Here is a 124,329-nt window from a genome sequence, read left to right on the forward strand (position 1 = left end):
AATCCGAAAATGAAAAGAATGTGTGTACTACAGAACCTTCGGAATTAGGAACATTCCTTTTCAGGTGAACGAACCTCCGGAATACAACAAACCATTTTTTCACCTTTGGATTTATGAATTAACCTTCAAAATAACTAGCTTTTACATGTCATTTTCGGAAAATAACAAAGTTTCAAAATAACAAACCTTCAAAATAATGAGCTGTAACTCTTTAAAGAGCATTTCGGGTCATGTGACTGTAACCATTCTCGCATCCTCAGAGAATTTCTCCCATCGCACTATTAGAAATGGTCCCAATTTAAAAAAAAAAAAGTTAAAAAAAATAAGCGCTATGTACCTTCTGTTCTGCCTATGATATATCAAGTCACTACATTTGTTCTTGTACCTTCAGTAAAAGCTATGTTGACTCCACATGAATAACAAATTACAGAATTTTTTTACTTTTCTTTAGATAAGAAGGTATGCTATGTGACTGATAGTAAGTGCAGGCACATGATCAGATAGTCATGTATGTAATGTTCTTGATCAGGGCAGTATTCTGTTGATGGCGGTCAATGAGTAGTAAATGTCATGTCATCTTTCTGAATTCATTCTGAATTAAAACGATCTGCTGGTATCATTTCACCACCTCAGTTTTAAACTACTTCAGTTGAATAGATTCTCCTTATAATCATGATAATTCTGAAATAGAACAATACAAAGTATTATAGTCATTTATAAAGTCCTTGGGGTCCTTTTTTATTTTTAAACTATACAAACCAAAAAAAGCAAAGCAAAACTCTAGATTCTGTACAAATCCATGTAAACAAACACACAAACATGCACACACCAGCACGCAAATGCACACACTACCAACCACTATACCGTGATTACCATCATAACACCACTACAATACTAAAGTTGACGTCACCATATTTACATGAAATATGAGATATCATGGTGAAAATGTTGAGACTACACAAGCTGTTGTTTCTCCTTCAGAGTTTATATTTTTATTTAATCCATCTTGCAATTTATACAGTACAACCGGTGAGAAAGAAATGTTGCAAAATATCTTACAGTGTAAAGGCTGGCTGATGATACCAAAAATACAAGAATCATGGAAAATTAATGTTCAAAATTATTCAGTGTACCACATCTCTATCAGAGAAGTTTAGATTGACCAGCCAGGTTACATATTAACTAATGTCATTATGACTTCTTCCATCTGACATATATATCTGCAGAGATTACAATCATGATCCTTAGATTTCTCATTTTGTTTATTTATCCTTCTTTTTGGTTTATTTGACATATAAACATTGCACAAATTTACTATACACTTTATCAACTTAACTCCATTGCACTCAAACCAATACATCTCAAATACTAGTCAGTATGTCCAGCGAACACTTAGAAATTAAACTTCTGATGCAGTGTGAGGCATGATGTCATGTCCATCAAAATAAATTAAAGTACCTATGCAAGCAGACATAAAAACAATAACAGTAAACTGCAAAAGGAATGACTGCTCAGGGAAATTAACAAAATTCTGTAACAACCAAGCATCCTAAGGCAGGAATACAACAAACGTCAAACCTGTCTACAATGGCCACCTGAATACAGAGAGCACACAAGCACAGGGGCCATTCAAAAAATTCTGTTTGGAGAATACTGTTTGACTTGTTCTTTGTTGCACTCATAGCAACCTGTCTATAGTGGTCACCTGGCGACATGAGTATATCAGGTGAGCAAACATGACAGGGGCCTCATTTTGTTTCAGAGAAATACTGTGTAATACACCCTGTAAAACTGTGATAGCTCTAACCAACCTTGTATTGGTTGCCATTTTGATCAAGAGCCAACTATTCTCAAAATTCACTACATTAAAACTCTCACTGGGTAGGGCCTACTATTGGAAGCTCAAACATGTCGCAAGAAGGCAACCTATTGAAATCACATAGGTGCCTTTTTAAAGATGAGAAGGCAACTTTTGAGAGGTGCCACCATTTTATTTCAGACACAAAAAGCTGTGGTAACGGCCATTCTAGAACTGGATTTCTCACTTTCTTGTATCGAGATGACACCTCGGTGAGTTTTAAGATGCTGTCTTTTCTGACCTTCTTGTCTTTCAGCAAGGTGCCCATGGTGAGTTTCTAAATGCTACCTTCTTGCCTCACATTCAAACTTTCATATTTACTGTAGTTTGATGAAAACAAAACAGAGAATAAAGCAATCAACTCAATGCCATGTATGAAATCTCTTTTAATGCCTGAAATTTACAAACTGTGAGTTGCAGAATGGCATATGCTATTACTAACCACATTCAGCATGCCCAAACTGTTAGAACATGTGAACTTGAAGTTCATGCAACCACAGTAGACTGGATGTTTCTTTATTATTTGAGGGTCGAGAGGAATGCATTGTATAACAATTTCATGTCAAATACAGACATTTTCCTTCCTATTTCCTCAGTGAAAGGATATCAACTACAGAAAATTACTTTTCACCGAGAGCTATAATGGATGTGGGTGGCGCTAGTAGTTCTGAGAGTAGGTGACCCGAAGGGTCTGGAAACCAGACTAGGGTTAGGACTATGTTTGTGGGTAGGTTTCATGTTCGGCTTTGATAGCATGCAGATATTTCATGGGAACAACTGTTGCAGGAGCAAATGTCATGGAACAGAGTGATACAAACAGGGTTAAGTTTTTTGTGTGGCTTTTGAAGTGAGCCCTCTATGGGACTTTGTCAGCACAATCTGTGCTCACATCAACATGGAGGTAGATTTTGAAATTCTCTCATATGGTTTCATGACATTAGATATAGATGACTATACATGGTACACTTTGTAATGTACCCATTTTCTTCCTAACCCAAAGGAAAGGACGTATGACTTTTTGCACTTACACAGCAGCAGCACTAAAAAGCACATGTAATTCTTTCTACTTAACCAAGTCAACTGCAGCTTTGGGTTTCTCCTGTTTAAAACATAAACAAAAAGAGAAACAAAACGAAGTGATGTCAGTTATTGCATTGGTTAGATTTTCTGGGGATAAAAAACCTTTGCATCTTGTTCACTAATTCCCAAACTTTCTTGCCAGCACCAGAGAATTATGAAATTCAATTTCCTTTTGAATCCATTAAATTTCTGAATTTGTACCCATTTTTATGCAGTGTTTTGCGATACACTCCAGTGCACTCCTGTTATAACGAACACGGTTATAACGAAATTCCGGTAACAAAGAAATAAAAATCCAGATCACAAAATTATCGGCTCTATTTATCATTTATTTGTTCAGTTATAACAAAATTTTGAAACAATGAAAGAAAAAAGCCGGTCCCGAGGACTTCGTTATAATGGGAGTCCACTGTAGAGAGTAAGAGCTCAACATCATGACAATAACACGACAACATCCAAAATACTACATTTTTAACACACCAACAACATGTAATTCACCGTATCATGAGGAAGTATTCATAGATTACACTACATAAACTGTTTGAGGCTTGGTATAGTATATCTCACGATGGCATGCACTTACTACATGAAAAACATGCATCAAATTCATCTAAATGTTTCACATTGATCATTTCAGAGAAGTTGTTCAGTGGGTGCTTTCTAGAATCAAATCATCTTGAAAATGATTGGTGATAAATTGTAGGTAACCTATTCTTTACTTTATGATTTTCCTGCTTTCCAAAGACTAGCGTGGTTTCTAGGACATTGTTACTTTTGGTAAACAGAGTGCAAAATTCCATAATATTGTCAATAAATTTCACATAATCAATTGGAATCATTTTGTAGGCTTAAGGTCCACTAAACCCAAACTAAAACTGTCAATCTCTAATCAAGTATTCTATCCCACATATTTCAGAGGTCCCCTTGCTCTTCGTTCCCTAATACTGATTTTCCAAAAACTTGATCATCTTAGTAAATTTGTTTATTCATTTATATTCTGGCTGCAAAAATGATTTCATTTCTTGAGCACCATCGACCTCAGAATTTTTCTTCTAGCAAGATTTTGTTTTAAAACCAAACTGGGTCAAAGCAACAGACCTGCCACAGAACTAACATTAGGAGTCAATTTGAGAGAATGTTTTGATAAATCACCTGACAGTAATGAAAAATACATATCGAAATTTGAACAGCTTGAAGATAATAAGTTGCCCCTGCATATAAACCTCAAAGCTGCATCAGCTGTCAGTTGTTAGAGTGCTGATAAAAAGAAAACTGCCTCCCAACTGGCTGACATTTTCAGTTAATTGGAATCATTTGACATTTTCCCCCTCACAGTCCCCACCAGAGCTTCTTAAATTATGCATTGATCTCACTGCCTGTGCTTCCCGTAATCCCACATCATGAATTTACCTGCACCGCTATATCCAGAAATTCAGCACATTAACAGATCTAACATCACATTAAAAGGGAATACATTTACCTCCTACAGCACCGGCATCCCTGATAAGCTCCATTTTTCTTACAAGCCTATACCACAGTTAGTATCATGTACTGCTGGACATTTGGTGGTGTTTGCTCAGCTATGTTCACATTCTAATTCCTTTTTGGTCTACCATCACTGGACAATGGGATACTAATCAAACTCAAGATAGCAAAAAGTGACTTTGAAGTTTGTCTTCCATTTTCTTTGTCTTTAGTTTTGCATAACAATCAATCGAAATGATCATCTAGTGCTACTCTTCAGCAAATTTCCTTACACATCATTATTTCATACAAAGCCCAGATGATATCTGTGTGGTAGTGGCTAAAACAGCCCACTTTCTTTCTGATGGTCTGTTATGCAGGTTATGATTTACCACAAGGCTGATATTACATACTAAATTACAACCGGGGTTTTAATGAAATTAACTAATTTAGAATTTTGGGTTTTAGTTAAATTTACTCTACCAAAACATGATGTGGCAAATGGATACGCACATGAAGTTTGATGAATAAAACCAATGAATCTGTCCACCTAAAAGTTTCAATTTTGATTTCACTGGAACAGTTATTCTCAGTTTGGGAATTGGTAAAATTCCCAATAGAATCTTCACAATGCAAATAAGGATCTATGTGACATAGAATTATGCAGGTATAAACAGTATAAAGACATTTACACCTTAAACTTATATACATCTCAATGACATGTCATAATTGAAAGTTCATTCACATGTACAGTTTATTCTATTGATTGGAAACACTTTAGAAGGTCTTTCATTTTTATTGATATAAAACCCACTCACAGAATTCTGAATGGAAGCTTCCCAGCACTTCTTCGAAATTGTATCCTCTGAGCTTATCACAAAAAAAGAAAAGTTCACATTATTTCTACTATTTTGGCAACAATAGTATAATTTGTTTAATAGACAGTACAGACAGTACACAGCTTACCAGATTCTAACTTGACACAGAAATGATTCATAAACCATGCTCAACATTGTTAAGAAATTAAAAACAATGTAGCACTGGTATAATTGGCCACAAAACTAATGTGAAGATAAAAACCAAGGCTGGACAAGATTTGAAGAATTTCAGTTTCCACCTGCACTACACTAAACAGCATCCATGGCTTGGTCCAAATCAACATCATCCAAGTACGACATCATATTCACACCAATGTTATGTAACATGAGTCGCTCCCTCTCCACCATGTCCAGCCCGTAGAGTCCAGGTCTCCCCTGCTCACCCTGGATAAGAGCAGCAAGACTGGTTGCCCCCGGCGACCCATCCATGACATCATCATCCTCCAGAGAGTCCATTCTCCTCTTGTGGTAGTATCCGCAAGGCATCCTCACCATGAAGTCCCGAGGGGGTCGTGGAGGCGGGGCGTACACCGGTCCATGGAAGGCAGCGGGGTGGGGCAGCATCTCCATGGCACACTGCTGGTAGCCACGCCCCATACCGCTCGTGCCAGGGGCGTCGGTATCTATAGGAGAGGCGGGGCGGTTGATGTCACGTAGGGCCAGCCTCATGGAGCTGGCGTCTAGCTTAGGGCGTGGATCCTCCTCAACCAACTCTGCCTCCATCTCTATTGACTGAGCCCCACGATCACCTGCACTACTCTCTGGAATATGATCACACAATTGCTCACTGAATTCATTACCAGAAAATATATTTTATCAGAACAGTGAAATGATACAGCAAGTTGTTGTTTTTTTTTTACTTTTGCAACATTTTTTTTCTGGATCTAGTGAAATCTTCAAGACCATGAATCTCTTTTACAGTGAGTATAACTGGTAATAAAGATTTCAACTAATATCAGAATGAACATTACTGACTGATCCAATGTCCATGCATTTGCAATTTATTAGACGGTCAACACTTTCCATTTTTTTTTTTTTTTAGAGAGAGAGGTATTAGCTCATCATCAGCTCTCTGCTTAAAGAGGAAATCCAGTCCAAATATAAGATAGTCTGATAAAAAAGAGTAAAATTTTACGAGTTCAACGGTAAAAATTTGACTGAAATTGGATGAAAAATAAGGAAGTTATGAAATTTTGATAATTTCTCCAAAACAGTTCTTGTACAGTGGGTATGAATATGCAAATGAGTGAGCTAACCAGGTCATACCCTCACAATTTTCCATTGATCGTGTACAAAAAAATGGCGACAATTCAATGTTTCTGTCCTTGAAGTCTGAAACATGACGTTATTCCCGGTTGAATAACTTCAGAATAGTGATAAGTTAGATATAAGAGGATTTGAGCCTCGGGCATAATTGCATTTGAATGAAAAACTGAAATTTCCAAAATCTATTTACAAACTATATGGTAAGTGGTGAGGGAATGACATGCTCACTTTGTCATTTGCATATTCATATTGACTGATCAAGAACTGTTTCCGCCAAAAATAGCGAACCTTCAAAATGTCATAACTTCCTTATTTTTTGTCCGATTTCGATCAAATTTATACCGTTGAATTCGTAACATTTTACTCTTTCTTATCAGACTAACTTATATTTGGACTGGATTTTCCCCTTTAAAGAAAGTATATGCCTACACATCTTGAATATTTGAATTTTTTATTTTCATAACATTCTCTTTCTCATTTTCTGATGATTGCAATTCACGTTTGCTGGAATTTGAATTTACTTCAAACATTACATGCCTTCTGGTGGTCAATGGCCATATAACTCCAAACCTTAACACTTCATATTTGCACTGCTGTTTACTATAAAACCAGAGACACTTGCGGCATGAAACTTTCGTGAATTGGAGCCAACGGCCTATTTCACAGCACGAAACTTACATGCTCTGCCACTGTCATTCAATGCATTGTGCAGACAAAAAAACTTTCGCATTCATTTTACTTTCCCAAATCTTGGCTCCTTGCAAAATTCGCACAAGTTTCATGCACGTCTCATGAAAAGCCGGTTCACAGTGCCGATAAAACCTTGTGCAGACTCACCTCTTCTGCTGTTCCTTCTGCTTCCCACCTCCTCGGACCTGAAGCGGCTGTAGAGGACCATGGGATGACGCTTGGTAAAGACGTGGTACAACCCGAGGTAGAGGGGACCCGAGAGCCCCACCACAAAGGCCGCTGACCGGAAGAGATTGCGGCCTCCAAACCGGTCATAGACGAGCCCCCCAAGCAGGGTACCCAGCCCTTTGCCTGCATGAACAGGGGACAGTAGAGGAGACGATCACAGAAATTACTCTAGCTCTTGAGTTCACATGCCTTATATTTTCTCTGTCTACTTTATGACTTGGGTGATACAAGTAACACAATGTACAAAAATCAGGGGCAGATCCAGGAATTCCGTAAAGGGGGTGCCTTTACACGCGCCACACATTTTTTTCTTTTTATTTCTTTTGTTTTAATGAAAATAGGGGGCACGCGGCCGGTGTGCCCCCTCCAGGATCTGCCACTGAAAATCATACAAAAGGATGTGGTATTTAATGATTACATCATGCTGAAGTTTTCTGTGTGATATCTTTTGAACTACTCGCAGTTGCCCCACCCCCTACCTCTAGAAAGTCATTGTGTAGGTGTTTGTGTGTGGGCTGTGGGAGTTTTAAGATTTGTGTGTTTCTTTACCTGCTTTTTATCATTCCTTTATTACCCTGCACTGCTCTCTATCATCCTACAGTATAGAGTGGCATTTACTGCTTCATTCAGGGGGTACGTAGCAGTTTATTTTGCAAGTAGCCTAAGATGAGGTATGTGAAGAATCTTCTTCGAAAGTGAGTTATAGCCAACTTGAATGATTACATAATATGGACAGCAAAATGTATACGCTTCACACTAAGAACAAGATGAGACAGTTCTACAGTGAGCTTGTCCCACTAGCATTCATAATACTGGAGAGGGTAACACAACATTTGCTCCTGGGACAATTGCTCCGGTCTTATTTTCCCTCAGGACTTAGAGTTAGGGTTAGGGTTGTGATAGGGTTTTAGGTTAGGTTTAGTTTGATGTGAGGATTAGGGAATTAGGGTTATGTTTGTGGGTAGAATTTGTGCTTAGCTTAGCATGCAGATATTTCATGGGAGAAATTGTCACAGGAGCAATTGCTATGAACTATTGAAGTGATATCTATATCACTAACTCGAATAGGCCTACACAGTATACAACAAAAAGGTTTAAAGGGACTGTACAGTACTGGTTGAGGTAGGGATTCATGTTTTGAACATTCCTAAGTGAGATAATGAAAAGCCTCTTATGAAATATGAAAGAGCATGTAATTTTAAGAAGGATTCAACGTTTATTTGATGAAAATTGCTTTTCAAATGGCTGAGATATCCCAAAAAGTGCTAATAATAAAAGGCGACATGCCCCAACTTTATTAGTATCTTTTTGTTTCACCTTGTTTTTGGATATCTCAGCCATTTCAAAACCGATTTTCATCGAATAAACTTTTGATACCCCTTCGAACTGCATGCTCTTTGACATCTCATAGAGTGGTTTCTGAATATCTCACAAAACGTTAAAAGCTAAATCTTCACCTCGACCAGAACTGTACACACCCCGGCTTTAAGGATCTTCACTTTAGGTTGTGTTCCTTCCTTCTAAATACTTGAGTGCAACTTGAAACCAATTGAAGAGTTTGTTCGCAAAAACCGATAAGTCCATTTCTGAAGATTTTGAAGTACGGTCTCTGTCATAAAGTACAAAGTAATACTTTTTAAATGATATATTGGTCACTACATATAAAGGTACATTTTTGAAGTTATGGTCAAAAAAAATTTCTTATTATTCTCTTTATTTTTCTTGACCTTTAATCGCAAATATCTCCATTTGGCAAACATGGACTTATCGGTTTTTGCAAACAAACTCTTCAGTTGCACTTCTAATTATGACTTAATGTTTCAAGTCACATTTATGAGCCATCAATGGAAGGTTCAGACCCATACAAGCCCAGGTAATAAGGGATACTGCCTTTAATGCTTTGGGGCTTTTTAATAGTCAATATCTGGGCCTTGCAGTGATAGGTTATGAGTTGGATGTCTGGTTGGTGGATATGTTGGCTATCGTGTTATATTGGGTTATGAGAGAGAAGCGTGACAAACACTATGCAATCATCTATTACCCGCCGTCCTGTCTGGGGAATTCAAGCAAGCTACCACACCACTAACACACGTTTGCTGCAAATTATCAGCACATATACTCTTGCCATATCAACAAACAGCAATTTTCTGTGAGGAGAAAATTTAAGGTGTATATTACATTTACGAACCGGTAATATGAAGCCTCGATATGAATGCATGCAAGTTTTGCACACAACAGCATAATGATTTTATGTCACATCAACATTCATGTTGTTTACTAACATTCTACAATCTTATCTGTGACATGACAGATTGGCAGTTGATATTTAGATTGCCTTGTCAAAGTTATGCTGAGCTTATGACTTGCAATATCACTCTAAACTCAATTATACATAATGAAGAAATTTTAGGCTCTCATAAATATCTTAGAAGTCTTCACCAAAGCCACAACCTAGTGTTCCCTAGAGACTAACCAAGCTTAGCCTGGCTAGAAATAGTTTTGAATTTTCTTAGCGGAAGGAAAATAAAGCAATTTTTTCCCCTATAAGCATTTCCATGGACACAGGTTTAATGTCTGCATAAATTATCCAGAGGCTATTCCTTTTTCTAACAGGGCATTCAGATGCCAAAATATTTATACTACAACGGTATAAATGTGACCGTTCATCACAAAACGAACAAAGAGTCGCACACAGTGATTTTGTGTGAGGACTGAAAATAGGTAAAATGGGTCAACCTAACCAATCTTGAGTTTTTCATATTTTCTGAAAGAGCAACTATTTTCCTATACTATATTAAAGTTTGGGATCATGAAACAAACAGGAACTTGTCTTTTCAGCAGTTTTTCTCGAACACATTTTGGTGGAATAGTGTGATTAGTTGCTTGTCATAGAACCCTCTTCCCATTTCTCAAAAACCATGTCCATACACTTCACTTTCAACTCCAATAACTTTGGAAAGAATGATGCTACTGCATGGCATTAATCATGTACAGAATGTGCTAATAAAGCATGCTTAATTTCAGCTCAATCTGATAATCCCTTCATTTTTGTTGCTCTGGTGGTCAAGATCCTGTTTTTTGTTCCATTCATCCCACAGCTAGCATAGCCCGGTAAAGATTAAGCGCTTGAATACACCCTGTACTTCAGAGCCTGTTTTCTCAGTTCACACTTTCAAGAGTGTGTCCTTCCTTTCCAATAGTTAGATAGCATAGGAGAGCCTATTTGAATTGAATTATACATCATTTAGAAGCTTAGACTCTGCTCTTTCAGAATCTATTCTTAACTAAAAATCCATGCCAGGCAACTTTTTGTTTGTTTTGTGATGCAGGGTCACAAATAGACTAAAACGGTGTAGCTATACGATGAAATTATACGTCTGGACGCTGACTAACGAAACAACATATTGCGAAATGACAGTCAGAGCATTGTTTTGAACTAGAACTCGATAACGAATCAGCATTCCGTGTGCGTCTGAACGTACGGCGACCACAGAATGGTAAAACTGGGCGGGGCTTAATGGGAGCGCGCACGAAAGGTGACCTCACAGCTGTCACTCATGACTATAACAGCATGCGAAATTGGAATTTGCACATCTATACGATGTTTCCCAGAACGGTTGAAATTAGTGTCTGAACGGTCTGTCGGCTATATGATGATTCTTTATACGTCGCTTCGTTATCGAGTTTCGGTATAAAATGTCATACGTCTGAATAGGGGGTTTATTGGTCTCCTTTGAAATGGTAAATTAATGTTAGAGTTGCTGCTGACATATGTTTTCATGAAAGTGAAACTGATGTAAACAGACTTTACCCGAAGCAACAACATTTGAAACTCAATGGGACCCAAGGGGTTGATAAAAAGAGTGCTCATTGGGCCTTTGTTTTTTGCCTCTACCAATTTTACATTCATGCCCTGCGGTTCATGAGAGAAATTTCTCAATAATGAGACTTAATTCTACATGATAAGTTTGATGCTCTGAACGGTGAATACAATCACTGGGGAATATCCTTGGAAGCTATGAGTCAGCTTTTCTAGAGAAATCGCCTCGAATTCTGTGCTTGATGGAAATGTTCACTCAGTGTGTGAGTCATTTCAGATTGAAAGTTTGATTACCCAGAGGAAACTGAAGAGAGAGAGAGAGGGAGGGAGTCTACAGATCAGTTGGAATCTTAGCTACGGTGAGAGATAGCTAGAGTGAGATAAATACATTTAAAGAAACCTGTAAGATGCACAAGGAAAGGGGAATGTAAAGTAAAAATAGAATACAAAATATGCAGCAACAGGACATGGCATAAATGTGGAGGAAAATAAAAAGAGTGATCATGTTTTGAAGTGATGAATGAATGTGAAATAAATAGCATTGAGGGAAATATTCTAGAAAGACCGATCATGGAGGAGATATAAGAGAGAAGAGACAAAAACATACAGGAACAGGACCGAGGCATAAAAGTGGGGGAAACCAGGAAGATTTTTATGTTTTGAAATGACAAATTAATAAGAGATAAAAGGATATCTGAATAACCAGCACAAAAACATACAGGAACAGTATCAAGGCATAAACGTGGAGGAAACAAAAGTGAGGAGTCATTTTTTTAAGTGAAATATGAATGTGAAATAAAAGGATACCTGAATATCCAGCATTGTGGGATATTTTCTGGGAGAACCAATCATGGGGAAGACATAAGAAAGTAGAAAGTGAAACAAGTGACTGCTGCAAGCTGGTTGTATGAAAGATGAACTGCATGCATGCATGTATTGCTCTTGGATTGTCTGCGAATAGTACATCGACATCTACTTCAGATAGTATCATGCTGTGGGGGTGGGGGTTGGGGTGCGGAGGGGAACCCGTCATGAAAATGTGCATTGAACACCCATCAGATTGAATTTTTTGCAGTGACAAAATGCAGATCTCATGCAGCGTATCATACTTTGACCCTTTTGGACCCGAAATGTATGTGGCCACCCTGATGTGCAGGTGAGTTATGTATTGTGTCTAAGTGCTGCATGGGTGGGTGTATAAAAGTACGTGCTTCTCTTCGCCTGCCCCATGTCATTTGTGCATGTTACCTTGCTCTATTCTCGAACACCTAAGAATAGTGTGACATTTTCTGCCACTTTCAGAGGTGGAAGTTTCCAATAATTAGGAAACTTCTAGGTGCTGAAAAATTAATGATTTGGACAATAATTGAGTGACACCGTCAATCAATCTCTGACACGAAGTATGAAATGAACTGCTATCTTCAGTAAGAAGAAGCAACATTTTCATTGTTTATTTATCATACTATCTGCATGTTATACATTTCAAAGTCTTTTATTTACTTTAGGGTCTTTCCCCCATCAAGGTTTATAGGATTTCATTGATCGCCTTTTGGCAGATATGTTTACATCATGACTTGAAACTGTGACGATTATTGTTTCAGTGTTGAAAGAAACAAAATGAAATGAAATGAAATGAAATGACACAACAAATCTTCAGGTGCTGGGGAATTGTTAACTTTGTTGGGCAAATGTAAATGTACAGGTTTAAAAAGCTGTGTCACAGAACATTTGAATGTAAACTGCCATCAGTGCACTTACCAAATCCCATGTGGACACTTGTGAAGACTGCTTGCAGGGTGAGAGCCAATCCAGGAGGGGCGTTCTGGTTGGCGTACGACGTGCAGGCGGCCCACGACAGTCCGTACGTGATGCCATGGAGTAGCTCAAAGGGAATCACCGCCCAGGCATTGGTGATGAGGGAGTAACCAAGGAAACGCACCATGTAACAAAAGAGAGAAAAGCAGAGAGCACCTATGTGGCCCGTGAAGCGGATGACGCGGTTCGAGAGAAACAAGAATGGTATCTCTGCGATGCACGTTATCGTTAGCGTGAGTCCCATGAGAGTGTGGGAGGCATGCAGTTCCTGCAGATAGAGAAACAGGAATGTCCCTATGACACCAAATCCCATTCCTAGGACACACACCATCACCAGGAAACCAAGAATCTCTGGCTTTCGTATGAGTAATGGGATGTTCTGGCACTGCGCTTTGACCGATGTCTGCGGTGGGAAGACGATAAAGGATGCTGCGACTGCCGACGCCAGCATGAAGCCAAGGAATAGGTAGAAAGCAGGGTCAAAATGTGAAAATCTGTCTGCGGATTTCCTGTCGTAGTAATCGATGAGGACACCGGAGACGAGAGAAAATGCCCCCCAGCCGAAGGCACCCCAGATGCGCTGCTTCCCAAAGTCATCATGCTTTTGGTGGAGGAGCTCCATAGTGGTGGAGTGGAGGATTGGGGAGGTGGTGCACATGAAGGACCTGCTGAATAGCACCAGGATGAGGAGCAGGAAGAATGTGGAGAGCAATTCTGAACTGTTGCCAGGCGGGGCTTGGTTTCCCAATGATGCATCGGTGTCATGACAACGACAGGAAAAGTTTCCGTTGCCGGGCAACAGATCGAGGGACACATCCATGGATACATTCACTAACACGGCGTTTGACCCTGGAGTTCTGTTATTGCTGGAACAAACGATGTCCTCGCTAGGCATTCGTTGACCATCCTCAGTAATCCAATACCTTTCTGGCTGGCATTCACTGCAAATACTGTCTGAATACATGCAATCCGAGGGATCCGACGATTCACTTCCATTGCACATTTTTGCTTCATCATTGTTCCTTCTGTCATGCTGAACAAAGCAAATTGGTTGAGAACATTGATATTTGATTGTTGATGAAGTATCACTTTTGCTGAAATTGCAGACTTCCCTTTCGGCAAATATTGCACAAATACTGTCACACATGATAGACTGTGAACGAGGCATACTCTCGTTTTCTTTATCCCAAGAATGCACTGATGGTGTACTGATATACAAATACGTTGGAAGTTCAGTGGTGGCGCTTGCCTCTTGAAATGGCTCAGTAGTTCTGTACGGCCCCAAAGACACAAGCTGTGTTTGAACACTAGGCCGATGCGTGACATTGGTTAGAGAGGAATATCCCAGAGGCAGGGAGGCTGGCACAAAGAAAGTGCCGAAGAGGAACACTGTAGCGCCCCCTATGGCGGTGAGGAGCACAGCTCGGTGCTGGTTGAAGCTGTCAGCAATGCTGCCCCACAGGTGGGTAAAGACGAGCGCGAGGAGGGGCTCCAGCCCTCGTATGAGTCCAATCTGGGTAGCGGTCAGTCCTAGTTGACCCATGAAGAGTGGCAGGTATGGCACTAGGCTGGAGAGACCTGACAGACAAAAGAAATTGTCATATATTAATCTATACATATTTTATATTTCATTCAAAAGACATAATTATAATTAAACCTTGGCAGTGCAGAGGTGGACAATCTCACTCAGTACAATAGATATATTCTTAATTCTTTAAACAAATTCTAGGAGGTTATAAAAGATGTGCGGGGTATGAGTACATGCAATTGAAACACTAGCATTATTCATTTGTATGTGTGTTGCATTATTGTTTAACATAAACAGTAGATTTCATATTTATCTACTCAGGACTTGACACTAATTTTTTTTTTTCCTCTGGTGGCCCATTCAGGCTGCTAAAATCTTTGAACGTGAAATTTTGGTTGCACAAAAGAGAAATGTAGTGGCCTGAAGTAAAAGGAAATGTAAAATTCATTTTGAATTTTAGCTGCCTGATCGGGCCACCAAAAGCAAAATATAGTGGGTTTTTTTTTAAATTTATATATACATATATCATTGAAGTCATATATTATATATATGTATACTTAATGTATATCATGCCTGAGGGAATATACACAAGTGTCAGCAGGTTACTCTTTGATAGTCTCAGGTGTGCAAAAAGCTGAAATTAGCAGTTTTTATCATCACAAAGCTTCGTATTGGGCTTTCTCATCCCTGTCTATTCCAGATTTCTAGATTTTGTTCCCTTTCCATGTATTCAAAGTGGCCTTGGATGTTATGACTGGCGATGCAGTCGCAAAAAATCATCCGGCATTCGCGAGCCTCCCCGCTCAGTGGAGCTGCTTTCAGGGACGTGATGGCATTGGAAATCAATTTGTGGAATCCGAGGTTTCCATCCATACCAGCTGCCCGGCAATCGGGGTTCGCCATGATGAATCATTGATTGACATTGTTTCACATGAATAAGAAGCAGGTCATTTGGGGAGATACACACGTTAACCCTCGTAATAAGTTAATATGTGTTTGTGCACGTGTGCTGTACTCTGTTGGTCTTCCTAAACAGCAAGTCACTAAGGTCATGAGGTAGAAAGCCAATAATGCAGTCAGTACACTACAATCACAAAACCACCTGTAAAGAACCTGTGCTTTACACTGTATACATGCCATATATTTTGATAGCAAAATATTCTGTGAATCGCGATTTGTAAGACAACTTCCCAGGGGTTTATTTAATAATGAATGAACATGTAATACATGGAATTACAAACAATTATTATCCCTTTTCAAGAGAAAATTTGGAATTTTCCACCTTGAAGACAATGTGTTGTAGGAGGTGATATTTTTACAGTTATCAGTCAACTATAACATGTAAGTAAAATAAAATCTCTCTGAAATTCATTGCAGTGTAAAGATGATTTGTGCAGAACTCAAACAGAAATGGATATAAAAAGAATTTGAAATCTTAGTTGGTTGCCAACACTATCATTCAAATACACATTATTTTGTCATTTCTATAAAATCCCCACGACAAAATCTGACTTAATATACGACAAATGTTCTCTCTGACTCCTCAGTTAGTCAAGACCTTGTCTTTAGTCCGACTACAGGAAACAGAGTCAGGCTTTTATCTGCACTCACTACCAAATGGGCATATAACAATACTGACTAAATAATGGCATAAACGATAAAAAACTATGATATACATGTATGTTCATACATGACTGGATGTATGTAGGTTGAGGTGTTACATCAATGGAGTTAACAATTAAACTACCTTTTATATATCTACTTGATTCAAACTCTGAAGGAAGATATTGGTCAACCTCGCATACATTGTATTTCTTTTTCATCTGCTGCTCTTCAAAAATGAATATGTCACAAAATGTTTTCCAAACAACATTTTCAAGCTTACTTTTCATCCATAAACCACTTTAACCATCTAAAAAAAGTTCAAAATCCAATATCCAGAAATGTCATGGGTACTATTGCTCTTACATACAAAATACTGTTACCTTGTCCACACAATACTCAAAGATGAAAATGGATGAGGATTCATAAATGATATGATCTTTTGCCAAGGTTTATAGCTGAAGCTGGCATCTCCAAGTATATGTATCCCTAGCCGGAACATGTTTATGAGGTATAAGAAATAAAAACATTGTCCAGGGAAGTAGAAATGCAAACTATACAAATTGTTTAAATTGCAAAATGACAAATCCAGTAGGAATGTAATCTTTGCAGTACGATGAACTTTAAAACAAAGAAATCATCAATGGCAAGGAAGATATAATGTAAAAAGTTGTGCACTACATTGTATCAAAGGTATACTGAGAATAGAATTATATTTTCCTTCAGTAAATCTGACTTACAATTTCCCAAAAGACACTTATTCTTGGATAAATCCCATTGCTCTTTCTTTCTGAATCATTTGTGTCTTGCGAATAAATCATTTCCTTCAAATAACAAAAGTGGGGCATTTCTTTACCTACATTCTACTTAGATCATTTGGGAAATGTATCTTTTAAATCTCTTTTGAGCCACCCCATAAAGTATTGACGTGAAGGCCAATTGGATTAAATCTATACGTCACACTTGAGATTTTTCGTGATTATTTCTGGCATTAAGAGTACAGTAGTAATGGATGAAACTCCTCCCACTTGGGACATAGGAGTGGATCCTTCTCGATGTTTTGTATGTGCAGTGCACAAACCTCCAACACTCTGTCAATAACCCTGATCACGTCCCACGGTAGGGCTTATCCAACTGAGACTGCCTTTTGAGATTTTCCACGCAGACTCTCATCCTCCACTGAAAGGCATAAGCTCTTCCAACCTTCACACATTTGCATTTTCTTGGAAAAGTCATTCCATGCCTAGTTATAAGTCACATCTCACCAGAGCACTTCTTGCCTCCTATCCTCATGCCATGTAATTTAACATATGAATGCACTTAACTTAAAGTACCTCTAATATATAGCTCAGCTGTTTCACAATAATCATATAAGACAAATTTCTCCTTTGCATACATTACTTTAGTTGAAAAGCTGCCAGAGTCACTGTGATATGCTAGAACCTTTATGAGGTGTTACATCAATGTCACTGTGATATGCTAGAGCCTTAACGATATTCATTTCTTTTGTCATTTCCATGACAACATCTCATTAGCATGTTCACAATTTCCAGCTGTTTCCATGGCAAAGGCAGTTAAAGTAGGTTATACCGTAGGTTGCAAGTATATTAATCCCTAGAGATGTGATGGTATATTATATTGAAAAGATATCAGATTTACACACTTAAAACATAATTGTTTCTTTGATGATCAAGCTAGACAGACAAGAGTTCAAATTTCATAGCTCAATTGATTTATCACACACTAACTTCATATCTCAAGTAGAATCTAAAATGGTACATCACATACATGTACAGACAAAGACCAAAATGTAAGCAAAGTGTAACACTCCTTTTCTACGGCCATGACAATAATAAAACACACAATCACAAACACACCATTTTTATATTTGAAGTTATATACAAGTGCTATGTTTTTTAGATGTAAAATTCTTTATCACTGCAGGTTTCACAAATTTGTAAATCAAGATATACAAATAACACAGAGATTATAGAAATGAGCATGTAAATGGAGGAAAAAGTCACTTCTCACATTAAAAAAAAGGTCTAATTCTTATGGTTATATATAGTTTAGATAAATGCATTGCATAAGATTGCATACGACTGATCTAGAGTGTATATGTTTATTTGTACAATTTTATTCTGACACACCTCTGCAAGCATGTCGACATCCATCTACTGCAAATAATTGGATGAAATTGAAAAAAAAGTCAAATTCTGACCTTACCAGTCATTTTCCCAATCTGCTCTTCACTTATAACAGTCTCTCCATCTTTCAAAATTGTCTCCCAGAGGGGAAAAAAAGAAGAAGTGATCACCTGGGCTAACAAACTATATCTAGTATATTTCTTAACATGAGCTGGTAAGACAAAATGTACCCCCCCCCCCCATAACAAGAAAAAAAAAAGATGTAGAAAAGAAATGATTATTGCAGCTAGGGCTTCCCTTGGGAAACATTTGCATTGAGAAAGACTCGACTAAAAAAAAATCCTTTTTCACACTGGTTGATTGTTTACACATGGGTGAATGAATACAGTGCAATGATGTGGGCAAACGTTTGCCCAGTAACGCTACCTATTACAAGCACCTGGACGTGATGTGCTTTGTTTACGAACATTTTTTCTTGCATGGAAAAGGAGAAACAAAGGTAATATGAACCTATGAAGGTTGCAATATCTTATTACAAAAGTGTCCTCATCTACCTCCCCCACCTCAGACTGCCTTTATTCCTCCTTGGCCTTTGTGCAAATTGATTTGAGACAGCAAGGAATGCATTAACTGAGGAAAATGTAGCAGGTTGATGTGCGCAAGTTTATCTTTCACACAACAGGTGGTGCAAAGCAGACTGAATTTCAGCCCCTGCAGGAAACATGAAGCCTTATGTTTCTATACCTTTCACCAAAAGGTGAAAGCTTTTTTTTTTCATGCAATGAGACACTTGAAATCAAAGTCAGTGGGAATGGCAGACTAAAAAGCACACTGAGAACATGTGAAGAGTTTGTTTGCAAAACCGATAAGTCCATATTTGCCAAATGGAGATATTTGCGATTAAAGGTCTAGAAAAATAAAGAGAATAATAAGAAAATTTTTGCTTCTTTTGACCATAACTTAAAAAATATACCTTTATATGTAGTGACCAATATATCATTTAAAAGGTATTATTTTGTACTTTATGACAGAGATTGTACTTCAAAATCTTCAAAAATGGACTTATCGGTTTTTGCAAACAAACCTTTCATGTCATCAATTGAACATCGGTGAACATTGAGGTAGGCAGATATATACGTACAGTGCATATCAAAAAAAAAAAAGGTAATCCAACTTTGGAGGGCTACTATTTTATAATTGTCAGCTATGGAGGGTGCAATGTTGGTTGTGAGGAAAGGAGGAACTCTTCCTCTTTCTGATGATACCTAATTATGTTGTCAAACGTCATGCATGACTGAGCACATGAACTTTAAAGACAACAATAACAAATTTTACTTTTTCTAAGTTTGCGTGTTATTGTGAAGGAACAATGCATGTCTTACTGCATGGATGAGATCTGACAATGAAAGTGGCCAAATCATTAGGCCAGCCTGCACAATTGCAGGTTCGTGTTTAGGGCTTCTTCTAACCTTTTACGCTTCATAACCTTCAAATGGCCATGTTGTCGATAACTGGTCCTTCCCATAAAGGCTAAACCATTATCCATTTTCTCTGCTAATATTCAAGACACGGTTTTTCGCTGCCAGCTATGTGTTGAATGTAAACAGGGAAAATGGACAGTGTGAGTTGGCCTCTGTAGGAGTGACTAAGTTATCGGACAGGTGGCCATGTTAAAGGTTATGGACCATAAAATGTTAGAAGAAACCCTAAACACAAACGTGCATACGTACAGGTTGACCTATTTGGCCACTTTCATTGACAGATCTCATCCATGCAGTGACACGTGCATTGTTCCTCCACAATAACACACAAACTTGGAAAAAGTGCAATTTGTTATTGTTGTCTTTAAAGTTCATTGCTTAGTCATGCATGACGTTTGTCACATAATTAGGTGCCAATTTAAAGAGGAAGAGTTCCTCTTTCCTTTCAACTAACATTGTGCTCTCCATAGATGACAATTAAGAAATAGTAGCCCTCCAAAGTTGGATTACCTTTGTTTTTATGCGCACTGTATATAACCCATTGGCACCTAACAGTTTCTTGTAATGTTAATGTCTACTCAACCAGTAGATTTTACTCATGTAGACTGTTCAATAATTTGGAAAGAGGGCATTATATATATATAGATACAACCTTTTGTAAAATCATTGACTAGAGGGTGTGCAGCTTCCAAGGGAGTGTGATTAACCCGTCCAAGATTGGTCCTGAGTATGCTTGAGCAGGTGTATGGGAAATGCATGTTACAGCAAAAATCAACCTGCCCTCAATGGGTTAGGAAGCCTGGATGTGTGTTTGGCAAATCACTGTTTTACTCTACTGTAAATGCATCTCTTGATGTAGTGGTTTACCACAACTGTCAGTCATTCTGTTTGGCAAAAGGGCGTGTCAGCTGTGTACCCTGAAATTCTTATCCTACTTGTCGGAGGGGCACCCTGTAGATAAACACTGCCTTTCTTCATAAGATGTAGAATGGCTTTCAGCTCCAGCAATGTGACTCTGGAAAAAGGTGTACATGACTAAATTGTCTAGTTAATGAAGATTTTTACAAAATTTGGGACAAAATGATAATCAGAGAAATAAGATTGAAGCATGTACATTATATCCAATACTACAAAATTTCCTGAGTATATATCATAGTTTTAATGGCTTCTAAAGTCAAGAAAATATAGCATACACCTGTATCACGAAAGTCAGAATAACCTTCCACACAAAAAAGTGCATACAAATATGCATGCTTGACATGCACATTTAAGTCTTAACTTCTATCACAAGTTTTGATAAGTGATTACCGGTATCTCCTATTCGTTAACATCAGCGGAGTATCATGCCTGATACATCAAACGAAAATAGCCACTAAGCTGTCTGCACTTCTGATTAGGCAATAATCTAGATTTCCAGTGCCATTTCATTATGCTAAATTGACATTTGTACAATATTTGGAATAAACTGCAGCTTTATCAGATACAGTATACCCCTCAGATGTTCATGGCCATTCCAATTATTTGTCTATTTTTGTAATGAATATTTCTGTATGAATGATTGCTTAATAATGAGCCAAAATATGGTTTCTCATATCAAATTAGAAAATTTACCACTCATTGAATTTTTGTCATATGAACTAGGTATATTAATAGGGTTTGCCTGCACTGATTAAATAAAGGTCAGACAGCTGTATGTGAATTTTTGCTCCAACCCCATAGGACCTAAGGGGATTTTTGCAGTATTTACTTCTACTCAATAATGGATGCAGTAAATAGCACACTATTTCAAAACAAGATATCAAATAGCAGAGCAGGGTGATACAGGGATAATAATGAATCAAACAAAATAAGCACGTATAGAATATAAAACATTTTTTACACACACACACACATACACACACACACACACACACATGTACACACTTACATGTACATGCACATAAAGTTGGCCATGGGTGGTTCATTAACTATTACTGAAAGAGGTAGCCACCGATGATTTAGGTGTTATAGGGTTACCAACATGACAAAATGCTGCACTTGGAATAAAAACAAGCCAGTAACCAAGAAATCTGCCTGTCATTGGGAATTCTGATGTTGTACATATCCCATTACTAAAGAAAAGCACTTGTCCGAATCTACATCTATTCATTTGCCATCTACTTTTTCTCCCTCTTTTGCTCTGATTTGACTTATCAAGTCCAGGAAATCAAAACATTCTCCTGCTCTCTCTCAAATTGGCAAATTTTGGAACAATTTATTTCTGATTTTTACACAGATTTAAGGAATTTAACAAAATCTATGTAATCTCTCTCCACTATAGGATGTGCAATGAAATGTAATGTTGTCAATTTGAATATGAAAACTTGCTAACTTCTGCAGCACTCCCCCAGCCCCTCCCGACTATGATCTTGTCTTCAAATCTTGTTTTGCAAATCAAGTTTGATTTTATACAGTAATGAAGCTATGCATTTTCATGAGAAAAATACTCAGAGGAGAAATAATTTCTAAGGCACTGTATTTCAATCAGCCTAGAGGATTCAAAACATTTTCTCCTGTAATAAACCCTTTCCAAAATTGTTGCAGTCTGCTAAAAATATCAAATTGAAAACAAATGGTATGTATTGGGATCATTTCCTTGGTAACATTTCAGTGAGATACATTTGTTATTACTATTTTGGTAAATATTTCTTGGGCATGAGGAAGAACTGAATCACTTATATGGGAACCTCAAAAAATAAGATTTTCAGTATGACACAAACAGAGTATTAGGGGATTTCTTATTTCAAGATTTAGGGGTCTTGATATTGAAGGATTAAGCCAAGTTTTATCTGCATTGTAATGATATCATGACTCATACCAAGGACCAAAATGTACCAACAGAAATGTCAAACAATATATAAAATTGGAAATAATTTACTTTGTATTAAAGGGATGGTACAGTATTGGTGGAGATGAGAATTGGGCTTTTAACTTTTTGCGAGATACCAAGAAAACACTTATGATATAGTACAGGGCATACCATTTTAAGAGGAATCCAAAGTTTATTTGATGAAAATCGGGTTTGGAATGACTGACACATCCAAAAACAAAGTAAAACAAAGGGATCGTAATAAAGTGTGGGTCCCACACTTTATTAGAATCGCTCTGTTTGGATATCTCAGCCATTTCAAAACCAATTTTCATCAAATAAACGTTGAATTCCTCATAGAATTACACACTCTTTCATATCTTATAAGAGGTTTCTCATTATCTCACTAAAAAATTTTAGAAACTTGAAATTAGGTCTCAACCAAAACTGTACGATCCCTTTAACACATCAAAGTCAAGAGTGATATGATCAGTCTAATCCTAAGTCCCTGAAAGAGATACAGGGTTTGTGTATGTTAATGCAAATCTGGCAAGATACATACTGTAGGACCAACATCTGCTGCCAACTGAAAATATAGCCAAGAATCCACAGAATCTGTATAGGTATATAAATATGTATCTTCATTGTCTTTGATTTTGATACCAAATTACAAATTAACATTTTATAGACATGATTCTTTACTCAGGTCAGGCACTTGGTTTGTAAATTCAAACATTTAGCTTCTGCCACTTTTGAAAATTTAGTGTTTTTTCATGAATTCCTTTCGTTTCCAACAATGTATGAATTTTGTTGGCTTAGGACTGATGTATCTCCCATCAAGTACCCTTTCATTTCAGTCTATCCTGTCTCCTTCCAGGAAGAATATCACCGCAGGCTCCTTAAGAGCAGTCCTTCCAGATGTTTAGGTATCAACAGACATCTCCTACAATAATGAATGCATTTCACAGCCTATAGCTATCATGCTACTTTTGCTAAGTACTAGTAGCTCCTTAGTGGACCTCACACATTTCTTCATTACCCACTGAATATATTTCAAGCTTTAGACTTCTGACAATGACTATTCCAGCATATCTTTTTGGAGACAGCTAATCAAAGAGCAAATGTGTTGAACTTACATTCTACATGATGATTGTGATGGGACATACTGTGGAAGCATCTTTTAAGATGTTCTCTCTACTTCTGCCATTTCATTTCCCGTCACGAGGAAAATGATACACCATCTTGTATGCAGCTGATTCAAGTTTCTCCAAACTGCCATTTATTCATATCATGCACATCCTGTTTTCAATTTTATGGCCCTACTCAACAGTCTTTTAGTTCCCTCAGTTTCTTTCATGATGCTTAGGGTAAATCTATCTGCCATCATAAATGAGCTTGCTCTTACAGACTATCACAAACACACTGTCTCTTTCTGCTCATTTCCACTTGAAAGACATTTTCCCATATACTTTTCATTTATGTTGAGGCAGCCATCCTAGTGAAGCTGCACTTATGATGACAGTATCAAGCATCTCCAATTTGTAGTTTCATTTTGGAAGATGTAATAAACTTGTCATATTGTTTGAAGTATCCAAGAATTAATCTGATGGAGTTACAAATCATGATTTCACACAATCATTGCTTCATGAATATACTAGTAATGTACTGTAAAAGTGGATATTTTCGCGCGACTAATTTTTCGCGCTTGGCTGGGTCAGAAGAGTTTCGCGTGTTTGTAATTCCGCGGAATCGAGACATCACGCACAGGAACATATGGCAAGCAAAAATATTTGTGTGCTTTTATTTTCGCGCTAGGTTCTGGTTGCGCGAAATGTGCAAAAATTTCAACACCGCGAAAATTTCCACCTTTACAGTATTTGTTTTCATCATTCATTTGCATGCTATTTGATTGTTTATCAGTATTGATTTTTCCCCAATGAAAGCAAGAATAAAACAAGCAATGTGTTTTTGTATACAAATGATACAGTTCATAGATCCTTTTTTTATATTCACAGGTGTCATAACCAGTTATACCGTCCAATGTTTGAAAGTATATGGTAGATGTTTAATTTGTGTCATACTTCTTTGTACATGTTGTATGTATACATCTAAGGTTTGATGCCACATCTGAGTCTACATACATGATGAAACATTCTTCACAAGTTTGTGAATGCATTATTATTCAAAACTGCGACATACAAGATGGATAAGGTTATGTAAAGGAGAAAACAAAATGATGTTAAAGACTTTCATCACAGGAAATGAAACCTTTTTGTCTGTACTACAGAGACATATCTTGTAGTCACCACATACATAATTTTTCCTTAATGCTTTAAGGTTAGTACAGACATGTACTCAAACAAATCAAGGTTAAGATGGAATGTAGAAGCATGATCTCTTTGCTTTGAGGTTTTAGATAAGACAAATTGGTTAAAGGGATAGTACAGTATTGGTGGATATGAGAATTGGGCTTTTAACTTTTTGCGAGATGCCAAGAAAACACTTATGAAATAGTACAGAGCACACCATTTTAAGAGGAATTCAAAGTTTATTTGATGAAAATCGGGTTTGGAATGACTGAAATATCCAAAAACAAAGTAAAACAAAGCGATCTTAATAAAGTGTGGATCCCACACTTATTAGAATCACTCTGTTTTGGATATCTCAGCCATTTCAAAACCAATTTTCATCAAATAAACGTTGAATTCCTCATGGAATTACATGCTCTTTCATATTTCATAAGAGGTTTCTCATTATCTCACCAAAAAATTTTAGAAACCTGAAATTAGGTCTTAACCAAAACTATACGATCCCTTTAACTTTCTCATTATGTTTAGTTTAACACAGATTTCACAAAATCAAATTGATCATGTATGTACTTGCATCATTAGACAGAAGCATGTGCTCCTCATGCAAATCACACCTAGAGGCATCCAGGCTGCTTGCTTTTAAACTTGCTTTTTTTCATAAGCTGAACACCTAAATAATATATGAAATAATATATCTATCTATGTATCTATCTATACATATGAAACTTACATCAAACAAGCATCAGGATGAAGTAATGCCATATTATGCAGAAATCGGTCATCCTAGGAGACCTTGACTATATCACAAAATCCTTCCCTTCCCCATACTGTACACATTTTTAAGCACATCTTTCATCTTTCAGCTATCTTCATCTCTTGAGAACTACCATTAAAAGGGGGGAAAAAGAGGGGGGATGGTGACGGGACTAAATAGGGATGAGAAAAAGATTGCATCTGAGTAATTACACTCACCAGCCAGATGTGTGAAATACACTGCCTTTACCGGCAGCAGCGCCCGGCTGATGCGTAGCTTCATCACGAGGAAGCTTTCTCCTTCCGCTTCCCTCAGTCAACAGGGTTATTACTTTCCAGGGGGTTGGGTTGCTCCTGCCGACGATGGCCGTAGGCTCCCGCATATTGCCTTTTACTGGACCTCTTCCGCCATGCTATCACACACGTTTCCCGTCACACTATCCTGGGATATGTCGACTGCAACCGTCACAAGTTTGAAACTGAATCCTTTGCCCGGGGATGGTAGATACCTGGGTGGGGCTGAAAGAAAAAAAATCATATATTTTCAGTAGAGATATATCACATTTAAACTTGTGAGTTTTTGAGTTTTGTACACACCATGCAACCTAGTTCACTCAACTGAATCTGTGAGGCATTACCCTGGTAAATCACTAAAGTTGCATTCGCGAAGAATCAGCTACTTCATCCATGCACTTTTCAAAATTTTCAATCTCACACACTAAGTACTTTTTATGTTATACAGTGTGTGATAAATAATATGAATCTTTCCTCAGTTGAAAATGACAGATAGATGAACCGCTGCCATTCTCTTTCCACATAGCACTCATGCATATCAGTATGATGTCAGAAAGTTGTTAATACAAAGAAAGTAGTGAAATAACATCACAGGCTCAAAACAACACAACATATTGAGATGTTTTGCCGATCTGTTTACATCAGACTTTGTGGAATCATTTACAATTACAGCCTTGGGTAGCAAAAGAATGATTTTTATTAAATGATCAAAACATTACATTAATAATAATCAAATGACAGGCATGAGAGTAAAGACTCCAAATCTAAAATCAATTGGTCATATCATACATGAGTATGAAACAAAAACATAAATTCTGGCAAGCACTTCATCTTCATGTAGCATGCATTTCCAAGAGACAGAGGCTCAAGAACACCACATATATGCAATGTAATCTATGCTGGTCGCATTTCATACCAGGAAAATTGGCATTTAAAGAGCCTCCTTAATTAAATTTACATCCACAGAGGCGTCCGGTTGCTCCTAGCCAACAATAAGTCAAAAAGTCTCTGCCAAGACTTCATTGCAATACGACGCCAAACACCTCAAGGCAAAATACTGGAACAAACCGCGCTTGATATAGGTTGGACAATTATTTTTCCTCTAGATTTGCATCTCTGAGAGCAAAGAAAAAAACATATTGCCATTATTCTCCTTGGAGGCATGGCTGGTTTGCTTTTTAAATGCAATAAACACAGATAAGAAAAAAAGTCAGCATTTTGCAGTCCTTCAGATTATACTGTACAGTTTAGGAAAAGAAATTTAGGTTATGTAACTTTAACAAGCCCACGCTGGAAGACTTACAATTAGAGCAAATTCCCGATATTCTCAAATCGAAAAGATTTTTGAATTTCTTAAACTTGAAAGGCTGTATCATAAGTTTCTACTTCAGTTTATCAAAAAACAAAAGCAAACATTAATGCTTGTTGACACAAATTAGAGGTGCTTTGAAAACAGGTTTGTATAGCTGCTTTGAAATGGGTTTCAGGGCGATGTAAGCACAGGTTTTCATGTGTAGATTACTGTAAGTAGCCCCTACCTCTAAACTCTTATCCAAATTCAATATAAAGTACAATAAAGCAGAAGATAACATGAAAGCATGATTGATAAATTGCTTTCAGCAAGCAATGCATTTCAACTACTGGTATTTTTATTACAACTTTTGATTTATGTATCAGTAACTTGGTGTCACTGCTTTCTGATAAACAAACACATGGCTATTTACATCAGTACTCACAATTTGGATGCAATTTTTTTTTTAAATCACCTTTTTATTGTAGTTATCAAAATTATGAATTTTTTCACCCTTGCCATAGGCTAATTATTGTTTCATATGAAGAATGCACTCAAAGGAACAGTCTGTACATATTCAAGTAAGACTTCCCTGTGTGTGTTTTAGATTAGACACATATACTGAAGCATATATTTGCCATGGCCTCTTAAAAGGAGCAAGATGAAAAGGAGATGGCTTTAAAGGGTTTATTTCCCATACGGCACAGATCTAGCCACGCACAGTGGTCGTCAATTAAGGAACCGACCAATGCAGAAATGGGTAATGACAGTCGAGGCAAAGGGCATGAAAGCAGAGTCCAAGATATCTACAGGTTTTATGTACAGCAAACAAGATCAAAGAGATTGTACACAATAATATATGTGTGCATCCCGAGTATGTTAGATCATACTGCATGAACCACTTTTGAAAGTGAATTCACCTGTTTGGGGATTGTTGTTGTTGTTGTTGTTGTTGTTGTTGTTGTTGTTGTTGTACAGATTCTCATGGATGAGGATTTTCAAGGTATTCTACTGCAGTTACAGTGTACAAGAAAGAACACTTCCACACTGTGTCATGTTGTGTTGTGTTGCGTTGTGACCTTTGCAGAGTCTCCACCAATAATGTTTATTTTGTTTCATCTTTTTTAAACAGCACAGAATCTGGAATGGAAGTGACAGGAGATATAGGGCAAGGCAGAGGCATACACATCAGAGAATACATTACTTCTTTTCACCTGTGGCATGTGGTATGAGGTAAGTGCGATCAAATTCTCTCTTTTTCTAATCCCTCTCTTTCTCTCATTATAATAATTGCATACTTGTATTTTACTTTAATCCTCTTCATGTCTTCAATAATCTCACTTTATTTTCCCATCTTGTTTATCATTCTGTTCTTTCTTTTTTTTACTCTATTATATATACCTCTATCTCATCTCTTTTTCAATATATCTTTGTCTCACTTTCTTTCTTTTTTCCCCTTTATACCATTTTGTCACATTCTTTCTCTCTATTTTTTTTTTGCCAGCCTACCTCTTCTTGTCTGAGTAGTAGAAATCAGAAAGATTCTCAAATCAAATGCCACTAATAGATAATTCAATTTTGTCATGCACGAATATTGTGAGATGAATAATGGATTTTTCATGGTCATACACCAGAAAGGGAATATCATCTTGGAGTAGAATTCATGCAACTGAACTTGATTATTGTCAATCTTGCTATCCACAATTCATACATGCATAATGTATATTCTGCAGGAAATTTTGAGACCAGTTTCTAAGTCAGCTTGTTATCTCAAAATGCATGCATTCATAAAATGATTATCTTACATAGCATTTAATGAAAACTGTCATCCCACCTAATATGTACTCATGAATTAGAAATAAAAAATTAACACTCCATTCCATTGACAGCATTTCATAGATTTTTGTTTAAAATCTAAGTTTCATGATCCTTGGTAAAACAATAATGATGTGTGTGATGTATATTCTGAATTTATGAATCCATTCTCTATTTCGTAAAGTAGAGCACACCCTCTGGCAAATAAGACAAGGAATTGTATTAAGTCAGGGCAGGTCAATGTCGAAGTGATCAGAGTGCTAAATATTCTCTGCTCTGTCTAGAATTGACCTCACCCTCAGGGTTCTTATAGCCAAAGATTTGCTGGAAAGCAAAGATAATATGAAATCCTTTCACTAGATGCCTTCTTGAGGTCAAATATTTGACGAATGAGAATGATTAAAGAAATATTTGTATACTGAGATATATAAAAGTGGAAGGACACCAGTCTAAACAAAGAGGGAAATCAACACAAACAAAGTTTTCCATCCAAGGAAGGTCTGATTTAAACAAAATGAAGAAATACAAATAGAATTAGATCCTTCACAACATATAATATCATGATGTCAAGCAACATGCCCCTATGAATGTACAATTTGGCATACAAACAAACCATGGATTTACAGAGTGTATTGTACCAAACAATATAATCTCCAAAGGTATATTATGTTAATTTGACTGTAATATAATATGTACTGTATGTAGGCCTACTAAGTTTGATGAAATTCAGTTTCAATATTTTGTTATGTTGTCACATACAAAGTGACATCACCAATATTTTTGGAAACATTAATCTGGGAGTTGAGTAAAGTCAAGAAAATAAAGTTGAGAAAAAAAAATCAAAGAAAGACATATTAACAAGATGATAGGTTGACTCATCTTAGGAAGAAATCTCAGAGCTTCCTTTCAAAGCCCATGCTAATAATACAAACAAAAAAGTGCACATGTTTCCATTTGCCCTCATTAATGAATAATTGTAGTGCATGTATATGTGAACTCAACTTTATTTGCTCTATCATACATCACACATCATCACATACTAGCTCCTACTCTCTCTTCACGACCTCATACACATCCATCATTATTCAGAGTTTCCCCTTTAGAAATTCTAGACATCATTTGACACTCCACACAAAAAATTTGGTGGGAATATGAAAAGCTATTCTACTTTAATAGAGGTGTGTTACTGACAACAAGACTATGTGACGATATAACCCATTCTTTGCCTTTGAGTGCCAAGTGACACAGAAAACTATGATTGCATTGTATACACTGACCAAAGTCCCTGACACTCAAGGGGTTAAAAACTAAGTGTGTGAGCACCCACCAGTTAAAGAGAATGTGTGAATCATTTTATCATGATAGAAAGAGAAAAAATAGACAAAACAGTGCCATCTTTGAGTTCCATTGTTAAAAAAAAAGATATGGTCAACTGTTTAATCTAAACATTTTCTGTCCTACTAATCTCAATCTAACCAAAGCCCATGCAACTGCACTGTTGTTATCATCATCATTTTTGTTTGTTAATTGCAAATATAATCTTACTCAAATAAAGAGAATCATGTAGAAGTAACAACTTTTCACAGGACTAGTAAATCATACAAACTTGTTTCAGAGAAACAAACTCACTAGGACGTATGTTTTGAAATTTAAATGCATCATCATTTCACCTGTTGCAGCTAAAAGAATGAAGAATAATAGATTCTATATAATAATATATTCTGATCATGGCAATATGAAAACTGGAGATAGTCTATGGAATAAATTTCTCATTCCTTTTTAAAATATTGTATTGCTTTTGTTATGTGCACAGGGTCAACAGATAAATTGGCAGCTGGTATACAAACAGGGTTTCAAGTGGCCAAATGATGCAAAATATCCTGTGATTTCTTGGAATATTCTGTCAAACTGAAGATCCATAGACTCAAATTTCCTTGAAATTGAGCATTGCTTTTTGAATAACCTGTTTTTGTCATGAAAGTGTTTGAATCTTAAGGAAAGTGATCTCTATTATATCAGCACACGACAAGTCAATATTTGTGTAATGTAAGACTTTAAAGGGATGGTATAGTATTGGTGGATATGAGGATTGGGCTTTTAACTTTTTGTGAGATACCAAGAAACCACTTATGATATAGTACAGGGCATGCCATTTTAGAGGAATTCAAAGTTTATTTGATGAAAATCGTTTCTGGAATGGCTGAGACATCCAGAAACAAAGTAAAACAAAGCGATCATAATAAAAGGTGGGTCCCATCTTTTATTAGGATCACTCTTTTTTGGATAACCAATTTTCATCATATAAACGTTGAATTCCTCTTGGAATTACATGCTCTTTCACATTTCATAAGAGGTTTCTCATTATCTCAAAAAAAAATGTTAGAAACCTGAAGTTACGTGTCAACCAAAACTATACAATCCCTTTAAAGCTAATACAGTATATACTCGAGGAGATGATACAATGTAGCATCTTTTAAATTAGAATAACTTTGAATCAATGCAACAAATATCCATCTTATCCTTACCCCTGCTGAGTGCTACCCAACACACTCTGAGGAGTAGAGAGGGGTTTCTAGGCATGGTGATGAAAGTAGCTTTTGACACCAAATATGAGTCATGCCTAACGGCTAGCACTGGATGTGTGCACAGCTAGCAAAATCAGACTGACTCAAGTACCAACATTAAGGGCGCAGCATGCAGTATTAAAGGTTTTTTTTTTTCTTTCTTTATCAAGATAGCTTATTGACTACTCTGAATCTAATGAAAAGTTAATCAGGGATAAAAGGCAAAGGTGTGAATAGTTTGCGGTACCTTTGTAGCCTGCTCCTATACGTTAAGGGCATTTGCCAAGCTAAGCGTGCCACATTAAGTACGCCTGCATGAATGTTTGCCATTCAATTTTTCTACTTCATTTGATCTCAGTTAATACAGATAAAAGATCAGATAGTTTCCACTCTCATAGAAATCCATTAACCTATATAGTCATCAAATTGATGTTTATGCAAGACTTATATGCAAACAATATCTTAATCAATGTCGATGTGAATAAGAATAGTGTGCCTTCCAGCTAGATAATTCTTAAATCCTAGTTTTTTCCTAAATCTCAAGCTGTTTGCGAGTGCCATACAGAATCCTACTTGTATAATAGCAATGCAGTCATAATTGAAAAAAAAATCACATTGCAAGATATTTCTGTGCATATACTGCTTCTCTGCATGCCAAATTGTAACTTGTAGACATTTGCTGTATTCATAGATTAGTCTAACATGCCACAACTGGGAGATACTTTTCTCTAAGCCACTGATAAATAAATGTTATATGCATTTAACATGATGTATGGATATAATTTGACATCTTGGCAATTTAAAGATGGAAAATAGCAAGAGAAATTTGCTATGGACTAGACTCTTAGCATGGGAGATCCTGAGGTCAAACCCCACATACATCCTTGGACAAGATATTTAAGCCATGATATCCCCCTTTACCCAGTATGAAAATAAGTAGACCCTGTGATGGTTGGGTATTAAGTAAAATATGTACACATGAGCATGTACATGTACATAAAAACTGCATATATTTTTGTCCATATTATTAAATCACAACATATCGCATATTCTCTGGATGTATAAATGCATCTAAACACACATCATCATGCTTATGCAAATACATACACATGTACATATATATTATATACAAAATCAAAGTATTGCATTGAGCGTAACTAAAGAGTACTCGACTTCTTCCATCCAAAGTTAATACTTTAATTCTTTTTCTTTTATTGTGTACACAAAGATGATTAATACTATATTCATATATTATAAATACATTTATAGGAATATACAGTGTATACACAAATATACATAAACTCATGAAGGTCCACACACCTGTCATACCAAAGAAAGTTATAAAAGTCTTAAATGGATCCATGGATATCCAAGGGATATATATTGTACATGTATGTGTACTATATACATATATAATTTATATATAAATTTGTTTATATCGATAACAGTAAGAATCATATGAAAGTTCATATTGCACATTACTGCAGACATCTAGTCAAAATAATTATACTCAATTGGGCATTACAATTATCAGCAGTGCCAACACACCACACACACACACACACACACACACACACACACAAATGATATTGATATTTCCACTAGTGTCAGGAAAGACTAAATGTGGGAGAAGAATATCTCAGAACATTGGTTCTTCAAAGAATTATGCTTGAACACTAAGCATTGCCATTACTTTTCTAATTTGTATGTTTATATAATTATGATCAGTCTGGCTCATAAAATCATTGGCTAAATGAGTCAAAGTAGACCCTTTAGATTGAAAAACAATGTCTTCTGTTTGTTACATCTAATTGCTCACATAAAAAAGTTAGAATGAGAACACTGCTCTGCAATAAGATATACTCACTTGTATTATCTCCAATCGTAGTAAGTTTAGTCCTTGAAGTGGTAAGATAGTGTTGGTGCTAGGTAGTGGAAATTGTCTCTCCCGACTCAGAATCTCATTTTCAAACGGTATCTGCGGTGCATGTACCTATACAGAACATCAATTCCGTTTAACGTGTGGTTGGGAGCCAATAAAGCCTGGTTTTTACCATTGACTTTGATTAAATCGCCGGCTGGTGCGTAGCCTGGATGCACACTATGCGATGGTCAACAAGGTCTGCACACGACGCAGACGAGAGAGAGACGAAAGCATTACCCAGTGAATCACCATCGCATGACGGATCCTTGTTACGCCGCTAGTATGCAAATTACCCGATGGTCGGCATTAGTCATCCTTGTCTTCGTGATGCTGGTGGTTCAATGAGATGGTGGCGGAGCCATCACACTTCTACTTTCAAAGCAAAGTAAAAGATGGACGAAGAACACCGGCTCTCTCCAAACACTGCGTTGAGTTACAATCCTATATCTCAATGGGTAATGGAGGTGATGGAGCAGGCTAAGCAAGATCGTGATGCGTGACCGTCTATCTCAGTGCCTTTTGGCGTGGCGACGCGTGTGCTGTATGTGACGAACGCGATCTGACAAAATGTGCGCAGACCATACTGGTGCTGCCGCCACCGCGCACACAGATTCTGTAGTATGCATGCAACGTACTCGACAACTTTACCGCCCGCTCGTGGATGGAGAGCACGACAGGTGGTGGTGCCTCTGTTTTGCAGTAGTGCGCGTTAGTGCATGTGTGTGTATGTGTGTGTGTGCGCCCGTAAATTTGCGGACCAATACCGAGCACCACCATTTCAATGCTTTGTCAGATACATGCGAAGCTGGCACAGACGGAGTTAGAAGATCGCAAGCCGCGATCTGTATGAGTATGTATACCCAGTAACAGTCATTTAAAGCGTTTCCCGTCAAGTTTAACACTTTATTTTCACTGTTATCCTCGTTTTGTTTTGTTTTTACATATGAGCAATAAAAGAATGCTTAAATAACAATTTATATTTTGCAAATATAAAATTGTTTGCAAAATACAAAAACACAAAACAGAATAGCAACAAGTAACTACGCGAAGTTCACACCAACGACTCGGTGATGCTGTTTAACCATCTACCGAAGATAACACGTATCGTGTACAGATGTACGTGTATACATACAGCAAGAATGGCCGTAAAAGACGGTTTCTTAATTTGGAAGTGTACAAGCGGTAAACGTTATCAAGAGAACACTGTCCTCGGCTTAACAAACACTTGTGATCGTAACTTACCTGATGAAAATACTCTTGTCTTTTGAATATGTTTTACAACACTTGAATACTGGATGTGTCTATACATACCCACGCGAATATCATTCATCCAGATGTAAGCCTATATACACAAGTATCCAGTGTTGCCACATGGTGATTTCGGTAACCAAAAAGGATGAAATTTGGTGATTTTTGTAAACCCTTGGTGACAACATTTTAGCCTGGTAATCAAATCAATATTTGGTGATTTTGTGTGTGTGTGTGATTTCAAGACCAATGGAAAATGATAACAATGAATCAAAAAAGAAAAAACATTTTCCCAAAAGTTCTCCCCAAACTACATTGCAATCTCGTTTAGAAACATAACATGTGCGTCTTCTGTCACTCAACACACACACACACACACGCACGCACAATACACACACACGCACACACACGCACACACAGTATTATTCATTCACATTTGTATACGTTTTACATGTAGTGTGTGTGACCACGACGTGTGGATGCAACAAATTGCACCGAGACTCGCGCAATTCAATCATTCAGAGAGTGTTTGACAAAGTTTCATTGACATGATCGGTGATGAATCAGTTCGTGTCTGTCTTGAAATTGAAGCCTAAATTACAATTTTCCAAATTTGGTGACTTTTTAAAATGATCTTTGGTGATTTTCCACGTGCCTTCGGTGATTTTGTTCAGTTGGGACCTGGCAACGCTGTATCTGCCGTCACAATACTTTCCAAGGAAACTTTAAAAAATGCAGTGTTCATAAGTTACGAGTAGACAAAATGGACTATTACCATGGCGTGACGTGAAAGGAAAAAAAAAGTATACTGCATCGATAATGACTGAAGAGTATTATGAATATTATACCGAATATACCACATACTGGACACAGTCTTGCCTGTAATGTTATGATTCTTTGGTATTTCTTGCATACTTTTTCATTCTCTCTCTTATCTGTAATAATCACTGACAAAACAATTGCGTTTCTTCTTCGTAGCAGTTTAAAAAAAAATCACAAGTGCATTTTGATGCTGCATTTTCATAATAAAAACAACTGAACATCACTTGGAGCAACTGTATCATGGTGACATAATGCCAAAATTTCTTCTAGTTTTGCCACCACAAACAACCAATGTCAATAAGATATTCATATTTTATACATTAATTCTATTTTAAAAAAATACTTCTCAAAAAGAACGATTGAAAATTGAAGAATGTATGAATTTGAGTTTGACTTTTAAGTTATTTTACAGTCATTCACTTTAGTCAAAGACTGTGCTTCATCGAGTCTGTGAACTGGTAAAAAATGAAAACAAACTTACAAACTACATTTTATCCATGAGTGCAAAACAAAAAGGAAAGCACATAATGCTAGTAATCATAAGGGTTAAAAATCTACATTATCCCACAAATACCAACCTATGATACGACTAGAAATTATCAAATTCATTTTTTCTTATACATCAAAAACATCCATTCAAATCCTTACACTAAAATTATTAAACAAACTTGAATCATTTAAACGAGAAACAACTAAATGTAAACAAATAACACAAAAAATATATGAAAATAATACAAACTGAAATTGTTGAACTGTAGAATATCGAATGTAAAAAGTAATCAACAAAAATACAACTGTCCTAGAATCTTGAGCTTGTATCTAGTAGGAAGAAGTGAATAGAACAGCATGTAAATATCGACTCTCAATGAAAACTATCTATTTCCTTTTACACATGTGAAAGGGGTCTACATTTGTATTAGAATCTTCTCGAATTAAACCCTGGAATTCCATGCCTTTTGCAATGCATGTATATGTAAATGTAAAGTTGAGCTTGCCTTCCTCTTCATAGTGCAAAAATGGATACCTGAAAGGAATGAGATTACCCTGAAATGGCAACATTGCTGTAACGTGATACAAACCAAGGACCAGAGTTATCACACTTCATAAAACAACCCATATATTATAGTGTTTTTGAATGTAAATTTATTGACCTTTGACCTTTGACCTTGTCTGACTTAACCAGAATTTAAATTTGAATGGCATCTCTAGGTAATGTACCTGTGGTGTGAGTTTTGTGGCCATAGCTCAAAGCTGTGGAAAGTTATTGAGAGCACACAGTCATTATGGTGGTTAATCCAGCGAGTTTGACATTTTGACCTTTTTGGCTTTGTAAGAATTTACCAATATTTGAACTTGACTGGCATCTCTAGGTGATGTACCTGTGGTGTGAATTTGATGGTCATATAGCTCAAAGCTGTGGAAAGTTAAGAGAGTATACCACAATACTTTGTGTAGAGTGCTTATCAGGGAAAGTGCATTGACCTTTTTACCTTTGACCTTGTCAAACTGCACCAATATTGAAACTTGATTGGCATCTTTGGGTTATGTACCTGCGGTGTGGGTTTGGTGATCATAGCTCAAATCTGTGGAAAGTTATTGATCGTAAACTGCAATACTGTGAGTCCAGTGCTTGTCAGGGCAAAGCCATTGACCTTTTGACCTTTGTCGGACTGCACCCATATTCAAATTTGACCAGCATTTTTAGATTTGTACCTGTGATGCAAGTTTTGTGATCATAGCTCAAAAAGCTGTGGATAGAATACACCAAACTTCTGATGACGCCAATGCCGTCGACGCCACCACCGCCGACGGAAAAGTGACGCCTATGTCTTGCTTCCGCTACACGGGCGAAACAATAATGAAGCAGATCCTCATCCAATGATTGGTTGACAGCGTACACAAGACCTGGAATTCATTTTGCCCAACACACAATTTTGCTCCATTTAGTGAAGTATAATGGCTGCTCATTAGCACTTTACAGTCGTGATAGTGACCATGCAAGATTTTGTTTAATTTATGCTTGATGGGTGATTTATCAAACAGTAAAGATCTGCTTCATCATTTTGTGAAGTAAACCATACACATCATTGTGATTCAAGAGTTAGCAAAATTACCCACATTCAGTAAATGCAAAACAGTCCACACATGTTAGACTGTTCCAAAGGTACCTTGTGCGGGTAATTCTTACTAATGCCCTAACTGATGTTTCAATTGCATGTATTTTATGAGTGTATTTGATTCCAGTGAACAAGTTACAAAGTGTTGAGCAGCTTCTTGAGCACCAAAATGTGATGAAATATAGGAAACTACAAAAAATTCATGTACTAGTTTTATCGCTAATATATATTGTTTTCTTACTAATAAGTTCAGAATGGACGGAGTATTTTGAAACACAATTCATATTGCCTTTTCAATGTTCAATATCCATAATGTGTATGTATATCACTGCAATATCAATGTATCCCAATCATTTTGTTATAGTAAACCACTAGTGTTGTTATAGTCTACTATAATATGCATGATTTTTGATCAATGAATTCACATTCATCTGCCGTAATATCTAAGTGTGCACATTTTGCTATGTACTCATATACAATACAGGCCACTTCAGCAACAAACTAACTGATACTGAAAAAGAAAAAAAAAATCAACATATACAAAAGCCCAGGGAAGAACAGATTTCATTGAGAAACAGACATTTTATTCAAGAAGAACAGAGATACACCATACACATACATTTCATTATTTGTACATCAGTTTATTGTGGAGAAATCACAATTTAAAAAAGAAAAAAAGAAAAAATAAATCACAGACCCCCACCAGTCCTGGCAACATCTGTTCCCTAAAGATATTTGGCTTCCAAGTTTCTTTCAAGCAAAACATTTTTGTTTCTTCTTCTTCTGCTGCGGAACTTAATTGTCATTTGGTACGAGGAAAGTACAGGACTGTTTCTTTCTTGCTGTAATCATTTATGAGTTTTCTGAGAAATAAATTGAGCCCAGAATAGCAAAAACATGGTGAAGACAAGAACTCGCTATCTTAGTTGAGCTCAAGTGAGAGTCATACGAGGAATACACTGGAAATTGCACATGTTAATTTTTAAAGGCATGTTTTAGTTTTGGTTGAGATGGGGGATTCTTATTTTATCTTTTTGCAAGATAATGAGAAACCACATGTGAAATATTAAAGAGCATACAATTCTAAGAATTATTCAAAATTTATTTGATGAAAATCACATTTGAAATGGCTGAGATATCCAAAAACAAAGTAAAACAAAGTGGTCCTAATAAAAGGTGGGTCCCACCTCTTTGCTTCTGGATATCTCAGCCATTTCAGAACCAATTTTCATCAAATAAACTTTGAATACTTCTTAGAATCGTATGCTCTTTCATATTTCCAAAGAGGTTTCTCATTATCTCACAAATAGTTGGAAACCTGAAACCCCATCTCAACCAAAACTATACCATCCCTTTAAGAAAAACTGATCCATCCTTTAAGCTTCTCCCATTGTTTAGTGGTGTGCACAAACAATTTCGTACATTCGAAACATGTCCCCTCTTCAGACACAAAATGTTTATACTGAAACTCGATAAGGATAATTGTCATTGTATAGATTATAGACCGTTCAGACACATATCGCGACCGATTTGAAAAAAAAAAAAAAAAATTGTATAGAAGCACTGTTGTCCACAGTGCATATTGTTATGATCGCTACTAGCCCCTGATGCAATAAGAAGAAAGGTCACCTTTCGCACCGCCTCACTTTAAGCTCCACCTAGCTATACCATTCTATGGTCGCCATATGTTCAGACACACACATGGAAAGATTATTCGTTATCAAGTTCTAGTTGGAAACGATACCCTGACCCTTGTATTGTTATATAAAAGGGTCAGGGTATCGTCAGTATTTAGACACATACATCCATCATACAGCTATATAATTTTGGTATAGTTATATCATTTTGACATACATTATTTTGTGTGCATCTGAGCACCCTGATTGTATGGACTAAATCTAAAACTTGTGAAGACTCTTTTATGTTTAACTGACTACATGTAAGCATGACACTAAGACTCACTTTCCTTATTGATGTTAACAAATTTCTCAATGCAAAATACAAGCCAGGACTGGTAAAAGGCATACAAAAGAGACCTGATAACTAATTATCTCTTATGTTTTCAATGTACATGTCATACTGTAATAGTTTATACAACTCTTAAATCATTTAATTTCTACTCTGTCATTAGTCTCTGAAGTCAGTGGAAAAGTTTCCATCAAAAATCTGCCTTTCCCATATGATTATCAGAATCTGGATACATTGCACTGGTTATGAAACAGAAGAGCAGAAAAGCAAGAATGTACACTGTTTTGAACAAAACCAAAAAGGAAACCCTAGAACAGCTAGCTAAATGGTTATGACACGGGAGCACAAGAATCTTCACGCCTGTAAACTTGGGTCTCTGCGCAGTATTCAAAAAATTTTGTCAAAAACTATATACACACAGGAATGCTTGGACCTTTTAATACAAATGTCTAAAATTCAAATTCAAAAGAAAGTGCTGAGAAGATGGCATATGAATCAGTAAGCTACCACCAGATTACAAGCATATTAATTGCAAACAAAAGTATCTGCTTCTGTATGACAAAGACGTACATCAAAAAGCTTGAGTGATTGACCTGCACAACAGCAACATCATTCTCATCGCAATTCTTCAGTACCCAATTGGCAAATTAATTACAATGCATATCACATATATGCATGTCCAACTTCAATACTAAGTTAAATACCAGAGTTACATAAGCTACAAATCTTTTGAATCTCAGTAACTAATACACTGCATTGAGACAACTATTACACCTATTTGTCTCAATGTGCCAGCACCATGAAGCTTGAAGGGAAAATATACATGTATTTATATACATGTATTTCTTCTTGTACCTCAGAGTTATACTCTTTGGCGATCAACCCCTGGCTAATTACTACATGGTAAAAGACGTTAACAATTGCTCTCTAAACATCAAACCAAATTCTTGTCCATACCTATGCTTAAATCAAATTTGTTATGTATTTGTTTGTTGTTGTTTTTTGTTAATATGAAGTACTTTATTCAGAGTCAGATTATCAGAGTCTTAAATTTTGAAAAGCAAAATTTTGAAAAAACAAACAAACCATAAAACAAAATGGGTAGCAAGCCTAACAAGGAGCTGAACAATGTAGTGGAAATGGCAGATAAAAATCGAGAGAGGAAAAAAATCTGAAATCTTCCCTATGTCTACATCTAAGCAGGACTGAATACATAAAGATAACGCATAGCAAATGGTATACGTACAGCAGATAACTAACATATGGTATTTATCCACACAAAAGTTTTGGAAATAATAATTTCATACATATGAGTACTGCACATACCATACCAAATTCACTTCCAATGTACAATATCAATATAACAAAATTCTTTGTCTTTATTTTGTTTTACAAAACATATTGTCCTGCCACTCTCAATACAATAATATTTAAATAAAATACCAAAATTACACATGTCAAAATGCTCTGTAAATGTGTTACTTGAAAAAAAAAATCTACTATGGATGAAGAAGACATCAAATGGGTAATGAATTAGTTAAGCATTAGAAATCAAATAGTTTGAGAAAATATGGATGGAGCTCCTACATTTGCTTTAACCTTTCAGACTCTTCACCGTAAAATGTGTCAGTAGTAAAAATATGTTAAACTTTACTACACTTGGACCCCGTTTGGTCAAGTGAGAGTTATCATTGATTTCCAGGACTTATAATCAATTATATGTTTTGATAAAACGGGGTTCTGACCGACAGCAGTCCAAAGGTCAAGTTTAGCTCTCAATTCTTGTTGCCACACTAGTCTACAGCATTTAAATTCAATCCTTTCTTTCTTGTTCTTTCAGTCTATTGCGAGGGAAAAGAAATGCCTGAATAAGTTTGATAGATAAAGATTCCAATATCATCTCATCTCAAGAAATTCATTAACCCACTGAAGACTAGTCTCGAGTATACTCGGGCAGGTGTTTGTAGGAAATGTGTATTACGGCAATATCAGCTCACACTCAGCTTGTTAAGGCAGTTCTCTAAGAGACCATTTCAGTTCATATCTTTTTCTGAGGAATCCACCTTGTGACCATGACAGTTCTAATTAGTTCTCCCTCCGCTGAATGACAAATTAATTTCATTTGGGACTTTCTTGAGCAAAGTTGACAACTTCACAACCATCCCCCGTTCAGCCTCTTAGGATGTTAACTTATTTTCTTGTCAATACAGTATAGGTCCAGCACAGGCAAGTTGAATGTATTTCACATGAAACTTATCAATGCAAACAAGTTCTCATTAAAAAAAAAAATGAATTAAAAAAAGGAGGAAAAATATCTTAAAATTGATATGGGGTACACATAGAGCTAATTATTCAACATCTTAGAGTCAAATCAAAAGCTCTACCTTTGCAATAAGCAGATAAAAGGGAGAAATGTGTAGAATTACATGTATGTGTGAAGGAGAAAAGACAATGAGGATCTTTCATGTGACAAATACATCTATAAGACAAGTCTCTGTCATACAGAGCCAGGGCAATAAGTATAATGTTTTGTTCCATCTCAACAAAACCTTGCTCATGACCAAAGTTGCAGCTACCTAACGACTTGAGGTGAGAATTTTTAGATATCCTCACTCCAAATAACAATACATATACTCTAGAAATTGCTCACACAGACAGCCTTTTTCATCAGACATTTTCCCCTTCATTATAGATGCCAGAAAAGAAAAGAAAAAATATCAAATATCCTGATTAATGGTGCAATATTTGTGTAAATATTTGCAGGTGTAATTGACCATCTTTGGGGTAATTCAAAATATATCTTTATCTAGGGATGCCTGTATGTAAGATGGATGGATAATATCGTCCCTGAAAAAGTCTTCTGTACTGAACCACATATCATTTGGTCAACATGACGTCAATGGCAAACTGCTTTAATAGGAAATCTGATGCATTTGGTGCATCCTTAAAGACACAATTTCTGAAGATGCAATGAAAAATATTTAATTGGAGGTATATATTAATGACAGCAAAATTAGAGCCAAGCATATCAACAATATAGTCAACACTATACACTACACTAACTAGAGATTTAAGGTTGAGATAATTTATGAAATAAGAAAAAGCTTCGACAAACTCCATGCCACATATGACAGTGTATTTGGAATTTGCCTACCTGTTTACATCATGCGGGATACAGAATACTGTAAAAGCTGTTATTTCCATGTAATGATATTTTCGCCAATGAGGAGGCCAAAGACATTTTCACAATTTGACACCATGGCTATCGTAAGTGCACAAATGGCTGTCTGTTCACTCAACTAGTGAATCAGGTGGTGATATTTTCGCCTGTTGTGGCATTTGTGGCCCATCAGCAATTTGCAAAATTCATGGAAATTAAACCCTCACGAAAATAACAGCTTTCACAGTAATCGACACCAGGGAAGCCATCCCATTCCCAGATACACTGGAATTGTGAACTACCTTGTCTGAAGGGAGATCAGAACAGGTAGTCATTCATCCAGTCTTGTATTACTACTGAGAAAATGGTGATGTACAGGGAATTTATCAACTTGCAAGAGATGTTTATTATACATGACAGACCGTTACAATGGCTTTTATAATGCAGAATACTTGTACTACAAGTGATCTGACATTTCTGTGGCAGGTATAACATGGTTTTTCATTCCAAGTCTATAGTCTCCAGTCAGTCAAATGTGAGGTACCTTGGATGCACAAGTACTACCCTGACTATATTTGTACCAAGAAACAAGAGACCCGCGGGTCTAGCGCTCACCTGAGTATCGCAAGTTCACCTTTCACGCAGTCACTAATCTAAATTATTCACAGCTCTACCAAAATTTGACCAGGCATTCTCAAGTAGAAGATGAAACTGTACAATAAGGGCCCAAATTTTCTAAGATTCCTTAATTTGGGGGGGGGGGGGGGGGGATTGGGGCCCCCTGGGGCCCTTTGGGTGGGGCATGGTGCCCATTTTTATAAATTGAGATCCTGACCCCCTAGGGATGCTACCTGCCAAGTTTGATGAAAATACATCATGAGGTTTTCAGGAAGAAGATGAAAATGTACAATTCAGGTCCCCATTTGGACCTTCCCAACCAACCCCCCCCCCCCCCCCCTGCCCCCAAGAGGGGCACCCCTTGATCTCCTATGAACAAACTTGAAAATACAGTCATTAATGTACTCACTCATAGTATTATCTTACCTCTATAACTTCTGATTCTAGAGAAGATTTTTAAAGATTCCTTCATTTTGGGGGTTTGGGGCCCCCCTGGGGGCCCCCTGGGAGGGGAATGGTGCCCATTTTAAGAAATTGAAATCCTAACTCCCTAGGGATGCTACCTGCCAAGTTTGGTGAAAATGGGTCATGGGGTTCTCAAGAAGAAGATAAAAATGTACAATTTAGGCCCCATTAGGACCCCTCCTCACCCCCCTCCCCTGGGTCCCAAGGGGGGCACCCCTGATTCTGCCATGAACAAACTTGAAACTACAGTCATCAATGTACAAACTCATAGTATTAACTTAGCTCTATCACTTCTGGTTCTGGAGAAGAAGATTTTTACAGATTCCATAAGTTTGGGGCGTTTGGGCCCCCTGGGGGCCCCCTGGGTGGGGCATGGTGCCCATTTTAACAAATTGAGTTCCTAACCCCCTAGGGATGCTACCTGCCAAGTTTGGTGAAAATGGGTAATGGGGTTCTCAAGAAGAAGATGAAAATGTACAATTTAGGCCCCATTAGAACCCCTCCCCACCCCCCTCCCCTGGGTCCCAAGGGGGGCACCCCTAATTTTGCCATGAACAAACTTGAAACTACAGTCATCAATGTACTAACTCATAGTATTAACTTAGCTCTATCACTTCTGGTTCTAGAGAAGAAGATTTTTACAGATTCCTTAATTTTGGGGGGTTTGGGCCCCCCTGGGGGCCCCCTGGGTGGGGCATGGTGCCCATTTTAACAAATTGAGTTCCTAACCCCCTAGGGATGCTACCTGCCAAGTTTGATGAAAATCGGTCTTGGGGTTTTCAAGAAGAAGATGAAAATGTAAAAAGTTTACGCACGACGCACGACGGACGACGGACGACGCACGACGCACGACGCACGACGGACGCCGGACGAAGGGCGATCGCAATAGCTCACTTGAGCCTTTGGCTCAGGTGAGCTAATAAAAATCCTGTGCCAAGAAAGCTGGGTAACTACATGATATCCTGGATACATTAAAATTCGGAGTCACAAAGAAAACATTTTTCTCGATTATTTTTTGTTTTTTTGAGGTAACGTGACAGCAAATGACATTATCTTGCAAAAACAAGGTAGATTATGCAATCAAAGTTAGTCATGTGACGTAGACAACTATTTAGCCGGGTCATTGGAATACCACATGAAATGATTTAAAAACACTGGCATGGGCAAGGAAAACATAAAGCAGATTTCTGCAAATTTTCCCTGTACTTTCCTGCCATATATATTTCACTATGTTAATATCATATAATTTTGCTTGGGCTTTCAGTCTTGAATACACATTTCATTTTGCCAGATATCTGGTCAATCACTTCCACTCCTCATTTTTAGCTTTCCATGACATTGTCTGCAGACTATAAACAATGTCACAAGATCCAACACATCAATTCTGAAAATCCATTTCCCTCGTCAGCACGTCCACTGTTAGACAATACTACACCGGCACTTACACAGTTTAACCACAACTATTCCAAATTCAATAGGTCATAAAATAAGAGCGAAGAAGTCATGATAAAATAGAAGATGGTTAAGGAATACAGGGTTTCTGTCTAGAAAAGAAACAGTTTTCAAGCTCCAAAAAGAGAAGAGAGGAAGAGGGAGGAGGACAGGGTGCTAGAATCTCACAGGGTTGTGAGCGAGCCATGCCCGGCAACAGAGGGCGGGGCCCCCGTCTCCCAGAGTCTACTGTGATTCCAGGAAGGATGGCTGCATTTCACTGGGCGCCTTGGGCTTGATGTTGAACTGCTTCAGCGTGGCGTTGAGGGCTTGCTGGTTGCCGGAGAAGTACGCTGCGATGGCGTTGTGGAACAGGAGCAGCTGTTTGTGCATTACTTTCACCTATGATGGAAGCAGATATAAGCAACAAATAGTTAGTGGTGATAGGGAGATTGCCTCAAATCTTTAGTCTTTGTTTGCATAAAGGAATAAGTAGGTTTAAGCTTGAACAGCACTGTGGTAGAGTAAAGAGTGGTCAATACACTCAAGAAATAGAAAACTGACCGGTTTACTTCCAAAGCATATTTGTTTTTCTTTGTTTTAAAATTCAGAGATAATGTCCTTCAAGACCAAATAGTAAGAAGATGCACCCGGCAATAAACAGGGCAAATCAGACTTGTGTAGTCCCTGAGAAGAGCAATGCTAATATTGATAAGGCTTCATTCATCAAATGTAACCTCCTTCCCCTTGTCATTCTTCTCCTCATCTCCCGACATTTTTCTACTTATCCTTTCTTTTCTTCATCATAATAATCATCACCATCATTACTAATTTTAGCATCTTTGTCTCTATAACTGTAATCTGGTCAGACACCACAAAGAGCATGGAGAAAAGGCTGACCTTGTTTTCATCCAGGAATCTGAGCTTGACCGCTACGTCTTGCCTCAGCTTGTCGAACTTCTCCTTCTGCGCCTCGTACTTGCTGCGAGCCTCATGGAGCCGCGCCTGGGTCTGGGCATCCTTGGGGGCCAGGGTCAGATGCTCCATATCAGCTCTGTAGGCATCATACTCTAACCTGAAGTACATTCACAATGATGAAATCAGGCAGCGTACATTCGTAACAAAGACACAAAACACGGTAGAAGCCTTGCAGACATCCATTTGTATCATTTTCAACTTTTCATGGTCACCTTCTCCAAATCCACAGGTTAGGGCATGTCATTCTCCTGTTGGTCTGTCACTTTGGTATGGGGGGGGGGGGATGGATATCTACTGAGTGAGACCGGGCCCCTTTTTATAAAAAGATAAAATCGATTTTAAATTTCCTTACCACACAAGCTGCCATAGGCTTACAGTTGAAATCAACTATCCATATGATCAATTTTAACTCTTCATAATACAGGGCCCTGATGTTCTAATTTCCTCTGCAAGTAACTCTTTCAATGCCTCTCAGGGTCTGCCCTATAGTCTTACATCAGACACCAAGAAGTTTGCAGTCTTCTGTAACCAGCAACTTCCATCTCTCCTTGAAATGTGACCATGACAGTGGCAATGAAAGCAAGATACTAGCTAGTTACCTTTAGTGGCACTGACTGGTGAATATAGTAAGAGTGGGGGGGGGGATCCTAAAACAACAGAAGCTCACAGTACTTAGATATGAATATTTACATGGTATAGATACATGGACCATCAATTTCGCAGACATTTATTGTACAATATTATGTGCAAATTTTAAGGACTGATGTCATAAAACATGGGATGCATAACCCCATAGAGCAGTAGCAAAAGTTCTCCCCCCCCCCCCCACCACTACCAATTTATCAAACCACAACATTAATGTCATTGCTACGTGAAGTCTCACGCCTGGATAAAGTCTTTTTAAAGCAAAGAAAATTGGTTGCAGTATCATGCCTACATTACATTCCCCAATTATGTGACCTGCACACAAGGTATACTGCCTACAGTGCAGGATCAGCAGCGACATTTGTGCATGGAGGTGTGTAGTTGGTCTACAGGTTCCTAGTTTTTGGTGATGCTGCCCTCTATGTTCAAACCCATATCTGCCAATGATGCTATTTTGCACATCTCAATTACACAGGCATGAGTGTGTGTACCTAATTCAGTTGTATCCATTGCCACACACTATGACACCAGTGGACAGTCTTCTGCAGTCTCTTCGTTTTAAACAATGTGTCCATGTTTTTATTTACAAGGCTAAAATGACTGAAAACTGAAAAAAAAATCATGCATATTAGTTCACGACATATCAAGCTATCTTTGTTTTTTTGCTTTTTGTGAAGACTGCTGCAGTAAGTTGAATATCATTCACAGGTACACATATTCAAAACTCTGTGCATGTAGTAGACTGTTTCAAACCTAATAGAGAATGATTCGTATAATTATAGCAAAGATTGTTCTTTGAAAAAATGGTACAGGGCATTTGCCTGCCCTAGCAACTCGATCTGGATAACCGCCACGCATCAGCCGACACAACCCACCTGACAGATTCATATTGCTTGATGGTCAGCAACGTATCCTCCATCGTCTTGTTGCACAACGTGCTGACACTGGACGTGAAGAAGTTGAGGGCGCTCAGCAGGGTCTCGCCATTGCCGCAAAGTGACTTCTGCGTCTCGGCGTTGTAGGAGAACTCCTCCTGGAGCTCGGCCGACTTCTGCGCCAGCTCTCCGAAGGCGTCGCCCAGCGAGCGCTGCGTCTGGACGACCAGGTAGAACTGGTTGGTCAGCGCCCTCGTCAGCTTCAGGATGTGCGCGTACTTGCGCTGCGTGTCGCGCAGGACCTCAATCTGTGCCTCGAGCTGCAGGTCGACGGTCCGCGAAGCTTTGCCAAGTTTCTCCTGGTGATACACAGAAAAAGCAACACCACAATTACATCCAATCACTTCGATTCCACACCCGAATAGAAAGATAGAGGAAAAACAAAATCAAGTAACAGAAGTTGCCTATCAAATTATTCTGTGTGGGGGATTTATGTACCATGGGGAAAAAGAAACCCAGTCATATGGAAAATTGCCTTTCCAATAAGAGCCTACAAATTTAGTGAAGGTAAGGCATGATAATAAGAAGAGTATGCTGGTCTGTAAGTCTACAACCTGAACTGATGATAATAATCTATGACATCTTTGACTTCTAAAACTTGAGCTTTCATCGAGTTTAAAGCCAGTTAGTGAAAAGGAAAATCCGCCTTGTCACCAGTGAATGAAAAACACAATGGCTTATCAAATATGAATCAATGTTTTATAGCTATTTCATAGACATATGAAACATAACATATTTCTTCTACAATATCCTAAGGAAACAGAAAAATGGAAGTCCAACACTGTTATCACGAGAAAATAAGTCTGCAAACTAATGGTCCTAATGCCTGTATTTTACAGCCAAATCCTCCATTCTCCTGGCCTGTTGAAATACCCATACCTGCATCATCTGTTTGGTGCATTTGTACGTTGAGATGCTCCAATTCTTGAAGCTGTCGAGGCGTGCCTTGGCCACCGCCGTCGTCGTCCCCTGGTCCCCGCGACCGCCGCCCATTGCCATGGGGTTGCTGAACCCGCTCCCCGTGGGACTAACATCGCTGGGAGACTGCTGTGCTGGTATCGGTGATGCTGTGGGGACGCATGATGGAAAGTTTGAATGACCAAACAAGGTAAGATTATCGTGTTCAGATCTTATCTTGAATAACACAGTGTCCCTATTACAGGTACTAATTAAAGAAAAGCCATGGATGCAGTAGTTTTGAAATAAACGACGATATGATAATGCAGTCGTCTCTTTAAAAATCATGTCACCTTTCCAGTTTTGATGAACATCAATGTGGCAAAGACTACACTGTACATTCACAATCATGAGTAAATAGAAAGCTTGCTACAAGATTACTTCTTATGTAGATAACTTCAACTTACCTCAAATGTTTTGGGCTTAAATGCATTTCAGTTGGACTTATTATTTCATTAAGACACAAGCTTTGCTGATGCTTTGCTGATTGAATGAGTAACATTTTTGGCACAAACCTTTGCAGAGTACATAATACAACATTTACTAAGTAATAAAGCAGCAGCAAACTTCTTGAGATGGTCCAGAATTATGGATTGCTTCATCCTGATATTCAAATTTTCTCAACATGAATGTTTACATGATTTATTTTAATTTTGACACAGCTTTTCTATATTCATTTCTTTTATTCAAATGCCCATTTCTTGCCTCTATATTCAGGGAATAACTTTCCTGGCATCGCATCGCGATTTGCTATGCATTTTTTTATATGACTGCCATACAAAATTTGTGTGTCGCAGGTTTTTTACATCGGACAGTACAGAACTTTATTAAAAGTATTTTCCCATAGATCAAAACTGCTAATCAAATTTGACAAGTAAAAGTATTCCCTAATATTTCTTCCATGCCTAAAATTACAGCTGAAATATTTTGCAGCAAATGACGGTCCAGGACTTCATCGGTGATACTTAAACATGAATGCAGTAATCTGAGAAAACCAAAGACCTCTGACTAACTGATTTCATAAGATACAACATGAAGCGATACAACAGAAATATCTGTCACAATAGATTCGACTGTCACTGACGGTCATAGCGTTAAACTATGTTGCAAAATAGCTAATCTCATGAGAAATAGGGTTAAACATACATGAAAGGTAGTCACAAACATATGAATAGACACAATATCAGTACTCATTCTACAAGCTACAAACTCACAGGGGACATAAACAGACAAATACAATGGTGCACAGAAAAAAAAAAAAGAAGCCTAGAGTTTGTTTCCAAGACTACTAATATGTTTTAAGTCATGTAGACATAGAGAGCATACAAGTGTGTACGCAATGAAAACCAAACAAGAAGAGGTATGGTACATATAAAGGTGCTGGTAAGTCTGCTTGAAGATTGATTAACAAACCTCTCTAAATGATGAAGGACTACAAGTATTCCAAACCCTTGAAGTTCACTCTTCAACACTACATTTACACTGTGGAAAATCTCCATTTATACATGTATCTGCTTTAGAAGCAGAAGGTCGCAAGTTCAATTTCTCCCTATGGGCCTATGTTCCTTTCAGAAACAATCATAGTATCAGAATATATTAACTTTATTCCACGACACCATTCTCTCCCCGAAGCACTATTGATTTCGTGGAACCTGAATCTGCTGGGACAGACAAAAAAGGCAAAACAGCTTTGACTTGCAATATTCATTTCACATATATGTACTGCACAAGGCTGTATCTATTTCCAAGGCATTCGAAGACTTGCATGATACAAACAGGTACATTGACCTAGCTGAGGACTCGAATGGCCTTTCACAAGGCTGATTATATCAGGTTGGTTGCATTGTAATCAATAGAAATCATTGCACAAGGCTTGAATGGTTTATTCCTCTGCAGTTTCTAGCTGTCAAAGGCAAAAGTGACTACTTCCCCCATACATACACAAAGACTCTCACACACACACGCACACAAACAAACACACACACAAATATACTTAAAGGGATCGTATAGTTTTGGTTGAGGCCTAATTTCAGGTTTCTAACATTTTTTGGGGGGTGAAATAATGAGAAACCTCTTATGAAATATGAAACAGCATGTAATTCCATGAGGAATTCAATGTTTATTTGATGAAAATTGGCTTTGAAATGGCTGAGATATCCAAAACAGAGCGATTCTAATAAAGTGTGGGACCCACCTCTTATTACAATCGCTTTGTTTTACTTTGGTTTTGGCTGTTTCAGTCATTCCAAACCCAATTTTCATCAAATAACTTTGAATTCCTCGTAAAATGGTATGCTCTGTACTATTTCAGAAGTGTTTTCTTGGTATCTCACAAAAAGTTAAAAGCCCAATTCTCATCTCCACCAATACTGTACCATCCCTTTAAATACTTAAACTATATGCATAGTACGATCTATATCTGTGAACATAGACAAGTTGTACAGTGCATCAGTATGTCACGTTCTTGCTATTCAATGTCAACAAGTCATGGCTGTTTTCAATTAATTTGGAAAGGTGTGCCTTCTGTGAAAAGGAATCATAAAGCAATACTGTAGATACATTTAGCAAAGGCATACAAATGTTTATCCTCACTATGACACACAGAACACAGAGGATTGTATGTGTTTCTGTGTGTGTGCGTATATACTGTTCTCAAATCTCATAACAATGCTACTAGTATCTGATCGTTTTTTCATAAAGCGATACATTGATTTCAAGGGTCTCTGTTACATGAAGGAAATATAATTGCAGTGTATTCAAGTTCCCTGATGCTTTGCTCTAGCTGCCTCAGGCAATAATGTGATGATCAGTCCCAGAATGATACTGGAGAACCCACACTCGGCAAGCATCACCTTATCACCTTTCAAGGAAAGCCGGAGGAAATACAGTATCAAGGCTCGCATTTTTTTTCTATCATAAGATACCATACAAGTACTATTTGATTAGTATGGTAGGTGTTTGACGCATTGACACTGCACATTGAAACCGACACCCCTCTATTTATAGCATTACACGTAAAGAACAAAATTGCATGCAAGGGACCACATGCAATGGTTTCTTATTCAAACTGAAATAAAACCTTGATAATAAACAGCGAAAAAAATGATACCATAAATCATGAATACATGTTGGATATGTATCACATGCACTTCAACTACGTATATTGCCAAAAGAGGAAAGGGGTGTCTGTTTCAAAGTACAGCACACTCGAGTGTGGAAAATTAACACCACGCATTCAAAGCCGCCATCTTCGAACGTATAACTCAAATCACATTTTCAAATGCACTTGTGACTTTAGAGCATTTTCTCCACATGTGAGTAAAATTTCAGGCATATTGTGAGATACTCAAGTTCCTATGGATAAAAAATGTTAGGGTGTCACTGTATAAGACATTCAACCATACCATGCTTCGGGCAATCTATTTGTAATTCTAGGAAAACTGGACGGAGAAGAAGAAAAGAAAAATGGCAAAAAGATTTTTTTTTTTTTAAATTTGAGGGGTGGGCAAAATGAAGGGCAGTGCACATGCAACCATAACGCCACAGCCCAGCTAACACAAGGACGTTTTCTGAACGTTCTTGAAACATTCCAAGTTCGTTATTTGGACGTTTCGTCAAAACGTTTTCAGAACGTCTTTTTGGGAAAGATTTTCGACGTATTTAAAATGTTTCAAATGGAAATTATAAAAACGTTTTTTAAACGTTTAGAAAACCAATAAAAAACCTTTCGGAATTTTTAAGGACCTGCAGAAAACCTTTTGAACCTTGTGGACGTCAGTAAAGCCTTTTAAGAATATTCAAAACGTTCTGTGGACGTTTTGCGGACGTCCAGAAAACCTTTGAAAACCGCCTAGAACGTTCAAAAAACGTTTTAAGAACGTCTAAAAAGTCTTACTGTATGACCCTTTCCACAACGTTCAGAGAACCTTCCATATCCGTCTAGAACGTCCAGAAAACCTTTTAAGAATGTCTAATGTTTATTTTTTATACGGTATTTAAAAAGAAATTATAGTTATGAGATTATAGACGCAATCTGAGATTAATGTATCCTAATCCTAATCCTATATAATCCTATCCTAACCTATTCCTAATGTCCTACCACCTACACTACACCCTATTTCCAATTGATGAATCTCTATCACATTCTTTTATATACCATCAAAATGTTGTGATGCATGAAGACATGGTTACTAAAATTAGCTTACACACACCTTAATTTGAATATTCATAATTATGCATGAATATTCATAATAAAGAGACGTACAGAGGACGAAATAAAAACGTTGTTTAAACGTTCATTAAAGACGAAGTCGACGTAGCAGACCTAATAAAAACGTTTTGTGGACGTTTACAAAGGACGAAGACATTGCAGACATAATAAAAAACGTTTTGTAACGTCCATTGACGTTTCTAAAACATTTTCCAAAAACCTGTGCTTTGCAGTAAATGCTAAGTCCCCAATTTGATGTATTTGAAACATTCTGAAAACGTTCTGTGTTTGCTGGGAGGCAACTTTGTGTCATTCTTCCCTTGCTCTACTGCAACAAATCAAAGCCTGTTAATCATTCCTGATGTCTAAATATGGTAAACTTTCTCAGGCATGCATGCTTAATACTTTCTCTGCACTTTAAACATCCTATTGGTATTACACAGGAAGCTCTCCCCTTCCCCATCCCCCCCCCCCCCCGCCCCTTTTTTGCAGATTATATACTGCCCTCGTTTATGATTGCATATCAATGTTTTATGAACCACAATCAACAGACATTGATTGATAGAGTGTGAAGGGACAGCTGCTATTCTAAGAGGCATACTTCTCACCTAAAAATATTCAACAAAGACCCATCGCAATTGCAGTTGAGTAGCGAACATGTGTATTTCATAAATATTTGGGCAGCAGCAAGTAAAATGTCATGTGCCTAATGCAGAATAATCTACATTCTACAGCTAGTCCCGTAGCAATTCTCCACAAACACATTACAAAAGGAAAGAGTGTGAAGTATCTAAACTGTAATGGAGAGCCTTTCCAGATAGACAAAAGAACTGATTCGTAAATGTGTTCTGAAACACATTTTAATGTTAATCATTGAGTTTTAGCAAGTCTGAAAGAGCGCTGGAATTACATTTCTCCAAAATCTGTTTCTCAAGCCACATTAGGTCGCCTGTGCTCTAGGAATATTTTCCAATCAAGTTTTGCTTGATTCTGGGTGTATGGTATTTGGTTGTTGTTCCTTTTGTTTATGACAAAAGGTAGTACAGCAAACAACCTACACGTACTATTAGCATAACAGAATTAAATACATTAGGATACATTATATGTTTCTACCAGTACACAGGCTATCAATACATGTAGTTAACACATACACTGTATGCACCTTGTATTTTTTCCACTAGAACACAGCTACCAATATATAATGTACATAAAGAAACACATACCGGTACACACCCACACACAAACACACAAGCAGATAGCATCCATTATACGTAAAATGTAGACTATGTGTTATGGAATCATACTGCAGTATGATTTTTATTTAATTAAAATGAACACATCCAACATACAGGTACTTTCGGTTGACTGTGTCTGGTTCAGACCTGTAATCATTCTACACATGCCTGCATTTGAGAGTGAGTACAGCACTTCCATGTTTCGAGTATATACATGTGTGTGTGTGAGACACATACAAGTGTGAACTAGTTGTAGTTAAAGGTCAAGTACCACAAACACACAGACGATTAAAGGCACCTCGGCAGCAGGGCCAACAACATTCACAGGCACACCCAAACCAATCAGTGAGATTCCCAAGAGCATCATGGGCGATACCCATGGCTTACATGCATTTCAATGGGTATGTAATTTGTAAATCAGGGGGGATTATTTTTATCTTGACAGGACATGAAAGGATATTTACCTTTTCTGGACGAACCCTGCAGAATCTTTCCGAAGTCATACTCATATAATCCATCCAGTTTTAGGTAAAGCCACTATCTACATTGAATTGTTTCATTGTATACCAATAAATTACAATAAACATTTATTTTCCTTGTGATTTTATTTTGGGGTTTCAACCAACAAAAGGGGATAATCCTGTTTCTTGATAATATTGGGTATTAGAAAATAACGAATCTGCAAGAGTCAGATCTATAACTACAAGCATTGTTCTTTACTATGCAAAACAAGAAACAAAATAGACAAAGGACTATCCAATAAGATAGAAAAAAGTCTGCCCAAGATTTTTCCCCTATTGCTGCTGCTACTTTTACGGGATATTTTGCCTCTGAGAAAAAAAGATGTTTTGCATAAAATCTCGAAATTAAAAAAAAAAAAAATGCAGATTTGGTGGAGAACGAATGCTAAATGGTTAACTATCATCTCCAATGATGAATTTGAAAGAGGACTCTAGATCATGTGTGCAAATGAAAAATTTATCATTTGTGCACTTGTATTTTTAACAAACAACAAAACAAGCACGTTGGACATTAAAGAATGAAGTGAACTTCGCTCAATAAATGATAGATATTGATTTTTGACAACTGCAGCACAAAATATACTTTTATCCACTAAGAATACAAGTTTAATTTAGTGAAACAGTGTTTTGTTTTTGTTTTTAAGTTGCCATTTCCTCACACCTTTTCAGATCTCTTGTTAGTTAGAATGCTAAAGTAAACTTCATCCTGAAAAGTATGAAGCATGGGTAAACATTATACAGATTAAAACACTCGCAGGCAATATGCAAATAAAGTGACGTTTATGTTCTCACAGGCGTGGCGATTATAGTTTGCATTGCTTCCATGTCGATGTACTGATAATATCCTGTTAGTAAACTCTGCATTTTTTTTTTTTTATCATAATGCTTCAAATGGCAATCGTATAACTCTATAGAATGTTTTTGTCTATATATCAAGAAATTGTGCTAGTGGATTATATTATGATCAATGTCATGGGTTAGAATTTCCTGTTGCTAGTAAAGCACTACACAACATTATTTTTTTTCTGCCACATTCAACATACAATAAAAACATTTTACTTCAGAATTCCATATCACTGAGGACATCTATTATACTGCGGAATTCACTTTCTGTCCAGGCATATCACACTGTTATAATTATCCATTTGCCTCACATATGATAATAAAAACTAAATCAGAGAGCCATTATCCAGATGGACATGTATAATGACTACATGTGGCAAAATAAATCATCATAGAATTATGTGTTAAATATAGATCTCAGGGTAGTTTCACTTTGGTAAATCTTTAGAATGCCTCCCAAATTGGAAAAAAAAAAACTAGAAAAACACACTCACACACATAAAAAAAAACAAAGACAAAAATACCAAATTGACGTTCAAAAAACCTCTACTCTCTGCAAGACCAAGGAGGTGTGTGTGATACCTCCTTGGTACGATCCAAACAAGTTCATAAATTGTCCGCATGCCGAACACGTCGGAATGCCTCTTGTGGTACATGTAGCGTACATTCGCACATCTGTGCACATTAAAGGGCGTCGGCCCTACTAACAAAGCATTACGAGCCACCACAAAGAGAGGAAATAATTATCTTTGTGGTGTGGCTTCGACCTGACTAACATGAAATTACAACATCGCAACATCTGGTAGCATTTGAAAGTTGCTACATGGGAGGGCAGTAGCGACACTAATGCTTTGGTAGGTCTGTTGAGGCAATGGTGTAGGCCTGCTGTTGCAGATTTTCATACCCATGCCTATCAGGAAAATTTGAGCTCATCCATCCAATGTTCTCTCCGAAATAAGAAACCATAACATGTATGACATTATTATTATTATTTTTTTTAAAGTATTTCACTATTTGCAAAATAAATTAGAAGGCTGGATGTGACACGAGGACTACCAACAATATTAATTAAAGGGCAGCAGTTTGATTTGAAATATTGGCATAGGATACTCAGAATCCTCACGCATCTGGAGTCCAAATCTTTTTGGATAATGACAGGACAAGCTGAAGTGAGCTGCAACCTTGAGGAAGATGTTTTACCTTAACCCATTGTGAACAAGCTGATTTTGCTATATCACCAAATATTTCCCATAAACAACTACCTGAGTCTACTCAGGATTAAGTCTTGAATGAGTTAAAGGGATGGTATACTTTTGCTTGAGATAGGGATTCAAGATAACTTTTTGCAAAATATACAGGAACCACTTTTATGAAATACTAAAGAGCATACAATTCTACGAGGAATTGAAAGTTCATTTGATGAAAATCATGTTTTGAAATGGCTGAGATATCCAAAAACAAGGCAAGACAAAGTGGTCCTAATGAAACGTGGGTCCCACCTTTTGATACTGTTGGACCTCTTTGTTTTGGGGTATCTCAGCCATTTCAAAACTGATTTTCATCGAATAAACTTTTAATTCCTCCTAGAATTGTATGCTCTTTAGTATTGCATATAAACAGTTTCTAATTACTTCGCAAAAATGTAAACCTGAATCCCCATTTCAACCAGAACTATGATGGTGTATCCCTTTAAAGACCCACTAGCAAGGGTGGCCCAATTGCATCAATCTTTATTTGCTGCCTACCGGGGCACACTGAAAATCATAATACAATGTAATATATTGCCCGTCAGCCACATGTCAGCAAATATGTGCATTGAAGTGCATGCTCATCAGTAATGGTCACTAACTCCAGCAAAGATTTTTCAGCTGTGCGTGTACTTACACCAAGATCAGTGATAAAGCTACACACAATTCATTAACTCTTTATGTGCCACTTTCGCACGTCCGACTCAGTCGATGGCGTGCCAACTTCGCAGATTCTGCTCAAACCCACAAACCCGCCCAAAACTGATTGATAAATCGATAAATCGCCAAATGCCGCAGTACAATGAAAGCTTTTCTCGCGCTACGGCTCGTCTCACATATAGCTTGCATTTTATGTGGTGATTGACTATCAAGCGGTGTTCCCTTAGGCCAAAAAAAAAAATTGTTGCATTGGCGTAACCTGCCCGACCCTAAAAATTCCGCCGACCCCATGTTTTTTTATTATCTTTTTTTGCTATCGATATCAAATATCTTGTTGATTGCGATCGCGATCGCACAAACCCGGAAGTGGAAACGGCTCTGGGGATATCGGATGTACGAGGGAGAGATCTAGCGCCTCGCATAAGCCTTCCTTGATCAGTATGTCATCTGTTTCCAACACGGACACGTACTCTAACAAGATTTATTCAGTGTATACGTAGCATTCAGACTGCGATGTATTGTGCACAGTTTTGCCATAGGTTTCTTGTGTGGAGAACTTACACGAATCTGTATATGTGGGACTGTAATAGAGATCGCCGTGTGCGATGAAAAGATCGTACATATGGGTCAATTTGCATCTATCTTATCTAAGTCAAAATAGTAAAATATGAAGTGAAAACATTCAGGATAGGGATTTCAACATCTTTAAATTCTGTGAAGGGGTATAATTCCAGTAATATCGGCCTCATAAATGATTTGTAGAATAGATGAACACAGCACATTCGGTGCAGCAGTTGTAACTGTTTACTAAGCTGAGCACAAGTTTTACACGTAAAATGCAGGTAGCAAAAAAAAAAAAAAAAAAAAAAAAAAAAATCCGCCCGACCGACCCTATTTGAAAATCTCATGTTACGCCAATGCAACAATTTTTTTTTTTTGGCCTTATAGATTTGCGTGTAAATTCTAAGTTTCTGTCACTATTTTGTGCGCAAAAGTCATGCCTGTAGGCCTATAGTAATATAGCTACTGGTCATTACAAAGAAAAACAATCATCGATTTGTCATACAATTTTCACCAAAGCAAAGCTTCTCATTTTCTCTACAACTCTGCTCACTACATGTCCAGCTTAATAGAAATCTGTATAGAAGTTACATAGATTTGAAAAACAGAATGTTTTCTCAAAGCATGACTACATTGTTGTCTCAGAATAACGTGGCACAGAGGGGTTTTCAACCATGGCACATAAAGAGTTAAGCAGGGATGCCAAGTTCAAAACAATTTTATGAGTGAGATTTTCAAGACTCGGCATCTCGGCATGCGAATGTGCGCGCGAGGGAGGGTGGGAGGGGCTTTTCCTCCCTGTGGCCTCCCACGGTAGGGAGCTTTCTGAATTTTTAGCTCTTAATGATGCGATCAGGTGCATACTTAAGTGACTCTTTTTTAATTATTTTGCAAGACAAAAGGGAAATATACCTTCATTTGCAACTATCACTTTAATTTTTTGAGCTATGCTCATTATTATAGGCCCAAGTTGCAGACTTCGCCCGATGTGTGAGAAAAATGGGTGCCACGAGGGAGATCGTGAGATGGCCCCTAAATGCTTGAGTCTCACGCAGAATGCGTGAGACTTGGTAGCTCTGGTTAAGGGGATTCTTGAATATACAAATGTGTATATATATCCAAGCTGGGCCAGCCTTCCTATTCCATAAATTTTCATGCTATCGGGTCTTTAAAGGGCAGGAGTTTGATTCAGAATTTGGCACAGGATACTCAGATTCATCGGGCATCTGGAGTCAAAATGTTGTCGATTTTAATAAGAGGACATGCCGAAGTGAGCTGCAACCTTTAAGAAGGTGTTTTACCTTAAGCTGAGAGGCAATCAGCAGAAACTGCACCATTACACCCCTACAACACCTACACATCACATCAAGCCATCCCACCATATTTGCTCATCTGCCAAATATGATTCAGTGAGACCCCCTCCCCTTCTTTTGCCATTACCATCACAGCAGCAGCTACATGTAGCCTTGCTTCCAGGCTCCTGGCTGATTTTTCTCCCACTCATATAATATGATGCTTTTATTGTAAAAAGTCCTCAATAATACAAGTATGATAACTCATAGTCAGGGGCCCCAGGGAACATTTTTCAGGGTAAGGGGGATGCAGGACTGGGAATGGGGTGACAATGTTTACATCCCCTCCCCCTTAGACAGGAAGAATATGATTCCCCATTAATGTACAAATACTCCTTTCAGGTAATCGCGGTTCAATTATCCGCATCCAAATAATGCGGATGAAGTAATCAAAATCGCGTTCATATATCCCATGAAGTGTGCACTACTTTTACGAGCGCCCGTTCATATAACGGTGCGAAAGACGGAGAATTTGTCATGGTTACTGCGCACGCCTCTATAATGACGTAATTTAACTTTCCTTTTTAAAATAATTTCAAATTGAAAAAAATATTAATTTATAACAATACACAGACACGAAGTATTTATTTTTTCATAAAAGCTAACATTTGAATATTTCTAATCGACACATGCACGTGCGTGTACAAACTGCAAAACTGCTTATAACGCAGTCGTGATCGGGACGGGACTCACGTGTATGCACAGCTCTCGCTCAAGCTCAGCAATCAGCGGTTGTGCGGGAAATCGAGTGACCTTTGACCTGACTGTGGAATGTTAGTCCGCATAAGTCGTAAAACGCGTTCATGTATTCTCGATCAACTCCTGATGCTGCAATAATGTGGATAATAGCAGCATCAAAATAATGCGGACTTTTTTACTCCTCTCCCGTTCATGTAATCAAAATTTTACGACTTAGTGCTCCTATTATCCACATCCACGATTACCTGAAAGGGGTAAAAGTCAGGCATAAGAGCGCTCCTGAATTACTTCATCTTTATGCCCCTCTGTGTCCATTCATACAGAGAATAGGGAGTTTTCGCAAGCTTGATGCCGACGGCAAATCTACATTCCGTGTACAAAATTTAGCGGTTACTGTAGTAACAATGATGTGACTGCTCATCAGGCCCTGAAATCTAGAACTGTTCTTAGCAAAAATCATGTTTGTCCAGAATGAGACCCAATCAGCGAGTGCCGAGCTGGTGGGAAGGTATGCATGCACATGTGTTATCACTCACTTACCCAAAGGCGCCAGGCATGAATTTCCCAGTTTGTACAAATTGCAGCTCAACTTGCTCACGTAACTATTCGCCTATCCTTTGTACACGGACCATAGATCTGTGCGTGTAGTTGATCGGCTGATAAACTGATGGCAGGCAGGGACTACAGTACGTTCACGATTATTGATGACCATCTGGCTAGTATCGTTTCAATAGTCAAGGTTGCTGTGTACCAATGTGTTGATAATCATGACAAACATAATGAACTCCTCATCATCTGTTATGCCGAAAATATATGCTGCAACAACGAGGATACGGCTAATATTTCGCAAGGTTTTATTTTCGCGAATTTCGTGAGTCAGGCGCTATTCGCGAAATTAAAGACACGCGAAAATATTGACTCTGATCCCGATGTGGATGTGACGTACGCATGTACATTATTTGCGTTCAGTACAGGACTCCACGATCGCAAATTTAACCACTCGCGAAATCATCGGGACTTCCCAATTCGCGAAAATTTAGACTCGCGAAATATACGGCGTATACAGTATATGTCTTGTAGTCAATGTAAATAAACCAGCTTCCATTTGCAATGGTCTCTGGAACCGCAGACTTTTCAAAAGCATGGATCATTCGGTTTGTTAGAAGAGCAGTTGGAAATAGCTTGCTTTCATTTTACAGCTGGAATTCTCAGAATGAAATTCTATATCAGGCAAAACCTCCTTGATTTGTGTGAGCACATTATTCTTTTATGATTTTCGCTCGTATTTTCAAAAACGTATGAATTCAATACCTTTCAACGTTGAGTCATGAAATTGGACTGAAAAATTGCAGTATGAAATTTCCACTCACTTGAGAGAGCCCCACAAAGGTACTGGTAGGCGTTTCTCGTCTTTCATTTTTAATACACATATGTTTGTAGACTCTTTGCTAGCAAACAACTGTGCTTGGGTCATATTGCCTACGTGTTGTACATGTACTTTATACCATGAGGGAACAGTTATTCAACTTTCTCCAATACTATGATCTCGTGATCAGCTTGTTTCAATGAAAAAAGAGTCTAAATACCATATCTGAAAAAAAAAATGAAGGAAGAATTCAGAGTATTTGCTCTCGCTGTATTGAAAGGTGACTTGGCTGGCGTGTCATATTGTATTGCTGCATTCTGCAACTTACAATTTGTAGCTTTGTTTGTTAAAATCACACACAAAAAGAGAGCAAAGCTGCGCACTACCAAGGGGTACTTTCCATTCTGGCAAGGTTGGTTGTTTGGACAGCACATTTTTAACACAATTAGGCCGGGGTGGGGGGGGGGGGTGGGGGGGGGGGAGGATTTTGCTAGACAGCATATATGTTCACATGCACAAAATGTCATAATTGGTGTTACACTTTACACTGAGCACACTATGCATACAGCAATTTGCACTGACTACTACAATGTAGTATCTCTTTAAACTGTGCAAGAAAGCTTCCACTGATAACTCCAATATTTTCTTTTTCATATTTTCATCTTTATATTCAGAATTACAATGGTGATGATGATGACGATGCTGCAGCACCCTGCCAGTGGCAAGTTTCACAGATAGTTTGTGAGCTTGTCAAATACTCAGCACATTTATTGAAGGATACTACCTAGGGTAATGCTACACATTCAAATTGTTCAATACCCATTTCACACGAGGTACTGTATGTACACTGGATAGTACACAATGAACATGTCCTTGGTAGTGTATCTAATTATATCACCTGAAAAAAAGTATCTAGTTTGTGACTAATGATGCTCCATTTGTTGACTTTTATCAGGTCAGTTCTGTACCCATCTTATTTCAGAGACTGGGACCCTTTTATTGGATTAAACAGCCTACACTTTGTATGTTAGAACCCACTCCTCATGCTCCGCTCAGGACTGTTAAGCTGAGTACCTATCTAAGTGGTATCCAATTACAATCAGTAAAATGCATTCAAACATTTTAACCCATCGAGGACAAGCTGATTTTGCTTTAACACACGTTTCCCCACATACACCTGCTTTGGTATACTCAGGACTACCAGTAGTCTTCAATGGGTTATTACAGTCACTACGTACATGTAGAACAGGGACTTTACAAAGCAAAGCACTAAATATTGGCACTACAAAAGGATGCTTCTGCACAAAGTACACTGTACATGAGGTGTCACAAGACAGATGCCCATAAATAATTATCCATTGATACACATGTATGTAGATACATGTACTTGAACAAAATGTACAAAATTCCATCAAATGAATTATGTCTTTCCTGTTTTATATCAAGGAGCTTCCTGCTCAACATAAAGTACAGTGACTTGTCTCACTTCAGTCCTGGGCCTTGTTTCATAAAGCTGTTCATAAAGGTATGCATGACTCTCGTGACTTTACGAATGACTGGAATATGAAGTGCAAATGTGTGTGCCCATTTTTTCCCTCTTTTTCATGTTTTAACGACTGTGTGTCAATACTTTGAGGCAAAAATACACTTTCAACTACAAACGTGAGCTACAATGTAAGAATAATCATTATCATCGATCTGCAAATATCTACTTTAGCTTTTGAAATTAATATTGATTGAGACACCCATTTGGCTTGCCATATTTTAAGTTGATCTACTTTACGAACAGCTTTTGAAACAGGCCCCTGGAATCTGTGAACAGTAGGGATTTCCCTGCCCAAACTTGTATGGTGGGAGGTATAAGGAAGATGATTAACGTCCCTCTAAATGTGGAAGGAAGCATGTCCTCTCTTAAACATGATATAAAGTTTTGGTACCTCAAAAGTTTCCCTGAGTTTCCTTGTCTTAGTTTGTGTTTCAGGTTAAAGTACCATTCATATTTAACTGATGCTAAATGCTAGAAGATGCTAAATAATTGATTAAAAGAATATAGTTAATTATTTACAAACCAAAGGCAGAACTGCGAGACTATAACATTATCACCTCATCTAGTTTGCGTTCAGATGAGTAGAGTTCTCATGAATACAACTCTCCACTTAATCGGGTAGTGTCGGGCAGTGTGTCTCTTACCTGACTAAGCGGAGTACCCAATTATGTGGAAACAACAATGTACTGTATACTGCATCACTGTTTCATGAAATTATATTACATATAAGCGTAAAACTTGTAAGATTTCATATTTATCTCATATCATGTCAGATTCTACAAAATATCCACTACTGTTGGAAAAAAAAAATTATCTACTACTAAAGGTTAGCTTAATAAGGTGAAACTGCTTCTTAATTTCTGATTGGCCAGCAATATATTAATGCCAAATTTCTCACAAGTCTGTATATTTTACAGTCATATTACTCTACAACATTGTAGTTGCATAACTAGAAATGTCACTATGGCGACTAGCATGCCTCCGCTATAATGCATGGTTCTCCTAATACATGTCTTGACAATGTGTGATGACAGTTTCACATAATTGGCAAAATATTAAAATGACAGATCCTTCACGCATTGCATTGATATGGGGGAAATAGTGAAATTTTGAGTATTTGACCTTGACCTTTGACCTTGAGCATGCACACCTAAAAGTTGATAGGTACAACTTTGCCCACTCATACATATACATGCCAAGTTTCATTAGGACACCTCAAACCACTTTTTAGTTACGCTGTCCACAAAATTGATTACGGACGGACGGACTGACAACCCGAAAACATAATGTCTCCGGCACCAATACACGCCACAGGCGTAAAAACCATATAATTTGCCCTTCAGAGCACACTCATATTAATGACAGACATCACTTTCACTGGACAACCGATGAGAGAATTATGACCATTTGTTTGTCATGGCATCATCCATACTGACCTCACGACTATTATTTTTAGGTTGGTCATCTCTGATCATGCAACCATGGGGTCTCAGATGACCATGGAAAATAAGAGTATATGTTGAAGCATTATTTTCTGCTGGAGCTGCGAATCTAGTGCACAGGCCATTACATTTTGCGAGCAGCTTGGCAACTACTGTAAAACGAGGAATTTTCGTGTGCACTTTAATTTCGCGAATTTCGCGAGTGCCAAGATTCGCGAAATTAAAATGCACGCGAAAGTTCTTGTTTACACTTATTATGCATTGAACGCCAGTGGCACTTCGCGAAAATTTCATGCCAAGAAAAAGGCTGTCAGCTCCAATTCGCGAAAATTTCATGCCACGAATATATCATGTTTTACAGTATTGTTTCTACTTCTAGGAGTGCTATGTGCCTACCTCAGGAAAAAATAAAGAGAGATGCTATTAGCCGCCAGACAAAGTTAATACAATGCACAAGCATGTATCAGCTACTCAGAGGACTTCTGACAAGTCTCTTTGGACCATGATACTTCTTCTCCTTGGGGTAATTACATGACTTTCATCTTACAAGGATCTAGACTTCAATACTTGCCAGCTCAGGGGTGTGGGGAAATTTACTTTTGCAATACACTCCCTGTGTTTTCTTGAGGACCACCAAAAAACTGAAAGTGCCATTTTCCACACATAACAATCAACAAGTTGTATTATCAATCATGTCTGTTCATTACTTGCAGTATTCATGTATCACATGCACCAGTTTACAGTCCATGATCTGAAAGCCACCACACCAGATCAAGCTGGTGAAAATAATTCTTTTTTTTTTCAATGCATAAAGAGGGACGGCAGCTTGATCATGCATGAAGAAATATTTGGATATAAAAGAAAAGTGAATACAGAGTGTATCTTTGATATTTCAAAATCTATTCCAGACTACCCACACTGTAGTTCAGTGTGACAGGACAGAAAGGTTGCTGCTACTATTTATATCCCATTAAAGATAAATGTCTCACTGTACAAATTTAGCCAATCATTACATCATGGAGCTAGCTCCATGGTTATATACACATATAATACATGAAACCCTTACCTTTTTAGTTTTTTCCTTGTGACCCTGTGGTAACATCTATAACTTTTAATTTTCTTCTAACTGGTTATTTTATATGTACAGTTACAGGCATGCTGAGCACTTTGCTGAAACATGATCATAAATGACATGATAATATGAAAATCTCTCCACCACAAAAGAATGGGGACAGTGAGTGCAGAAACACACTCTACAGTGTCGTTCAACACATTAACAGCTGCGGCACACAAATCTAGTATGTACAGGTTACAACTGTACAGTTGACTAACACTAGCACAAATTCACATCACATGCTAGGAAAAATCAATTTCATAGTATATTTTGCAGAATTTGTTTAAATGATATTTACTGCATGATAGCTAGGATACTTGAGTGATAATTAACAGATCATATTTGGCAAGCGGAATTTACAAGGAAAAATTTCTTTTTTTTCAATAAGTGACACTCCACTGGAACCTGCTTTTAATCTATTTTAAAAAAAATGAAATATTTTCAGTTAAACAGCAAACATTACATTTCTGTCAATGGCAGAACGTGCAGTAGAACTTGAAGTGTTCAATCTGCTACAGCACAAGAAAGCAATAAAAAAACTAAGAAATTCCAACAAGACGAGTCCACCCAGTAGAGAAAAACCAGATGATGCATAATACATACATGTACGTTGGTATCTGCGCATATTGAGGATACAAAGCTGCTTTTCTTTTTGCTGTTTTTTTTTTTACTTTATCACTAGTTGTACTGTGTACAATATGATCATACCAATAGTTAATGCACCACAGACAGGAATTTTCAACTAGCAAACTGGCACAAGTTTAAGAACACGATTTACCATCCTGATTGAACATCTTTGAAAACACACCACAACTAAACATAAAGAAAGACACACGAACACAAACACAAACATGCACAAAAATGCATAGACATGCATATTAATGGGGGTGAGTCACATGTTTGGGAAAGAAATTAAGAATATTAGCTTACTTTCATTTGTGGCTTCCCCCTCTGTGTGAAAGACAAAGGCAAAATGTGATGGTGAAATCTACGAGGCATGTTAGGAGCGTGCATGAATTTCTATCATCTGTGGCATATTATGACATGAACCATTACCGTTTCCCACACAATTAGTGAATTAGGTACACTATGTAGCTCAAAAGAGAAGAGAAAGAGAGGAAAATGAAAGGACAATAAAGATATTAGATTTGTGATAAATTATGATCGGAGTAGCTGCCATTGCCATCAACCAAAGCAATCATATGTGTATGAACGAAATTTAGTAGTATGACATTAAACAAACAAACTAAAAAAAAAAAATGCCATTCAGTATACCAACTTCCTCCCTGATGTACAATGTTTGCACATGCAAACATGAGCTTTCACATGCAAATTATGGAATTCCAGCATTGACATGGATGAAAAATTCAAATTTATATGCCATGAGATTCTTGTGACAATTAAAAATTGGGAAAAAAACTTAAAATCCCCTCTCATGATGTGTAGTCCCATCTATTAATATCAGTGTTGGCAAATCTATGCAAGAATGTCTGGTCTCTCTGTCATGACTCTGTTTATCAATCCTTCAAAACAACATTTGGACACAAAGGCAAATTAGCCTTTGTCAAGCTTAGTCTTCAATACCAACCACGGGTTTATTCATAAAGTACAGACTGTATTTAATTGGGGTAATAAGTTTCTGAATTTAGTTTATGAGCTAGATTCCTGTACACATACACTGTATACAAGCTTGTATCTCCTTTATTTTGATTCCCACAGTGAACAAATGATACTCTTTAATCACCCTTGTCTATATCACCTAAATTTTGCTTTCATTTCATCTTCTATATTGACCAGAGGGAAAAAAAAAAATCTTAACCTTGGAGATGTTATATTACCAGGAACTTTCAAATGTAGATTTGAATATTTCTCTAAGTATGTAGTTAAATAACCAGAATAACCATATCAAAAGAGCTAAAAGTCAAGATCTGTTAAGATTAAGAAAATCTCCAGAGATACCCACTTAAAGAGAAGTTCCAGTACGGTTAGTCTGATAAGAAATGGTAATATCTTTAATACAAGCACAACAGTGAATATATCACTGAAATTGGAAAAAAACAAAAGATATGAAATTGTGATGTTTTGCTAATTTCTCCAGAACAGTTCTCATACAGTTGATGAGAAAATGCAAATGAGTGAGCTTAGACTCAGACATACAATGTACTTGTAAAATGTACACTTGTAACTGTGTTCGAATGTAAAACCAGGAATTTCAAAATTTTGACCACAAACTATATGGCAAGTTGTTAGGGGATGACAGCATCTCTTCACTATTTGCATACTGGTATTCGTACTGTTCAAGAACTTTTCCCTGAAAATTAGAGAAGCTTCAAAATTTCATAACTTATTCATTTTGCATCCGATCTTGATCAAATTTTTATTGTTGTGCTGAGAAAACTTTTTACTTCTTCCTTTCAGATTAACTTTTAACTGTACTGGAAAAAGGAAAAAGGCTGTAGATATTGTTGTGGCAGATTTACAGTGACAGTAATATTGAGGTATAGTTATAAACAAACACTAATTGGTTAATTTTATAGTGCAGTTTAGTTTCAAAGTCTAGTTTTGGTACCACTCCCACTTACATTGCACATGTGGACGTCTTTTTTGGTTTAGAGATACAACCTGTGGGCTCTTGCCTGAGTACATTTTAACAATAACAGTAAAAATATGAGAGAAATCAAAATTCATAAAATACAATGATTCATATTGAAAGTATAACCCAATAATGATAAATTTTGATAGTATAACCCGACACTTATACAATATACAATGTATAGAGTAAATACAGCAACCTACATGCATAGTTGCACCAATAAGATTTTTTTTTTTTAATCACTGAACTCAACTAAAAGCAATTTATATTTCTGAATCTACAGGTTGTAGTATTCTCAAACCGTATTGTTGATAGAATATTGTGACGCGTAGATTTGTTCGGAAATTCTAGATATCAAACATGCAATGCATCTTCATAGTACAGAATTCCTATATTTACTTCATCTGACCATGCAAAATTTAATGTGTGGATTACATCCAATGTCACCTACTTCAATTTTGAAACAGAGGCCCCAGAGTCTGTCTTGCCATGACTGATGTATCATAAAACACTGAGGCTTCTTTCTGAAAATTCTTCTTCATCAATATTCTTGAGCAACAAATATATGAAAACTCTCAAGAATTTAGAAATCAACAGATATTTCATGGAGCATTTTACCATTTCAACCTAGTTGATGAATAAAATGTTGACATACATGTAGCAACTGAATTTGGTCTGGAAGCATGCTATGACATGTTAAAACAACTAAATGAGACATGCAAAATAATTCAATTTGAAGTGTCTGCAGCATCAAGTAAATTCTTTCCTGGTACCCTTAAAAGGGCATTGTACCGGTTTTTTATCTTTTCATATGTTGTTCTTTTAATTCTAAAAGACCCAGCGGTGCAAACAGAATCAAAATTTCATAACGATTTAGTCCGTAATTTCATGTTGAAAATGGAAATTTTGGGGCGAGAATTATGCTAATGAGCTGACGAGCCCGGATGTCGTGATGTCACAGGTGCCAAATGTTTCACTGATTACAAGCCCTCGCATACGCGTGCGTTAAATCGTGCCGAGTAGCAGACGACGCATAGGCCCAATTTAGCCAGCAGGCGGCACTTGTGTACTGTCCTATCCATGCAGCTGTCTCAAATTTCGCGGAACCAAATCGCACCAAAATTACAGGATATACTTCTAAGCAAATGTCAAAATACCGTATTATATTTGAACGAAATCGGTAATCGAGAAGTATCAATATTGACGCCGAATTTCAAGTTGTCACTAAAAAAAACCTCACACTTCGCGAGAGATCTTGGTAAACGCGATATGCACAATCTAGAACTGAAGTTAGCCGACTTGTGCTGTGCGAACGGGGAATTTACGCGGAAACTAAATTTAAAAATGTCATGATTTTAGCGATTTGTGTGATTTACGAACTTTATTTTTCATTCAACTTAGATCAAATAATTTATAAATTGATTTCTTGCTCCCGATTACTTGAAAGATTTGTCTCATGATATTAGATGGCTAACTTCAGTCTGTGCGTGCGCAGGCAAGTAGGGCTACTACGCCGCGATCACTCTTGTTTAGTCGTACAGAGCAGATTGTTTTAGCGACGACAGGAAAGTCGACAACTTACGCTTCTCAACTTGCGATTTGGTTCCAATTAGCGTGAGCAAGTGGACATGAGTCATAAGATACTTGTGATTTTGGTGCAATTTGGTTGGGTGAATTTTGAGATATCTACATGGATACGGAAGTACTCTAGCACTATGCCTATGTACACCAGCGCTTGGATCGCGAAGCGGTGCACTGTTTATATCTACGTGGTCGGGCCACTCTTCCGAGGTATGGGTCCTACTAAAACTAGATCTAAGTTAGTCCTTGGTGTTAATACGACCACCATGAGATTTATCTCGACCACAAAAACATTGAAAATCCATAAAGCAGATACCTTACCTGCAAAATTCAGCACAGAAACAACAGGGCCTGCAGCACAAGGGCCTCTAGCGGCAAAGCTAGACCTTGGAGTCTGGACTTTCGTCTGGACTTTCTTCAAGTTCTTGCAGCAGGGCCATTCGGGGTATGTATTGCATACGAAACGTTTTATACGCTGTGCCTATTATTAGCGCTGTGCACGTACAGCTAGCGCTGTGCACGTACAGCTGTCGACGGAGCGGCGAGTAGAATCTTCTCGGTCCTTGACTGCTCACTAGTCCTAGTCCTAGTTCTAGTCTAGAGTCTATAGAATCTATGTTATGTACTGAGTGCCGTTTTCTTCTAACTAGGCGTAGACCGTGATTGCCGTTGACTATTTTTTTGGATTTAGATTTTAAGAATCACTCAGTCCTCATCTTCGTTAGATACTAGTTTGAACTGTGATGTCGAACCATTATCGCTCATCATCAATGCATAGTTAGTGCAACGTTACTTTTTTTTACACACAGTTTTCTATGGGCAGCACGTTCGGACAATGATGCCAATTTCATTTTGCATATCTGGAATATTCCCCACAAATTTGATCTAAATAAAAAGCTTTTGAAGAGATTCCTTTTAAAAATTAATAAATATTGTTTAACATGTTTATGTCAGCTCCATATTGCAATTGTACTAAGTATCAGTTTTTGCAGTACTTCGTGTGAGATTTCATCAGTAAATTGACATGTGTAGAACCTTTCTAGTTCGTTTTGCTAAAGTCGGAGGTTGGCACCTGTGACGTATGCCAAATTGTGTGGATCGTTCCTTGGCTTGCTCGTTTTCATTTTTTTCAAAAAATCATTACAGGCTTATCCTGGGTTTTAGAATCCTCTCTTTCCAGTTGTAGGCATCAAAAAATGTAGATTAGAATTATCAGACAAGTAGAAAATGTCAGTACAGGTTTCTTTTAAAGCAAATTACAATATTTTTGATGGATAAACAATGGATACTAAAAAATGATATGTAATTCTACTCCAAAGCATTGGGGACAAAATAAGTCTCAAAACCATTTTTTCCCTCAGACAGTATGATACAAACAATAATTACGCATGCAGTATATTTGGCCAATAATATGAAAGGCAACAGAACTCACCTCTTGTGTTTGCTAGTCTACTTCCCACTGATGGGTTGGCGTGAACATTGACTGACGGTGAGGGCGCTGTTCCCTTTTGTGGGCTATTCAGGTCTACTCCTGTGAAGCTGTTGTTCCCCTGTCCAACACCAAGCGACGCACCACCCCCTCCAGTTACCGTGGACCCTGGCAGAGGGTTCATGATTCCCCCCGTCCCCTCCCTGATCATGTTGTGAAGGTCCTGCTCAAAAGTATCGTCCAAGTCTTCGGCAGCATAACCAGTTCCGTTCTCACGGTTCATTGTTCTTCTTTGGTTATTAAAAATTTGTGAGCAAAGTAGCACTAGCAGGGAGCTCCCTTGTATTTGCTGCGAAGCAATGTGTTGTCCTTTCCCTGTCTAAAAGCGTACCTCACAGCTCTTTGCGCATGCACAGTGTCATGTGGGTCAGTCTGCTGCAGTACTGCAAGAGTAAACACACGCAAATTATTATTGCAGTATTTCTGTCCACAGTTACAGTACCACTTTTGTGTACAATTCATCATTAAGCAGCATATGATACTGATGGATGGATCATGGACCCATGCTCATTCTTTGCTGGATCTATCATTATCGATTCATCTTCTCATCCAAGAAACACTGTCTACCTCTAGTCTACATTTGTACATCATTATTCTGCTGATATTTTAGACTTTAATCGTTGCAATCCTTAAAGGACAAGTTCACATTCATATACATGTGGATTGAGTGAATGCAGCAATATCAGCAGAACACAGTAAAAGTTTGAGGAGAATTGGACAATCTGTTTGAAACAAAGTTATGAATTTTTAAAGTGCAGTCACTGCTGGATAAGAAGGCTAAGTACTATAGTGTATAATGTCACATGCATAGAACGATATAAGAAAAATATGAGAATTCCACAAAATTTCATTTTTTTTTTTAAAGCACACATTCCCTTAACTCATTTAATACTGACATATGTTAAGGATATTATTCCCCTTACCTTTTGAAAGAGGCAAGTCAAGTGCTCTATTTTTATGCAAGAAAAGTGAAAATATGTTGACTTTTCTTTATATTTCCTTTATAGTACTGTTCTATGTGTACTTCTACATATGACATCACAAGCTGTAGTAGTCTTTATATCCAGCGATGGCGGAATTGCAACTTCAAAAATTCATAAATTCAAACATTCATTGATATGTTCTACTAAAATTGCTGCATTCTCTCAATCCTTATGTATATGAAGGTGAACTTGCCCTGATACAGGACAGAGTCTTGGTAATTTGTTCATCTTATCTAAAAGGTATGGCAGAACGAGTAGTAGAAGTCTATTTACGTGTATGAGTCTTAATCTAATCCATTCTGTTTAACAATCATACTGGACATGTCACTGTATTACTGTAACTGTTTGCTAGTAGTAGTACTTTATATATGGATGACTTGACAAATTGAGTCAAAACTACTAACTGTGAGTGTTAGGGCTGGTCACTGATGATATACAGTAAATAGATTTGATCAACTAGAAGTAGAATGCAGCACAAATTATAAAAACTACACATTGACCAGGAAATGTGCAGGTAGCACTAACACACAGCCACTCTTCCACGCTCAATTTTAAGTGATTGTCATGCCAAGCTTGAGTCTTGAGAATCAAACACAACAAAAACATGCTCTGTCTGTCTTGGTGTGGTATGTGGAATGCTCTGGCAATGACATTGACAGTAGATTACCTACGCTACACATAGAAAATATGAATCTTCCAGTCCACTCCAGCAGCTGCAGCATGCCTGTAATTTCAATGTGTAAACTTTATTACTGACAATAAATTGCTGCCAAAAAGGCAGGATCCTTCTTACACTGGAGTTGGTCTACATTCGAAATTAGGCAACGAGTATTGAATGTTAGGGGAATATATGACGGATTCTCTGACTATAGCTAGACCAATGCCATGCCAGCAGTTACTGTCTGAAGCGAAGCCCGAAGGGGCAACTCCCACTTCGAGATACCGAAAGGGCTACCGAGCCGAGGACATCAATAACTTTCATCAGTTTATTCACTGAATAGCTCAGCTGGCGTCCGCGGCGTGAACACATTCGGCTCCGCTGGATAAACCAGTCCAGGCAGTAGTAGGGAATGAAAGAAGTTATGTGTTCCCTCATTTTCAGTAGCCTAGTTTCCCTTTGAAAATATGAAATGAATAAGAAGGGATGTTTATGACAGAAGCTGCATAATGTATTTGACCAAAGCATAGAAAAGAAGTGTGTAATTTTACCTGATTATGAAGATCCCACACTACGCCTACACGGGAATTCTCGTCCAGCCACGTACACGTAGAAATTATAGTCTTTACGTCTCCGTATGCAATGTGTACAGTAATTTCGCTGAGATGGATCTCTCGCATTGCCATTGTAGAGGTACACATTATGCCCGCTGATGAGCACAAGATGCGATAGTTACCAGTCTCAATGCAACTTGCACAGTAGCTAGCCTTTATTGGGTCACCATCTATTTTGATAAACAGCGTGATATCACAAGCATGTCATTGCTGCATTTAGTAAATTGTGTACTGTGGTATTTTGGAGGGGAAAAAAAAGTGATCACTGAGAATCTTATCGGTCCATTTGTAAGAGATATCATAGATTCTGTAAATTGTTTTACCCTTGTGAAAACCGAAAACTATATTATATAGAATGTTTTTCGTTTCTAAAAAGGCCAACGTTTCTCGAAAGGTTTAGAAATGGATTTTGATCTTTTACATCTTTTCAGTCTGGTTTGAATACCAGCCAATATAGATTACTTATAAATACCACACATAAATTCGGTATACTTTACACCTGGAAATTCTTCATTAACATTCGTACAATTTTTGGTTTCGAATACATTGATTAATATTATCCGTTTTCTTTAGTCACAGCACTCGCAAGATAAGCTCATATAATTCGCTCTCTCTATATCTCTCTAAAAAAAATCGAGTGAAAATAGTCACTCCAAAAAGAGTGGATACAAGAAAGAGTAAATTTAGAGTGAAATTGGAGTGAATTTTGAGTGAAAATGTTAATTTTCACTCGTTTTAGAGTGACGTCAGGGATCACTCCAAAATCTTCGAGTGATCCCTGAGGTCACTCCAAAATGAGTGAAAATGAACATTTTCACACAAAATTCACTCCAATTTCACTCTAAATTCACTCTGTTTTTGTATTCACTCTTTTAAGAGTGAATATTTTCACTCGATTTTTTTTTAGAGAGATATAGAGGACCAAGATTGGTGAGAGAAAAATTCGGTATATCAATTATCGTGGGATCGACCATTATTATATATATAAATTATATATATATATATATATATATATATATATATATATATATATATATATATTTATATTAATAAACAAACCAATTTAAACTCTCCTGCTTCGTGAGGAATGTTATTTTCAGGCCCTGTTGGGGCACATAGAGGAATACTGAATACGCAATCTCTTCAAACTTTAAACATGATTTATGTACACTTAGAGCGTTAACAAATATTTTTTTTCTTTAATGTTTTCATTTCAGTGTGACCATCTCATCTGCAGTTTACATTAATATTGGTTGATTAATTCTATTCCCATCATATGCGAATATCACACGCGCGCGTATAGGTATGGATGTGTGTGTGTGTGTGTGTGTGTGTGTTTGCTTGTTTGTTTGTGTGCGTGTGTGTGTGTGTGTGTGTGTGTGTGTTTATGGACTTGTTTGTGTTTTGAAATGTACTTGCATTGTTTTTCTTCGTGTTACACCCATAGAATGGGTTGATTCATGACTAATTTGAATGAAATCAATAAGGAAAAACAAAAAAGTGTTTATGACTACTGTATGACCATAGCGTATCCGGGCAATTACCCCCAGAGGGCAATTACTCCCCCCCCCCCCCCCCCCCCCCCCGGCTAAATACTGGTTAGTGGTAAGGTAAGAGTTAAGATTAGGGTTAGGGTTAGGTTTGGAGTTTGGGTTAGGCATTGTAGGATTAGGTTCAGGATAAGGATTAGGATTAGGGCCAGGGGAATGGTCCGGGGTAATTGCCCAGGGGGTAATTGCCCTAGACCCTAACCATGGACCTACTAACGAATGGACTTCCAACGAAACCTACCACTTTGAAGTATGTTGATACGAGATCCGCCGCCATCTGACTATGCGCATCTCAATGAGCACATACAGTTGTCTCAGAAATTATGATTGCATAATCTTGCATCGTCACTGACAAAATAATTGTTTCCCTCTTTCCGGTCTTAATTGGCTGATGCACCTATTCAGACTGAAAGGTCTTTGAATAATGTTGCAGCAAACCTCAGAACATGACTGATCTCGTTTTATTGGATTGGAAATTACCGATTCGCTCGCTAGCGCTCTCACATTATTATGACCTTGCCTATAACAAAAAGATAGACATATCCTCTTCCCTTACTATCTGTTTTTACTCTGGAAAAATGTGCGGAAAAGGTAGAAAATGAGATAACAAATCATGATCAATTAGCTAAAAACTTAGCTATCTCTTCGAAAGTACCTGCATTCCGCTAATGAAAATGTCTGAGCGGTGATATACCAATATACCACAACTGCACATGCATTTTCCTTGATTTAAGACAGTTGCTATATTATTCTGCGCATCTAGTTTATAGATTGTTCAAAGCTGCGTTGTGTTTTGACCCAGCTTGTTGGCGGCAGAGTTCATACGATCAAAGCAGGGAAGAATGTTTAAAATGCTTTTGTGACGCTGTTGACATAGACAGAGGCAAATGATGAATGTCCATGTGTAGTAATAGGTCTATATGGTATGACATACAAGACGTGCTGCGAGCTTCCATATTTTTGTCATAGAATGAGGAAAGAGATTTGGTGATTTATTGCGACATGGATATCCGGTCTGCATTCTTAAGTGGGGACATAGAACGATTTAACCACTTATAATCTAATTTGCATTAATGCATAATAGCGGCTACATGTTAATGCACAACTGGCCTTGAAAGTTTCTGAAGTCGTCATACATCCGGTTTTGATGAGACCTCGCCCTTCCTTTGTTTGATTTCATTTTGCTTTCATCAATGTCTAAAAGTTAACTTGACCATGCAAGTACACATGGAATTATTTATACCGGTATAGAAATACAATGCGCTCTCAACGACACAACGAAATAACCAATAATAGGGCCTGAGTCATTTTAAATGTATTCATAAAAGTAGGACAAAACTAGTCTTTTCAATGAAACCACATTCGTAATCTATATCACAAGAAATGCTTTGGAAGAATAAATCATCAAGATCATTACATGAATTTGCTTTCTTTCGTGGAGCGGGACACGCAGCACGAATATATATCTTGGGGTCGGGAAAATGGTGTATGTTCAGTATCATATTTTGTTTTATTTCATTTTGCTTTCATCAAAGTCTAAAAGTTAACTTGACCATGCAAGTCGAATAAGGCCTATAGTTTATACTATATTATGCGCTCTCAACGACACAACGAATAAACCAATTAATATAGGGCCCGAGGCATTTTCAGTTCATAAAAGTAGGACAAAACTAGTCTTTTCAATGAAACCATGGATTCGTAATATCACAAGAAATGCTTTGGAAGATATCATCAAGATCATCACATTTTGCTTTCTTTTGTGGCGGGACACGCACGAATATATATCTTGGGGTGGGGAAATGGTTTATGTTCAATATTATTTTGAGTGGAACGCGCAAATGAGGTATCTATAGCGAAGCGAACGAGCACGGAGGACGCGGGAGGGGCCAGGGTGTCCCACCTCCCATAAGAAGGAGCATTTGCATTTTTATAGAAATGACATTCAAAGACCTGGGCACCGTTTCATGAACGTTGTCAGCCCTGACAAATTGTCAGTCACTGACAATTACCATAGTAACAGTCAGTGACAAGAGTGTCTCAACCGGCAATCAAAACCAAGGATTTTACTGAAATTGTCAGAGACTGACAACTTGTCAGTGCTGACTAAATTTATGAAACACCTCCTGGGGGGCGTTTCATCAATGAGTTCGTCGGAGGTTTTCACCGACAAATTTGCTATCAGCCAATCAGATGCAAGGATTTCGATAGCTTGTAACAGTTTGTCAGAATATCCGACCAAAACGCTTCATTAAATGCCCCCCTGGTTCACACTTTTTGCCAGAATGTTTGAAAATTCTTAAATCTGAAAGTAAAGAATGACTAAATAATATCACATCTTTTTCTCCATGTGCCAGTGTCTTCACTGTGACATGGAGATTGGCCGAAGGGGGGGGGGGGGTTATAATGAAAGATTTCGATTTTTTAGAACTGAAATTCAACGATCTGGGGGGCGTTTCATCAACGAGTTCGTCGGAGTTTTCACCGACGAATTTGCTATCAGCCAATCAGACGCAAGGATTTATACTGACAACTGTCAAAAGCTAATGAAATCCTTGGTCTGATTGGCTGATAGAAAATTTGTCGGTGAAAACTCCGACGAACTCGTTGATGAAACGCCCCCCAGGTGTATACTGCATGTTCCGTGCGTGTGTCCTCACTGTGTATTCTATGGGAGAACATTGCGTTCACCACAAACGTCACAAACTATCGGACAACGAGATTCGAGAAATGTAATTAACAAACGCAGAAATAAAAGACAATAAAAATAATCGTTTAATTGTTGAGTGACGTTTTCAATTTCTGATCAAATTATTTGAAAATCTTGTATCCGAATCTAAAGAAATGGGGCCTTGAAAACATGGTTACAATTAGTTATTCCGAAGTTTCGTATTAATACCGAAGGTTCATTAATACGAAAATGAAATAAGATACGTTAATCCGAAAAAGAAAAACGGTTCGTTAGTCGCGCACTGTCTCATACATTTTCGGATTAATGAACCTTCGGAATGAACCTTATTTTATTTTTCGGATTAACAAACCTTCGGAACAACAAACTTTATTAATTTTCGTTCTTGGATTAACGAATCTTCGGAATAACAAAACTCATTTTCATTTTTGGAATTACGAATCTTCAGAACAACGAACTTTCGGAATAACGCATGCACTGAAAAGATCCCGCTTCATTTATTCATCGCAAAGAGCAGGATGTTTAACTTGGTGAAGTGACTAGTGGTCCCGCCTTACATCCAACTGGACCCCATAATAAGACCAGCTATTGCAGCTGAATATGGGCTATCCAGCCATTTTTCAGTTGGAAAATGAAACAGACAAACAAACAAACAAGCAAACGCCAAAAAACATGATGTTCGAATTATAATCAAACCTTTCCTCATTATCAGATTAGTAACGACTGAACGTTTGTAGGTATGTATTTTGTATGATTTGTAAATAATTATGTTTGATGTTTGATAGGCTCACTATAGTGCCTTTGTTTTTCTTTTTGTGAAATATTTTCAATCATTGTATTTGTCATTGTGTGTATTTTGGGAATTTGAGTTTGAATTTGTTTGAATGCAGAAATAAACCAAACAAAGAAAACAAATCAAAACTTCTTCGACATAAGTGAAATGCTCAAACTTAGAACAGATGGTTCATTGATGAGAAGTCTGTTACCGTTTTTAGTTAGTATAGATGTTGAAATACTCACTTTTCTTCTAGCTGTTTTTTCCCCCCAGAAAACGAACTATGCTTGGAATTCTCCCCACCCCTGTTTGAGTGTACAGTATCATAATCTATACACAATTCGTCAGGTAAATAAGGGATCATCAAGTTTAAATTAAAGATGACATTTGACAAGTAAAGAATAGAAACAAAAATGTACTTAATGTCCCACCATTGATAGAACAAGAGGGAAAGCCAAAAGTGTTGAATTATTAGCACCAGACAGACTGTCCACTAATATGTGGAGAAAATCTAATCAAAATTAAGTTTGATATCAAATGGGAAAAAACACTCAATTCACACCTTTCAAATAACGCACACATTCTGTCATGAAAATTTTTTATTCTCCTACAGGTAATATATGCATTTTTTGTTGTTATACATTTACGTTTTGTTTTCTTTGAATCTGTATTGACAACAAACATGTGTTATCGGAAATAGAATTTCATTTGAATTGAATTGAAAGGAGGGAGAGTAGCAGGGGATAAACCAAGCCTGATCAATGAACAGGCCCTGTCCCGCACCACTGTTCTGGAAAAGTAAGTAAAGTAAAGCAAAGTAAGTATGTAATTTTTTTTTTTTTTTTAATAAGAAAAAAAAAACTGCGAAATACTGCGTACTGCTAGTACTTGCCGATAATAGTGTGCGTGAAAAAAAAAAAACATATAAACGCCCTCTATCAGCTTATAAGTTGTGGAACCACCTCTTACGTCCACTACTGTGATTGGTTGAATGTGGTACCGTCTGCTTTGTGGAGGTCTTTTCGAAACATAACTATCACGCTCGTTCACACCTTCACACACGCACCAGCCTACCCGACCCAGTTCCGGAAAAGCACATCACACACACTCAACCAAACACGTCCCTTGGAAGATCGTACACACAAGCACGACAGCTGACACACGTACACGACGAAGATACACACATGGGTACATTATACGGTACGTTTGTACGTAAATGGTAACTATTTCATCGTACTGACGACGACGGCCTGGCGGGGATTCAGACAAGATCCGAGACGCGCTATAATCTAACGCTCCAGTCAATTTCACAGTCTTACAGGAACTCGATCAAGTCAGTAAACAAAGGGAACTTGAATACTTGAATTCCTCTCCTTTCCACTGCCCATCAGCCAGCTTCTTCTCCATCAGACGCAATTGATCAATCATGTCATTTTCGAAGTCCAGAGTGCAACGCTTCAATGAGAAGACAGGTGAGAAGAATGCATGCAGAATAAGCATAAAGCCAAAGGCTATCAAAGCAGATAGATCTAACGTTAGTGATCGAAGTCATGGCTTTAGGGCCATGTGTTAAAGCATAAGGGATGGTACAGTGTTGGTGGAGATGAGAATTGGGCGTAACATGTTATAACATTTTGCGAGATACCAAGAAAACATTGTTTATGATATAGATTCTAGAGCACACCATTTTAAGAGGAAATCAAAGTTTATTGACGATTTGATGAAAATCGGGTTTGGAATTACTGAAACATCCCAAAACAAAACAAAGCGATCGTAATAAATAAGGCTGCCAATAATAAAGTGTGGCCACTGTGTGTGGGTCCCACACTCTATTACTCACATTATAATCGCTCTTTTTTGGATATCTCGGCCATTTCAAAACCAATTTTCATCAAATGTTTGTACTTGAATTCCTCATAGAATTACATGCTCTTTCATATTTCATAAGAGGTTTCTCATTATCTCACCAAAAAATGTTATAGAAACCTGAAATTAGGTCTCAACCAAAACTATTTGATTCCTTTTTAACCCTGGTTGGCGGGGGGGGGGGGGGGGGGGGGGTGCTATAATAAACAAGGAGTTTCTGCCTAACAATAGAAAAAACTATTGTAACTGTTAGATCTAACGTTACTTACCGTATATCGTTAGATTCTATTTTAAATCTAACATATATGTTAGATTCTAACGTTAAGACAGTCAAAAGAATAGGAAGTGTAAAAGTTAAAGTCTTGGGCTTAAAAAATGTGAGGTAGAAAGTTCTAAGTCTAACCGTTAGAGACTATAGTCTGATAAATCACTCTTAGTCTTACACTGTGTGTTAGATAATTACTCAACGACCACCCACGTACAATGTGTAAATAAAATAAAAGATCTAAAGAAGTACGCACAGGACGGGGCGCACTACGCTGGAATATGCGAACATAATTACAAACCAAGAGAAATGAGGGGAACCTGAGGAAACTGGAGGAAAAAGGATTGAAGAAAATCCCCACAAAGACGTTTAGTTTCTAATATCTTACACATGATTGATGTACAGTTAACACATCTTTGCCTAGCCCGACCAAACGCCGTGCTAGCGCACAGCGTCTGACGGTGTGCGATACACATAGACCTACTGTAAAAGTGGATATTTTCGCGCTCGGCTGGGAAAGAAGAGTTTCGCGTGTTTTTAACTCCGCAGAATCACGACATTGTGCACAGGAACATATGGCAAACAAAAATATTCTCGTGCTTTTATTTTCGCGCTAGTTTCTAATTGTGCGAAATGCGCGAAAATTTCAACACCGCAAAAATTTCCACTTTTACAGTACCGGTATCTACTAAACCCCATGCACCTATAAACCCCTCGAACACAGCCACACAACAACAAAACTGTTGAAAGGCCTCTTGACACTGCATCACAATTTTGTATGGTGGACAATTACCCTAGTCGTATATAGATTAATCAATTTTATGCAGAAAATTTGCAACCACCAAGAGGACCCAGTTTGCGGCAGGGGGGTCCAGTTTGCAGCACCCCACACAAAAATGTCCCCTGATTTTTTCAAACATTGAAATTTTGCAAAAACCAAATATTTTTTGATGGTCCAACTAGTTTTCAGCTTGTTAGAACACTATTTGGATTCATTATCTCAATCCTTCACGATTTCATAGTTTTTCAAGATTGCGTGCATTTCATCAATTTCCACCCATTTTAACACGTAAAATAGCGCTATAATGTGTAAATTCCACAGGGGTGCCGCAAACGGGACCCATCCCTGACATATTGGTCTCTGTTGCAATTCTCAAAACTGATAAAGGAAATGAATTTTAGAATATTTAGCACAGTCACAGGAGGAATCCTTACCATTCCAGGCCTCTTTTGATATTAAGATTTTGTATTTACAAACATGGGATGATGGTGGTTGCCTAGCAACAGAACAAAATCTTAACGTTTTGTTAAGAAAGTCATACTTTTGTAAAAACAGCGCGACACAGACGGTTTAAATTAGAATTATGAAGGCCATCATCCGAATTATTTCATAATTTTGGTATAAAAGAAAGCTCTTCAGTTGCTCTTCAAATAAAACAATTTAGAAAAAAATACCCTTCTACTTTTGAAGTTATGGTTGGATATTCCTAGGGGTGCCGCAACTGGACCCCTGCAGCAAATTGATGCCCTGACTCAATGTGCTAATTAAATTGACCACACCGTGGATTCACATCAGTCATCACATTGAACTCTCCAGGCTCGGGACTGAATCAATGCCCTCTACTACAACAAATCTTTGACTGTTTAAAGGGTGTCATCATAGGTAATAAATTCAAATTTTCTGTTCCCCCAAATGCAGTTTGCCAAAGCACAAACATTACTGCAAGTCATTTTTACAGTCTAACAAGTTACTATTAGAGTTGTTCTAGACCGATAAATCTGCCTCTAGTTCAGGGACCTCTTGCTAACTGTAATATGGTAAGTACATACGGTCAGCCTACCATCTACATCTGTGAGCACACAGTTAATAAGAGGCCCCGAATTACTAGAGGTAGATTTAACGGTTTAATGCTAATATCCTACCAGATCCAGATCCAGATCCAGATCCAATGATCCATCAATTGCGCCATGATTTCTGTTTTATTGTGATCGTGCCCATTTGAGTTATGATAATTTAGATAGTTCAATTAACATTGATGTCAATTTCTTACCAGATTATCCCATTTATAGTTTGCAGCATCCTGATTATTTCTCATTTTGATCTATTATTTAATGATTATGTTTTAGGTTGTGCACCTGCTGTGGGGAGTTATAATATTAACTCAGAGAAGAAGGTTAATGTGGCTGCTATGGTTGAGAAGACTGAGAGATTCAAGGATGTCAAAGGTGAGAGGTCACAGAACTCAGAAATTCCAGAAATCAAACAAATGAAACGAGTCAGTTGTACAAACTGTAATGTAACAGCAGTAGTGATCACTTTTGACATAATTCAGTAATGTCCCATTGGCACAGTTGTTATTGTTCTCATATGTGGTGATGCATCACGGATGACACTTTGCATTTTACACATCAATACAATCTATAAACCTTTCCAAGTTTTAATTACAGTGCTCATTTCTAATATCTTTTGATGACTGTTCCTGCAAAGAAGAGAACACAACAATGTTATTCTGTTATGGAAAAAGAGTTTAACACAATGATACATAACATTAGATTTGTAGTATCTTCATAGTCCAAATCAATGTGATAATACTGCAAAACAACAACAACAACAGTGGGTAAGTTTCAAAGTTTGTATCATGGAGGAAATCTTACTCATCCAACTTTACTGATGAATGATTAACTCTTGAACTATATTGAAGCAAATTTTTATTTTAATTTCATTAGTTTTCATCAATTCACACTCCTTTGACATACTCAAAAAATGCAGATTCCTGTGCCAGCTCAGCAGACTCCACCCTGTCGCAAAGCTCATCTATGGGTGAACTTCGGACTCCGAGCAAGGTGAACATGTCCATGGTGAGTGTAAAATATTTCCCTCACAGTATGTGAAAAATGGATTCCTTGAAATGCTACTGCAGCAAATTCCTTACTCTGCAGTTACACATGTATTTTACTTGATTCTCATAGCAGTTCCATTCATAGATACCTAAGCACACACTTATACATGTATACAGCAGCTTCCTTGTGCTAACAATTACATATCTATGGAATTTGTGTCTGTCTGTCCTCACAGAAAATGTACTCCAAGGTCTAAACTTTCTAAATGTTTTGAAGAGATATGACTGAATTTATTTACAGATTTTGCATGATATGATGACCGAGACAAAGTCTTGAATGAATGCTGTGGTCATTGAGGGTCAAAGAACTTGACGAAAAATCATGGTTTAATTTCGGTAATCTCTCACTGCCTTGAGGTTGAATCAACAAAGCTGTCTAGACTCTACAGGCATGATATTCTGTAGATTTATTTTTTTTTTCTCAAGTCTATACACATTTTGCTTTTTCCATGTATCAAAATTACCTGAAAATTTTGATTTCTGATTTTTTTCAACAAACCTTAATATCATCCCTGACTCTAGTGTATCATGCAGTAGATGATACAAGCATATTGCATGCAACAATACCTTAAAGGGTGTGTACAGTTCTGGACGAGGTGAAGATTTAGCTTTTAACGTTTTGTGAGATATTCAGAAAGCACTCTATGAGATGTCAAAGAGCATGCAATTCTAAGGGGTATCAAAAGTTTATTCGATGAAAATCGGTTTTGAAATGGCTGAGATATCCAAAAACAAGGTGAAACAAAGAGATACTAATAAAGTTGGGGCATGTCGCCTTTTATTATTAGCACTTTTTTTGATATCTCAGCCATTTGAAAACCAATTTTCATCAAATAAACGTTGAATCCTTCTTAAAATTACATGCTCTTTCATATTTCATAAGAGACTTTTCATTATCTCACTTAGGAATGTTCAAAACATGAATCCCTACCTCAACCAGTACTGTACAGTCCCTTTAAAGTGAAAACTAAGTTTCGGTAAGTGCTTGAGAACCTGTCTAGCACTATTTCATTTTTGCTTGCAATATATCGAAAGAGTCCACTAAGAAACTTACCTGGCTGACGCGGTTTGCCGGAATGATGAGTCGGTTTGGAGTATTTTGAGAAAAATAATAATAGTAGGAAAACCGACTTTTATTCCAGAAGGCTCCAGGCTAACTCGGTCTCGGGAAAAATTCGACCCTACTTCAGACAATTTACACGCAGTTCGTGATCGCCACATTCTACTGGCCACTGCATAGTACCAAATGAGGCCTAACTGAATGGACAGGAAAGTGCGTGCTAACGTAATCCTGTACAAAACAAAACAAAAATGACAGCGCGCGGTCTTTGGAGTTTTTGTTGTTGTTTATCAAGCGCCTTTGATTGTTTTAGAGGTGCTTGATAGGCGCACACTAATTTTGCATGCGCGCAAAAGAGGTTTTTGATGCGCGCGTTGTAACAACTCGGACCATTACTGCGAGTACAGTAGCCAGAACACGACGCGCTAGTTTATACAGGCCGCTCCCATAGGACAACACTGTACAATCAGAGGGACAACCATTACAACTCATCCCGCCGTCAAAGCGAAGCCGAGTTATCCCCGAGTCCGAGTTTAGCCTGACCCCGTTCGATAAGTATTGAGACTGAACCTTTTTGGTTAATATTTCGCATTTTCGTCGTTACCCATCGAATATCTTGTTATAACATTGTTATCCTGCACATTTCCTAAGCATACGTTCACATTTGGGAGCGAAATTTGACAACTTTTGCAGGCGTACCAGAAATTTGTTTGGGCTTTAATGTCAAAAGTGTCTTTTTCTTTTGTTCTTTGCCCTTGAGATTGCTTCAGAGGGGTTTTTATTTCTTTGTGACTTACTAAAAAGATGTGTGCTTTGTAATGGCCACTTATCATGTCTATCTCATCTCATCAATATAATATATTCTGTTCTCTTTCATTTGGTTTTGGCAAGCAGAAATTATCATTATTGCGTCATGTTCAAATTGTTATCATTGTGTAAAATTTTCTGGTGTAGCCTTGAGCACCCACAAAGATAGATCAAAATAGGTCATTACAGAAGTAAACTTGAGACTTATGTATAATTTTAAATGATTTTTTTTTTTCATCAGGTTCCTGGGTCCGAGAGGCGGAGGAGGATAGGGAGCAACAAGATGCCATCCCAGGCGGAAAATGGGAAAATCAAGGAACTTGAAACAAAGGTAAATGTTTGTTTATGATATCGAGGGTGGGTTGTGATATACATGACAGATATGTGTGCTGGTTGTAGTGGTACAGTCAGAGAGATACCACTGGTACTTCTCTTTGGATGGTACGTGGGTGCGTGTTGCCTCACAATATCTCAATGTCTGCTTCTCAGATCAAGCACCTACAGCAGCAGGAGGCTGAGATGGGGCGCAACCTGGGCCAGGCGCGGGACAAGCTGGGCAAGGTGGAGGCAAAGCTCCAGGCAGCCATCAAGGAGAAGAGCCAGCTCAAGGCTCAGCTGGCCAAGTCCGAGAAGCAGGTCCTGGAACTCTCCCGCTCCAAGGATGTCCTGCGAAACAAGGTAAGGAGCAGAGCTATCAGTTTCCTCAATCTGTACATCTCCTATGTTGTGTCTAGCGGCACTTTTGATGCAGAATCTTCTTCGAGCAGACTTCTGTGCTTCCCAACTTATGTTGTACACGCGACTTCCATTATAAAGAAGTCCTTGGGACCAGCAATCTTCTTTCATCACATTGAAATTTAGTTATAGCCGAACAAATAAAGAATATAAAAATATATTTATGATAATCTATGGAACTGAATACTTACTTGTTTGTCCCCGCCGAACGAGTTCGAGCAGGGGACTATGAAACGGGCTCCGTACGTGTGTGTGTCCGTGTGTCCGTCTGTCCGTCCGTGCGTCCGTGTGTGATCAAAATGTTCAAAATGCTACTCCTTCGCCATTTCTAACCCGATTTTGATTCTGTTTGCTTTATATGATAGCACTACATGGGAGCTTTGAAACTTCTATACAGAATTTCAGTTGTGACCTTTGACCTTGACCTTTGACCTATATTGTACATTTTGCTTCAAAATGCTACTCCTTCGCCATTTCTAACCCGATTTTGATTCCGTTTGCTTTATATGATGGCACTAGGTGAGGGCTTCAAAACTTCTACACAGAATTTTGACCTTTGACTTCTTTGACCTTTGACCTTGATTTTTGACCTATATTGTACATTGCCTACAAAATGCTACTCCTTCGCCATTTCTAACCCGATTTTGATTCCGTTTGCTTTATGTGATGGCACTAGGTGAGGGCTTCAAAACTTCTACACAGAATTTTGACCTTTGACTTCTTTGACCTTTGACCTTGATTTTTGACCTATATTGTACATTTTACTTCAAAATGCTACTCCTTCGCCATTTCTAACCCGATTTTGATTCCGTTTGCTTTATATGATGGCACTAGGTGAGGGCTTCAAAACTTCTACACAGAATTTTGACCTTTGACTTCTTTGACCTCTGACCTTGATTTTTGACCTGTATTGTACATTTTGCTACCAAATGCTACTCCTTCCCCATTTCTTACCCGATTTCGATTCCGTTTGCTTTATGTGATGGCACTAGGTGAGGGCTTCAAAACTTCTACACAGAACTTTGACCTTTGACTTCTTTGACCTTTGACCTTGATTTTTTACCTATATTGTACATTGGCTACAAAATTCTACTCCTTCCCCATTTCTAACCCGATTTCGATTCCGTTTGCTTTATGTGATGGCACTAGGTGAGGGCTTCAAAACTACTGCATAGAATTTTTACCTTTGACTTCTTTGACCTTTGACCTTGATCTTTTTACCTATATTGTACATTTTGCTACTAAATGCTACTTCCGGCGGGGACATATATTACGCACCGCGTGATTTCTACTTTTCCTTGTTTGTTGTTAAGAAATTTTGTTATAGCTGAATTCTTTAAAATGGGAATGCACTGTACATGTCTGGCAGTACTCTTGATGTATAATCTTTGGCAGACTTCGGTGCTATTCAGTTATATCCAGAGTTACCTCGTATATAACTAGCATTGGTCTTGATGTAATATCTGTCTTCGTAGACTTTGGTGCCATAAAGTGCACATGCAAGGATCATGTCATACATCCCAGCAACACTTTTGGATGTAGAATCTTACAGATGAATTTTGAAGGCTCCATTATGATATTTGCCTGAAAAACACAAACCCATTCTAATTACTGACAAAATAATCTGTAATGGTTTTCCTGACTTCCTAAATAGAACATTTTTACTCTATATGTGACCCTGCACCTAAAAACAAACAAAAAGTCGCCAGACATGAATTTTTAGTTAAGACCATATTCTGAAAGAGCAGACTTTAAGCTTTAAAATGAGGTATAACTCAAATCAAATGGACTCTCCTAACCTATCTAAATATTGGAAAGAAAGCACAAACTCAGGAAAAGTGTGAACTGAGAAAAGAGGCCCTGAAGTACAGTGTCTATTCAAGCGCTTAATCTTTACCAAACCGTGCTGGCTGTGCGATGAATGGGACAAAAAACAGGAAGTAAACCACCAGAGTAACAACAATGAAGGGATTATCAGATTAAACTGCAATTAAACATGCCTCATTAACACATTCTGTTCATAATTAATGCCAACTTTCAAAGCAGTAGCACTATCCTTTCAAAAGTTATTAGAGTTGAAAGTGAAGCGTGTGGGCAAGGTTTTTCAGAAATGAAAAAGGGATTCTAAAGACACACCTAATCACACTATTCTACCAAAAATGTTCGAGATAAACTGCTAAAAAAACACACTTTCCTGCCCGTTTTATGATACCAAATTTTAGCATAATGTAAAAGAAGACCCGCTCTTTCAGAAAATATGAAAAAGTCAAGTTTGGCTAGGTTGACCCATTTCACTTATTTTCAGTCCTCAGGCAAAATCAGTGTGTGCGACTTTATGTTCGTTTTTAGGTGCACGGTCACATATGCTTAGAGCTCTATTTAGTCAAAGAGGTGTGGAAAGAAACTTGTTGTCAGGGGAGTTCAATGCCAGTATGAAAGATTTATTTTCATTTTGAACGACTGAGGATTTTATCTTCAGTGCATGCTCATGACTTCTATTCACTCTGTTTCAGTCTGCACTTACCTGCTCCTGACACAAGAAGTACAGAATGTGAAGCGTAAAACGTGCAACCGGGCAGCACTTTCTGCTCATCCGCACATTATCCATTTCACAGTTTCAAATGTTTTGTGTGTATGTAATGTCATGTATTTCTCTTTTAAAATTATTTTCCCTCAGATTGAAACCCTGGAGAATACACAAGCCAGACACAACAGTACCTCAGATGAGATAGAAACGGTTAAGCAGCAGCTGCGGAAGAAAGATGCGGTTAGTTGCAACCTGTTTCTGTAAAAATGTCTCACAAGTGATATAATAAATTCAAAGATAATGCAGCCAATATCCATTGGAGATAACTTTTCATACTGTACAAACATATTGATTATCAGTCAGTTTTTAACACTTGATATGAGACATTATCTATGGATATTGTCACAAGTACTATGGATTGACAAATAGATGTGTTCATTTCTAAACTCAAGAGCTATTTAATTTTCAGATGAGTGCCTCTGACCATGATGTCAAAGGTTATTAATGAACTAAAACTTACTCTTCCTGTAAAAGGATGTCAGTGTCCATTATAAAGTACATCTGTATCTTGTCAACACGAGTTAAATATTGCTTGAAATTTACCAGGTTATGGGTATATTAAACAGGGTGTTCAGATGCAAAAAAAAATTATACTAGAACGGTATAGCTAAACCAAAACGGGATAGCTATATGATGAATTTATGCGTCTGAATGCTGACTAGCAAAATGACGTATATAACGAAACAACATATTACGAAATGACAGTCAGAGCATCGTTTCAAACTAGAACTCGATAACGAATCAGCATTCCATTGTGCGTCTGAACGAATGGCGACCATAGAACAGTATAACTGGGCGGGCCTGAGTGAGAGCGCGCACAAAAGGTGACCCCATAGCTGTTACTCATGAGTCCTGACCATAACAGCATGCGCCGTGGGAAACTGCACATCTAGGACGTTTTGCAGAATGGTCATGCAAGATTAGCGTTTGAACAGTCTGTCGGCTATGCGATGATTCTTCATACATCGTTTCTTTATCGAGTTTTGGTATAAACTGGCTTGTGTCTCAACAGGGGGACACACAGCCTACATCAGGCCTCTATTTGACACTGGCATTTTGTTTCAATTTACAATTTACCATTGATGTTTTGCATTGTGGTTTTCTGTTGTTTGTTATGTTTAGAAACAACGTTTCCCCCCCCCCCCCCCCTCACTACAGGAATTTGATAAGATCCAATCTGAGCTGACCCATAAGGTCCAGTCCCTACAGGCAGACCTCACAGCAGCACACACCACCATCCAGGCACTCAAGGAAAGCAAACAAGCTCTTGGTAAGAGTCAATTTAAAAAAAGAAATGTAGTAACATTAACCGTTTAAATTTTGGTAACTCATCATTACCATATATAACATTTAAACTACATCAGGCAAACTCACTGCACTGACATAAATGCATTTTCCTTCTTTTTGTCATTTATATGTTTTTGTAAGGTACAGTTTTGCTTGGCTAAGACATGATCAACCTAATAATACATTTTCAAACTGACCTCCTACAGTGTTTTGTCACAGAAACCTGCTTCTTAATTCATCAGTGTAGATTGAATTTATGCATATAAATGTTTAAGAAGTTGTCACACTGATGATACTGTATAAACTATATTTTCAGAAAAAACTTCTTTCCTCGTAGGATGTCAGTTTCATGTACATGCAAAAAAAGAAAAGAAAACCCAGTTTGTCATTATTGTAAGGTTTCCTAGGAATACATTTCCTGTTTCCCCTTTCAAGCGTTTATTTTCTCCATTTTTGTAGATTCTATATCTTGCTTCTTGCTTGTCATTTCTTATTTGTGTTTATCAACCACCTTCATTCTGTTTGCTATTATTTGCTCACTTTCCTCTTTGTTTTATTCTTCTCCCCTCTTCTCTTTTTTTTTCATTACATTTTGGTTCACAATCATTTATTGACATAGGAAAAAAAGATTTAAGCCATGCTGCTCAAGGAGATCCATGTTACAATATTACATAATCCAGAATAAAACAGTTTCAACTGCAAGAGACTATAAGGAATTTATGAAATAGATGCATAATCAGAAGAAATGTGACTCTGAATTCATCAAAAAACAAAAGCAATCATAGTTGCAAATGACTTTTTGCCACATCTTGATGCTGGCAGCACCCTTTATCAATAGACATGTAGTCATATGCAATGTCATTTCTGAAACAACATTTTTTTGGTCATGCTTACACCCGAATGTCTGAAATATCTGGTGATTTTAAACAAACTGTACCACTCAAGTCATACACATATCACAGAATCAGATTGTAAATAAAGAATAATCTTGAATTTAGCACACATTTCAGTGTCAGAACTCTTGTCATTTTGAAATCTGCATTCACAACCACTGATAAAAATCGGGTTGCCATGTCGAGGTTACAAAAATGAATTTTCAACAGCATCCTCACTTCAACAATAATATTCTAGACTAGGCACTCTCTTGTCACACATGGCTATAGAAAGGATGTTATATGTTGCATACAGGGTTATGACCTAAGTGATAAATATCCTGTGACTAATACAAGGTCACATTCTACCCCTACACATTTTTCTTCTTCAGCAAATGAGCTAGGTATCCGTGTCTATTTCCTCATAAAGTATCATGCCACTGATTAATCAAAGTTATGATGTATACTCCAGCAGTCAATAGAAATTGATATTTGCATGTTAAAACAAAATAATGGCTTCAGTGTTTTACATTTTGGCATTCTTGGATTGTAAATTTAACAGCAATAACACACTGCAATGCTGTCACAAAGATAATGCTTTTATGGATTAATACAATACAGTTATCATGGCATAAAACTAATGGCAATGAAAGGTGAGCTATAATATGACATGAAAATACATTTTTTGCTTAACATGCATGCTTTCAATATAGTTTCAACATTTGATCATTGGTTGTAATCAAGCCAATTGAATCTTTCAGCCATATCGCGATTAGTTTTATTTTAGTTTTGATTTTAGAATGACATGTTTATTTACAGTAAAGCATATAACTACCAGCTATCATCCATGTACTACTGCACCGTTTACTGCTTGTCTCTTACTCTCTTCTTTCTTGTATTGTCTACATCTAACACATGCACTCAAAAACTGAGGAACTGTTTCTGCTCAAAGTGAAAAAAAATGTTGGAGAATTATCATACAGAGACAAAATTGTGTCTGAATGTTGAATCTGTGATCCCAATATTGAAATGGAGCATGACATGTATCAATTAATCTGAAATCATCAAAGAAAAAAGATCCAAAAGACTATTGGATACAGGACAAGATTACAGATGCAAAAATGAGAGGAGAACTCGACTGCTAGATTAGATGGTAGTCAGGAAATATTTATCAGGTACCTTTGAAAGGTGAGTTTTATTGCCTAAAAGGCACTGTTAATTGTGCACTTGATGGATTCTATTGATGAATCTTATGTCCCTTCAGTGCTTTCCACTTTTATATAGAGGCATGTTTTCACAAAGCTATTTGAAGAGTAGAATTGTTACCACAGTATGTGAGAAAAATGATGAGTTTCTTGCTGTGTTACAAGCTATGCGGAACTTGCACATGACCTAAAAACCCCAAAGTAAGGCACCTTTTCTCATGTCACTTACTGTGACAGAGTGAGCAATTCACATACATGCAAATCATTCTTGATCCTATTGGCAATCAAACTGATTTAGTTTAAACAACAACAAACATGTCGTCTTCTGGATTATATTATGTGTTTGTTGAATTTACCTTGGAAGTTGGTCTGAAACACATGCAGCTACTGAACGCCATGAATATATCCATGCTTGTATGCAAATTTTCTGTTTAATTCCATGGTAATGTCTCGGCCGGTTTAGGTTTTCCCCAATAATGGTTTGTTGTACCTTGGACACATCAACATTTATCTTGACGTGTGATCTATTTTCCAAGTAAAGAAAAAGATGGATTACTAGTATTATGTTTGTTTGTGAGATTATGCTTGATAGATGTGTATGAAGAAGAGGAGTATTGAATGTACTTATACAGACTAAATGTTATACACACTGAATGGTATGGTGCTCTCACACCCTACAGAGCAAACTAATGAGGAAATCAGGAAGCATGGCGATAGCATTGAGGATGAAATCAGACAGCTGCAAGGTGAGTATTAATTATGGTTTAACCACCCTTAGGTTTGGTATAACAGTTTTTTGATATTTTACTGGTTCAGATGATCCCCAAAAGTATAAGAAATCACAACAAATGATCAGTATTCGCTCAGAAGAAGCTTGTATTGGAAACTTGCATTTAATCATTTTGTTTTTCCAGCTGAGGCATATTATGCAATGAGGTCCTAAACAGTCATGTGTAAAGAGACCTATCTGGCATTTTGTTCTTAATTGTTTTCATTCAGAGTATAGCGAAAGTGTGTGAGGCTGACTCAGCTCTCAGGCTTTTGCGACTATTTTGCAATTTTGATGGATCACTACAAACTTAGCTAGTGCCATCTCTATGAAAACAAGGGATTTATGCCCATTACATTTGATAGAATTATCACATATGATGTGGACTCTTTCATAACATCAATGTAATTTGGCTTTTTCTTGTTATGGTAGTCTTCTTCTGGTAGGCCTGCATCCTTCAGACTTGCAAATTATGACAGGCGATTATGTATGAATTGATACATCTGTGGTGATGTCTATCTTATAGGCTTAAAGGGACTGTACATTTCTGGTTGAGGTGAGGATTTAGCTTTTAACGTTTTGCGAGATTTTCAGAAACCGCTCTATGAGATGTCAAAGAGCATGCAATTCTAAGGGGAATCAAAAGTTTATTTGATGAAAATCGGTTTTGAAATGACTGAGATATCCAAAAACAAGGTGATACAAAGAGATCCTAATAAAAGTTGTGGCCTGTCGCCTTTTATTATTATCACTTTTTTGGATATCTCAGCCATTTGAAAACAAATTTTCATCATATAAATGTTGAATCCTTCTTAAAATTACATGCTCTTTCATATTTCATAAGAGGTTTCTCATTATCTCACTTAGGAATGTTATAAACCTGAATCCTCACCTCAACCAGTACTGTATAGTCCCTTAATGCAATTACACACTTGTACACAGACATGTTTTTTAAATTGTCTCTGTATTGATGTGTCCCACAGAACTGGTTGACTGTCTCAGGAAAGAAAACAGACAACTGCAAGAAAATGTGGTCCAGCTTGAAGATCAATGTCAGGTAATTACATACTTACTCCCTTCATGGTTAGAAATAAAATATTTTTGCTGTTGTAGTATTTTTTTTTCTCAGAAATGTATCTGTTGCTGCTTGATATATGAAGCGCTTACTTCCAAAAAGCGCTAAATCCATCATTTTTCAATGGATTTAGTGCCTTTTGGAAGCAAGCTCTTCATATACAGAACAGACATAAGAAATATGTTCTGCAATTTTTACAATATTTTATATTGCCACCATAAAGCAGAAGTTAAATGTTGCCAAGGTTGACTCATAAAACGGCTTTGCTGATAGCTGAGTATTTTTTTTTTTTGTCTCTTTTTAAAATCTTCTTGAGGCTTCATTCTTCATATTTGTTCTCTTTCCTTATTAGGGCAGTGACTACTGATTTATTGTTGGAGTCTACAGCTTTACCATTAAAGAGGGTACTCATCAGAAAATTCCCAAAGTCACTTGGAGAATTAGAGATTAAGTTGTGACTTATATAGCAGTCTTGTCTGCCTATGGTTTACCATCTCATACTAAAACACTTGAATAAGGCTCATTAAATCAATTGTGTAGTATGCTCAGCTCCCTTGAGCTATACACATGCGTTACTTAGTGATTATTTTTCATTTAGTGCTATGTACTTCCCTGTTACGAGTGAATTCATAAAAGTAGCATGTTTTAACTAGAACAAATATGACTTGATATTCACTTCCTTGGTCATGCTTGTTCATAAGTTTGTATATTTTTCTTTTTTGTTGAGTTAAATACCAATCATGCACTTTTATTTCATGAGTGGGTTCATGAATGTAATATGTTTGATATGCAACATTGATATTCATTGTTTGATGTGTGCAACTCCAGGCCTGTGAAAAGGTGGAGGAGTCGCTGAGACACAACTTGTCTGATGCAGAGTCCAGGCTCCACACCTCCATGGCAGTCGTCTCAACCCTAGAACAAGAAAAGTGAGTCTCTGTCCAATATGACTGGTCTCTACATACAATTCTGCTAGCCCCCTTGGGGCAAGTAAGTTTGGGATGTTGCACAATATCTTGCCCTAAGTGAGGATGCCTCATAGTTCTGTCCTGTGACCTGCCTGAATAGAATATTTCTTTGCCCTAGGGGCCATCAGATGGGATCCTAGTTATACTTGTATCCTTGAAAGAGTATGCATTGTCCCCATCTGTTGGTTTGAGGTAAACATGAGCCCTAGGGCATCATTTTCTAAGACTGATTTTAAGGAGTCAAAGAAGTTGTCCCTCTTTCAAGTGACATCAGTTATTCTTCTGAAGATATATATAAAAAAAAAACATGCAGAAAGATACTTTGAAGTATGACCTTGGGGTGTTTCATATGAGATATACGTCATAATTATGCTTCTGGCTAAAATTTCCACTTGTGTGAAAACAACAGAGAGGATTTGCTTGGATAGGGACAGCTGCTGGAAGAAATTATTATTACTGTATTGTTCTGTCTGTATCCTGTGGTCTTTAAAGGACAAGTCCACCTTCATATACATAAGGATTGAGAGAATGCAGCAATATTAGTTGAACACATCAGTGAAAGTTTGAGGAAAATTGGACAATCCGTTCAAAAGTTACGAATATTTTAAGTATCTGCGCAGTCACTGCTGGAAGAGAAGACTACTACAGTGTATGATGTCACATGCGTACAACTATATAAGGAAAATAAAAAGAGAATTTCACAAAACTTTACTTTTTGAATAAAGTGCACATTTCTTCGACTTGCTACTGACGTATGTTAAGGGTAATATTATTCCCCCTGCCTTCTGAAAGAGAGAAGTCGAGTGTTCTTTTATTATGCGAGAAAAATGGAAATATGTTGAATTTTCTTTATTCTTTCTTTATATCGTTGTACTCATGTGACATCACAAGCTATAGTAGTCTTTTCCTCCAGCCATGACTGAGCAGAAACTTCAAAAATTCATAACTTTTTAACGGATTGTCCGATTTTGCTCAAACTCTCATTGATGTGTTCTATTAATATTGCTGCATTCACTCAACCCACATGTCTATGAAGGTGAACTTGTCCTTTAAGCAAATTCAGGCATCATGCATGGATACGCATACAATTTCTTTCAGAATCATAACTTTTCTATCATGTAATGGGGCTAAAGCATAATTTCCAGCTGAAAAGAAGAAGAAAAAAAATCAATTACTATCTGCTTTTCTCTGCATCAATTTTACCAGGGCTCAGCTGAGCGAAGGGCTCGCTCAGGCTGAGGCCAGCACTGCCACCCTCAGGGACCAGGAATCGACCCTCAGGGAGCAGCTGTCCAGACTAGACGGGGAGCTGTTCGCTGCCCGGGACAAGCACGTGGAGGAGGAGGAAAAGAGAAAAGAGGCCGAGAAAGAGACGGCGAATGTCAAGGCAGAATTGGAAAGGTCAGATTTGTTGTTGGATGGCCTGGCTTCTAATATCTTTAAAACTGACTCTTAACCCCTCAACAGCTCAATATAAGGAATATTCCACAAAATTTCATTTTTAACAAAAAAGTACACAATCCCTTGACTTGTTATCATATAATATTATATATTATTATGAAAGGTAAGTCAAGTGATCTTTCATCATGCTTGAAGAATGAAAATTTGTTGAATTCTTTTTATATCTTCTTCAGATTGTTGTCCCCCAGTGATGTCACAAATTGTTGTCATCAAAAACCTTGAAAAGATTACTTTTGAATGTATTGTCTGATTTTCCTGAAACTTCACTTTTGTGTTCTTCTGATATTGCTGCATTCACTTATTCCCACATATATATTTGGATATCATTCCCCTTTAGAGCATATCTTCCAGGTGTAGAAGTCCAGGAGTACCTTCTCCTAAACACATTGACATGTTATCTTAAATAAATGTGGTGATGTTGGTATGCCTTTTTAGCCACCGCTAACCAACCTCCCTTTGACTTTACATACACATTTGTGAATGCATGATCCTACTTTTAAATTTTTCCTATTCCTTTCTTTAATTCAATCTCTGTCACAGGACCGAGTCTAGTACCACAGAGAGTCTGCGACAGATGAGTGACAAGTACCAGTCCCTTGAGGCAATCCTGGCCCAGACTGAGGCAGACCTGGCCTGGGAGGGGGACACCCACAAGACCCAGCTGGCTGCGGCAGAAGCCATCAGCCAACAGAGGGCGGCAGAGTGTGAGGCGTTGCAAATCCAGAACAAAGATCTCATCCACGCCTACAACATGGAGAAGGTAGACATTTTTTCTTTTTAAAATTCCTTCGTTGATCAGAGAATCAATGCTATTTGACTCAAAAAAGCAAAAAAAGAAATCTACCATCCACATCAGTAAACTCTGATTCCTCTGAGATCATGGTACGTAGTTGAATATATCTGTCTAAAAAAAAAGAAAATGCCACCCCGTGTTCACTTAGTCAGCAAGCTAGCTGTATAATGCACGAAAATGTTCATAGATAAGCACTCAGCAGTGAAAAAAAGGCCTACCCAGAGATTGTAGGCAAATTGCAGAAGTACGTGGAAACAGCTTCAAATAATAAAAAAAAAAAAATCTGACATCTGTAATTCCATCACACTTATTTAGCAATGTATTTTGTCAAGAGCTCGCCATCCACTTTTATTTGAATTCTGTTGGTTTTCTTCCTGATCAAGACTTTAAAGAAAAAGAAGAAAATAAACATGTTTTGAATTGATTCCACATCTATTTCTGTGTGCAGGAACAATCTGACTTGCTGCAGCAACAGGTGGATGATTTGAAGAAGGACAAGGAGGAGATGGAACGGATTGAACAAAGAGTGAAGACGCAGGAAGAGAATGTGAGAATTGTTATCGTATGGATCAACCTATCCCTCCATCCTTGTCTCTGCCTCTCTCTTCCTCTCTTTGCCCTTCCCTCCGTCTTGTTGATTGTCTTCTCCCTACATCAATATTCAAGTCAATTCCATTCCATTCATATTTATTTCATTTAATCAGATAAAAACATTCAGACATAGATACAGATACATAAATTCAAATTGACAACATAGAATGTGGAGACATCTAGAAAAACGAAGCTTTATGAACAGCCACCACCATAACAAAAGCATGAAAGTAAAAAATGATATTCTCCTTTCCATTTTTTTTTTCAGTGCTCATTCTTAAGGAGCATTATGTATGCAGCCATAGCGAGAAAGTTGTCAATATGTGTGCAGTCCATAAATCATGATGATAAGATTGTAGCTGGTATTGACGACAATGATGATGTTCATGGTGGTGATTGTGATGATGATATGATAATAAAAGGTTTGATGATGGCAATTATCATACAGTCACACTGTTTCACTATTGTTCTTTGATTGGTCGTTGTCACTTTCAATCGCTGTCATTATACTGTGAAATCTATACACCCCATTAAGTGTCATACAGACTGTTATGAAAATAATGATAACAATGAGAATATCTGCAGGTTGCAGTAATCATGTTTATAATAGTCAAGTGCCAGCCACGCCCAATTCAAGTGCTGTGGTCCCAGGCCAAAAGTTATGAATTTAATTAACCATTCCCCTTTTCCACCCCCCTGCAGTGGGGTGAGATGAGAGCAACTCGCCTGGAGCTAATGGAGCGTCTAGAGGAGCTGGAGAGAGAGAAGCATGAGGCGGAGGAAGAGACTCGAACCCTGGAACAACGCCACCATGAGCAACAGCTCCTCTTTCAGACGGAGAAGACACAGCTGTCTGCTGCCCTCAGTGTTGAGAAGGTTAGTGCTTTGTCTCTAAAATGGGAGTGTTTGTAGTTTGTTGTGTTTAAAGAGGATGGCTAGAACTGATCAGTGGGAATCGTGGGAATGCTGGGGGATGATTGTTCCAATCCTTGTGGGATTCATTTAAGAGTACATTATATATCTATTTTTGTTGAAAATTATTTGCTTCAGAATGGTCTCATATTCAAGTAATGTGCAGTTTAATGTTTCCAGGTTAGCATGCATGCATGCCTGTACAGTGACGGGGCGACCGTTAACAGCCGTTAACAATCGCCCCGTCACTGTACAGGCATGCTAACCTGGAAACATTAAACTGCACATTACTTGAATATGAGACCATTCTGAAGCAAATAATTTTCACACAAAAATAGATATATAATGTACTCTTACAGGACAAGTCCACCTTCATATACATGTGGATTGAGTGAATGCAGCAATAGTAGAACACATCATTGAGAGTTTGAGGAAAATCGGACAATCCATTGAAAAGTTATGAATTCTTGAAGTTTCTGCTCAGTCACTGCTGGATGAGAAGACTACTACAGCTGATGTCACATTTGTACAACGGTATAAGGAAAAAATAAAGAGAATTTCACCAAATGTTACTTTTTGAAAAAAGTGCACATTTCCTCAACTTGTCACTGACGTATGTCAAGGGTAATATCACTCCCCCTGCCTTCTGAAAGAGGGAAGTAAAGCATTCTCTTATTATGGGAGAAAAGTGAGAATATGTTGAATTTTCTTTATATTTTCTTTATATCGTTGTACGCATGTGACATCATCAGCTGTAGTAGTCTTCTCATCCAGCAGCGACTGAGCAGAAACTTCAAAAATTCATAACTTTTCAACGGATTGTCCAATTTTCCTCAAACTCTCACTGATGTGTTCTACTAATATTGCTGCATTCACTCAATCCACATGTCTATGAAGGTGAACTTGTCCTTTAAATGAATCCCACAAGGATTGGAACAATCATCCCCCAGCATTCCCACTGATTCCCACTGATCAGTTACTCGCCATCCCCTTTAAACAAAGGGATTCTTGCTTCATTCATGTGTGTGTGTTTGTGTGTGTTGCTATGCAAAGTTTATAGGCTTCATCATTTTCATTAATCTTACCAAAGAAAGCCACAATTCCAGCTCTACACACCGTACCAAATTGTTTGTCAATAGCAGATGACAGATAAACATATACTTTGATTTTTTTCCTTAATCTTTTTTGATTGCTGAAGGCATCTTCCATGTGCTGAAAGACAAAAGAGACAAAATTTGACCATGGTATTAACATGACTTGAATGTGATGGTGATAGTTCTGTATCACATGCTGTAATTTTTAGCAGCAGGTGATTCTATTTCTCTTTGAGACACCCTCATAATGCCCTGTGATGAGCCTGTCATCTGTAACTTGCTGATTACAATGGTACTTGATATATGTTTGTATTTTTCATGGAAATATCAGTGGACTTAAAATTGATGAACACCATTTGATTTAGCATCTCCATAGATTCTTTTTAGTTGTGATGAGAAAAGCCTTAGTTCTGCAAGAATGTTGTTTGAAATAGATATTAGTACTGTAAAAGCTGTCAATTTTGCAACAGTTTAATTTTTGCAAATTTCGCAAATCACTGTTGGGCTGTGAATGTAACAACACACAGAAATATTGCAAACAGACAGTGCCTCAGTGTCAAATTGCAAAAACAACATCTCGCAAAAAATGTCTGTGACCTCCTCATTTGCGAAAGTATCTGTCTGCAAAAATAACAGCTTTTACAGTAAGGATGTCAAATAATTGATGGATCAACCACCTCTTTTATCTCTCTTTGTCCCACAGGAACAGGTGGACTACCTACAGAAGCAGCTGGAGGAACTTGGCCGTGAGATGGAGGATGAGATGGAGGAAGTCTGTGGTCTGAATGACAAGCTGAAGAGACAGGAGGATCAGGTGAGGCCCAGTGGGAGATGGGAGGTTTAAAGGGATGGTACCGCTTCGGTTGAGATTGGGCTACAGGTTGCCAACGGTTTTTGATGATAATTTTTTTGAGATAATGAGAAACCTCTCATGAAATATAAAAGAGCATATAATTCTAAGAGGAATTCACAGTTTATTTGATGAAAATTTGACTGAGATATTCAAAATAAAGCAATCCTAATAAAAGATGGGACTCATCTTTTATTAGGATTGTTTTGTTTAACTTTTGCTTTTGGATATCTCAGCTATTCCAAAACCGATTTACATCAAATGAACTTTGAATTCCTTTCAGAATTATATGCTCTTTAACATTTTATAAAGTGGTTTCTAAATATCTTGCAAAAAGTTACTGGATGCTCACGTCAACCAATGCTGTACAATCCCTTTAAGGTCATATATCCCTTTTGCAAATGTCACAAAATTTTGCGTGGTCGAAGAGCAATGTCATCGTGTATCAAATCTTACAGTAATTCACCTCAGAGTTTGTTTGTTTGTTTTCTCCAAGTAATGAAAAACTAAATCAATGGCACTCAAAAGTGCACTCCCTTTTTGTACCGAGAATTCCACTGGGAATATTTTCCAGGGTCCAAATAAAACTACTGGAAATCTGTTTATAATATAGTTTCCCGCTCCATCGTAACAAAGTTTCCATTGGTCTTTATTATTCTGAGGCAAGGTCTGAATTACATAGATGGATATGTCTCACTTTCTGAGTATTATGTCTCCCCTAAGCATTTTTCCCCCCATCCATGTTTGGTACATAGATTGAAGCCATGCAGTCAGAGAAGGACGTATTGCAGACAAAGTATGACTCACTCTCAGAGGAGAAGGTGAAGACGCAAGAGGCTCTCAGGGACTCTGAAGTAACCAGGGAGAGTGACAGGCAGACTTTTGACCTGAACAAGAAGACACTGCAGACAGAGCTTAGCAGAGAGCAGGTACAAAGCATTCTGCTTTGATGATTGATGTATGTCACTAATGCTGGCATTGAGTTGATGATATTGGTACCCACTGCATACAGTTCAGATTTGTTTTTATATTTCTTTCTTACTCTTTGTTTATTTGTTGAGTTATGCAGTTATTCATCCAGTAATTAATATAATTTATTCATTCACTATTCTATTCACTCTTTCATTCATCCATCCATCCATCCATCCATCCATCCATCCATCCATCCATCCATCCATCCATCCATCCATCTATCTTCTGCTATCTAACTTCTGCTAGTTAAACGGGGTAATCCATCATGAGAGTAAAGGTTGTCTTGCATTTTGTCCTTGTAGATGTAGACATATATGTACAATTTGATTTGTGTGATATGAAACCAAATCCCATGGTGGTTTTGTCTGAATGTTTTCCTTTTATAGAAGAAGGACAAGACAATTTGATATACATTAATAAATGCCTTGATATCATCTTAAACTTTGTCTGCTTGGGTATTTGTCTGTCTGTTTTCAGGAGAAGGTAGAGAGCCTTGAGACACAGCTGAGAGAGTTGACTGCAGACCTTGAGGATCTGAGCAGCATTGAGAGCAGGATCAGCCAGCAGGAGGGAACTGTGAGTAGTAGCCAGCGTTACACCCTGCTTCACTCTACTCCTAATCACCATACACGAGGACTTAGTGCTCTTTAAGAGAAATATCAGTGCTGTAAACGTGGAATATTGCACAACGTGGGAATGTGCACTCAGCTGAGACATTGTTGAAAGAGTAACACACATATTACTCTCATCTGCAAAATCACTATCTCATGTTTTATTGTGAACTTCAAAGTTTACTAAAGTTGGCCCAGATTAAAAAGCGATGAGTACGTGATAGCTTCCACTTTTACAGCGTATAAATGAGAGCAAATATGTGAATGCGTTTGTATTTGTAACAGCACTCACAGATAATTATCATTTTTTTGGGGGAGGAAACTGTCAAAGGTCATGGACTTTGAAAGATGTTTATGTAATCATATTACACATACATACACAATATACAAAGAATTAGTATTGCAAATCAATCAAATCATAAGTACAGATCATCTGTATCATGCAAAACTAAAGGCTATGAAGTTCTAAACAGTCGCAGTATATGACCTGCATATGCCTCATAAGCTTATATTTCTTTATTAATCGACTACTGCTGAGATAATATCTATGTAATGTGGAAGACGCTTCTCTTATATCCTTGTTGATGAACAAGTAAGTTGATAGAGCTGCTGATGATCAGATTGAATAGGACTTCGTTAATCATTTGATGCCACTCTCCTTGAGCTCACATAAAAGTTGCATCACCCCCCCCTTTTTTTCAATCCACCCAAGGTGGAGGACATCAAGCTAGAAAAAGATAGACTCCAGGCAGCCCTGAAAGTCTCCGAGAGCAGACAGAGCAGTGCAGAGCAGGCCCTTGCACTGACGCAATCTGAGAAAAAAACTGTTGAGGCAAGTCTAGAGGAGCAGAGGGAGGTGACTGATAGTCTCCGCCAGAGGCTGAAGGACAGTGAGAAAGGCAAGGAGAGTCTAACTCGGCAGGTGGAGCTTATGGAGGCAGCCAAGAAGAAGCTGAGTGCAGACTTGCTGGCAGGCCAGCAGCAGATAAACAGGTGTGCAGTGTGAATGGTTTGAATTATAAATGCAGTATGTTTCAACCATTTTTTTTTAACATGCAAATCTATTGTTACACATTCTTGCACACGTACACATTCTTGTACAATGTATGTCCACGTACAATATGTCTATCTTGTTTGATGCATTGTTCAGGCAAAGTTTGCATTATGGAATGTTTGGTTGGTTGGAAATTATCTGATAGCTGAGTGGAATTGAAGCAGTTGGAGTTAGATTGTTGTGATACAAGTTTGAATGATTTTGTTTCACAGGTTTATGAAGTCTTTCCTATTCTTTGAGAGATAAGCTTGGATATGTTGTCGCTTACACTTTGATCATATTAAGTCAAGACAAATGTTTTCAGAGCCTCATATGTTCATATGATTAACTACTTCAGAATATGTGTAATGCCCACAATATAAGTGTATGACTTATCAAAAACTGCTGGCATTCATCTTTCAAAAGAAAACAACAAGGGTATTACATATGTCCCCCCCCCCCCCCCCCCCCCCCCCCCACACACACACTTCTTATTCACCGATTGCCATCAATATTTCCCGTCCAAGCAGGCTCGAATGTGATGCTGCCTCAGCCAAAAAGGAGAGCGCTGCCTTGAGGGAGCGGCTCCAGAGTTGCGAGACCGAGTGGGCGGCCCTCAAGCGGGACCTGGAGGAGGCATGTCTGCACCAGCGGCAGGAGTTTGGTCGCCGCCTGGTGGACACCCAGACCAGGCTCTCCCAGAAGGAGGCTGAGCTGGACCGGGTCCGAGAGGAGCACGAGGCCAAGGTGGTCCAGATGCGGGCCCGGCTGGAGGAACGGATCCAGGAACTGGAGGAGAGGGCCTTCAAGTTGCAGGAAAATGCAGAGTGAGTCGGAAATGAGTGTGCAGTAGCTGTAGCTCTGTTTGGCAATCTTCTCCTCAAATATATCTTAGCTATAATCTCTAGACAGTATTTGTTAAAACAGCAAAGATTTACAGGAGGTAATTTGCAACTGTTTCTCTGCTCACATATTGCTGAATAATCATTCTGTTTCTGTAACAACTTATGCAGAGGATCCAGTAAAATCATTACTGCCTTAACATATATGCATTTTGGATATGCCCTTTTACCTTCTAATATACATAGTAATATGCATAGGAATATACAGAGTAAAATATGTTATAAGAGAAGTAATATATTTCAATTAATGATATAGATTATTTAGGTGTTCATATCTTTAAAGTCATTTGACAGTTACTGAAGAAGTGAAAAGAAGTGAAGTGAAAACATTTAGCGCATTTCTGTTTTTAATGGATTTATATAGCACAAAATGGTTACAAATGTTAAAACAACAAAATTTTCAGTGTTTATGACAGTCCTTTTTATGTTGGTATGACAAATAGTAATGGTATGTTTGTCAATGATTCTAATTTTTCAGCAATCACCAATGTGTTGATGAGGAGATGATGCTAATGCTGAAGGACGACGCTGAGAGGTAATGAACTCCAAACTATTCTACCCAACTGTTCTCAGCAGTGAGATATTATTACCTCTAAAGCTTTTCATTTATAGTATTTCCCAACTCTCTATACCATCTCCCCACTCCTCTTGCCCCACCGACAGAAACCTTGGCTTTCCTTGAATATTGTTAATTGAGTAGCCTAAGAGTTTTAGGGCATTTCAACTTTTAATTGTATGCCTTGTCACAAATATTCACACCTTATTTCCTTCTTCATTAAGCAGAATTAAAGAGGGTGCTGTAGTAATAAGCAATGAGCTTGTTTTGTTAAAATGTCATATCTGCATTTTCTATGACACTCTTAGATTGAGTACCAGTAGTTATTAGTAGGGTGGGATTTTTTGCAGGGTGTGGGTAATTGATAAAACTAAAAAGTGAGTTCATACTGATTGTTCCGTAGGTCTTTGCTCAGGGGTAGAGATCAGTGGAAATGGAACAATGTGGTATATCTTGTTTCCTTCCAAATAGCTGTGAATATATATGAATACTACTAATGAATGCCTGCAGCTCAATTCCATGGTTTGTTTTGACTCATGTTTGTTTAACATCTTTTTCAGCTGGAAGGCAAGGTTTGAGGAACTCATGGAAAAGATAGCTCCTTTTCAGGTAAGTTTGCAAATTAACTTGCTAGTAAACCTTCATATTCTACTGTCAAATCATTCATATTTTCTCGTCGTATTATAGTATATCACTGTTAGCATCTTCAATTTAGATTTCAATTGGGTAATGATGAAAATGTGAAATATTAGCCAGAACACTATGCTGACATGCAGTATTGCAGTCTGAGAACATATCCAATCAACAGTTAATGTGTGATATGTTTTATAATTGATAATCAACAAATCGGGCCATAGCAGTATCCATCAATCATTTGTGTGAGAGTGACTCTCATCAGCTTGTTGGGAAATATGATTGCTAGGGCACAATCGATCATCATAAAGTTCTACCAACCTACTACTGATCAGGGAGGACTCTCCATAAATTAGAGTCGTATGCATACAATCAAAATAATTTTACTCGTTTGTTCTCAAAAATACTTCTAAACAACTCATCATCCTGGCAAATTGCGTCATAATCAGCTAGACGAGTTTCTTGGTAGACCCCGTCAATGTATTGCAAGCAAATTGCAAATGGTGAAAGATGAATTTCGAGCCCTTCCGAGAACTATGTTTAACCCTTGACCTCCATTCCCTTCTGTACAACCAGGATCAGCTAGACCAGTTTGAGGCCGAGCGGAGACTGCTGCTCAGCCGTAACGATGCAGCCGAGAGCGAGGTCAACAAGTTGAGCCGGGACTATGCCAAGCTCCTTGGCCACCAGAACCAGAAGCAGAAGATCCACCACATCATGAAGATTAAGGAGGAGAACATTGATCTCAAGAAGGTAGAGACTCTCATGGACCAATCCCTCTGTCATTCTAACCCAATCAGTTATCAAGCGACTACTATAAAAGTTGAAATTTTCGCGGTGTTGAAATTTTCGCGCATTTTGCGCAACCTGAAACTAGCGCAAAAATAAAAGCATGCAAATATGTTTGCTTGCCATATGTTCCAGTAGTGGATGTCTTGCTTCCGTGGAATCAAAAACACGCTTAACTCTTCTAACCCCGCTGAGCGCGAAAAATTAGTTGCGCGAAAATATCCACTTTTACAGTATGTTCAAAAGTTGCACTAAAACACACTAGTCTATGCAAAATTTCTTGTACGAACCAGGCATTTTATTTTTATATCAATAATGACATTCAAATTCAAAGTTACGTAAATGTTTGCAGCAACATCATAATTCCCGTGTAGTGTTGATGATTGCGCTGGTGATAATAATTAGTTCCTCGTTGATGATGATGATTAATAATGACAATGGAAATGGTAATGTAAAGGGTAGTGATAGTCATGTTGGTAGTACACAGTGCTGATGATGACAGTGAGTGATGATGATGTTGATGGTATATTGGCTATGAAGATGATGATGTGGTGATAATTTTGATAGTCATAGCGGTGGTATCTACTATGCCGATGGCTTCAATCATAGTATTGATAATGTTGAGAATGATGACAAAATTCCATGTCATTGATGCCAGTGATGATATCCTAGGGCTCTCTATCATAGAAGATAGCTGTGATAATGAAATGAAGATAAGTCAACTCCATACACTGTTCCAATCTCTCCCATGTCCTGTGATGCAGGAGGTCACCAAGCTACGAGAGGAGACCACCAAGCAGACCCGCTCCATCCGCCAGCTGAAGGACAAGCTGGACAGAGCGGAAGGACGCAGGAAGTTTGACCCGTCCACTGCCTTCAGCCACGGGAAGGAGAACAAGACACCGCTTGCTCAGAGGAACATCTAACTCTCATCTGTGCTGGAAAAAAAAAGAGTGATCTTGCCAGCTGTGTGCTCTAGCTGCTACTGCTGTCCAGCAACTACACAAGCCAAGGTACTTAGTGCTGCTAATTAGGCATTACAGAAACAATGGAACATGAGCACCTAAGATGTCGTGGGTAAGAGGAAACTGAAGTTCGTCTGGCAAAAGGTATTTAGCGACGCACTCCACAAAGCTTGACAATTTGAAGAATGAGTAGATGTAGCTCTTGGGCATGACTTGTGAATCTGATGATGCTTAATGGAATCTGTGTACCAATTCTCCTGAATACCAAAGTCATTTCTTTTTCTCTGATTTCAGTTGTGATTGTCATAATAATCGGTGTACTTTCTGCAAGAGCATTGTATGTTTGATTGACAGAAACAGTAGGATTTCATGACAAACACCTGAGGGGAACTAACAGAATGGATCTTGTCAGATACAACTGCAAAAATCTGAGCAGAAAATAGGAAAACAAAGAACTGTGGTACTGGCAAAAAACAAGCAAAAACAAAGATTGCTTTGTTGTAATGACAGTTTGAAGTTGGTAAGCAGATTGTTGATGCACGTATTATGCAACATTGCTTTGATTTCATTGAAGGATCAATACAGAAATAATGACCTTGGAACACCAGTGCAACTCAATATAGTCCTACGAGGACTTTGTGGTGAGCAATGTATATAAGCAACTTTTGCCAAATGTACACCCCGGAAGAAGTTGTAGAGGACAGTTTCTTATATCTGTATATATCTTCTGAAGAGAGTTAAGTGTGCCTGCATTATTTTGTGTGTCAACAGATGGACATGTGTTCAGTGATATTGTCAGAATCCCTTCAATCGGGAATCAAATCATCATCAAAATTATGACCCCATCCATGACAGAGATTTTTTCTATGTCCACTCTGTCTGGTTTATGATACAGAGACCAAAGAAATGCACCAAATCATTACACTTCATACTCGATTGCTGTTTAGAAAAAGAAAAAGAAATAGAAATACACTCATGTAAACATGTTGAGGTTTGAAATGAAATTACTTTGGAGATGAAATCTATGAAACACAACACTGATACCTCATGTTTCTTACTTTCTCATTCTCTATTATCCTTAAATAATCCTTGTGCTATGACTGCCAACTATGAAGAAGAATGACAGAAACTCTGACATTGTACAATGTTACACCCTACTGGTGCTTAGCTGGCGCTGACGTAGTTCTGTATTGTGTGCATATTTTTCATTCCAAGTTTTTAAGCATTCCATTACGTCAGTCCCCAGGGCTGCTTGTTTGAACATGGGTTTCTGTAAGCAAAAATAAGGCAATATTACAAGGCATCACTGAGTAGCAGAGAAAACTTTACATGAATTGAAAAAGGAAAGCAAAACAAAACAAGCTCACTCCTGCAAACACGAAATTTTTCTGGAAGTGCTTTGTTTCCAGCTTATATTGCAGAGTGTGGCTGGTGTACACCTGTTGTGGGTAATACCAGGTACACAATTTAACATTTTCCAGAATGAAGAATCTGAGTTCATTGTATTGCAATGAAAAAAATAAAATGACAAACTAAAAAAAACCAAATGTAGATCTACAAAGAAACACACAAGTGTATCATATAGGAAGGCATGAATCAATTCACAAACACATAAACATAAGTGTCAATGCTTTGGAAATTATGTGCAGTTGTGCAATGAATTGTGCTTGAAATCGGTAATGCATCAACAATGAATAGACATTAAATGTGTGGTGTGTGTACCACAAATCAGTGTTTACATTGTCAAAATTTCTATACAAATTCTAGTAGTATGTGTGTTTTATATGTTGTCAACAAATCTGTTGCATTCATTGACCAAGTATTTGTATCCAAGGTACGAGCATGAATTCTTTAGAAAAAGTTGAGTTTTGTTCGATATGGCAGAAACTCAGCATGATCACAGTAGCCCTATGAGTTAGTAAGAAATGCAGATACTCATGAATGTTTGGGGATGGCCCTTCAAGATTATGATGAAAACTATATACAGATATATCATGCATTATATTTGCATTATACCACTTTTTACATCATTATGTGTTACATCCATGTTGTTAAGTAGTTCATGATTGTGTGGTATGCGTCCTTTTTGACTATCAAATACAGTAAGCGTTATAGAGACACACTCAAAAGAACCAGCAAAATTTTCTCCGGAAACAAGACCTTGTGAAAACTGAAGTTAGTGGAAACTGTTCCATTTCATTCTGGAAGTAGGGAATTGTTATAAGTTTTTAATCTTCTTGTATCAAGCACTCTATTGTTTGTCCTACTCTCTGTTCCTGCGTTCATGTGCTGTATCATAAATTTTATCTTTCTTCAAATTAAAGGGCTCTTACAGTTTTGGTTGAGACCAAACTTCAGGTTTTTAACATTATTGGGTGAGATAATGAGAAACCTCTTATGAAATATGAAAGAGCATGTAATTCCAAGAGGAATTCAACATTTATTTGATGAAAATTGGTTATGAAATGGCTGAGATACCCAAAACAGAGCAATACCAGTAAAGTGTGGGACCCACATTTTATTACGATCGCTTTGTTTTACTTTGTTTTTGGATGTGTCAGCCATTCCAAAACCAATTTTTATCAAATAAGCTTTGAATTCCTTTTAGAATGGCATGCTCTGTACCATTTCATAAGTGGTTTCTTGGTATCTCACAAAAAGTTAAAAGCCAAATCCTCGGTTCCATCAATACTGTACCATCCCTTTAATGATTATTGCATGGAGTTGTATTTATCGCAACTGATTGACAAATTTGTAAACTTGCAAAATCTATAAAAACAATGTGACACAATCATTAGTTTGAATAAATAAGTACTTTCCCTTGCTATAAAGGGATCAGAACAATGACTGGCTATTAGGCAGAAGCTCGGTAGTCTAGTGGATATGACCCCTGTATAGCATTCAGAAGGTTAGAGGTTCAAATCCCACTTGAGTATGTATGCCAAAGATTTTTTCTATCATGGCTACTCCTGAAACACTGAATAATCACTGTATATCGATCTACATCAATGAAGGGCAATTTGTCAATCAGTTGCAAAAATTTAATATCATTCTGATAAATACTCCCAATAGTTGAGGTTCATAGATGCAAAACCTGTTTGAGTCTCATGTCCATCATGGGTTTATTCTCTCCATCACTATGTACAAAGAAAGCATAAAATATAATATTTTCTGTCACTGTAAACTGTGTTCATATTTTACTCTATTGCAATTTCAATGAGAAAAAAAAAATCACAGACATTATACAAATTCAGAGAATCATTCCTATTCAAAGTGTATGTTTGCAGTATGCAAGCACCTGACACATTTCTTGTCTCGTGTGGTACATGTAGTTTTGTATGTGATTCGTTGCACAATAATGTACAAATTGCCATGTTGAAAGTACACATTGCATATATTGTAAATAAAGATTTTTTGTGTTACTATGTATATACTTGGTCTCCTATTCATGACATTTGTTCTTCGTGCATGAGTTGACATCTTGATCCTGTGTCATACTTTTCATCCACTTTTTACAATATTGTATTTTACTTGAAATACGCATGCAGCAGCCAAACGGCCTATGTCAACGAAGTAGATCAAACATACTTTTGTAATGAACAGCTGTACACGGAAACCACGTATAATAAGCTTGCTTACAAGGTACCACTTTTAAAGAGGAGTTGAATTCAGCAGTCCCGATTTTACATTACTGTACTGTACATGTATTTAGCTGAGCAATGTGCTCTATAGGTATAGTTTACCATTGGGAGCGGTGATTTTAAAAATGTTTGAGTTATCACATTTGATGCATATGTGTAGGTCAGTTGTATCACAAAACATCCTACCATATAGAAATTTTGTAATAAAGCCTACAATATAAGGAGATATCACTATTTTTCTCACTAAACTAATTGTAGACAGTTTAGTCTAGAAACAATTCTATTATTTTCTACTCTTTATTCACATTTTGTAGATTTAACGAAACAGTACTTAACATTGATTATACTTTTTTAACATTGGTTGTGTTGTGTTGCGACACAAATTGCCGCCCCCTGAAACAGGCGACAAATTGTCGCCCCTGCACAATTTGTCGCCTGGCGACAATTTGTGCAGAGGGTTGATGGCACAAATTGGCGCCCGCCCTCAAAGCACATTTTGGGGGGTAATATCGTTCTGGACATAGTCATTGAAATACTAACACATAACTTACATGGCTACATCCATGCAAACAAGCCATGTAAAAAGTCACGGTGAAGTTTCAAGGAAGTGTGTATGTGCGCGCGCACATGATAATTGAGTGTCCGTTCGTGTGTGTGTGTGTGTGTGTTATTGCATATTATGGAAGAATGTGTGTTGAGGTGGTTTATATGCATTATGAGGATTTGTTTGAGTGTTTGTAGGTACTTGTTTATAAATACGTATGTATGGGGTATGCATATGGCAGTTCGTTTGTGCTAAAATCAACTAACGATTGAGAAATTATTTACAGCGTGTCGAAATTATTCGCTCATGCATACACAGATGAATTGATAAAAAGTTATGAGCCATAATACAAACTTGCCATAATGGGCCCTAAAAGTTTGTTGACCCCTGCCTGTGGCCTCTGACCTTGTGGTGACTTTCAACTCCCCAAGGGACATCATCAAAGTTTGGTCACAAACGGACCAATCGATCAAAAGTTATGGGTCATACTGTGATAGAAATGCGCCGTAAAAAGTTAACATTTGGCCCAAAAAAGTTCGTTCACACAAACATCAAAACACAAACACAAACAGGCACACGTATACGCACAAACAATCCACTACCACTATACAACCACCACACAATAGCCATGCACACAGTTTCCACATATTGTATTATTATACTCCAAACACACACACACACACACACACACACACAGCTATGTGCAAATGCATACACAAGTCACATAATACCCACCTACAAATCATACACAACACGTACAATGCAGCCCCCCCCCCCCACACATACGCATAACTTACTGTATACGCCATATATTTCGTGAGTCTAAATTTTCGTGAATCAGAATTTCCTGACGATTTCGCGAGTGGTTAAATTCGCGATCGTGGAGTCCTTACTGAACGGAGAAATGTACACGTGTACGTCACATCCACATCGGGATCAGAGTCAATTTTTTCGCGTGTCTTTAATTTTGTGAATAGCACCTGACTCGCGAAATTTGCAAAATAAAAACCTTGCGAAATATTTGGCGTATACAGTACCAGTCATACAGGGATGCCAAGTTCAAAAAATTTTTATGAGTGAGATTTTCATGACATGGTATCTCGGCATGCAAATGTGCGCGCGAGCGAGGGTGTGGGAGGGGTTTTTCCCCCCTGTGACCTCCTACGGTAGGGAGCTTTTTCAATTTTTAGCTCTTAATGGTGCAATCAGGTGCATACTTAAAGGGTGTGTACAGTTCTGGTCGAGGTGAAGATTTAGCTTTAATGTTTTGTGAGATATTCAGAAACCACTCTATGAGATGTCAAAGAGCATGCAGTTCTAAGGGGTATCAAAAGTTTATTCGATGAAAATCGGTTTTGAAATGGCTGAGACATCCAAAAACAAGGTGAAACAAAGAGATACTAATAAAGTTGGGGCATGTCGCCTTTTATTATTAGCACTTTTTTGGATATCTCAGCCATTTGAAAAACAATTTTCATCAAATAAACGTTGAATCCTTCTTAAAATTACATGCTCTTTCATATTTCATAAGAGGCTTTTCATTATCTAAACATGAATCCCTACCTCAACCAGTACTGTAAAGTCCCTTTAAGTGACTATTTTTTTACTTATTTTAAAAGACAAAAGGGAAATATACCTTCATTTGCAACTATCACTTTAATCTTTTGAGCTATGCTCATTATTAAAGGCCCAAGTTGCAGACTTCGCCCGATGCGTGAGAAAAATGGGTGCCATGCGTGAGATCGTGAGATGGCCCCTAGATGCTTGAGTCTCATGCAGAATGCGTGAGACTTGGTAGCTCTGGTCATACCCACCCCACCCAAGCATAACACCGGAGCAACCACCCCACTGCAACCACACAATTCATAGTCCATGGCTGACGACAATTTGTGCAGCTACGTTTCATTTGGCCTGCACAAATTGTCCCAATCGAGGTCAAAAATTGGGAACTGCACAAGCAGCACAAATTGTCACCAGGCAACAAATCACGCAGGGGTGACAATTTGTGCCGTCAACTCCTGCACAAATTGTCGCCCCGAGCCGGGGGCAACAATTTGTGCCGTAACACTGGTTGTTTCTATCCCTAACACATTTTAGAACTATTTTGAAGCACCAAAGCTGGGTTTTTGTTTCATCTGCAAATGGTAAATAATGCCTTTAACATGCTGTACACTCTATTAAGAGGCAAAACCCTCTGTCCTTTGGATAGGACATAAGATGGAGGTCCCTTGTGTGAGGGAGTTCATGACTCATGCATCTTATACCTTAGGTATGACACTAACTTACCATGCAAAGAGCAGGATGCAAACCTGGGAAAATGGTCTACCACACACACACACACACACACACACACCAGAAAATAGATGGGAGATGCTGACCTCTCATGGTTGGCCCCACGTGACTAGCAGTAATACAGCCAACTTCTAGATATAACAAAGTCTTCGGGACTGGCAGTTTTCTTGCGTTATATATCGCAATTTTGTTACAACTAAACAAATAAAGTACCTAAAGGTATATTCTCATGGTCAGGTATACAGTTGAACCTCTCGTATCCGGACAAGTCGGGACTGGGGCTCATCCGGATAAGGGATTTGGCCGGATACGGGAGACTCAATGCTTTATACATGTGCATATACATACACATGTACTGATGTAGCCCATTGTAGTACCACATGTAGTAATGTGTATACTGCAACCTTTTCATTGTTACACTCAGTAACAGACCTCAAAATAGAGGTTCGTGTTTGCAAGAATGCAATCATTTTCTTTTATAAATTCTTGGGATGATTTACCTAAATAATTATTAAGAAATGTATCAAGTATATGTAATTCATGTGTGTTTGTGTAGGAGTTCTCAAGGAGTTGGGAATCCCACTTTCCTCCCGTAATTATCAAAAAAAAAAAGAAAATCACGGCGAGATTGCGTCCGTATAATAGAGAGATCCGGATAAAGGGAGGCCGGATAAGAGAGGTTCAACTGTATGTTACTTCCGTTTGTGTACGAATCTGCGTGGTGATACACACGACACGTTGTAGGCATTCAGAATCCTCAATCTGCCATTCTTTTGTGTAATTTACCAATAACATTTCTTGTGGCTATCAGAAATGTTAAGATGTCTTATGAAATGGGCTTCAGAATCTCTGCAATCTGATTGGTCAATTGTCATGCATTGATTTTTACTGATCCACACTGAGCCATGCGTCCGGTAAAATCCAAACGTATGGCTCAAGTCTTATATAGTGTTGCAGGTGTACCGGACACATGATCACTGATGATGGGGAAACTAGTTGTACAACGTATTTCATGAATTTATGGGCCCATTTTATAACACAAATGATGCACAGGCCTATTTCGTGGATCAGTGAGAATTGCATGCTCTTGTATTACTTTGGAACAGTCTAAAACCCACTCGCTGTGCTCATGGGTTTAAACAGTTCCAAAGTTAAACTCACGCATCCAATTCTCACCGATCCACTCTGTCCTGTGCATCACTTGTATACTGTACCATATCTGACAGTCTCATGAAAATTCAAAGCCAATTGTGAAAGAAAAGTAGATGATTTTGTCTCAAAAATATGCTGACCGTGGGTATGATTTCCTTCCAGCCTCTGCTTAATACCAAGATATTCGACCATGAGAATAGATGACAATTTTGGGACCTGAATTCTAACTACATTGTTACAATTTTTTTTAAAAGCCATGTTCACAATGGAGCACACTGCAGTCTGCATGCAGTATCATCCCGATACACTGTGTCACACCACATAAGAGGATGACTAAAAGGGATGGTACAGTATTGGTGGAGATGAGAATTGGGCTTTTAACTTTTTGCGAAATACCAAGAAAACACTTATGAAATAGTACAGAGCATACCATTTTAAGAGGAATTCAAAGTTTATTCGATGAAAATCGGGTTTGGAATGACTGAAACATCCAAAAACAAAGTAAAACAAAGCGATCGTAATAAAATGTGGGTCCCACACTTTATTAGAATCGCTCTGTTTTCGTCATCGCAGCCATTTCAAAACCAATTTTCATCAAATAAATGTTGAATTCCTCATGGAATTACATGCTCATTCATATTTCATAAGAGGTTTCTCATTATCTCACCCCAAAAAATGTAAGAAACCTGATATTAGGTCTCAACCAAAACTATACGATCCCTTTAACATTCTCTTCTTCCATCACAAAATGTCTGCCAACTTGGAAAAAAAGAAGAGCACCAAGTCTCAACGATCTCACATTTGCAATATCTTGCTTTATTCCACCAGAACCTGTGCATGTACTGGTTGTTGTTTTCTTTGCTAGCATTCAAAAAACTGAAAGGAAAGAAAAAACAAACAAACAAACAAACAACAGAGAGAATGGACAATATTCAACACTAGACATTACATACTGTATACACATCAATGTACAGACTAGTTCATTATGTACAAAAACCTGTGATAATAATTCATTACATGGCAAATAATAATATGAACACAAGAGATTACATTCCACAATATTCATATTTCATACACAATATTGATATGAATTCTCTTCTCAATGTTGTACTCAATCTCTGTCATAACATTTGGAAGAGTATCTTACATTGCATATACTGAGTATTTGTTTTCTTTTTCCACCATGAAAAGAATACTGATACAAAATAAAATGAAAACTCAAAATCAAAAATGGTGAACTGCAGCCAGAACCAGCTGCAGTAATATGGGGTTTCTGTAATGAAATCTTGGTAAATAAAATCATTCACACGAGAAGAACTGCTGTATCACACAAGGATTAATACACGTATTGATTTACACCAATTTCCTGTAAAAAAAAAACCAAACCAACCAAAACTTGATGCCATACAAATGCGTATACTGATGAGTTGATCGCTGTCTTACTGTACTCATTCCAGTTCAAATCTGTCCTAGTGTAATTCAACAGAGTGCTTTACTTACAAGACACATTCTGTGTTGTTCAGTGTACAAACTGTGCAAAAGACATTGGAGAGATGAAATCGCATGCACACAGATGCCAATATTTCCTCAATAATATGACAACATGAAAATGCCAAATTACACTCCAAGTGCATGTCAGCTCAAAGTGTGTCGATATAATATGAAATATACGGATGTCCATCATTTATTGCATACAATATGCATCAAACCCATAATATAAAGGGATAAAGTCCATGATGTAAGACACCATGACAGACTTAACTCGACTAATTAAAACCCTGAATCAATCTGTGATTTGTCTGTCACATTAGCGAGCTTTAGATCTGAGACGCGGACATATGCAGGGCATTCAGACGCAAAAAATTTATACTAGAACAGTACAGCTATACCAAAACGGTATAGCTATACGATGAATTTATATGTCTGAACGCTGACTAACGAAACGACGTATAACGAAACGACGTATAGCGAAACGACGGTCAAAGCATCGTTTCGAACTAGAACTCGATAACGAATCAGCATTCTGTGTCCGTCTGAACGTATGGCGACCATAGAACGGTATAACTGGGCGGGGCTTAATGGGAGCGCGCACGAAAGGTGACCCCACAGCTGTCACTCATGACTATAACAGCATGCGTAGTGGGAAACTGCACATCTATACGACGTTTCCCAGAACGGTCGAAATTAATGTCTGAACGGTCTGTCGGCTATACGATGAAACTATATACGTCGTTTCGTTATCGAGTTTTGGTATAAAATGGCATGCATCTGAAAAGGGGGTAAGACGATGGTTGCATTGACCTTTCTCTATCCCTGTGTCATGTTGCAAAATAGCCTTGGATTTCACAAAGACGCAGCCTATAAAAAGTAAAATAGCACCCCCACGTTGTGATCCCACGTTGTTCATCACAATTGCATCAAGTAGCTCTCTGCGTCATGCACTTGAGTGTCCGCTAAAATGGCCCAAAACTGTTGAGAAAACTCAAGACAACGAAAGATCAATTTTGATACGCAGTCTTACGCATGCGCAGAACAGTTTCTTTCCCCCTCTTAACGTCCACGTGGCAGATCTAACACTCTATGTTATAGCTTTGGTGAAACATTGAAGAGAAAGCATTTCATGGAGCACAACCAAGAATTCATCACTGGAACAATGTTTGCCCTCAGAAACAAGATAACTGTTATACTGTACGAGCTGAAATTTTCGCGTATAGATATTTTCACGAATTGCTACTTGGAGGACATTTTTGTGTGTTGTTAATTTCGCGGCTGCGAGGGTCTAACTAAACTTACTTGAAACAAAAAAACTATAGTTGTCTAAACTAAAAGTACCTCACACGTGTAAGTACTAGTACTTTCTCAATTTGAAAGTAAAACAAATATCGAAAAGAAATACTTTACAAGGACTTTTGAAATTCCTGCCAGACATCGACAGGCTAACACCAAGAATGCAGCTGCAAGAGTAGACTGAACGCACTTTAAACAGCTATAGCTAGCTGTACTGTGCGATGTGCGTGCACAGTCGACAAGTTGAAGGCGAGCTAGGCGCAGCGCAGGACGGGATACATTAAATGTACATGTTTGCAAGTGGACGTTAAAATAACACGCACGATGAAAATGGATACGTGCTTATAATGCTTATAAAACAAAATTATTATGGTCTACCCGGTACTTACTTTTCTGTTAAATGGTAAGAGGATGCATCACGCCAGCATGCTGTAGCTAGCTACAAGTACTAGTAGTGTACTGTACGGCACTATAATTTTGGTGCCATCCTGCAGCACATGGCATGGCTTGATTTTCACTTCCCTGCGTTGTTTTCACGCGTTTTTGTTTTTGCGCGTTGTTATTTTCGCGCGTTGTTATTTTCACGGTTCAAAGGCGATTCGCGAAATTTGCAAAAATAAAACCACCACGAAAATTTCAGCTCGTACAGTATCTCATGATTTATGCACCTTTCACAAGGCCACTTTTACATGTAACCATAATAACTCCATGCATAATATTGTACACCTGGGACTGAGGCAAAAGAATCAACATGATATCAAGCTGTTCATATGGCTGGTATGCTCCTGGGAAAATGTCCTCACGGAGATAGGTGTTGGCATATGGCAGTTGTGCCAGTGAGGGTTAATTGTCCCCACGGCAGTGTTGCCACAGAGAAAACAGTCTGTACCTAGCAGTGTTGCCTCGGGGAAAACTGGTCACAACATAGTGTTGCCTCAGGGAAAACTGTCCCCATGGCAGTATTGCCTTGGAGAAAACTGACCCAATGACACTGTTACCTTGGGGGAAAATTGTCCCAATGGCAGTATTGCCTTCGAGAAAACTGACTCATTGACATTGTTACTTTCAGGGAAAATTGTCCCCATGGCAGTGTCGCCTAAGGCATTCAATCTTTATACACATAGCTGTATCTATTGTCCAAGAAAAAACATCCCTAATGGGAGTACCCCGCATCATCTACCAAGGACTACAGAAGGAGAGCAGTGAACTAAAATGATATAAGTGACAGTCCCCTGCTAAGTACGAGGATCGCAGAGTTAGTTGGTGCGAAGTATAGCAAATAGAGAGACTGAGAAAAAAAAAATATGGCTCAGAAAACAAGACAATGTTGTCATGTTGTATAGTACAGAGTGCACATTGCATGGCCTACAATTACAATGTCCAAACCCAGATTGAGGCAGTTTGACGATTTGAAAGAGTGACAGACTCGGGTCAATTAACCAATTATCATGTGTCTCTTCAGCAAACTACTTCCATGTATGGAAAACACAGAGAGCATTCAATTTTCAGTAGGAGAGAGAAACCACATATTGTATACCGGATCACAATGCTGGTACATACTTTCAGAAAGGGGGGGGGGGGGGGGGGGGGGGGAATGAGTGGACACTTGGCATCCCTTCAAATATGTTTACACTTTTTTTTCCTCTGCTTATTTTTTTTTCTTTCAAAAGCCATGTTAAATATCTGAAATGAACTGTACGCTGATGGTGAACAGGCAAGCATTTGATTTGAATGATGGTCAACTGAGGCATATTCAGCTGGATTCACAATTTCAATCATGTTCACCATTGATTGGTGCATAAGTTCTCTGACATGAAACACTTCTCTATCGAGATGAACCTCCCCAAAGAAAGGAAAACAACCCATATATGTTAGATTTCAGAGAGACATTTGTATTTTTCTATGTATGTTGCTTTGCATGTTGCAAATAATCATTTTGGGTTAACACTACAGTAGTCCTCAAGTGGCTCCTTCTGTTCTGTGGATCATTTGCAAAATACAGCAATTCGCATAAATACTACATAGAAACCACTCTATGTCATGCATTAAAAGCAGTGCTCAGTTGAACTTCTGGTGTCCAGTTACCAGTGCCACTATAAAACAACAACAAAAAAATCAGGTAAATACATTAGAGAATATTTTTTAGGTTCAGTCAAAGTTCACTATAAATTAAAATGTTGACAGGACATACATTGTACATCAATAATATGCATCCACGGAGCAATACGTAAGCTATGTTTTTAAAGCGACAAGGGAATTGTAGAAATTCTGCACAATTTCTTCAACAAAATATTGTACAAAGTGTATGTAACGTTTGGTCTGCAGATATTCATGTTTCAATCAAAATCTACAGAACTGCTTTTCTGTCCAATGATGATCAAAATGAAACACTCCATGACATTTGTTCTTCAGTGATTAGCACCCTTTCCCTTTTTTCTTTGTCTTAAATTGCACCACTCAAAACCACCTCATTCCACTCAAGTGTCTCAAATGCTTATGAGTCTGTAGGTAGTCTAGTATTTAGCAATACGGAGCTTTAGATTTTGACGCGCGGACATTTGAGACGACGAGTGCACTGGACGTTCTCCTCTCCCCTGTGTCGCGTTGAGAAGTAGCTTTAGATTATGCTGGGACCCAACGTATAAAAAATAAAATCATGCCCCCATATGATCAGTGCACGAAGTAGTTCTCTACGTTGCAAACTGTGCGGACGTAAAAATAGCCCAGTACATGCAGTGAAAAGCTCAGACGACGCAAGCTAAAAATAGATCGACTTGACGCGTGCACCGCACGCTCAGAACATATTTTTTCCCTCTGAACGTCCGCACGTCTAAAATCTAAAGCTCCCTATTGATAACAAAATGTTTGTTAATGCATTCCATGCAAAACAATGAAATGGATGCTTCCCAAAGTGCTATCTGACAGACCATTCTGGTCACCCGGTCTGCATTAGTTCACTCTTTGCTTAAACACTAATTCCATAAATTGTCACATCGGGCAAGCTTATGCATTATTTCTTTTTGAAAACAAGGGAAGGGCCTGACTAACTGAGTAAAACAAAATTCCATGAGGGAAATGTGCACATGAGCTTAGCTACATTACGAATTATGTAATAATACATTCCGGTATGTACTACATTATTATCAGCCAATAAAACTGCCTCTGGACTTCAATTATTAGAAACAAAAAAAAAAAAAATCAGTCTGGCACACACCATGATATCTACGCAGTGTAATCAGCTTGGTATTTAACATTATCTCAGGGAACACATAAGGCAAATATTTCTAAAGCAAAAGCAAATATGAGTACAGCTGATGTTGGAGAACAACAACTTAACTAAGCTATAAATCACTAAACATAATCATGGTAAAAAAAATTAAAAACAAAACCCTTGCGGTGATGTGACAATCAATATTTTGTATACACCTCACACACAAACATAACTTGCTATATTCATTCATGATTAAGAATTATGCATACATTCTTGGGGTTGGGGGGTAAACTTTAAAGCCTTGCAAACCAAAGTTTTTCTCCTATTCTTTCATATGTCTGCTGTTTTGCGACAAGTGCACAGAGGGGTGGGCCGATTGCATAATCTTGGTAGACAAAAGGACTGGATGCATGCCTATTTCACAAATTTTGTATTGTGTCAAAGTAAACACACCATGGTCCATCTCAAGACTTTTTAGGAAGTCAGCATTCATGATTATTTGGCCTGATTACTGGACAGCATGATTTTCTCCATGTGAGGTACTTATTTCCTTCTTCTCTGATTCCACTCACTGTACCAAGGCATGAAGTGCTAACATGAATATGCATGGATGGGACCACACTGTGGTTTCTCCTGATGACTTCTTCTCTTATGTTTCCCTACCATTGCTCACAGGTATGAAGTGAAGACACAAATATGCATGGATGGGACCACACTGTGGTGTGACTACACAACACAGTCATGCTCGTTTCATCCCTCTCTTTTCATGTCATTCTCTTCCCGACTCTTTCCTACAACACTGTATAACAAAAATCCGAAAATTCATCTCTTCAAGGTTGTCACGCACCAACGTCATGACCATAAACCAATTTTTCTCTGTCATTCCTTCCATTTTTGACTAGAACGCTAATATTTCTCACATTTGAATGATCATATGTAACAAGACAACAACTTCATGCTGACAATGTATCATTATCTTTTAAAGAACAATCATATATGATTTTTTTTCTCTCCAATTTCTGATTTCATCATTCCCTACCTCCCTGACTCTTGTAATAGTGTACTCTGCAATCCTTCAGAAAATGAGGTAGCTACTTGATTTTTTTTTTTCAGTGTTTTTTTTTTCTTTTCTTTTTTTAACTTTACTATACACATGATTATCATAAACAAACCAGTGAATAAACCACTGTGAAGCAGTCACCGCACCCGGCTTGGAGGCAGCATAAAAACTATCGAATAAACACACTTCAGGAGAAGGCAAACAGCCATTCATTGCTCTTCAGCAGTGATTCCAATGGGATAAATTCAACTATAGCACATTCTCTTTCTTTATTTTTATCTCTCTCTCTCTCTCTATCTCTCTTTCTCTCATAAGCTCTCTTTACACACACAGAAACACAGACACACACACACACACACACAAATTACAACAGTTACTGTATACGCCAAATATTTCGCGAGGTTTTTATTTTCACGAATTGCGCGAGTCGGGTGCTATTCCCGAATTTAAAGGCGTGAAAAAATATTGATTCTGATTACGACATGAATGTGACGTGCATGCATACAGTTCTCCATTTAGTATTGTACTTCACGATTGGGAATTTATCCACTCGTGAAATCGTCAGGAAGTTCTGATTTGCAAAAATTTAGATTCGCTAAATATATGGCGTATACAGTACTCAATTGCCTCGAAACACATAGTCGAGAGACAGATAGACATTGAAACTCTATAAAGTCTACAAAATCAATGCCCTCCTGGTCTTCGACTGATGAACTGCAAATGACTTTCTCTTAGATCCTATAAAATATTTCATGGGGAAAAAAAACAAAAAACAAACAACGTGAAACAGCTTCAATGGTAATATGAAGTCCCTGCATGCTGAACTTCAAGGACTCAATTATTATGCAAGGACTGCAGAGTTATATGTCAGACAGTAAACAACTATGGTTTTCAGTTTCTAGGGTCTCCCTATGAAACTGAGATTTGTGCTAATGTGAACGCTGCAGATCTACAATGTGAATAGGCACCTTGCAAAATAGCGGCCTAAATTCAGGATACACAAGACAACACAATGAAACACTAAGGTCAAATATACAGATAAAACATAGTCTTCATGTCATCTTGTCACTGTAATTTTTTTTTTTTTTTAGAAGAGGTGGGTATTTTATTACTGACGTGTATCAGAATTTTTAAAATCATGTATTCCTCATACAGGCCTTTCTGTCGAGGTGTATTTCCCAATTCCAAATGTTAAAGGAGTATGCTAAAGAGTAAGGTTTATCAGAATACTCAGAGAGATCACTTATGCACTGTAGTTATTCAAAGCTAAATATGCTTGTAGATTATTTGCCCACTACAGGAAAAAAAAGGAATATTCAAAGAGCTTTCAAAACGTTGGAAAAAAACAAAGTGGATCATAATTCTTCTACCGCTACCAAGTTGAGAGAAACCATGGTATTATTCTTGTGTTTTTATCCCTCATTGTCTCATACCCTCAGAGAAAGAGACTGAAAAACATTATATCATCATTCTTTGGAAACAACCCCCCAAAATGCAAGGAGCAAATACTATAATATAACAACACTGTTTCCCAAGAAACCAGAGTCCCTCGTTGAAAAAGGACTTGTTGTTCTACAGTGAATTTTCGTTCTTGTTTTTTCTGGAAAAACCTATTTAGGCAAAGAGTAATTTCAGATTTCAAATTATGTATGATTATAATAATACATTGTTTAAAAAGAAAAAGACAATTTCCATTCATCTTGTTCTTTAACTCTAGCAGTCATAACATTTTAACTGCCAAGAGTGATGAGAGTTTATGTGGTTCTGCAACAAATAAATAGAATCACTTTTATAAAAACCTATTACTACAAGCCACAATAGACAACCAAATTTCTAATTTGTTCTCTAAACAAACAGAAGGTAACAGCTTTCTTTGAAGGAATGACAAATTGCATATTATACCATTATTTCATCTTTTTGTTTGTGCAAGAAATGATAGAAATAAAAATGCTGCACAGTTTGGAAATGCATAGATACTTTTGTAAAATGAATTACTGTGGGGCAAGATAGACAGTTTACAGCAGCTACTGTGCACTGGAAAAGCGTGAATAGCAGTTTGACAGACTTTCCTATTGATGAGATGACCAGGAGGATCAAATAAATACATTCTAGAAAATGTGTGAAAATACTAGTCATTTCGGTACAATTGAGGGTGGTAAAAAACAATCATATCAACAGAGATAAAAACAACAGTGTGGTGATTGAACGCTTTTGTACATTCCATGGAACAACCTTGAGCTAAGAGTAATTTGTTATCCATTAAACTGTCTAGAGATTGAAACAGTAGCATGTTTAGATGGTGCTTCATAATCAAATTCAAGATAAGAGCTGAAAATCAAAGAAATGTAACAGTGAATAAG

The 124,329-nt window shown here is 37.7% G+C and overlaps 3 protein-coding genes across 4 annotated transcripts; 1 reads left to right on the forward strand and 2 right to left on the reverse strand.

Moving 5' to 3' along the window:
- Positions 1 to 5,529: 5,529 nt before the first annotated feature.
- Positions 5,530 to 33,696, reverse strand: LOC139725024 (major facilitator superfamily domain-containing protein 6-like). Its single transcript, XM_071636113.1, has 5 exons — positions 33,599 to 33,696; positions 25,987 to 26,286; positions 13,043 to 14,677; positions 7,384 to 7,587; positions 5,530 to 6,041 (listed from the first exon to the last, which is right to left on the reverse strand). Exons 2-5 carry the CDS (start codon positions 26,048 to 26,050, stop codon positions 5,530 to 5,532), a joined length of 2,415 nt encoding a protein of 804 aa, XP_071492214.1. The 5' UTR covers positions 26,051 to 26,286; positions 33,599 to 33,696.
- An 11,626-nt stretch (positions 33,697 to 45,322) lies between these two features.
- Positions 45,323 to 73,703, reverse strand: LOC139725034 (arfaptin-2-like). 2 transcript variants are annotated; one of them, XM_071636124.1, is made up of 7 exons: positions 73,651 to 73,703; positions 71,402 to 71,841; positions 66,726 to 66,746; positions 48,922 to 49,109; positions 47,983 to 48,341; positions 46,385 to 46,559; positions 45,323 to 45,886 (listed from the first exon to the last, which is right to left on the reverse strand). In XM_071636124.1, exons 2-7 carry the CDS (start codon positions 71,679 to 71,681, stop codon positions 45,731 to 45,733), a joined length of 1,179 nt encoding a protein of 392 aa, XP_071492225.1. In that variant the 5' UTR covers positions 71,682 to 71,841; positions 73,651 to 73,703; the 3' UTR covers positions 45,323 to 45,730. The 2 variants fall into 2 exon arrangements, with proteins under 2 accessions (XP_071492225.1, XP_071492226.1); XM_071636125.1 differs by lacking the exon at positions 66,726 to 66,746.
- A 6,447-nt stretch (positions 73,704 to 80,150) lies between these two features.
- On the forward strand, positions 80,151 to 107,243 carry LOC139725009 (uncharacterized). Its single transcript, XM_071636099.1, has 23 exons — positions 80,151 to 80,196; positions 82,983 to 83,081; positions 83,626 to 83,714; positions 85,864 to 85,953; positions 86,112 to 86,300; positions 89,035 to 89,124; positions 90,103 to 90,214; positions 92,989 to 93,054; positions 94,061 to 94,134; positions 94,981 to 95,081; positions 96,327 to 96,521; positions 97,122 to 97,341; positions 97,823 to 97,921; positions 98,668 to 98,841; positions 100,675 to 100,785; positions 101,577 to 101,750; positions 102,271 to 102,369; positions 103,117 to 103,397; positions 103,968 to 104,264; positions 104,818 to 104,874; positions 105,456 to 105,504; positions 106,105 to 106,281; positions 107,082 to 107,243. The coding sequence occupies exons 1-23, from the start codon at positions 80,151 to 80,153 to the stop codon at positions 107,241 to 107,243; spliced, it is 3,051 nt and encodes a 1,016-aa protein (XP_071492200.1).
- The last annotated feature ends 17,086 nt before the right edge of the window (positions 107,244 to 124,329 follow it).

Source organism: Diadema antillarum, unplaced genomic scaffold, assembly GCF_040938485.1.
Source record: "Diadema antillarum isolate AM-2024a unplaced genomic scaffold, OU_Dant_1.0 seq00000009_RagTag, whole genome shotgun sequence".
Taxonomy (NCBI): domain Eukaryota; kingdom Metazoa; phylum Echinodermata; class Echinoidea; order Diadematoida; family Diadematidae; genus Diadema; species Diadema antillarum.

What these genes read in the sequence shown, in the direction of transcription:
- LOC139725009 (XM_071636099.1), top strand. Translation starts at nt 80,151, where the DNA reads ATGTCATTTTCGAAGTCCAGAGTGCAACGCTTCAATGAGAAGACAG. An exon ending in GAGATTCAAGGATGTCAAAG is followed by an intron (nt 83,082 to 83,625) that starts GTGAGAGGTCAC and finishes CAAAAAATGCAG; the next exon opens with ATTCCTGTGCCAGCTCAGCA. An exon ending in TGAAGAGACAGGAGGATCAG is followed by an intron (nt 100,786 to 101,576) that starts GTGAGGCCCAGT and finishes TTTGGTACATAG; the next exon opens with ATTGAAGCCATGCAGTCAGA.
- LOC139725024 (XM_071636113.1), bottom strand. Translation starts at nt 26,050, where the DNA reads ATGAAGCTACGCATCAGCCGGGCGCTGCTGCCGGTAAAGGCAGTGTAT. An exon ending in GTATTTCACACATCTGGCTG is followed by an intron (nt 14,678 to 25,986) that starts GTGAGTGTAATT and finishes TTTGTCTGTCAG; the next exon opens with GTCTCTCCAGCCTAGTGCCA. An exon ending in CAGAAGGAACAGCAGAAGAG is followed by an intron (nt 6,042 to 7,383) that starts GTGAGTCTGCAC and finishes ATCATATTCCAG; the next exon opens with AGAGTAGTGCAGGTGATCGT.
- LOC139725034 (XM_071636124.1), bottom strand. Translation starts at nt 71,681, where the DNA reads ATGAACCGTGAGAACGGAACTGGTTATGCTGCCGAAGACTTGGACGAT. An exon ending in AAGCAATATGAATCTGTCAG is followed by an intron (nt 46,560 to 47,982) that starts GTGGGTTGTGTC and finishes AATGTACTTCAG; the next exon opens with GTTAGAGTATGATGCCTACA. An exon ending in GATTCCTGGATGAAAACAAG is followed by an intron (nt 45,887 to 46,384) that starts GTCAGCCTTTTC and finishes CTTCCATCATAG; the next exon opens with GTGAAAGTAATGCACAAACA.